Source organism: Podarcis liolepis (genome assembly GCF_965112155.1).
Source record: "Podarcis liolepis genome assembly, chromosome: 2".
NCBI classification, from domain to species: Eukaryota; Metazoa; Chordata; class Lepidosauria; order Squamata; family Lacertidae; genus Podarcis; species Podarcis liolepis.
Window position 1 is genome coordinate 28,616,749 of NC_139555.1, and position 144,179 is coordinate 28,760,927.

General features: G+C 46.0%; 3 long non-coding RNA genes across 3 annotated transcripts; 2 read left to right on the plus strand and 1 right to left on the minus strand.

Moving 5' to 3' along the window:
* The first annotated feature begins 3,031 nt into the window (after positions 1-3,031).
* On the plus strand, positions 3,032-112,235 carry LOC310700694. The gene is made up of 4 exons (XR_014522724.1): positions 3,032-3,101; positions 81,351-95,545; positions 96,516-98,830; positions 111,088-112,235. It is a non-coding gene; the product is annotated as an uncharacterized lncRNA (long non-coding RNA).
* LOC310700724 lies at positions 6,726-68,928 on the plus strand. The gene is made up of 3 exons (XR_014522760.1): positions 6,726-7,529; positions 33,515-33,630; positions 67,642-68,928. It is a non-coding gene; the product is annotated as an uncharacterized lncRNA (long non-coding RNA).
* On the minus strand, positions 9,553-22,535 carry LOC310700777. The gene is made up of 2 exons (XR_014522816.1): positions 22,459-22,535; positions 9,553-11,920 (listed from the first exon to the last, which is right to left on the minus strand). It is a non-coding gene; the product is annotated as an uncharacterized lncRNA (long non-coding RNA).
* Positions 112,236-144,179: the final 31,944 nt, after the last annotated feature.

Here is a 144,179-nt window from a genome sequence, read left to right on the forward strand (position 1 = left end):
GTAGTCCAGAACATCCAGGGGCTGGCAGGTTGGCAAAGGCTCCCCTAAGCCAAGAAGTAGGTTATGTGAGAGTGGTCACTGTCGCTTTAATTATGGTCAGCATCCTTTCCAAACCAAGCCAGAACAGTAGCCAGGGATAAGCGGTCCACCCTTCCAGTCAGAATGCAAAAGGAAGCATTAGCACCCCCCCACCCCGCCCAATACATAACTTTGTGCAAGTTAATGGTTCTTGAGTTAGATATAAAAATGATGCAAATTGGGGGAGGGGAGTGGATGGTTGGGGAGGCTTTTGAAACTATAATTGAGTTAATGGAAGCTCAGCAAGTGCCTCTTTTTTTGGGGGGTGGGGGCGTAATTGGTCGTTTTTGTCACTTGTGTCCATTTACAAACTTCGCTTTTCTTTTCTCTATTGATTTTTCCCCCTTAACAAAGTGAGGCACTTAAAGGCAATTTCTGAAAGCCCCAAATGATTAATAAAACCCCATTTCCCTCTCTCATTAAAACAAAGGAATTAGAAGCTACCACTTGATTTGTTTAACAATCCTGCAAAAACTTCACCGGAAGCTGTTCACAATGGCTGATTCCTTGTTGTAGTAATGGATCAAGGATTTATTTTCATTTTTTTTTTAAAGAAACAACCCTTCAGAATGAGACAATGAGAGGGACAGCTCTCTTTGTTGAGAGGAAAGCATGGACTGTGTTGGGTCAATGGGCCTCCTTGCTAAAGGAATCAATGATCAGGATTTTTAGTCATATCTCTCTCTCTCTCTCTCTCTCTCTCTCTCTCTCTCTCTCTCTCTCTCTTGAGACAGATGCCTGGGTTTATACCTTTCCCTTGTCTCCAGTCTCTGTTCAATACACAGCCAGGAACAGTGAGATTTTGGAGCTGCTATACTATTCAGCTGCTGGTCTGTCTTAGAACAGTATTTTCTCATCTGACTAGCAATAATTTTCCAAGGCTCACACAAGGCCATTCGAGTGTGTGTGTGTGTGTGTGTGTGAGAGAGAGAGAGAGAATAGGGGCCACGATCCAGGACCCCATATTTTCACAGGCCCCATGCTTGGCTGCAGTGGCCATGATGAAGATCTCCATCTCTTCCCTTGCTAGAGCAAGGCAGGGAATGAGGAAGTGAGGGGCCTTGCGGGTGTTGGCACCACTAAAGCAGCAGCAAAAGGGGGGGTGTAAGCAAGGAGGAGAGGCTGCAGCTGCTAAACTGGTGCAAAACAACAACAACAGCAACAACAACAACAACAAGAAGAAGAAGTAAGCTGGAGAAGAGGAAGAGAAAGGGTTGTTGCCATCACCAAGGAGGAGTGAGAATTCCCAGTGAAACACTGAATGTCTGGTGTGAGAGGACCCTGAAAAATAAGGAGGGGAGGGAATGGAATGGGATGGAATATCCTGGAAGAGGGCATGACTGGCTGGATTATTGAACAGCAGCACTCCCCAACCCACGTTGCAACACTTTGCTGCAGTTCCACCGGTCCTCTTACGATTCTGTTGGTGGGAGACTCTTTATGTTGTGTGTATAGATGTCCTGGGCGATGGCAAGACCCCCCTCTTGGCCTCACTGATGCGGTCCAAAGGAAAGCAGAGCAATACGTTTGGCACATAGGTGTAGCGGGGGGGGGGAGCTGCCCTCCCCCAAATCAAGTAAATTAAGAAAAATACTTACGGTAACTAACTGAGGTTCTGCCCCCCGCCCAACATGAAGCCTGCCCACCCCAACATAAATCCTGGCTACGCCCATTGTTTGGCACCAGAATGGCTGCTGGAGTTGTAGGAAGGAGATGTAAATAAATAAATAAATAAATAAATAAATAAATAAAATTAATTTATTTATACCTTGCCCATCTGGCTGGGTTTCCCCAGCCACTCCAACCATCTTAGGGACTCCATTCTGGATTTGTGTAGGGTTTCCTCCTTAGCCCTTTCTTCTCCTAGATGGGTTGCCTACCTTCCCAGGCTGACAAGCCCCACCTGCCCCTTGATTCCCTCTGCAGCACGTGCAGAAACCGCCTTCTTGACTGTTGGATCCACTCTTCCTCACCCAAGCCTGTCTTTGCATGCAGGGGAACACACACGGCACAGCAGGAACAAAGTTACTTATTCATACACCTGGAGAGGTTGCTCTTCCAGAATAAGTATCTGGGGAGATGATACCTAGAAGAGGATTGTGGGGAGGGGAGGGAGGAAACATCTCTAAAGAGACCACAGAATCAATTTTCTAAAAAGAAAGCTGAAAAGAAAGCAGGGATGATGAGTGATGCGTTAGGCTGGTTCTCTCCCTCAGGATGTTTTCACTCTGAGGCCTGGGAACTGAAGTAATACAAAGGATTCAGGTCTACCCTTATCACCTTGCAAGGAACTTGCATCCAGCTGAGGAGGAGTGAAAGGCCAGGTGGGTTCCTTTGCGTGGCGAGGCCCCAGACCCCCTAGCTCCCCCCGAAATAAATACACAAACACAAGTATGTTGGGTTAATGGGATAAACAAGGCCACAACTTTATTGGTTACAGATGTGAGAGGTTTGGCTTTGGCAATTGGGTGAAGCAAGATTATATCCTGACTCCTGCCCGACTGCAGGAAGTACCTTAAGGGTCAACCCCCAGGGTCACTGTTGGGGTCGTGGCATGGCCCTAGCCCACGCCCAGGCTTCGGACAGGAACCACACCCCCAGGTCCCTTTCACACACCCTATGGGTTCTCAACCTATAGGTCCCCAGATGTTGTTGAACTACAAATCCCATCACCCCAGCTAGCAAGGCCAGAGCTCAGGGATGATGGGAGTTGTAGTCCAACAACATCTGGGGACCCACAGGTTGAGAACCACTGCTTTAACGGGATACCCTTAATGTGGAGGGACACGTGGAGGAACAACCTCCCCTCCCATAATAAGGATTAAAAGGTAAAGGGACCCCTGACCAGTAGGTCCAGTTGTGGACGACTCTGGGGTTGCGGCACTCATCTCGTTTCAGGTTACAGACTCCACTAACCCAGAAATATTACCTCGGGTTAAGAACTGCTTCAGGATGAGAACAGAAATCATGCTCTGGCGGCGTGGCGGCAGCAGGAGGCCCCATTAGCTAAAGTGGTGCTTCAGGTTAAGAACAGTTTCAGGTTAAGAACAGTCCTCCAGAACGAATTAAGTACTGAACCCGAAGTACCACTATATTCATTAAATTGGTATACTGCCATACCTCATGTTACGTTTGCTTCAGGTTGCACATTTTCAGGTTGCGTCCTGCGGCGACCTGGAAGTACTGGAAAGGCTTACTTCTGGGTTTTGCCGCATGCGAAAGTTAGTTAGTGGAAATGAGGGAAGTCGGGGTGGGGTTTTGTGTGGGAGGGGGGAGGGAGGAAAAATGGGGGGGAGGATGATATGTTTTTGGATAATATGTCTTGTTATAATTTTGAATTTTTATTTTTTTTTTTGAAAAAAAGAAATTTAGTTTAATAACAACAACAACCCAGCTGAATTGGAGGGGGCACAAGAATGAGTGTATTCTATACTGCAAGTACCATTCCTGTCTTCCACTCTGTTAGGGTGAAGATAAAGGTAAAGGGGCCCCTGACCATTAGGTCCAGTCGTGACCGACTCTGGGGTTGCGGCGCTCATCTCACTTTATTGGCCAAGGGAGCCGGCATACACCTGCCGGGTCATGTGGCCAGCATGACTAAGCCGCTTCTGGTGAACCAGAGCAGCGCATGGAAACACCGTTTACCTTCCCGCTGTAGCGGTACCTATTTATCTACTTGCACTTTGACGTGCTTTCGAACTGCTAGGTTGGCAGGAACTGGGACAGAGCAATGGGAACTCACCCCATCGGGGGGATTCGAACTGCCGACCTTCTGATCGGCAAGTCCTAGGCTCTGTGGTTTAACCCACAGCGCCACCCACGTCCCTACAGGGTGAAGACAGACGTAATATAAATAGAGAAGCCACAGCAGATTCTTCACCTGCAATGTGAGCTTAGTTATTCAGTTTACATGCCAAACACCAGCGAGTCAGACACTGGTTCAGCCATCAGTCTAGCTTCAGGTGGACTGTCTAACCTTTTAAATATATTTAACGTATCACCCATATGTAGGGCTTCCAAACATCTGGATTGGGGTAGGCAACCTAAGGCCCGGGGGCCTGATGTGGCCCAATCGCCTTCTCAATCCAGTCTGGGGACCGTCCAGGAATCAGCGTGTTTTTATATGAGTAGAATGTGTCCTTTTATTTAAAATGCATCTCTGGGTTATTTGTGGGGCATAAGAATTCGTTCATATTTTTTTTCAAAATATAGTCCGACCCACCACGTGGTCTGAGGGATGGTGGACCGGCCCATGGCTGAAAAAGGTTGCTGACCCCTGGTCTGGATTTTCCCGGACGTCACCGGGAATTAATGATGGAATTGTTTCGGGAAGCTTTTAATGTTTGATGTATTATAGTATTTTAATATTCTTTTGGGAGCCGCCCAGAGTGGCTGGGGAAGCCCAGCCAGATGGGCGGGGTATAAATAATAAATTATTATTATTATTATTATTATTATTATTATTATTATTATTATTATTATTAACTGAAGGCAGAATTGACATCCGGGGGGGGGAGGGGTTTTTTATGAGTTAATCATTGCCATTTTAAAAAGGTTAAGAAAGAATGTTTCATGAATAGATACATTCTATTTCTAAAAGAGTTGCAAAGCGTTTCTAAAACAATTACAAACTATTTTTAAAAGAATTGCAAAACTGTTTGGGAAATAGGGGGAATGGCGTTGTGATGACACGGGTGCTAGCCAATAGATGCCCTCTACAGGCAGCTCCATCATGCTGAAAACTCACACAACCCTTTTCTAAAAAGAAGAGCTTGTTTCCACATGAAAACAGTACGTTGAACTAATAAAACTGCCTCTAACACTCTCACAATGGCATGTTGTATGTGTTACGTCACAATAAATATATCTTGTTGGCATTGGGAAATATGCGGGTGTTTCCTACCTGTGCATACATAGTAATTTTGAAATGGCCCTTGATGCAAAGCAGTTGCTTTAATTTACAGTACCGTAGTTTCAATTTCCATTCTGTTGGTTAGTAGTTATGTTTGTAGTTATGCCCAGACTGAAATCAGCAGAAGCCTTTTCCTTTTGGCTCAACTCTTCTTCTAGGGAGTGTTTGTGGAATTATAGGTATTCTCTTGTTTCAGTCTCAGGAACGGAGGCAGAGAGAGACGGGATACTGTCTGATAATGTATATGCATGAGATCAGTGGGTGTACAAACAGGATATATACATACATATGAGTTATATACACTGACACAAGTAAGTATTGGGTGCATGTTTGTGGTCAACTATACATGCACAATAATCTGGGTTGGGGGAGTGAAACACAATTGCTGCCATTTCAGATTTTGTGCCATCCCTGATATAAAGCCTTTATTTGCTATATCACATTGATGCCAATGTGCCCCATGGCCAGGATGGATCTGCTTCACTCTTTTTTCATGCCGTGAAACATGGATTAACTCTTCTCATTGCAAAGATGTTGACCTGTTGCTTCAGCACGAAGCCAGATTCGCACTGCGCTGCCACAGAGACGGCTTTCACAGCGGAGTTTCAGAAAGCAGATTGGCCACAGCAAGTCACTTGACTGCTTCATCACAGTTTGAACTGGCAGAGGCGCCAAGCCGAGCCACAGTGCAAGAGGTTGTGTGGATCATTAGCGATCTGTGCAGTACACGTTTTGATTGGTGAAGACTGCGGGCACACAATACATTCAGAGCATGCAAGGATCCTGAGACCTGTAATCTACCCCTGCAGTTCTCATCACCCTTAACAAACTATAGTTACCAGGATTATTTGGGGGAAGTCATGTGCTTTAAATGTATGAAAGACCTACATTGGCTCCCAGTACGTTTCTGAGCACAATTCAGAGTGTTGGTGCTGGCCTTTAAAGCTCTAAACAGTATACCCGAGGGAGCATCTTCACCCCCATTGCCCAGCCTGGACATTGAGGTCCAGTGCTGAGCGCCTTCTATTGGTTCCCTCACTGTGAGAAGTGAGGCCACAGGGAACCAGGCAGAGGGCCTTCTCGGTAGTGGCGCCCACCCTATGGAATGCCCTCCCACCAGATTTCAAGGAGATAAAGAACCACACAACCTTTAGAAAACATCTGAAGGAAGCCCTGTATAGGGACGTTTATAATGTTTAAATTTGTATTGTGTTTTTATGTATGCTGGAAGCTACCTATAGTGGCTGGGAAAGGAACGCAGTTGGGGCTGTGATCTAAACCACTGAGCCTCTTGGGCTTGCAAATCCAAAGGTTGCCAGTCAGGGCTGGATTTAGATGAAGAGAGGCCCTAGGCTACTCCACATGTGAGGCCCCTCCCCCCCCCCTCACAACTAGAAGAAAATGGAAGAGTGTTATAAACAAAACTGAGTGAACCCAAGGATGATGACGGATATTTAAAATTCTACAATTCACAATTGTTAAATTCTTCTTCTTCTTCTTCTTCTTCTTCTTCTTCTTCTTCTTCTTCTTCTTCTTCTTCTTTTTCTTCTTCTTCTTCTTCTTCTTCTTCTTCTTCTTCTTCTTCTTCTTCTTTGCATGCTCCCCTTTGGAGAGGTGAAGTTAACGGGCAGAATCAGGTTAGAATATGGTATATTAGGGTTGCAGCCTACCTAGCCTCTGGAGATCGCTGCCTTTTAAGACTTCAGACTTTCATTTCTTTACACAACAGAGTTTCATCTGTCAGATTGCAAAATACTGGATGGTTGGCCTGCTTTGCAGAATGCCTGTAACATCTGCAGGCTGCTTGACTTGGGAGGTAGCCGTGTTTCCAGTGAGGCTTCCTTCCCAAATCTCGTTTCCAGAGAGGCCTCTGCTAAACCCAACCGTGGGACCCACTCCATACCTTGAAGGAGCTGCCCATGTTTGGCATTGGGCATAAATGAACGGAGTGAGGAAGGAGTAGTGAGCCACCACCGGAGCAGGGTTGTGCACACAGGAGTGCGGCACCGGCTGAGGCGTGGGAGACATTTATTCAGTAGCTCGGGGCTGATTAGTTGCAGGTGAGCAGATGGCACGTGGTTTGGATTTCGGCGAGGTTCGGGAGCAGGCGATTGGAAACACATTGCTTGGCAGAGCCGGCTGGCTCGTTGGGGAAGGGCGTGTGATCCAGCTAAGGCCCAAGGCATCTTCCACATGTCGGAACAGGAGAGGCTATGAGAATCGCAGAGCAAGACAAAAGCACAGGTCATCAAGGCCAGGCCCTGACCTTTGGGGCTTGAATGCATCAGCCAGCCAGCAAGCCACAGATCGACTCCTTCAGTCCAGAGCTGAATGGGGAAAGGCTGGGGCTCAGCAGCAGAGTGTCTGCATTGTATGCAGGTTCAATCCCTGGCGTCTCCAGGTAGGGCTAAGAAGAGACCTTTTGGCTTAAAGGCTATAGAGCCACTGCCAATTAGTGCAGACAATATGGACTTACATTTCTGCTGTCATACAGCAAGTGCGCTACAGAAAGGACTCCTTGCAGAACAAAGAGCTCCAGGTACGAGTCGGGCTGCACTTGGGCTTTGTGTAGAATGGATAGGCACTAAGAGCAGGACTTGGGAGGTTCCCAGGAGGGATGGAGGAGAAATTTTATTCAGTTCACATTTAAAGGTGAACCAGTCAAATCTGCACTTTCTGTAACAGCATGAGAACCAAAGTACAGTGGTACCTCGGGTTACATACGCTTCAGGTTACATATGCTTCAGTTTACAGACTCCGCTAACCCAGAAATAGTACCTTGGGTTAAGAACTTTGCTTCAGGATGAGAACTGAAATCGTGCTCTGGCGGCACAGCGGCAGCAGGAGGCCCCATTAGCTAAAGTGGTGCTTCAGGTTAAGAACAATTTCAGGTTAAGAACAGACCTCCGGAACGAATTAAGTACTTAACCCGAGGTACCACTGTACAGTCATCCGTTGGAATTGGCACTTGCCCAGATTTTTGAGATGCAGATCTACAACCAAGCTTGACCAAAATGCGTAAATCAGAGGAAAGTTCACAGAAAAAATGAATATATTTTTGAGATTGACATACAAAGATGGGTTGTATTCAAGGAAATTGCTTGCAAAAATGTGTACATTAGTCCAAACCGCATACAAACGTGTTTATTAGGAGAGATTGGTACCAAAATGATGGATTTCTGTGAGGATCTTTTTTTAAAAAACGCTGCAGAGTTGTGGAGAACTGAAGATTGGAAGAATGAGAAAGTGATAGGCATGGGCAAATTCCCTGCCTCTCATCCACCAACTCTTTAACTGGCCTTTTTGGGCAGGTTGATTGCTCTCAGCCTCTGATCTGCATGTTCATTTTTTTGATGAAAATAATAACAGCACTGTCTTACCTTATAGGACACTGTCAAAAGCTACCAAGATAACACCTGCAAAATACAGTGGTACCTCGGGTTACATACACTTCAGGTTACAGACTCCGCTAACCCAGAAATAGTACCTCAGGTTAAGAACTTTGCTTCAGGATGAGAACAGAAATCGTGCTCCGGCGGCGCGGCAGCAGCAGGAGAACCCATTAGCTAAAGTGGTGCTTCAGGTTAAGAACAGTTTCAGGTTAAGAACGGACCTCCAGAACGAATTAAGTACTTAACCCAAGGTACCACTGTACTTTAAAAACTCAGAACTGTTTTATTCATGCTAAGTAGGATGATGACGATGCTTAAAAGGGAAGGGAAAGCACATCATTGTTGTTGTTTTATCGATGCCCACCTGAAAAATTTGTGCAAATTGCCGTTGTTGAGGGAGTGGAGGGCAGCCATTTTGTGATGCTGGGTTGGGGTGTGTGTGGGAGAAGGAGGGGGGAATTTGTGGAAACCACAGGTGTTTAATTTGTTGTCCGCCTTGAACTACAACCAGTGCTTTTTTTCTTTTTTAAAAAAATGTTTAGGGGTACTCTCATTTTGACTCAAAAAAAACACACCACCATTTTATAGTTCAAATCAGGAAAGATAAATACAGTAAATGGACAAAAGTACGAAGATTCAGAAAAAAAACACTGACTACAATTATCATCATCCCTGCCGGATGGTCAGGCTAGCTGGGGATGAGAGGTTGGGAGATCAACCACCTCTGGAGCGCCACAACTGAGGCAACTCTGGTGTAAAGTCTCCCTACATATGTGTGTTCAACATGTGCACTGTTATGTATTCAGTGGTCTGTGTTTGCCTGAGCTTGATTCTGGACTCAGAGTTCTGAGCCCCTGTGTTCTGATATCCAATCACAGAACATTTCAGGATTTGGGCCTCTGCCATTGGCCCTTAAACTCTGAGTTATGATTCGCAGCTTGGAAGTTTAGACAGCCAATCACGTTGGGAGTGGGAGTGGCCCAGGCCTTCAGAAATATATATAAGCTGTTGCTTTGCCTGTTGTCCAGTTCTGTTAGTTCAATAAAAGCTCTTGCTGTTATCACTGTGTCTTGCCTCGTAGGAACCCACCTACACTTCATGCACGACCGTGTATGCGTGTGGCGCTGAGAAGTAATTAAATAAATCAATTCAAACTGTGGTTTTTTTAAAAAAGGGTTTCCAGAGGTTTAGAGGGTGTTTACAGGCTTTTTAGATGATATTCCCCACTATACAAATTTCATGTATACATACGGTACCCAGGAACACTTACTCTGCATAAGTGGGGAAGATGCCTTTATTTGTCTATGTTTAGACCTCTGGCAATAGTAATCTCTCTGCCTCCCCCTCCCTCTTTCTCGGCAGCCAATGGGACGGAAAGAAAGAGAGAGAGAAAGGGGTGGCTCCACCCAATTTTGGCTTTGGCCCTGACCACATCTGGCCCGCAGTCCACCTTCCTAGATAGTGTGATCCTCAACAGTAAATAAATAAATAAGCCACTGTCACAGAGTGGAATATAAACCAAAAACTTAAACAACAAGGTACAATATTTAATCAATTGCTATATTTTAAGCGCTAAAAAGGATACCCTCTGATGAATCAGGCAGCATATTTAAAACGCTAACATTATTTTTAGAAGCAGGGTAAACAGTATTAGAAGATTAGAGCAATTCCCCTCCCCCATATGTAAATGCATGCACATTTAATCAATCAGTCAACCGACACTCATGCACTTAATCAGATTTGATTTTTTTCTAATTGTGTGACAGCACCAATAAACAAATAAAGGAGCTGCAATTGGGGGTGGGCACAAATTTGTGGGCAAACAGGAGTAGGCATTACTAATAGAGATGATGTCATGAGATGGTGTCATACCTACAAAGGCTGCCCTCAAAACCTTGGTCAAAGATATCATAACTATTGGCCTCAACCTTTTCCAGGACACTGAGTGAATGACTCATTCCCACACACAGCATCCTTCCTGCTCCATCCCAGATATTCCAGACATCTCATATGCAGAAAGAACCCCAGTTGCAGGTAGGCTGCATGTATTTATGGGCACATAGGCTAGATTGGCCCAGACCGTTTTTGGTGTGGCTCTTTTGCACTCCATGAAACCCAGAATATGCAAAGGAGAAGGGCAGAGCAACCAATAACTATCCAATATCAGGTTTGCTAGGTTTGAGAAGTAGCAAGAGGGTCATAGATGGATTGACTTGGAAAGGTAATAAGAAAATACAAGAAAAGCCCTGGGTTGTGGTTGTTATTTCCTCATACACCCCTAATTTTGAGCTGATTTGGAAGCCTTTTTTGGCTAAGAAATGGAGCAAAAATTATTTCAACAAAATATATAAAATCAGCTCTGTACACAGCCGTCTCTGAAAAGGGGGAGTGGCCATGCGATTGACACAACAGCCAGCCAGTCCATGCTCAGCACAGCCAGTTCCTGCTAAAAAAACAGATAAATCGGTTTTCCCCCAGCTTGATCTGTGGGAGAAGGCTGTACATGTGCCCCTAATGCTGTGATTATGATTCCACAGTGGCCTCACTGCTGTTATTAAATATGTCTTCATGCATTCTGAGTCATTAAGTGACTCCACACGCGCTGACTTTCTCTGCGATGCTACTGTCAGTGGCAGCACCTTAGTGTCCATTTTGCCATTTGCAACAGGTGGCAATAAAGTTTTTGACTAGACTATCAGCTGATCTTTGATTCCATTCTTCCTGGACTTTCAAAATGCTTGGCTGAGCCTAGAGCATCAGTTGTGAAGGGAGGAGAAATCAGTTCATCTCCTACAAAAACAAGAACTAGATTGCGTTTCATCTTTTACCTCCTTCTCTTTGCTGTTTAGTTTAGTTGCAGGACAGGTAAGGAAAGGAATGACAGTACTTTCATGGGGTACGCAGGGCAATTACAGAACACTAGAGACTGAATGAAAGAAGAGGTGACTTGAATGGATCGCTAGGTCCAGGAAGAGAGATGCTCAAAGGGAAGGAGGAGACCCAAGGAGAAACTGTATGGGATACCAAAAGAGGGAGTATCCTTCTAGCTAGGAGTCCTAGAAATGCTTAGAACTGGATAGCATGAGATTGGCTGGATGGTTCCGTCAGTTATTCAAATATCCTTAATTTTCTCTTCTGCTAATGCCCCCAGAGGCTCCGCCTCACCTTCCCAGCCAGTGGAGGTGTTGGAGAAGCCACGATGCTACCTAATATTTAAAAGCTTTCAATTATTTTAATCCATCGGAAGCTACCCTAGAGAATTCCTGTCAGCAGGAGAGAGAAAATGTGATAAATGAGTCTCTGCCTTTGTATTATTATGAGATTATACTGTTTATCCAGTTTTCAAGTTAATGTTAAGAGCAATTATGCCCGCATCTCGGGTGCTTTGGGGAGCCTTGCCCCTGAAGATGGTTCCTTAGGATCCTTGTTGAAAGGCTAGGTCAGATTTCACCTTTTCCACCACATCTTCTTTCCTATTCACTTTCTCTGTCTAATTCCAGGTGGGACTTTGCTCACGTTTCCATCCACTCACCAGCCCCTATAAAACAGAAGGAGTTAGACCCAGACAAAGTTCCTTGATGGAATCTCTGGCATTCCTGAAAGACCTGGTGGGAAACCAATTGCTACAACATGCCCTCCGAAATGGACTGATGGTTTGAATCCAGAATCCTGTACCTGTCCCTTCTCTCGGATGAAAAGTGTGTATCTAGGCTTCAGTTCCATCTTTGTACATTTTTGCAGAGGCGTACCTAGACTCACTTGTGCCCTTGGCAAGGAGATGTATCGGCGCCTCCGAAGAGAGACCATGGACAAGAAACTCAGAAAGTTTGCTTTTGTTTTCTTCCATCTTGCCACCCACAAAACAAATGTTTGTGTTAATTTATGTTTCAGTTTATGTGCACGTTTATGATATTGTTTTCTTGCATTATCTGCTTTGTTAGCACTTAATTGAAAACCCCGATAAACATTTCTTTAAAGGGAAGTTAGGCAAGCTGATGGAAGATAAAGCTGAATCGTAGGGTTGGAAGGGACCCTGAAGATCTTTGAGTCCAACCTTCTGCAATGCAAGGTGTCCCTTATGGGGATCAAACCTGTAACCTTGGTGTTATCCGTACCACACTCTAGCCAACTGAGCTATCAAGGGCTGCTTAGCCATGATGCCTATATGCTACCTATAGGACAAGAGGCAGCATGCACCCAGATGCCAGCACATCAGAACACAATGGGAGAATGCTCTGGCACTCATGTTTTGCTCAGGAGCTTCTTGGAGGCATATGGTTGGCCACTGTGAGAAACAGGACCAGGTCGGCCTTGGGTCTGATCCAGCTGCAGGGCTCTTCTTGTGAGCTTATCGGGTTTTGCAGAATTCTTCTATACAGTGGTGCCTCTGTTTTTGAACTTAATCCATTCCAGAAGACAGTTTAAGTTCCAAAACGTTCACAAATTGAAGACTCAGTACAGAAGCCTCAAAATGGAAAACTCAATACGGAAGCCGCTTTTCATGTTCGACTTCTGAGGCGCATTCGAAAACCGAAGCATTTACTTCCGGGTTTACGGCATTCGAAAACTGAAATGTTCGTCAACAGAGATGTTCGAAAACCGAGGTATGACTGTATAATGCTTCAGGTTAAGGATCAATACATGAGAAGCAGCAGATCCCAGACTCCCCTCCAGAGCGGGAAAATTTGTGATCCAAGAGTGACACAAGCACAGTCTTCCCAAAGCTGCCTTCCCCTCAGGATGAGCTTACACATGCTTATTCATCACTCGATAGCGGCAAAATCAAGTGATGACCTACGAATGCGAAGCAGCCATCTCAGATCAAACATCACAGCCAGAGTGCTTTCATGCTATCTGACATCACCTATTTAAATAGAGTCAGTTACAGTACTCGGTCATCTGAAAGTCATTGAATGATGAGATATCAGGTGATATATGCTCATCTGCGAACCAGCCCCAAGAAGACTTTCCAGAATCCAAGCAATCTTTCAACCACTTTGTGGGCTCAGCTAGACATCCCTTTGTGTAGCTGTCCATCTGGCCAAGCATATTTGTCCCTGTGGACGGTGTGGGTCTAAAGCAGTATGGTGCAGTCAGGTTCCCATTGTCTTGTTTAATTGTCCTGGTTACATGCCCGGGTGCAGGAGATCTTTGTCGTTCAGAGTATGCCTTATTATGCAGGGTTCCAGCTTTTTCGCCTTTTTAAGGGAACATTTAATTTTTAGCCCCACTGACGTCCTCAGGAAATCTGGGGTTCTCTATGCTTGGCATCCTGCAGGCCTGTAATTGTCTTATATGGTGCAGAATATTGTGGCATTCGGCACCCAGGGCCTGTTGCTTCCTAAAGGAGGGCTGCCTTTGTAAAATGACGTGGCCCAAGTTTATGACCTCCAACATTTTTCTGATGAAAATAGGGACATCCTATTCCATAAGAACAACAATAATTTTGTTATTTATGCCCCGCCCATCTAACTGGGTTGCCTCAGTCACTTTGGGCGGCTTCCAACACATATAAAAACATAATAAAACATTAAACAGGGCTGCCTTCAGATGCTGTCCAAAGTTTGTATACCGTAGTTCCTTATCTTCTTGGCTCAGGGGTCACACAATTCCATACCCTCCGACATTTCTTTGATGAAAATAGGGGCATCCTAAGGAAAAGCGGGACATTCTGAGATGAAATCAGAAACCGGGTTGACTTCTGTAAATCTGGAACTGTCCCTGGAAAATAGGGACACTTGGAGGGTATATGCCAAGAGTCAGGAGCAAAGCAAGTACCTTAACTGCACACAGGTTTCATTGGTCCCCTCTATTCAATTACTGTAGTAACCCTCCCCTTTCAGGGTAAGTGACAAATCCATGTGCCAGACCAGTCATATATTGTCCCTTTCAGATTCTTCTTGCCAGCTCTGCCATCCATCTCCTTTTTTGACTTTAAGGTACTCTGAAGACCCCTGCAGTTAAGACTCCTCCTTCTCAAACTACAGTGGTACCTCTGGTTAAGAACTTAATTCGTTCCGGAGGTCTGTTCTTAACCTGAAACTGTTCTTAATCTGAGGTACCACTTTAACTAATGGGGCCTCACACTGCCACCGTGTGATTTCTGTTCTCATCCTGAGGTAAAGTTCTTAACCCGAGGTACTATTTCTGGGTTAGCGAAGTCTGTAACCTGAAGCGTCTGTAACCCGAAGTACCACTGTACACAGAAAAAGGCCCTTGCAAAGAGTTCTTGTCTCTCACAAACGTCGCTCATGGGAGAGGTACAAAGCTACCCTATCTGCCCCACAGGCCAGTGTCTGGACCGGGTGTTGTTCAGAGGTTTAATGCAACCCTTAAGAAATGCTCCAGAGGTTTCGCCGTGTCTTCTTTTTTTATGAGCTCAATAAGCAAGCCCTTTATGGAAGGGGTGTGAGGAATATCCACAGAAATGTCTGCTCACGCAAGAAGGGCCCTTCGCACTCTGCCACCCAGTTGGGGGAAGGGGGTGGAGATAGGGCTGTGGAGGCAACGTCATAATTTCAAGCAAACAAGGAATAAAACAGGGCAGAACAACCTGACCTCTGGCAATAAAACCCGCAGCTCGGTATCGGGGTTGGGTGGGGGCTTAAAGACGCAGGCCTTGGAGCAAAACATGTGGGAGAGCCTGTGAAACGTAATTACCATCCGTGGACAGATACATTCTGGAAGAAATCGAAAATATTTATTGCTGGCAATAACTGGCCCAGTATTACAGTTGTAGCTTGCCTTTTTATCCAACACCCAACTTGCTTTTCTTTATTCATTTCCTCACCCCCTATCAGAATGTGAAATGCCTTGTTTGCTAGGCTGCGCAGTTTGCAGGCAAAACATCTGCCCCTTGTGGCCTGGGGGACTTGGAAATGCCAAGAGGCCCAGAAGTGAGCATTAAAGCCAATCTCCCCCTGCCTTCTTTTCTGAATTTAGGTTTCCTGGAAGTCCTTGTTCTTCAGGCCTCTCCGTGGTGAGGAACTAAGACTACAGTGGTACCTCGGGTTACATATGCTTCAGGTTACATACGCTTCAGGTTACAGACTCCGCTAACCCAGAAGTAGTACCTCAGGTTAAGAACTTTGCTTCAAGATGAGAACAGAAATTGCGCGGCGGCAGTGGGAGGCCCCATTAGCTAAAGCGGTGCCTCAGGTTAAGAACCGTTTCAGGTTAAGAACGGACCTCCAGAACGAATTAAGTATGTAACCAGAGGTACCACTGTATGTCCATACCATACATTTAAAATAAATTCTCCACATACATCCTAAAATCTTGGAACTATAGTTTACCCGTCACAGAGCTATAATTCCCAGCACCTTTAGCAAGCTACATCCCAGGATTCTTTGGGAGGGCATTGTCAGATCATAGGTCTCATCTTGCTCAGTATTGTCTACACTGATTTTCAGCAGCTGTCAATAATAATAATAATAATAATAATAATAATAATAATAATAATACCCCACCTATCTGACTGGATTTCTCCAGCCACTCTGGGCGGCTTCCAACATATATAAAAACATAATAAAACACTACACATTTTTTTAAAAAACTTCCCTATACAGGGCTGCCTTCAGATGTCTTCAAAAGGCTATATAGTTGGTCGTCTCCTTGACATCTGACGGGAGGGCGTTCCACAGAGATGGTGCCACTACCGAGAAGGCTCTCTGCCTGGTTCCCTGTAGCTTCACTTCTTGCAGTGAGGGAACTGCCAGAAGGCCCTTGGTGCTGGATCTCAGAGTTCAGTTAAATTTCAGACAGGGGGCATTCATAACTCTTAGGAAATGAACCTGAGACCTTCTGCATGCAAGGCAGATACTTTCCCACAGAGCTATGGCCCTTCCCCTGTTGGGAGAAGATGGAGTCAAAGAGGAGCTGAGCAGTCCAGTCTTCTTGATGCTGCCTGTTGGTATTTCCTCATCCTTACTGAACAGCAGGCCTACCATTTCCTTCCTCTTCTTTGGAGCTGAACAAGCTATTTCTTTGCTCTTGGCACCCCTCACCAGCTTTTTCTGAGCTTTAGCTTTCCTACCAACCTGGGCTCCTCATCTGTATTCATCCGAGTCTCCACCAGCCATGGCTTCCTTCCATTTCTAACAGGTGCCTTTCTTTTATTTTCAACTCCTCACAAAGCTTTTCATGCAGCCACTCTCTGGTATTTTGAGATGCTTCCTCACTCTTGGGGGATTGTTTGTGCTTCTGGTATCTCCTTTAAGAAAACTCCCACCCATTTGGGGCTCCTTTCCACATCAATATATCTAGACATGGCATCCATCCCACGTAGCATTTCTCTGAATTTATTAAAATCTCAGCTTTCCTGAAATTCACAACACACATTTGACTATGCTCACCTTCGGCTTTCCACAGGATCAAGAATTTGGAAGCACATTGCTCCCCCCAAAGAATTCCGAGAACTGTAGCGTCCCATCCCCCACAGAGCTACAATCCCCAGCACCCTCAACAAACTACAGTTCCCAGGACTCTTTGCAGGAAGTAATGTGCTGTTAAATGTGCATTGGATGTGTTCTAAATGGATGGCTTGACTCTGCCTTGCTTCTCTATTGGTAAAGAACAAGTTGAGGGTAACCAGTCCCCTCATTCCTTCTTCTGCCTTGCTCTGAAAGAAGAAGTTTTCAGCAAGGCATGTCAGGAATTCACTGGAGATTCCATGCCTGGCAAGATTGGTCTGCCAACAGATATCAGGGTAGCTGAAGCCCCCATCCCTACTAATTGTTGCTTCTCTGAAACATCTATAATTTATTTCAGAAAAGTTATTATCCGCACCCTTGCCTGGGTTAGGCAGTCTGTAGTAGACTCTGACCACAATGCTGTTTTTTCGTTTTTTCCTCTATTCATTTTTACTCAAATGCTCTCCATGGGGCTATGGTACCATATTTGCTCTCCTTAATGTCTGTGAAGGTGTACTTTTTTTAAAAAAAAAAATGCTTCCAGCCACTCTCTTTTTTTGTTGTATCTCTTGATTTTGAACAAGTTATATCCTTCAGTTGCTACATTCCAATCTTATCAAGTCATGTTTATCTTCCTGTACTAGGAGTTCAAGCTCATCTTGTTTGTTTCGTATACTCTGCATATTAGTATATAAACACTGGAAAACGTGGCTGGTCTGATCCAATGTCTCTTCTGGTATGTTATTTTGCAGTTTGCTAGATAACAGCACAACACCCCCAGTTTCTCCTGCAGCATCCAAGTCCCTTCCTTTTGTGCTTACTTTCATATTTACCTTAGGGCTATCACAGGATTTAGTTCAAAGCCATTTTGATTAGGGACTCAGCTACATTAGTAAAGAAAAGGCGTTCTAAATGAGTTATAACGCTGTGGCACCAGATGGTGCTGTAGAGTTCCATCTTACACCCACGTGATTTCCCATTATGAGGCTTACCACGCATTTTCCTGAAACGTTTTTTTTGTGGTATCTAGATCCAGCCTAGGTTGATTATCAATAGCAGACATTGGGGTGGGCTAGGGTAGGTGCTCACCTGACATCTGGTGATGGACTGGCATACTGGGATGGACATGGGGAGGAGTGAGTCAGTGGCAAGGCCAGCCTGGTGCAAACATACCAGCAGGAGTGCTGAACTGGCTCTGCTGGCAGGTCTGCACCAAGCTGATGTCACCACTGCCTTGGCCCTCTATCATCAATGCAGGTGACCAGAGGTCAGGTGAGCACCTCAGCCTCACCCTGCAATGCACTAATGTTCATAATCCTTCAGCCAAACACATTTCACCTAATCTCCTGCCAATAGTCCAGCGTTAAGGAAGCTTTAAACTAGGGTTCCAGAAACCAGACATCTTTTGTTGACACCATCTCTTTTCTGAAAGTTTTTGAAAGTCTAAATACATAATGTTGACTGGAGCTCACCTGTATGCTTCTTGAAACCCTCAAAGATCTCCCAGAATGCTTAACAAGCTACAGATCTCATGCGTCTTTGCAGGAAGTCATCTGTTTGCAGTGTTCTTTAACTGCATAGTGTGTAAGCAGCCATGGTCCAAAATATCTTGAGGGCACCAGTTTGGTGAAGACAGCTAGACCTCATCTTTGCTCGAACTTCATCCAAAACTCAAGCTTAGTTCATCTTGTCAAAAAGGTTTCACTGGTTAGCTTAGTTTGGCTGAGGTGAACTATTATTTGGGAGTTGCTTCAGTTGACTTGGGGACACGGGTGGCGCTGTGGGTTAAACCACAGAGCCTAGGACTTGCCGATCAGAAGGTCGGCGGTTTGAATCCCAGCGACGGGGTGAGCTCCCAATGCTTGGTCCCTGTTCCTGCCAACCTAGCAGTTCGAAAGCACGTCAACGTGCAAGTAGATAAATGGGTACCGCTCTGGCAGGAAGGTAAACGGCGTTTCCGTGCGCTGCTTTGGTTCACCAGAAGCGGCTTAGTCATGCTGGCCACATGACCTGGAAGCCGTACGCCAGCTCCCTCGGCCAATAAAGCGGGATGAGCGCCACAACCCCAGAGTCGGTCACAACTGGACCTAATGGTTAGGGGTCAGTTGACTTGAATTTGGCTGTGAGCTCCACTAATTCAGAAAACGTGGGAAATTTGGACCCTGTTCGCCTTCAAAATACACTAATTTAATTCAAGTTAGGTTTTTGACCAAGGTAGCATACATTGAGATGGCTTACAAGTAGTTAAATTAGCTTGATTTGGGAGCAGGTTATGATGGAGAGGGCAAAATTTGGGTGGATGGCATGTTTCAAATTGAGTTGTCTTAGGTAAGAATTGTTGCAGCTCTGCAGCAGCTGTGTTGGAATGGATTGAGTTTCTGGTTTAGTAGAACTAACCTTTTTGGTTGAGCTGAACTGAACTGAACTGATTAGTTCTGAAAAGGAATATATTGCTCTCACCATTTCCCCTCATTTCTTATTGGCTCCCTCACCAGTTCTTTTATTGTCTTTAAGGACCGCCCTTTTCAGTTCAGCCAGAAAGGGTGGAGGCAGTTATTACCTGACTAAGGGAAGTCCATTGCTATTGATTCTTGCCCTGTAGGTGAAATAGGACTGGAAGCTTTTGTGTTCCATGCAAATACCTTTTCATCTGCAGTCCAAGCTTATGAGAAAGGATGCTTCAAGGGCCCCTGGGGAGAGGAGGGGTCCTTTTGTTATACATGTCTGAAGAGAAAGGTCAATGTGTCTGTTAGACAAAGGGCTCTGAAACTATTCCATACACTTTCCCCATATAATCTCCACAGCACACATTCAGCAGAGTAAGGTTGTGTCTTCTCTCTCTCTCTCTCTCTCTCTCTCTCTCTCACACACACACACACAGAGAGAGAGAGAGAGACAGACAGACAGACAGACAGACAGACAGACAGACAGACACCACTTCTCCAGCCTTTAGCCTGCACTTCCTCTGAGAGGCCCTATCCAAACTGCTGCTTCTGAGGATCAATGTTGAAAAATTCATGCAAAAAGAAAAGAAAAGAAAAAAGCAGCGTCACACCAGATCCCCAAAACCACAAAATTAGTGTTGCCAAAGGCCCTAACCGAGAAAAAGGGGGGTTCGTTTGAGCATCCCATTTTTGTCTCGGCACTTAATTAAGGAACAAAAGTTCTGGGCTCTGTCTGCGCAGGTTCAAACAGGTACATTAGTTTGAATCTCAAGTTTTGAGGTTATCTGCACAGCCTCGAGGCCTGAGAACAAGAGAAGAAATAAATGATTGCTGTTTATGACCGCCCAAACCAGATCATCAATCATTTCCAAGCACATCAGACTCTGGCACTACGTGACCCTCACCTGCACAGTTTGGACTGAAGAGGTTCTGCCTTTGTGTCTGAAGCTGGCCCCTCTTCCGCATGAGCTTTTGTCCTAGAGGTTTAAACATCGCCAACACAACAAGGAGTGAGTGTCACATCCTGAAGTAAAGGATCAGATTCCAAAGTTGGCTCACACATATACTTGAGTTGTCTCCTCTTAAGTCTCCTTCTCTGCAACTTATGAGCTCTCTGCTTGTTAAGCTCACAGACCAAGTCCCAAACCGAAATAGCTGTCAGGCACATCAATAGTTAGCCTTGCTACACCTTCCAAGCACCCCTATTTTCCAGGGACAGTCCCGGATTAACAGAAGCCACCCTGCTTTGATCCTGGAATGTCCCTTTTTTCCTTAGGACATCCCTATTTTCATCAGAGAAAGGTTGGAGGGGATGGAGTTATATGACCCCTGAGCCAACAAGATTGGTAACTACACACCCTTTAGAAAACATCAGAAGGCAGCCTTGAATAGGGAAGTTTTTTAAGGTTTAATGTTTTATTATGTTTTTATATATGTCGGAAGCTGCCCAGAGTGGTTGGGGCAACCCAGTCAGATGGGTGGATGATGATGATGATGATGATGATGATGATGATGATGATGATGATGGACGTCCTTATTTTCATCAGAGTAATGTTGGAGGGTATGGCTTTCAAGTCCCAAACCAAAATGGCTGCCATGCACATCAGTGATTGGTCAGGCTCATATTAAGGGAGTGGGGGGGAGACACTATTGTTCAGGCAGAGTGAATTTGGCCTTCAACACCCACTAGAGGGTGACCAAGAACAATAGCAATGTCCATTGCCACCAGTAGAGCAGCAAACTCTACCTGTGGCCTTGGCACAGCATCACAACAGGAGAGCCAGTCTCTATTGTCTCATCACCTTGTATGAAACAGGGGTGGCAAGCTGGCAGCCCACTATGTAATCTTGGCTGGAGCCTGACCAGTAAGGAATATAGGAAGCTACCTTATACCAGCTAATCTAGCTTAGTATTCTCCACACTGACTAATAGCAGCTCGCCAGAGTTTCAGGCAGGACTTTCTCACCATTACCCGGAGATGATGATGTTGATGATGATGATATTTGTACCCCACCCATCTGACTGAGTTGCCCCAGTCACTCTGGGCGGCTTCCAACATATATAAAAACATAACAAAACATTACACGTTAAAAAGCTTCCCTATACTTCTTTCCTATGTCTTATATGGTTATATGGTTACTCATCTCCTTGACATCTGACGGGAGGGCAGGTGCCACTACCGAGAAGGCCCTCTGTCAAGGATTGAACCGGGGATGTTATGCATGCATGACAGATACTTTGCTGCTGAGTTATGACCCTTCCACGCTTGTGCCAACTTTTGATATTCAAAAATGTGGGTATCTCATTGCCCTCTTCTTCATAGAACCTGGAGTAGCGAAGGAGGCAGCAAAGCAGGTGTGAAAGCACTATGCACTCTGCCACAACATCACATTTCTTTGTCTACACACACACACTGCTCAACAGAGCAGCCTATGGATGGCAGCTATGCAAGCAGTTCTTCCAGGCACGCTGCCAACTCACATGAGATTGCGTAAGAAACACGGCATTAGAGTTTCGTTCGGTAACATGGCATCTTAGTAGTGTGCAAGTATTGACTAAACAGCTTAACCAACTAAAAACAATCCTTTGGTTTAAACATTCTAGATTTACCCAACAAGAACTCTGGCAACCATGCCAAATGCCTGGTTTTTTACCCTCCCCCTCCCTCCAATTCTGGTGGCTAGCTCTCACGCAGTGCTACAAAAACCAAATATTACACCCAGGCAGTTTTTGGTTTTTTTTAAAGAACCTGACCAGCTGGAAATCTTAACAAATTTCACTCGAGATGAGCTCTTTTGAAAATTGCTCCCACTTCCATTCATAAGGGAAATGGTTTTCAAATGCTATGTGAGATAAAGAGATTCTGTACTTTAGTGTAACATCTCTCTGGCCTTTATTATAAAACCCGATCCCTCCCTAATAACAGAGCGACGAGAGGCAGGGTAGTATGACAACATACACATCCAGCCTATGGTCCATTGTTTAGAGAACGGGGAAAGCCTTTGAGAATACAGAAATTAGCCATCCCTGGAATGAGGAAAGATGAAGCTTTAATAGTATGCCCCCCAAAGAGTTATTATGAGCCCCGGGCTCACATAATCACAACTTGGTGGCCGGTGATCCATAAGGCATGTTTACTCTGAATATAAAGAAGCCCATTTACCCATGCTTCTCCGTATTGCGCAGCTTGCAAAGCTCCCTAAAACGTTTTAAATACTCACCCCCTGAAAAACAAATGGAACCTGAAGTCTCTATCCTTAAAAAATAACTCCAAAGCAGGCTGGCACAACATTAAGCCTCATGGGCGATGAACCCTCCTTGACTAGCTTCAACTTCTTGGGGAAATACAAAGTATTCTTTTGTTTACAGACCATCTCCTTCCTCTTTACGGGAGCTTCTAATGCTCAAGCATCCCATCAAAGACGAAGCTGGAGATGAGGGAATGCCAGAATCATCTTTATTGCTCATGCAGTCCTTGGATTCCCAGGTGTGTGCTGGAGTTGACATCAGTTTTTCCTGCTTGTTGCGCCAAGGCTGCTGGGCCCATGCTTTCCTCCTCTTGTGAATTGCAGGGAGGGAAAAGTGTGAAAGCCTTGTAAGTTGTCTTTTTTTTGCTGCTGAACTCAGCGATAAGTGGCTGGGAGGAAAAGGTAGGAAGGAATTTTAAAGAGAGACTGGGAGTGTGTGGTATCTGTGTATGAGGGAGGGAATTGTAAGAGATGGGGTTGCAGAGAAAACCACAGGGTGGAGTGGGAAGAGGGAGTTAACAGCATACAGATCTGTGGTGGTTTATAGAGAGGGAAAGAGTGTGTCTTTCTGTGTGTTATGGGGGGAGAGAGAGAGGAAGGATACCTGAGAGGAGTTTTCAGAGTGATGGGGGTATTATGTATGGGGCACAGAGTTAAAAGGGAGCTGACACAGAATGAGTTAAAGGCCAGCACCGATTCCCCCACAATTAACATAGCAATATGCGTCCCTCACAATTATTTCAAATGCAAAAGGTGGCTTTTCAAGAGTGATTTGACCCTGTTCCCAAGCCTATTCTGAGCAAGTCTGCTGAATATCCAGCAGAGGGCGTGCTTAGACTCTTGAAATACCGGAAAAGCCAAATATGGGGTGGAGGGGGGGCCCTTGTTCCTTAGACAACCGATCCCCCATCCCACTCTCATGGAAAAAGGTCATTTGAAGCACCCTCGCACAGAAATCATTAACCAAAATGCCAAACAGCAGTTGGTGACATCAACTACCCAGTGGCTTTTGGTTACAGGCCCTGCCATGTAGTATCTGTGCAATGTGTACATAGATTTTGTTTTGGCCACTAGTGCCTCTATATCCCATCTCATTCCTTTATAGCTTGGTTCTGCTACAGCATCCTTTAAGTCTGTGGTTTTGTGCTGACCCACTGTCAATCCTGGACTAACGTGATTGGCGGAGGGATGGAGGGATGAGGATTCCTCGCAGCTGCTGTTGAAACAAAACAGTTCTCCCTTTCTTTCAAAGTGGTGCTTCCTAGGCAGCCGCCTGGAGTCATTTAGTAGAAATGATGGCCTTGATGATGCTTGCTGAGAGTTGCCTGCTCGTAGGCAAAGGTCGCCTTCCACGGCAATTGTACTATAGAGAAGGTCTTCCATAAGGACAGAGAGGTTCATTTTTTCCTACAGATGCTCTTTCAGCTTTGCTCAGGCAGCGAGAAATCTAGAGCTTCAGAGAACAGAACAAGGCATGGCTGGCTGAAAGAGAAAATGATATTTGTTTGCTTTATTATTTATTACTGAGGTATTTAACTAACTAGTCCCTGTAAGAGATCAGTGTGCCATGGTTTCCTACTTTGTACTTCCTGTGTATGTCCAGTGGTCTTCCTGTAGCTTCCTGTCATGCTCAAAACTGGTCCTCAAATCCTATCTTCTTACATAAGTACAGAAGAAAAGTGTGACAATTGCTCATCTGCTTTTTGCCTTTGGCTTGGGGAGCCACCTGTTGCCATGCCAATCATGGGTTCCCAGCATCTGTGCACGTTATAAAATAGACATATATGTGATCTGCACATGCAAAGGTATCCATGGATATTCTTGTGAACACCCAAGCAGGAAAATTGTTATGTGTAAAACTGTCCTTTAAGTATAGGTACTAGAATCAGCGGCTGTTTCTTTTGCATTTATAGGAACCCGAATCTTGCAATTTGATGCCATGCGGCAGTTCCTGATGATTCATGGTTACCGGTATTTGTTTTCAATGTGGCTTTTGAGTCACAACAGTCCCATAGAACCCTGATGAAGCAGACTCCTTCCTCCCAGCATAAAAGATCTTGCAGAAGCAACGAAGAGTCCAAATGCATAAATGCTTCCTGGCCTTTTGGCTATGATCAAGTGTAGTACGTACCTGTTAACATTTGTAAATGCAAAAGAAAGCAATTTATGCTCCTCTCCGTGAGCAGAAAATGCCCATCCATTGACCTGTGATAAAAAAAAATAAGTCAATAAAACTCATTTGGGGATTTTGCTGCTCAGGTTTTAGCATGAATTTTATTTATTTATAATAGTATTTGTACGGCAACCTCTTATGAAATATCAGGACATTACAAAAAACATAAAAAATAAAAGCAATACAGAACAATCATAGAAATGACTGACTACTCAAGGAAATTTTAAACAACTGCACAGGCTTGTTGGTGTAAAATGGCCCTCAAGAGACGCCTACAAGTAAAAAGTGAGGCTGCCCACCACATCTCTGCTGGGAGAGTGTTCCAAAGTATGGGACCAGGGATACTGAATGGCTGGCCTGATTGAGGCCAGTTGGGCCTCAGTTACACAAGGGACAACTGACAGTACTCCTTCAGTTGATCTCAGGGTTCAGGCTGGGATGTAAGGCCTCAGGTTTCTTGGACCCAAGTTGTTCAAAGCTTTGTATAGCTTTGAACACAATAGCAGCAGCAGAAGTACCAGTAAACTGCAAAATGATAGATTAGAAAACAGCAGGGAGATAGAATGGCTTTTGTTGTAGCAGTCTACCATCCGAAGAAGTACAGAAGAGCCTCCTGGATCAGTTCAATGGCCCATCTAGTCTAGCACCCAGGGGGAAATGTGCAATATGGGTGCAATGCCTGGGTGCAATACGAGTCTCCCTTCCTGTACCTGCCCTAGGGAATGCCCCCTATAGAAGGTGATGGTTGAAGCTGAATCTTCTTCATTGCATAGCTAGAGAGCTTTGGAAAGATCCAAGTGCCAGTGGAGAGGGAAGAACCGCTTCGACATCCAGTCAGAGCTAGCCATAAGGCTTCAGCTATAACACATTAGAGTTATCAGCTAACATGCAGGGCAAGAAAGGGCTATCAGTTCTATGAAATCATACCAACAAAGCGTGATGAGCTACTTCAATTTTGGCAAAACACTGGGATAGGCACCTGTCAAGGCAAGTGCAACCTTCCCAGCTTTAGGTGGGTTCTCAACTCCCCTGCCTGTCCATTTGCCATTCAAGGTCTTTCCTGGCTCACAACAGCTTTTGTAACAACCTCTTAGTTTACAATGCATGGATTTCCTCCATCAGGGTCAAACCAAACCAAGTCATCCCTTGTACTCAATTTATTGCCTTTTGCTCTCTTCCACCCTGCTGGCTGTGCAATCAGTCCACTGCAATTGCGCCTAACCCTTAACAAACAAAAACACTTCTTTTTCTTCTTTTTCTTCTAAATCCTTGATCTATCTTTTGAGTGGGTCTGCTGCTTCAGAACCAGTGTGCGTGTTTGTTCCAAAGCAACTCAGGAGGGTTTTTCCTTCTGTCTTCTTTGTTACTGTTTCATATGTTTTGCTGGTCCCAGTTGTCTTGTCCCTGTTTCTGGCAAATTGCTGTTCCTGTTTCGTCCCCCATTTTTGTCTTTTGTCAGGCAGGGAGAGCTCTAGCAGAGTAGCAGAGAGCACATGCGTGGCATGCTGTGGGCCTCAGGCTGGCACCTCCAGTTAAAAGGATCCAGCGAGCAGGTTACAGGGATGGCCTCACCTTGAGGCTCTAGAGAGCTGTTTACCTGTCAGACTAGACAGTACAGAGCCAGGTGGACAAGAGACAGACTTCCTATAAGAGAGCTTCCTGTGTTCCTTGTTAACGTTTCCTTAAGCTTGAGCCGCTAGGGTTGCCATGCCTCGGGATTCAGCTCTCAAAGGTGTGCATGGATGGTGCATTTAGCCTTTTGAGTACCTGGATGTTAATTATAGGCAACACCAGCGTGGCAATGCTCTCTCCCTGCCCAAACTGCTGCAGTTCTGCACCCCTGTGTTGATTTGAAGGAAGCAATCCCCCCCCCATATACAATAATAAACCAAAACTTAAAAGCAGATAAATAAATGAGTAAGTTAATTTGGATATGCAGAATAGATTAAATTTAAGGAACCGCAGAAAGAGGGGGAAGGAAGTCAAGTTTTAAAATGTCAAAATGATTGTAAAATCAGAGAAATGTATATACAGTAGAACCTCGGCTCCCGAACGCCATGGGAGCTGAACATTCTAGCTCCCGAACAAACGAAAACCAGAAATAAGTGTTCTGGTTTTCGACATTCTTTGGAAGCCGAACGCCCGAATGCCCGGCTGCTGCAGCCAATCAGAAGCCTTGGTTCCTGAACTGTTTCAGGAATCAAACAGACTCCTGGAACAGATTAAGTTCGGGAACCAAGGTTCCACAGCGGCAGCAGGAGGCCCCATTAGCTAAAGTGGTGCTTCAGGTTAAGAACTGTTTCAAGTTAAGAAATTAAGTTCTTAACCTGAGGTCTCACTGTAATATGCTCAAATCGTCTGGTCCGGTGGGCAATCTGGCTGCTGCATTCTGCACTAGCTGAAGTTTCGTAACATAACGTAGCAGCAGATGCAGCCGAATTGTCAGACATGTGTAGCACTGTGTGCATGGAGAACTGTCTCAGCATCTTCTAGGAACTGGTGGGGGGAGACAGGAAGGAGTGGCAGGTTGCTCCCTGCTGTAGGAATGTGTCCATTGCTCAATCTGTAGCATGCATGTAGCATGTCAGTGCTATATATGTTCCTATCTCGTTGCCTGGGGCCCAGGAATTCTAATGGAAGTCTGATGTTTTCCTAAGTCTGCAGACAGCCTGCGATATCAGCTTGGAGAAATGTGATCAATGCATCAGCTTGAATCCGAGGCTGAGCCCTCTGGCCTTGGGGGTCTGGCTTTCTGTCTGTGGTGCCACCAAATGGGTTCTTCTCAGGTCACTTGTCTCTAAAGAAATGCAGATATCTGCCCTACAGATGCAGCTACATGTTGCTTGATAGGAGGAGATACTGTAGTATCTCTTTCACATTCTCTTTATCTCTTTCTCTCTCTTTCTCTGGCTTCTGGTAAACAGAACTGAGCCTGACACCATGCCTGCTTTCTTCCAAGACACATTCCTTCTGGCCAGAGCACACCCTTTTCCTGCAAAACCATATCCTTGTGAAACCATCTCTTCCTGCCTTGAAGCCGAATTCAAAAATGCCAAGCAAACTCCTCCAATAAGAGCCTTTAAGTTAACAAACTAAAATCCCAGGATATTCTACCTAACTCACTCACTATGTGGACATTGCAAAAGAAAAGCGATAGAAGAAACTTCTTACATTGTTTATTTCTCACTATGACTGGAAGATTACTCTCCCCACACCTAGTGTGTTTTTGTCCACCTGCTGTTATTGGTCCAGGATGGCCTGGTTTGGAGGAAGCATGGTCCTATGTATCCTTACTCAGAAGTTATGTTCCACTGAGTGCAACAGGGTTTGCAGTCAGGCCAATGTGTTGCGGATTTCGGGCTTGGTATTCCAAAAGCCCAATACAGTGGTACCTTGAGTTACGTACTTAATTCGTTCCGGAGGTCCGTTCTTAACCTGAAACTGTTCTTAGCCTGCAGCACCACTTTAGCTAATGGGCCCTCCCACTGCCGATGTGCGATTTCTGTTCTCATCCTGAAGCAAAGTTCTTAACCTGAGGTACTATTTCTGGGTTAGCGGAGTCTGTAACCTGAAGCGTATGTAACCTGAAGCATATGTAACCTGAAGCATATGTAACTCGAGGTACCACTGTATTATGCATGTCTATTTGGAATTCCCATTGAGTTCATTGGAATTTACTTCCTAGTAAGAACAGCAAGAGGGACGTGGGTGGCGCTGTGGGTAAAACCTCAGCGCCTAGGACTTGCCGATTGTATGGTCAGCGGTTCGAATCCCCGCGGCGGGGTGCGCTCCCGTTGCTCGGTCCTAGCGCCTGCCAACCTAGCAGTTTGAAAGCACCCCCGGGTGCAAGTAGATAAATAGGGACCGCTTACTAGCGGGAAGGTAAACGGCGTTTCCGTGTGCTGCGCTGGCTCGCCAGATGCAGCTTGTCACACTGGCCACGTGACCACGTGTCTGTGGACAGCGCTGGCTCCCGGCCTCTAGAGTGAGATGAGCGCACAACCCTAAAGTCTGTCAAGACTGGCCCGTACGGGCAGGGGTACCTTTACCTTTACTAAGAACAGCAAGGAGTTTTGCAGCACCTTAAGGTTTAACAAAGCAATCCAAACACCTGGTCAGCAGTGCAGAAAGGGGTCTGGATGAGACCGAGGTGTCCCTCTGCCCAGTCCTCCCCAGATCCACTGCGGAAGCCGGTGTTGGGGTTCTGCTGTCAAGGAGCACCCCAAACAGCGGGTGGAAGTTACTGCTGGTGGCATCCTTTGCACTGGTACACAGCAGCACCGGCATAGCAACTCCCATTGGTGCCTGGGGTGCAAAGATGGGTTAAAGTTGTTGAGCTTTGTTTGGAAGATCGGACCCAGGAGATGGACAGTGGCTCTGAGGCCCTGAAGCTCTTGTGTCACCCACAAGCCCCCATACCACCTGCCTTCCTGTGCTGCCACTGCTCAGCAGAAACTCCCACAATGAGTCGTTTTGCAGGTGGGGCTGCATAAACACAAGACCCGCAGAATCATGACCTGACTGTATGGCCAGCACATGACTTGGAGTCCCCCCCCCCCCCGCATAGCACCAAGCCATGGATCAGGCTCGGTTTGTGACGGGGGAGCCAGAATTCTTGGATGAGTCTGAGGAGATACTGTTCGCACCATGAAGGGGTTTGACTGCAGTTTGTCAAACAGGGGGAAAGTGGGTCACCTACAATTGTGTGTCACATGTACTTTTGCCTGAATAAGTAGGCCTTCAAGGCAGCTTGTAGCTGGCAGCACAGGAAGAGATGCTTTCCTTAGGGAGGGAGGGAGGAAACACATGCATATCAGGGCTAGGTAGACAGCAGGGAAAGGACAGCCACTGGGCAGGAGGTTGTGCAAGCACTAGGCTAGACGGAAGCCTCACCCCGTGGCCTTTGGGAGAAGCACTGTCCAGCCAGCTTCAGTTCCTCAGACTTCACTCGATTCAACACACTCGCAAAGTGACCACAGGGGCCAGAAACATGCTTTGAAATAAATAAAATTCTCATTATGCCAATACTTTGATCAAAAACTAATTCTGGCTTGCTGAATAGAATATACACAGCCCTGGCTGGAAACCTCCTGCATTTCTGTACCATTGAATTTTAGAAAGAGAGGAGGCTGAATCGAGCAGTTATTCGATGGGACTTCTTACAGAGGCTGGGGAGGGTTGTAGTTTGTTCGGTGCCCTACTCCCTGCTGCCCCACTCTCACCTGCCAGGAAGAAGAAGAAGAGTTTGGATTTGATACCCTGCTTTATCACTACCCAAAGGAGTCTCAAAGCGGCTAACATTCTCCTTTCCCTTCCTCCCCCACAACAAACACTCTGTGAGGTGAGTGGAGCAGAGAGACTTCAGAGAAGTGTGACTAGCCCAAGGTCACCCAGCAGCTGCATGTGGAGGAGTGGAGACGCGAACCTGGTTCACCAGATTACAAGACTACCGCTCCTAACCATTACACCACACTGGTGGTTACAGACCTAGGTGATTATAATAACAGGAGCACCTATATCTCGGGGTCAGCTTTCAAGTTCTATATGCTGAATGGCTATGTTTATAAACAATGTTCAATGTACGCATGTCAAATGTGCAAAACCCCATGCTTAAGGATCTAGAGATCTTGGGCTTCCAGATGTGGGCGTCATATCACACAGCAGGGATGGGGAATCACCAAATTTAAGAAGAGCCTGCTGGATCAGGTCAGTGGCATATCTAGTCCAGCATTCTGTTCACCAGATGCCTGTGAGAAAACCCAAAAACAGGACCCAACCACAGCAGCACTCTCCCCTCCTGTAGTTCCAGGAACTGGTATTCAGACTTATTACTGCCTGCAGGTAGAACAAACCCCTCATGGTTAGTAGCTATTGAATGTGGCTCAGCAGGGGTACAAATTTGCCCCTCTAGACCAGGCACCCCCAACTCAGCCCTCCAGGTGTTTTGGGACTACAATTCCCATCATCCCTGACCACTGGTCCTGTTAGCTAGGGATCATGGGAGTTGTAGTCCTATAACATCTGGAGGGCCAAGTTTGGGGGTGCCTGCTCTAGACCATTTTCCCCCAAACCACACCCAGATGCAACATTAGGTGGGAGGCAGGCAAAGGAGTGGCCTTCATTTGACGTGCACAGAATTGGTTTCCATTGGACAGCAAAGGGTCATTCAGGTATCACAAATGGGCCACCAGCAACAGGATAAATCCGGATTAAATAGAAGGGGGACGGCATAAGGGGTTGGCAGCTTGATGCCCACAATGTCATGTGAACAGTGTAAAAAAAAGAAGTAAATCACGTATGTTAGGAGCAACTATCTCACAATAAAACCCCATCTGGAAGCACGCCTTGCAACCATTACTACGTGTTATAAAAGGCAACCCCAACCATTGGTTCTGAACATATGCTGCTTTTTGCTGTTGACTATGCCCCAGAGCAGATCTTTCCACTTTACTGTGAATCTCCTACCCCTCTCAGGTCTGACACGGTGCCCTTGGGTGTGCCATCTGGCTCCTCCATCCCTGCTGACTAGTTGGAGATGGACAAGCAGAAGGAACTGGGCCTCAGAAGAACCAACCGTGGGACAAGGAGGCGACCTGACCCCACCACCACCTTCTGGTTCATTGTCCAGTGGGGTCAGGTCACTATTCCCCCCCCCATGGGCATTGACCTCAGATCAGATTGGAACCTTTGACCTCAGAGAGTCATCTTTCCACCCATTGACAGATTTGCCTGAAGAACCGACTTCCGCTCTCTTTCCCCCCTTGGCTTTCTGCTCTAACACTGGTTTTACCTGTCTAAAAAAAGAGAGCAGGTCTCATTCAATTGTTCCTTGGGCTTCCCAGATGACAGGTGCTTCCCATACATCATCTGAGGGGGTCTCAGGCAACACATAGTTCCAGAGACAATTTATAGGGTGGGAGGGTTGTGCTGATTTGTGCCTGATTCTCCCCCTTCACTTCTTCGATCTCCCCTCCTCCCTCCATGTTGCTCCTGAGACACACCTGAGCAAGAGGCAACCTGCATTTGACACAGACACAAAAGGTGGTAGAAAGAATAGGAGAAGCAGGAGGGCAGGCTGCCTCCCTGACCATCTTTATTAGCAGCCAGACCGTGACAGCTTCTTGCCTAGTCTTGCTGGGTCTGCTACCTGTGGAGGCGCCCAGATTTCTCTGATAACAGAGGACTGTCTCTCCCAGATGTCTCTCCATCTCTCTGTTACCATGTCACGAGCATGGAACTTGCACTTGATTTACAAGCCCTTCAATTAAAGGTTGGACAACTGTTTAGGAAGCAGAAAGGAGAGGTTTTTCCTTTCCTTTTCTTTTTTTGGTCCTGGATCCTGTGATAGGCCTGTGCTAACAGCTTGCAGTGAGGAGATGCTAGATTTGACAGAGAGCGGTAGCGGTCAACAACCTCAAATATGCAGATGACACAACGATGGCAGAAAGTAAGGAGGAATTAAAGAACCTTTTAATGAGGGTGAAAGAGGAGAGCGCAAAATATGGTCTGAAGCTCAACATCAAAAAAACTAAGGTCATGGCCACTGGGCCCATCACCTCCTGGCAAAAAGAAGGGGAAGAAATGGAGGCAGTGAGAGATTTTACTTTCTTGGGCTCCATGATCACTGCAGATGGTGACAGCAGACACGAAATTAAAAGATGCCTGCTTCTTGGGAGGAAAGCAAAGACAAACCTAGACAGCATCTTAAAAAGCAGAGACATCACCTTGCCAACAAAGGTCTGTATAGTTAAAGCTATGGTTTTCCCAGTAGTGATGTATGGAAGTGAGAGCTGGACCATAAAGAAGGCTGATCACCGAAGAATTGATGCTTTTGAATTATGGTGCTGGAGGAGACTCTTGAGAGTCCCATGGACTGCAAGAAGATCAAACCTCTCCATTCTTAAGGAAATCAGCCCTGAGTGCTCACTGGAAGGACAGATCCTGAAGCTGAGGCTCCAATACTTTGGCCACCTCATGAGAAGAGAAGACTCCCTGGAAAAGACCCTGATGTTGGGAAAGATGGAGGGCACAAGGAGAAGGGGACGACAGAGGACGAGATGGCTGGACAGTGTTCTCGAAGCTACCAGCATGAGTTTGACCAAACTGCGGGAGACAGTGGAAGACGGGAGTGCCTGGCATGCTCTGGTCTATGGGGTCATGAAGAGTCGGACAGGACTAAATGACTAAACAACAACAACAACAAAGTTTGTACTGCATCTATCACTCTATCCATTTAAAATGTTCAGGTTTCGGTAGAATTTAGCTGCTGAAGACAGGAGTGCTTGGCGTGCTCTGGTCCATGGGGTCACAAAGAGTCGGACACGACTAAACAACTAAACAACAACAACAAAGGCTCTGAAGGCTGCTGTCTGGAGGTTCTTGCAAACTTTAGCCACATCCACACTGTGTACATTTAAAGCACATGACTTCTCCCAAAGAAACCTGGGAACTATACTTTGTTAAGGGTGCTGGGTACTCCGGTTCTTTCCAGAGACTAGCAATTTTCTACCTAGCAGAATCTAGGGGGTTGACTAGGTTGGCCCCTACCAAGGGTGCAGACCCAGGGGGGCCCCAAACTGTGCCTCTCCCTGTTGGGCTAGGAGCCCATCCACCTATGTGTGGCCCACGGCCCAAGACTGGCAAAGGGGCAGGAGGGATCCCAGCCATGATTTAGAAAATCAATTCATTCAGCCACTTTTGGAGCTACCACTATGAGATCATCTAATCCTCCTCTGCCCCGCCCCCCAAAATAAGGTTTTTGTGTAGATTTAAATCCTTTACCTTCTACAGCCTGATGGCCAATAACATCAAAATGAAGTAATGACAGAGGGCTTCTTTTCCCCCCTTTTGTTTTAGGAAGGAATGCATAATACTCAAGAGCTTAATAATCCTCCAGGGCAATGCTCAAGGGACACCTTAGCAGAGATATCTCAAGTAAACATCCTCTTGTTTGAGGAATGAGAAGCTGCAAAGTGAGTATTATCAGAACCCCACCATTCAAATTCTGGCCACAATAAAAATTGCATTTTTATTTGGTCAGGCGTTTTACGGACAAGAGGAAGACTGGAGTCATTTTTCCTTATCTGCTGAAGATGTTTAGTTAGTAGATGTTGTTTGTATTGTCTACAACTGAAGCAGGAGCACCCTAAATAGTGGAGATGGGGGCTCCTCTGAGGCCTGCTGATGAGACATGTTGACTTCTGTGACCCTTGAGTTGCATTTACCATTGCTGGTGTTGCTGGATTGTGATTTAAATGCAGTACTTTGAACTTCATATAGCCCAGTGACTTTAAAAAGTTTGCCTCCTGCTTACTTGATAGCATTTTCTATGCATACCTCTGAAATGTCCTTCATTGTGTCAGATGTGTCAGGGCAAAAGCTCACCTGTTTTTCAGATACTCCAGACTATTAAGAGGTGTGAGAAGCCTTTTCAAAGAAGAAAGGAAGCTTTAAAACACACAAAAAAGAGGAATGCAGGATGGATGTTCCTCACAATGGGTCACATTTCAATTTAAAATACATTCACCACAGGAAGCTAAACATATGTAAAAGGGAATTAAATCATGGAATGGCATTTGCCCATTTCATTCCCATTAGCATCTTTAAAAGGTTGGATGTTGTGTGTCTGCTGTACCTGGAAGAGAAGGCATAGCTGAGGCTGATCTAGTTATCTTAGATGGTTCTAGCTTTTCCTCAGCTCCTGCAGAAGGAAGGGGGAAGGGGCTTCTGGGAAACAGGTCTAGAGTTTTTCACCTGTACTTTGCACCATGTTCTACTTCTGTATCTGACCAAACTGCGGGAGGCAGTGGAAGACAGGAGTGCCTGGCGTACTCTGGTCCATGGGTCACGAAGAGTCGAACACGACTAAACGACTAAACAACAACAACAACTACTACTTCTGTGAACCTGTAGCCAGAGTCAAATGTCTGCTCACTTCCATCTGGTCTGTTGCCCTTGTTTGTCTCTGCCTTATTTGTCTCTGGTAGTTTGTTATGGGTGCTGGGAATTGTAGTTCTGCGAGGAGTAAACTATGGGTCCCAGGAGGGGGAGGAAAATGTGCTTTACGTGAATGGTGTGTATTCAACCCTGTTCTCACTTAACTCTGAACTGGGGTCCACTTCTCTCTACAGCTAATTCTGCAAAGGTTATTCACATATCAGTTCATTTCCCTGACATCTGGTCAGAAAATGTTTTGGATTGCTGTGTGTTTTTGCGTTTTTAAAATAACTTTAAAAAATAAGCCTGGATTCTTTTTTTTTAATAAAAAATTAATAATGATAAAATATACACACAACAGGGAGATCAAAGGCAGGTGGGGGGGAATCCAAAACAGAAAAAAACCCAGCTGCTTGAATTTGTTCTTTTATCCCCAATGCGTTTTGATATATAATCTTTTTCTAAGGGTGGAGGAATCTTATTCTCTCTTCTCTGAAAAAGAGGGGGCAGAATTCTTTATCCCTTCTTTTCCAAAGAGTCATCAGAAATAGATGCCTGGGAGTTAGTCGGCTGTAGCTATGAATATTTCTGAGCTGTTTCTTACCTTGTTTTAGGAATAAATTACAACTAATTGGGGGGAAGGGTTCCCTTGAAAAATAATATAGCAAAACACACCGAGAGCAAAAGAGCAATCCCGGCACCTGTTTTCTTTCTGTGTTGATCGTTCCAGCTCACACACCTCTTATGCCGTGTGCAATCACTCTGCAAATTCAGCAACTAAATTCTACCGAAACCTGAACATTTTAAAGGGATAGAGTGATAAATGCAGTACAAACTTACAACAAACCAAAGCCACAAAACCAAAGCATAGCTGGGGTTAAAAAGGAATCCTTCAAAATTACAGCCGGGTCAGTTTGAAGAACGACCATCATTTCTAAGGGCATCCATTCGATATACAACATTATTTGTTTGAATCATAGGATTGTAGAGCTGGAAGGGCACCACGAGGGTCATCTAGTCCAACCCCCTGCAATCCAGGAATATGCGACTGATCAAACTTGCAGCCTTGGCATTATAAGCACCAGGCTCTAGCCAGCTGAGCTATCCAGGCTGACAGTAACAAACAGGTGTTTGTTTGTTTTGTTTCAGGGACGCAGGATCATGAATCAAGCATTCTTCTCAGACTTTCCTTACGGTCCGATGATTAGCTGACATGAAGTCATTTCTTTTAGGAATTTGCACTTTGTGGTGGTTTCCCCTCTGCTACTCTTTGACTGAACTCTCCTGGTGCAGGCAATAGCTATTTAATATGCTGCTGGGCCCGAAGTCAGTACCAAGCTATAGCAGTCTAGTGAGTAGTGTGTGCTAAGTTCAGATGTGCCAGTGATCCAGAGATGTGGCTGCTGTCGGTGGCTAACCTGTGGCTCCTTCATATGTTGCAGGACTACAGTCCCCTTCGCCCCAGACCATTGGAGCCACTGCAGGGCCGGATTTAGGTTTGATGAGGCCCTAAGCTACTGAAGGTAATGGGGCCCTTTATATGTCCAGCTGTCCTTTGTCAACAACAAATTGTTGGTGTTTTTTGTGTTGAATATATGGTAATTTATGGACCCTAATAGGTATCTAAAATGGGATGCGGGTGGCACCCTGGGTTAAACCACAGATCCTAGGACTTGCTGATCAGAAGGTTGGCGGTTCGAATCCCTGCGACAGGGTGAGCTCCCGTTGTTCGGTCCCTGCTCCTGCCAACCTAGCAGTTTGAAAGCACGTCAAAGTGCAAGTAGATAAATAGGTACCGCTCTGGCGGGAAGGTAAACGGCGTTTCCATGCGCTGCTCTGGTTCGCCATGCTGGCCACATGACCCGGAAGCTGTACAGTGGCTCGGAAGCTGTATGCCGGCTCCCTCAGCCAATAAAGCGAGATGAGCACCACAAACCCAGAGTCGTCCACGACTGGACCTAATGGTCAGGGGTCCCTTTACCTTTACCTTAAAGCCGTTTGCACATATTGTCATGCAACCATTCCATGCTAAATGTAGGCACCCTATATATAGAAATGAGCAAACCAGTGATAGTTTAGGGAGCAGGCTAGAAGGCCTTACATCTTAGGAGCCTATACAACACAAAACACTGCTGCTGTATGCAGGTTTTATTTTATTGCCGCAGGGCCTGCAAGACGGAGCTGTTCCGCCTGGCCTTTGGTTTGGACTCAGTCTGACCCTTATGTTTCCCTCCCCTTATGGTTTTGAACTATGGGCTACTTTTAAAACGAGGCTGCATTTTAAATTGTATTTTAACCTGTATTTTAAATTGACCCCCCCCATTACGTTTTTATTGTAATTTTACTGGTGTTAGCTGCCCTGAGCCCAGCTCTGGCCGGGGAGGGTGGGGTATAAATATTTTTTTTTAATCTTATATTTTGGAAATGTACATCCAGGTTTTTTCCCTTTACATTTGGGGGGGGGGCAAGAGAACTATAGCTTGTTTAAAGGTAAAGGGACCCCTGACCATTAGGTCCAGTCGTGGCCGACTCTGGGGTTGCGGCGCTAATCTCACTTTATTGGCTGAGGGAGCCGGCATACAGCTTCCGAGTCATGTGGCCAGCATGACTAAGCCACTTCTGGAGAACCAGAGCAGCGCACGGAAACGCTGTTTACCTTCCCGCTGGAGCGGTGCCTATTTATCTACTTTGCACTTTGACGTGCTTTCGAGCTGCTAGGTTGGCAGGAGCAGGGACCGAGCAATGGGAGCTCACCCCGTTGCGGGGATTCGAACCGCCGACCTTCTGATCGGCAAGTCCCAGGCTGTGTGGTTTAACCCACAGCGCTACGTAAATCCAGCACTGCGCCGCTGTCTGCCTGGGCTGGTAAAAGTCTGGGATAGTTCACTTGGCAGAGACTCTTAATCTTAGGCTCATGGGTTCAAATCCCACATTCTGCTGCCTGAGGCAGCTGCTTCACCCCGCCTCATGGGTGAGTCGGACCTGCATGCAGAGCAGATGGTCTACCCTTGAGCTATGATCTTTCCAAGGAGAGCGTTGGTCGGAGGTGGATTTAAAGGAAGGTTCCAAGCCTTTAACGCCCACCCCCTTGCCCCACAGCACAGGGGCCCAGGGCTGGCGTCCAAATAGTGGACATTTGCGTGGCGAGTTCCCGCCCCCCACCAAGATAAATAAACACACGAGACACAATAATTAAGGTTAATTGGGCGAATTAGGCCACAACTTTATTGAATTCAGGAATGAGAGGCATTGGCATAGGCATTGGTCCTAACGACTATCCGGCTCCAGCCCATTTGCTGGAGACACGGTGAAGGGTTAACACTAATCGGGGGAGTCTCCCGCCGAGGCATGTCGACTAGGAGCTCCCCCGGGTCACCGCTCTGGGGCGTGCCTTTGGCCCACACCTCCATAGGCTTCGGACAGGGCCACGCCCCCCGGAGTCCTTTAACGGACCACCCTTCGTTCACTGGGGGGAGGTGATGGCGTTCCTCCCCCCCCCCACATCCTCTTAACCCCTTCTTACCAATGCCTACCGCCAATGCCGAAGAGTTGTGACGAGTTGCTACGAGGTAGGCGAAAAACCAAAAGGCTGGAAATTGCCAATTGGGAAAAATTCCTACCATGCCCCATGCAGCGACAGGCCGAAGCCCATAGCAAAGTCAGACCTACCTAAAGCCCAACTAAAGGGAGGGAGGGTGGGGAAACGTGGGGCCAGCCAGAGAAGAGAGGGCGAGCCCCCTCCGCTCCGGCCCTAAATAGGGCAAGCCACGCCCCCTCCAGCCAGCCGATTGGCTGGCCGGGAGGCGTGGCCGGACGGGATTCCCCTGCTCTCGCGGGGGCTGAGACCAGCCCCCGCTCACGTGGGGGAGGGCGTGATGCCCGCAACACCACCTCCTGGGGCAGGCCCGGAAGTGGCTTTGCCCAAGGATGCTATGTGTTGACACTGGATCTGCCACAACCCCACTTATACCTATGTTATAAAAAAAGTTCATACTGCTTTCCCCTGTTCTCTCTCCATGATAGTTTGTAAGGCAAACTTGATAAATATTCCCCACCCCTCTTCTCTCACTTCTTTTTCAGTAATGTGGGGAAGGGGAGCCAAAATCCAGCCCCGCTTAGGAAAGAAGCAACTGTTCCAGTCCTGCTTGAAATTCCAGATTCTTTTTCGTTGGCTTCCGAGAGCTAAAGTGAATAAATATGCCCCAAAGTGATGCTAGGAGGTTGTAATTATTTTAATTAGAAAAGGTGGCCTCGGAGAGTCCCTGGGTCTCAGTCTATTTTATGAAAATGCAGGGAGAGGGGGAGGGAGAGAAAGGATAGGAAAGGGGGGGGGAGAACCACCAGGAGGTCTAGCACTTAATAAATGTGAACTGATTACAAATCTTCCTCCCGACAACTGTGCTTTTGTCTTAAACTGGCTTAATAGGGTTTTTGTGCATGGGCCCACGTGCGTTGTTTTTGTTTTTTAAAAAAGGCGATATAAAGGGGCATGACAGCTTAGGAAATAGAGGTGGATTTGGAATTTTAATTTGTAACACTGTTCCTGGGGAAAACAACTTGATTTGTGTTTGGCCTGGTGCAGCCCAATTGCAGGAGTTTGGGATTCATGTCCAGACCGGCCCTTGCAGCCAACAATTGATTTCATTCCCACGGCTGATATTTTTCACTCTAGGCATTCATCTTGTTGGCAGGTGGATGTCCAATAGCGAGTGAGCCCTCCCTCCCCCAAACTGAAATTTTAGAGGGGTTTTTTTCCTTCTCCCCCAGACTCTCCTTGAGAAGCTCTGCTGAGGTCAGCAGCAGCGGAGGATTTCGGAGGGTTTAAGAATTCCTGTTGGAGGTGCCCCTGCATGTGTGAGCTGTTTTCTGGTGGGGAAAGGCTAAGGAGGGGGAACAACAACAACAACAACAACAACAACAACAACAACAACAACAGACTTGCCAAGTGTCCTTGTTTTCCAGGAACAGTCCTGGATTTGCAGAAGCTCTCCCGGTTTCTGATTTGATCCAGGAATGCCTTACTTTTCCTTAAAAGGTCCCTATTTTCACCAGAGAAAGTTTGGAGGGAATGGAGTTATGTGACCCCCCCCCCCAGCCGAAGAGAAAAGTAACCATACAACCTTTAGAAGACATTGAAGGCAGTCCTGTACAGGGAGGGTTTTTCTAAATGTTAAATGTTTTATTATGTTTATATAAAATATATATTTTATTATATTAATTTATTATACAATTCATTACTATTATATAATTATATAATTTATTATTATATTAATTTATTAATATATAATATATATATTATTATGTTTATATAGGGACGCGGGTGGCGCTGTGGGTTAAACCACAGAGCCTAGGACTTGCCGATCAAAAGGTCAGCAGTTTGAATCCCCACGACAGGGTGAGCTCCCGTTGCTCGGTCCCTGCTCCTGCCAACCTAGCAGTCCGAAAGCACGTCAAAGTGCAAGTAGATAAATAGGTACCGCTCCGGCAGGAAGGTAAACGGCGTTTCCGTGCTCTACTCTGGTTTGCCAGAAGCGGCTTAGTCATGCTGGCCACATGACCCGGAAGCTGTATGCCGGCTCCCTCGGCCAATAAAGCGAGATGAGCGCCACAAGCCCAGAGTCAGTCAAGACTGGACCTAATGGTCAGGGGTCCCTTTACCTTTACCTTTATGTTTATATATGTCAGTAGCCGCCCAGAGTGGTGGCAGGGTATAAATAATGAAATAATAATAATAATAATAATAATAATAATAATAATAATAATAATTATTATTATTATTATTATTATTATTATTATTATTATTGAAAAGGGTGTTCCTATTTTCATCAGAGAAATGTTGGGGGGTATGCAACAACACACTTCCTTAGGACAGCATTGTGTGTGAATCCTACCAAGTTGGTAAGAAGCTGTTGGAGGAAAAAGCAAGACAGGAAGTTATCAGCCTACTAAGACATTCCAAGCAGAGACAAAAAAATATTGGACTGGCTTTCCCGCAGCACTGTTAGAATGTGCCTGTTTGCTGCCAAACAAGGACCGTTTTTCTTGTGGTTATTCCAAGGGACTTCATTTCCCATTCTGTCCCCACTACAGCTAAGATATTCAGAAGCCTTTATGGTGTCGTATGGAATTTCTAGTCCATATTTTTTATGAGGACACTGTCGTAAGCGATGTTTAAATGGGTTTTCGAAAAAGCCTCCTGACTAGCTTGAGGAAGAACAATAAAAATAGCCCTGTGATCAGCCCACAGTCCCATCTAGTCCAATACTCTGTTCTCAGAGCAGAAACTGAGCTCAGCAGCCCTCTCTCCACTCTGTCCTGCTACTCTTCGGCAACTGATATTCAGCAGTTCAGTTCTTCCAGAGATGCAGTTTCTGCGATTTGCCATCCTGACTCGTGGCAAATGGATAAACTTTCCCTCCTCCGTGAATTCGCCTGATCCTCTTTTAAAGCCTTCTTTTTATTAATGCATTTTATTTTAAGTATTGTTAGGGGCAAAAGCCCTCCTAAAATGGCTTAATATTTCAGATTATAATGCATCTGAGCTAGTGGCCATCGCAACACTTTGTGGCTGCGAATTCTATTGCCAATTCTTTCCCCCAAGTGACTGTGAGTTCTAGGATTATGGGAGAGTATAGTGTGTGTGTTTTCCCATTGGCCTTCCCTTTCTTTCTACTCTCTTTCGCCCCTTTATGGAAGCCTCTGTCGCCTGCTTTCCCCTCAGATCCCTGCTTCTCAGCAGATTGCTTATTCTGCAGCTGTTTTGCATCCAATGTCCTTGCCCCTCAAGCTTCTCATGCTTCTCAGAATCTCTCCCACTATTTCGCCTGCACTGCAAATCTGCTCTTGGCTCTAGGACAAATTTCCGTCCTCCCACAGAAGCTGAACTGCAAGCATTCGGACAGCTTTTTGCCCTGAGTAGCTGGAATGTTTGGGAGCATTCTGTGTCACCACGTCAGCTCAGCTAATGAGTGTCAGAGACATCATCATTATCATCAGAACAACGTAATATAAACTAATCTAGAGTTTCTAGTGTGCCGTAAGCTTTGTATTAATATTTCAGTACCTTCTAATATTTAGTTTATCATTATTATTTATTAAATTTCTATACCACCCTCTACCTGCAGGTCTCAGGGCGCTTCATGGGATAAAGCCACAATATGAAACACAAAATATGACCCAATATGACCCAAAAGACAAGGAGGAAATGATACATTAATCTTATCCTTTTAAAGACTGGATGGGTTTTAGGTTGAAGGGAAACCCTGTGTGTGAAGCCATCCTGTTGCGTAGCAGGCAACAGGACTGGCAACAAGGACCAAAATATACTTTTAAAATCTGGAAAGGTGTGCCCAGATGTTGTCTGGCTGTCAGGACTCTTAAAACCAAGCAGGCTGCATAGCAATGGTCCGACTGTCATGGTGATCTGAGGTAGAGGGCTTCTAAATAAACCTATGTCTGTATGCATAGGTGTCTGCAGCAATGTTTCGCAGGGTTTCCCCAAAGTAGGATCTCCAGCTGTTTTTCGACTACAATTCCCATCATTCCTGAACACTGCTAGCTAAGGATGATGGGAATTGTAGTTCAAACATTTTTTGGGGGAAACCCTGTTTCAGGGGGTGAGGAATAGTAGAACACCGAAAGGGAGGTGCAAGCTAGTTCTTCAGGAAAAAAAAGAAAAGAAAAGAATACATTGCCTGTACATTTCACCTCATATCTCAGGCTCTACAGATCCTAGAATCTTACTCCTTTTTGAAAATGGAATCTGGGGATTATGGTTCAGCTGGATGACCCCTTGCCACCACTCCCTGCAGACACTTATATGGATTTGGCTATGAAACTGGTGCAAGCACTCCACGAGGGCATTTTCACACATTAGCACATCAGCTCTCGAATAGCTTCCATAATAGGCTAACTTATTCAGTGCTCAGTTGCTAAAAAGAGAAGTGCCAGGGAGGCGAGCCTTTCCACAACTCTGAAGCCCTCTTGGGTTCATTCCAGATGGGTCAGAGCAGGCCACACAGGAAATTCTGCCTTGCATGTTTTCAGATGCGCTCCATTATTGCTTCATATATTCCCAGGGCATTCAGAGAACGTGGGTTGTGTTGCGTGGTTGACCCTGCCGAGCCCCTGCTTCAGGTTTTGCCCTGACGGTAATATCAAGGGACAGGACAAGTTGGGATCGAACCAGATGTGGGAAGCTGTGTTTGAGACGGAGGACATGGGTGCAGACCCAGGCACTCCTTTTTGTGCCACCTGTAAATGTTGCGAAACGGGCCTCAGAAGCTCTCGCTTCCGGGGCTGATTGTGCAACAGGATGAAAGAGTGGTACGCCGTGTTGCTGCCTCTGAGAACCGAAGCACGCTGCGTTTGAGGCCTTGTGCCTGAAGCGCTGCAAAATTGCCACACCGTCATCCGCCCAGCCTCCCAGCTGCTGTGCTTTGCCTCCAATGCTAATGGCTTTTTAGCCTCTCTCTCTGACTCCCTGCTCACCCCCAGCCCGCCCTGTTGGGCCTGATTAGTAATGAGAAGAGAGCCTGCCATGCTCTCCATCGCAATCACTCAAGCTTCCTTCTGGGAAAGTTCAGCAATTAACTTTGGGTGAAGATGCTTTTGAAGTGCACAAGGCATCTGAGAGCCAAAGGGGAGGAGGAGGAATGGAGTGGTGAACCCAGGGTTAGGGTGGGGTGAGGCACGCCGAACCCAAAGGCATTCCACAAATTGGAACAGGCTGGGGCTCCTGGGAAGGGAAAGGAGGGGGCCGTCCCATATGGCAACAACAGATGTTGCTTCCCTCCTCCGCCCACCCCCCCTTCTCCGTTGGATGCAGGGTCAGCCCAGTTCCAGAAGCACGAAGAAAAAGAAGACTACGCTCACTAAAACCAGAACTCCAAGGGTCAGAGGCATACGAGAACAGAGGTCTTTCATGCAGCCTTAAGGAACTAGATTAGAAAGGTCTATGGAGTTATATGGTGCTGCAGTGGGCTGGGTAATCTGTGGGTCCCACAAAGGCTGGGGTTAACTATCATGCTGAGTAAACCGTAGATTGCTCTTGCTTTTATTACTGGTAGAGGCGGGTTATTACTGGTAAAGGTAAAGGGACCCCTGACCATTAGGTCCAGTCGTGGCCAACTCTGGGGTTGCGGTGCTCATCTCGCTTTATTGGCCGAGGGAGCCAGCGTACAGTGTACAGGTCATGTGGCCAGCATGACTAAGCCGCTTCTGGCGAACCAGAGCAGCGCACGGAAACACCGTTTCCCTTCCCGCCAGAGCGGTACCTATTGATCTACTTGCACTTTGATGTGCTTTCGAACTGCTAGATGTGCAGGAGCAGGGACCAAGCAATGGGAGCTCACTCCGTCGTGGGGATTCAAACCGCCGACCTTCTTATCAGCAAGCCCTAGGCTCTGTGGTTTAACCCACAGTATCCCTTGTTATTACTGGTAGAGGCAGGCAAATGGCATGGCTGTCTCCATTTGGTCATTAGCTTTCTGGGAAACATCTGGCCAGCCACTATTGGAGCGAGAAAGCTGGACTCAGCAGTAGCCTAGGAAAGCAGGGTGGCACAGGGGGTTGCAGGACAGCATGGGGGCTGGAGGGTGGTGGAGCCACTGTCCGTTCCTCAAAGAGCCTTCCCCCCCCAAAAAACAACCCTCAATAAGTTTGACTGATCTCCGTAAAAAGCTCAACAACTTTGGGCAATCTCTCGCTGCTAGGACTCTGCTGTCTGATTCAGCAGAGGCTGCTCTTATTTGTAGGAGGGCAAAACATGGGAGGCCCCTGCTGTGGTCTCCTTGTGGGGGAATTAGTTGGTCTGGAGAGCACACTTCTCCTTGTTGTATAAAGTTTTCAAAACCCTCCACCGCTCAGAACTAGAGCAACTCTCCAATGCTAGGCCTGGCTGTCAAGTCTAATGCTCACCGCTGGCTGGGTCCATTTGCCTGCTTTACTCTCACTCCTGCTGTAGTAAACAGGACCCCGGGTTTGCCCCAGGCAGCAAGACAGAAGAAACTTCTGCAAATGGAAGGCACATCCAAACCTGAAGGAGGGACAATCCCCAGCTGCATATTGCCTTGCTGCCCTGGAGCTCTTAGAGTTGGCAAGTAGAGTCTGGCAGCCCTAGACGCCATCCCAAATTAGAGGAGCAGAAACCATTTTTCCAGGTGTGGGAAAATAGCAAAATTTGCCTGCCTGCTATTACAAAAAGAAAAAGATTGTCTGCACAGCTGATACATGCAGGAATAGGACAGGTTGAGGATAGAGTAAAAATGTGTGTGTGTGTGTGTCTGTTTTAGGGGACTCTGTATACTGGTGCTGGTGGAAAAACAAGTGTCATTAATGGCATAGATGGGAGATATGTATTCCTGGCCACAGTATAAGTCAAGGCAGGGCCCTATTCTGTTTCAGCCTGCAAACCTATACCCACTTCCCTGGGAGTAAGCCTCACTGAGTTTATTTCTCAGCATATGTGCATGGGATTGTTGCTGCTCATTTCCTTTTGGCTACACAGGAAACTGAAGGAGATGTACAGTACTATTCTGCTGAGCTGTTTCTGCATCACCAAGGAATAGGGATGTTTCTGGTCTGTGTCTGGCTCACAAGTTTGTGTTCCTTCACAAGTCTGCTCTATCCAGTCTCCGTATCAATCTGCAATGCATGTTGTTGCTGTTAACCCTACAAAAATAGCCCTGTTGCCCTCGCAGAAGTCTTTGCATGGGTTGAACCTGGCCTGAGAGACTGACGTTTTCAAAATGTAAACAAGTTTGATGCCCTCAAATACATCCCCATAAGAAGGGAAGGGCCCCCACAGCTCAGCGACAGAACACATGCTTGGCACGAAGAAGGTCCCAATTGCAACCTGCAGCCCTTCCAGTTAAATGACCAGGAATTTGGTGATGGGAAAGACCTCTGCTGGAGACCCTGAAGAGCTCTTGTTAGTCGGTGTAGGCTGTAATGCTGGACTAAAGGTAAAGGAACCCCTGACAGTTAAGTTCAGTCACAGACAACTCTGGGGTTGCGGCGCTCATCTTGCTTTACAGGCCGAAGGAGCCGGCGTTTGTCCGCAGACAGTTTTTCCAGGTCATGTGGCCAGCATGACTAAGCTGCTTCCGTTCACCTTCCCGCTGGAGTGGTACCTATTTATCTACTTGCACTTTGACGTGCTTTCAAACTGCTAGGTAAGCAGGAGCAGGGACCGAGCAACGGGAGCTCACCCCATCGCAGGGATTCGAACCGCCGACCTTCTCATTGGCAAGCCCCAGGCTCTGTGGTTTAGACCACAGCGCCACCTGCGTCCCGTGCTTGACTAGATGGGCCCAAATTCCTGGTCTGAACTCAGCATCTTCCTAGGTTTGCAAGATCCATTTCCCGGCAGGACCTATTATAACTGTGCCAAACCAATAGCTTCTGTATCAGACACATCAGCCCACGTCAGTTACAGGGAGTGGGGGGGAAACAGACACCGTGATTATTAAATAGGTGCTCCGGGAAGGAATGTGCTGTGGCAGTTGAAACTTAACAGAATCAAGCTAGGAGTTTCCTTGTTACTGAGCCGACGCAGAGCCAATTTTGTGATGTGGGAAAGCATCTCATGACTGAACGTTGTTGTTTTCCTCCTCCTCCCCCTCCCTAAAGCTTATCTCCAGTACCAGCCTATGTGAGCAGAGAGGGGTGGGGAAGATGCAGGCAAAGAACACAGCACATTGTATGCCAGCTGAGGACATATTAGCAGTCAGCGTGTGAGGCTGTGCATGTAAGAAGCAGAGCAGTTAAGTAATGGAGCAGGCTGCTGTACTCTTGCAGCAAGCCGCATGGTGTCTTCGCAGGTACGTATTTTGTTGTACTTCATGAAATGAAGTACTAACAAGAATTCTTTCAAAGCTTTAATTCTATCACGCAATAACAAGCTATCACTCGGCTTTGGAACACATTTTTAAAAGAAAAGCCTGGCTAGATTTGCAGACACCTTTTAATTGAATAACTTTCTAAAGAAATGCCTGAAGTAACTGATATTATAGTTGAAGTCTTGTTTATTCTGTTATATTTTACTCCCAGGAAGATACATTTATCCCAAACAAGGTAGACCTTTTTAAATACGATCCCATTGAAATCCCAAGATGAAATTTTGAAGGTAACTCTTAGAAATATTAAAGAATCAATAGAAATTTTCTGGAAATTTTTAATCAGATTACTTTTTTAAAATCACCTTTTTTAAAAAAAAAAATTGAAATTTTGTAACTTACGTTTAAAATTTAGAGTAAGTCCATCGTGTGACATATCATATTAAAGACCATGAAGTTCTGAAGCGATTGGTGTTTTTAGTTTTGACATGAGTCCACAATGTGATGCAGCAACAAGCAAGCAAGTAAACAAACAAACAAACAAAAGCTAATGCTATTCTAGGCTGCATCAACAGCAATATAGTGTCCTGATCAAGGGAAGTAATAGTACTGCTCTATTCTGCCTTGGTCAGACCACACCTGGAGTTCTGGGCGTCACAATGTAAGAAAGTTATTGACAAGCTGGAACATGTGCAGAGGAAGGTGACCTAGATGATAATGGTTCTGGAACCAAGCATTAAGAGGAACGCTTGAGGGAGTTGAGTATGTTTAGCCTGAAGAAGAGATAACTGAGAGGTCACGTGGAAGATGGAACAAGTTTATGGTTTTTTGTTTTGCTGCTCCAGAGGGTAGGCTCTGAACTACAGGGTTCAAACAGCAAGAAAGGAAAGTCTGACTAAACATTAGGAATAACTTTATGATAGAAAGAGCTGTTTTACATTGGAACGGACTGCCTTAGGAGGTGGTCGATAGACTCTCCTTCACTGGAGGTTTTTTAACAGCTGGTATGGTCATCCCTCTTAAGAAGGATGCGGGTGGCGCTGTGGTAGAAACCACTGAGCCTCTTGGTCTTGCCGATCAGAAGGTCGGTGGTTCGAATCCCCACAACAGGGTGAGCCCCCGTTGCTCGGTCCCAGCTCCTGCCAACCTAGCAGTTCAAAAGCACACCAAAAGTGCAAGCAGATAAATAGGTACCACTCCGGTGGGAAGGTAAACGGCATTTCAGTGCGCTGCTCTAGTTTGCCGGAAGCAGCTTAGTCATGCTGGCCACATGACCCGGAAAAACTGTCTGCAGACAAACGCCAGCGAGATGAGCGCTGCAACCCCAGAGTCGTCCGCAACTGGACTTAACTGTCAGGGGTCCTTTATCTCTCAGGGATCCTAGGCAACTAGGATGATGAAAGGTCTAGAAACCAAGCCTTATGAGGAATGGTTGAAGGAGCTGGGTATGTTTGGCCTGGAAAAGGGGAGACTGAGAGGAGCTGTGATAGCCATCTTCAGATATCTAAAGGGCTGTCACATGGTGGGTGGAGCAAGCTTGTTGTCTCCTGCTCTGGAGGGTAGGACTCGAACCAGTGGATTCAAGTTAGAAGGAAGAGATTCCGACTACAGGAAGAACCTTCTGACAGCAAGAGCTGTTCAGCTGTGCAACGGTCTCCCCCAAGGGGTTGTGGACTTTCCTTCCTTGGAGTTTTTTTAAGCAGAGGTTGGATGGCCATCTGTCATGGATGCTTTAGCTGAGATTCCTGCATTGCACTAGACTAGACAACCCTCGTTGTAGAGTGGATTCCGACTCTACAACTCTCTGATTCTACTGCTTCCAGATTCCTTGGAGGAAGCCATGTCTGTTTAAAGCGGCATCATAGATATATGGAGTAAATATGGTCTTGGCTAGACGCACCTATGTCCCTGTCACAATCACATGGGCCCTCTTAGCAGAATGGGCAAAAGATGTCGTGTGGGTCCCTGTGGTGTGGCCCTTTGGTTCTCTGGGGCCCTGGCACACCCCATTCCCAGAGGGCCACATGCAACGCAATCATGGCCTTTCCTCCGCTTGCTGCCCTCTTCAAGCTCCCCTACAAACCGACCATAATTAGCCAGCGCTATTCAGGTCTAACGGTACAGACTTTAGCTCCTCCAACTAATGTGTGCCTATCACTCCTAATCTGTCTCCATGACAACGTTGTTTGACATCTTGGCTAGCTAGCGTAGGTTTTATACATATATATCCAAATACACCCACTTCCACAACAGTTGGGTGGTTTTTCGTTCTACAGCAGCTAATTCCCCTGTCTGTAATTAAGACAAGAGGCATTGCTCCAGAAGAACACAGCCTCAAGCCCAACTCAGGTTCAGCCATTTTGGGGTGTTTTCGAGCATACTTAACTTGGAAGTAAGGTCCCATGAAAGAAGTGGGCTCCATAGGTTTATTTAAGTATGTGACAAAGTAATCAGATTTTCTTGATAGTGTGAGCTGTTCAATAGTCAAACATTGCCATACAAACTGCACGATAATGTGCATTCATTGCTGGATTCAGGTGTCTTTTCGTGGTGCTGTACACACCACTATTATTATTATTATTATTATTATTATTATTATTATTATTATTATACCCTGCCCGTCTGACTGGGTCACCCAAGCCACTCTGGACAGCTTTCAGCATATGCAGAAACATAATAAAACATCAAACATTAAAAACTTCCCTATACAGGGCTGCTGTCAGATATCTTCTAAAGCTTGTATAGTTACTTATCTCATCTGATGGGAGGGCGTTCCACAGGGCGGGTGCCACTACCGAGAAGGCCCTTTGCCTGGTTCCTTGTAACCTTACTTCTCGCAGTGAGGGAATTGCCAGAAGGCCCTCGGAGGTGGACCTCAGTGTCTGGGCTGAACAATGGGGGTGGAGACACTGTTAGAAAACACCCTGGGGTGCCCCTGCAGCCCCCAAACTCCGAACGTCCCCCGGTATGCGCAGCTCTGGAAAAGGCATTTCCCTTCTTCTCCAGTGCACTTCAGTAACATATATCAAATGATATATGCACACTAATATTCTAGCATAACACAGCAAGAAGCATGAGACATCATAGAGCTAATCTACGTATTTATCTGCACACTATGTACAGACAAAGGAGTCATAGTGTCCTCTCTCTCCAGCTCTGAGAGAAGAACAAGTAAAAGCAAAAGTACTGTACAATAGTACATACAGCGGAAGAGATAAGACTGTCTTCCTTTCCCACACTCTTCCCAGACAGGCATGTGGTTTACACCAATCTCATCTGCAGCATTGGAGGTGTGAAATACTAACAGACACTCCTTCAGGTATACTGGGCGGTGCCTGTTTAGGGCTTTAAAGGTCAGCACCAAAACTTCGAATTGTGCTCGGAAACACACTGGGAGCTAATATAGATCTTTTAGGACTGGTGTCCTGAAAGCCACATTCTGGTCCAGCTGCCACATTCTGGATGAATTGTAGTTTCTGAGTCACCTTCAAAGTCATCCCCACATTGTCCTTGTCTCACACTATTGGTCAATCCAAAGTACATTCTGCTGGGACGGAGAATTGACTTTTCTAGTATGCATGGGTACACAGAGAGCACTTTTCCCAGGTCACCTCCTACTGGGGCAGACCTAGTGACATGGCAGGGCTGGGCCACTTGCCCTCACCATGTTTAACTTGCCTGTGAATGAAATAGGATGCACTGCAGTAACCGAGCCGCCTCCGTATACTGATATATATACCTAAGGTATATCAGTACATCGACACACCAGTTTCCAGTCCCGCCCTTTCGAAAGACAGTGATAAATAATTTGCTTTTGTTTTGTTTTTTTTAAAAAGTCTGTGGAAACGCTAATTGAGGGGTGGGGAATAGAGAACACCACTGCTCACTAGTTCGAAACTGTGCCCACCTGTGTGTACGGACAACATGGATAGCAGCTTCCACTTTGGATGACATTGTCACATGAAGGTGTGTACAATTGCAAACTGCTATGCACAAAAACGCACTGTGGAAAAGCGACCCCTCTTCACACAGCCTCGTAGGTTTTCAAGCAGAAAACCTATCAAGTGGGTCTCCTACATCCCAACTCACTGATTCCATTTAAGGATGCAACCTTCACATTTTTAGCTAGCATCCCCGCGCCCCGCTGCCCCAAATTTAAAAACAAAACAAAGCTGGAAACACAACATATATATGTGAAAGCCACATATACTACTGGATTTCTTCTTTTTTAATCATATGATTTGTAAGCAGAAGTTGTTGAGAGAAGTTTGTTATGGTATTAGCTTTGGTTCGCATCTCTGACAGCTCTTGCCATGATGACCCTAGAAAACATGGTTATTTAAATCATAATAAAAAAGGTAAGATACTATGCTTGCATTAGTTCAGTTCTGTTGGTGAGATTTAGCCCCATCTTTTCCTCATCCTGCTGCTTTTTGACCTCCATTGCCCAGATATGGTTGCAGTGTCACAGTGCTGAAGTGACAGTAGATGTGACAACTGGGAGAATCCCCTTTTTAGGGTTTAGGGAAGATAGTAGGTCTAGGAAGCAACCCGATCCCTCCAGAGGATCCCTCCCTTGTCTGCTTTCTTCATTCCTACTAATAATGCACAATGCCTCAAGGCTCTGTTTACACTTTTTACCCAGTCCTGCTTTCTCCTTGACTCTTCTTCAGCTTCATGTCTCTCTCTGCTTATCTATCTGTTTCCTCAGGTTTCTGCTTTTAAGGCAACTGGCTCCTTCCTTTAGCTGCTCTGTCTCTTGACCCAGGGCTGGGGTCAGAGGTAGGCAAAGGTGGTCGCCGGCCTCAGCCCACGTTCCTGCAAGAGGCCAGTGATGACCCTCCAAGCCTCTTCTGCTTTCCACTTCCTGGGCCTGTTCACCCACCGTTTCTGAGCCTAGAAACAGCGAGCAGAGCGTGGAGGAACACCCTTCATGTTCCTTGCACAGTTGTGTCGATTGGGCCCACAGAAAGAGGGCAAAAGGAATGGGCAGTGATGAGGAAGAGGGAGAGGTCCATTCAGGGCATCTTGCTGCCCAAAGGCCCTCCAAACTCTAGAGCCATCATGGGCTTTGTTAAGTTGTGGGCGAACATATCAGATGACACAGCGATTCTTCCAAAGCAGGTCTTTACAGTGGTACCTCGCAAGACGAATGCCTCGCAAGACAAAAAACTCGCTAGACGAAAGGGTTTTTTGTTTTTTGAGCTGCTTCGCAAGACGATTTTCCCTATGGGCTTGCTTCGCAAGACGGAAACGTCTTGCAAGTTTGTTTCCTTTTTCTTAACACCGTTAATACAGTTGCGACTTGACTTCGAGGAGCAACTCATAGAACGCAGTGTACATAGTAGCCTTTTTTGAGGTTTTTAAAGACTTTGGTGATTTTTGAAGCTTTTCCAAAACTTTCCCGACACCGTGCTTCGCAAGACAAAAAAAATTGCAAGACGACAAAACTCGCGGAATGAATTAATTTCCTCTTGCGAGGCACCACTGTATTTGTAAGCTGAAACAGAACTGAACTGAGGAGCTCAGTCAGCCTGCTTATATAGAGCTCCAGTACCTCGTTACTGTAGCAACTTTCTAAAACTATCCAATCACTGAACATCACTTTCAATCCTTCATTTGCATAACTATCTACAGTATCCCCCTGCTGGCCCAGGGTGAGAACTTCAGTACATAACAGGCTTGGTCAGCCTCCCTAGTGCCCCTCTCTTGTTTCCCCAGAGGAGAGAGCCTCTTTCCTTCTTACACACTATGGTGTTCTTCCAACCCCTTGGCCTTTTGATTACTCTATCCTTGCATCAGTTCCTTTATGCACCTGTTTCCTCACAACTCATTCTGTGCAGCGGTTGTGATGGAAACACCAGCTGTATGAAATTGTGCATCTTTCCCATTCAGCAATCTGTGTGCCATTGGAGTACTCAGAGGGAAATGCAGTTGTCTGCAACAGAAGCGCTACTGTTTTGTTTTAATTCTGTTGGCGTTAAAATATGAGTTAGGCAAGTAAATTAAATTGGATCCAGAGAGTGACAGAAGAACCATACACAATGGACGTAGTCTTCAACTCACTTAGCAGGGGAACAGTATTTTGGTATGGCCAGTGAAATGTTAAAATGTCTCCTGTGCTAGTACCAGCAGCATCCTGGGCTGCCCAACCTTCAAGTCTATTACTATTGCTATTACTATTGCTTCTGCTACCAATACTATGACCCATTTGCTCCTTCTTTGTACCCTTCCTTCAACCTCCTTGCCTCCTGGGTTCTTCTCCTTTAATTCATCTCCATCCCATAACCTCTTCACTGGCCTCAATTTATTCTCAGTTTTAACCCCATCGAAATAAACATCAACAACAATAATATTTTTTTATTTATACCCTGCCCATCTGGCTGAGTTCCCCCAGCCACTCTGGGCGGCTTCCAATCAAGTGTTAAAAACAATACAGCATTAAATATTAAAAACTTCCCTAAACAGGACTGCCTTCAGATGTCTTCTAAATGTCAGATGGTTGTTTATTTCCTTGACCCCTGATGGGAGGGTGTTCCACAGGGTGGGCGCCACTACCAAGAAGGCACTCTGTCTGGTTCCCTGCAACCTCACTTCTCGCAATGAGGGAACCGCCAGAAGGCCCTTAGTGCTGGACCTCAGTGTCCGGGCTGAACGATGGGGGTGGAGACACTCCTTCAGGTATACAGGACCGAGGCTGTTTAGGGCTTTAAAAGTCAGCACCAACACTTTCCCAGTCCTGCACAAACTCTAAACTGCAAACTGTTTGATTCTTTTATTCCAATTCCAAGTCCCCACCACCAGCTACTTGGCCAGTGTGGAAGGTTTTGCTGCCACAAACACAATAGAATATGGAATATGGAAACATTCTTTGCAAATGGTTTATTTTTCCAGAAGGAAGGCCAATGGGGTCATTTTAGGGTTGGGGGTAATATCGCTATCACAGACTATCTAGCCACAGTTTACATGAGGGGGCCATGGGCCAGAAAGTGATGCCTTTTACCAGTTTTAAAGTCTGTTTGGCCTCTATTTCAGCATTGCTTGCTGCTCAGAGGACTTCTAAAGCCTAGCGCTTCTGGGAAGAGCTGTAAGGATTTATCTAGAAGATCCTGCAAAGTCAACTCTGACTGCAATTCTTTGCCCCATTTGCACAATACTCCTGCAATTTCCTCTCGGCGCATTATCCGCTCCTCATGGGATGTGATGGAGAGATCAGAGGGAAGGCCTTGTTGTATAGCTTTGTCGCTTCTCCCTATCTAAAGCAGGGAGTTGAAATTGACAATAGTCCTTTCTGAAATCCAGGCAAGATGTGCCCAGAGTGGAAAGCATGCAGCCTTCTCAAAAGCTGTGCCTTTTAAAAAGGGGAAGGTCAACAAAATGGTGAGCATTGTCATAGACATGGGGAGGGGGGGAGGATGTTTTGCTATTGATCACCATTTCGGGGGCCTGAAAGCACTAGACCAGCATTCCCTTGCTGAGTGCTACACTGGAGAAGCCGTCAGCTTCCAATTACGGTATTTATTTACCTTGTGTTGTCATTCATTGGTGAGATCACTCACCGCATCACCAATCTGTGACATGAATTCTGTGCAACCATGCAACTGTGCAGTGGTTGTGATGGAAACACCAGCTGTGTGAAATTGTGCATCTTACCCATTCAACAATCTGTGTGCCATTGAAGTACTCAGGGGGAAATGCACTTGTCTGCAACAGAAGCACTACTGTTTTGTTTTAATTCTTTTGGCGTTAAAATATGAGTTAGGCAAGTAAATTAAATTGGATCCAGAGAGTGACAGAAGAACCATACACGATGGACGTAGTCCTGAACTCACTTAGCAGGGGAACAGTATTTTGGTATGGTCAGTGAAATGTTAAAATGTCTCCTGTGCTAGTACCAGCAGCATCCTGGGCTGCACAATCTTTCCTCAACCTTACAGCTTGGCATCACCGTGCTGTGGTCTAAACCACTGAGCCTCTTGGGCTTGCTGAAGGGAAGGTCAGCAGTTCGAATCCCCGTGACGGGGTGAGCTCCCGTTGCTCGGTCCCAGCTCCTGCCAACCTAGCAGTTCGAAAGCATGGCAGTGCAAGTAGATAAATAGGTACCACTGCAGCAGGAAGCTAAATGGCATTTCCGTGTGCTCTGGCTTCTGTCACAGTGTTTCATTGCACCAGAAGCAGTTTGCTGGCCACATGACCCGGAAAGCTGTCTGTGGACAAACGCCGCCACCCTCAGCCTGAAAGTGAGATGAGCAGAGCAACCCCATAGTCACCTTTGACTGGACTTAACCGCCCAGGGGTCCTTTACCTTTTACCTTTGCCTGCCCCTCCATTCATATTCACATATATACATCCCCAACATGGCCTTTTATCGCATTTCCCAAGAAGCAGGGCTGAGACAAGCAGCAGCTCACCTCCTCCTCAGATAGCTCAGTCGGTTGAGCATGAGACTCTTTATCTCGGGGTCATGGGTTTGAGCCCCACGTTGCGTGAAAGATTCCTTGCATTGCTGGGAGTTTGACAAAATGGTCCTCATGGTTCCTTCCAACTCCACAGTTCTGTGATTCTAGATGGGTTACACTTGGGAAGACAGGCGAACTAATACCAGTGTACTGGAAGAAGCAAAGATCTCCTGTGTTGAAGCAATGATTCTTCAACATCAACTTCGTTGGACTGGTCATGTTGTGCAGATTTCTTCCAAAGCAACTACTCTATTCTGAACTTAAAAATGGAAAGTGTAATGCTGGTGGTCAACAAAAGAGGTTTAAAGACTGTCTCAAGGCAAATCTAAAAAAATGTAGTATAAACACTGACAACTGGGAAACACTGGCCTGCAATTGCTCCAGTTGGAGAACAGCCTTTACCAAAGGTGTCATGGGCTTTGAAGACACTCGAACTCAGGACACAAGGGAGAAATGTGCTGAGAGGAAGGCACGCTTAGCAAATCCATACCGTGATTAATTCCCACCCGGAAACCAATGTCCCCACTGTGGAAGGACGTGTGGATCCAGAATTGGCCTCCACAGTCACAGACTCAATGTTAAAACCGTGTTTATGGAAGACAATCTTACTCGGCTATGAGTGATCGCCAAAGAAGAAGAAACATCCAAGGAAAAGAAGATAAGGGAGCTCTGTTGGAGTGATGAAGGGTTGTCCTTTACAGGGCACATCTTGCAAGTTAGCAGCCTTTTCTTCTTCTTTTTGTTCCCAATTTTATACCAATGCAATAAGGGGAGATAGATAAAGCAAAAAACAGCTTGTGGATGGGAGGGAAAGAAAATGAGAAACAGGGAAGTAGGGGGAGAAACAGAGGAAGCAAGTCTGTGATTCACCAAGTCTCACGCTTGAGCCTCCCAAGAACCAACCTATGAGTCTTTCAAAGAGGAAGGCCATAAACCTCGGTTTCCCTGATAGTGCCACTCATCAACACATTTGGGAGGCAGTGAGTAGCCCTCACAGGTGGAAATATGAGAGGTAGCAGCTATAGCAGCATCTGAACAGCCACCCAGCTAGCATCAGTGAGGAAAGGAACAGAAACAAAAGGAGGAAGGGAAGATTGGGGCATTTGCTGCTCCCCTCAAGGAGCTGCAACATTATTATTTTTTGACAAAATTAAAGAGGGAGGCCAGCTTGCTTATTCATATCTGCCATGGCTGTTTTGCCCCTGATCTTGTCAGTTTGCGAATGCCATTTCTGTTATCTTCTCCTTCTATTTTACACGCATCTTCCTGCTCTTCGGAGACGCTCCTCTTGTGATTTCCCCATCGTGCAGGTGGCGGTGATTCTCTGCCAGGTTGTCAGACATAAAAAATCACAGGATTAGTTATAATACGGAGCTTGATGGATTTATGGGTGGCATCTTACAAGGGGCTGGGCCACAAGTGCGTAGGAAGGAGGCTCCTTTTGTAAGCCGGTACTACTTCAATCGAGTTGCCTGCAGAGGTCACAGAAGAATTTCTGCTCAAATCTATCCCGTGAGTTCCTGCCCCACCCCCCTTTTTGTGTTTTCTTTTCCCTTAGCTTTCCAAGGCAATTTTTCTCAAAGTATTAGGCAGGTCTCCATAAGGAAACATGGACTATTGCCAAGGCAGGCAAATGAATGGGCCAGGAAGCACAGCGCAAGCCACGGCTTCCTGCTTTGTGCAATAGATTGTGTAATAGCCACCCTGCGTACTGAGTCTCACTTTCGACACAAGAGTTTGCATCTCTAAGAGCCAATGTTTTAGAGGGACTTGCCCTTTAGAGAAATAAATTGCCTCTTTGTGGAGGGGTATGTGCATGAATGATGGGGGCAGGGAAGGAGTAATTGGAGTGCCCCAATTGGCAGGGTTATTATGGGTATTTTAGATAGGCTGTAAGCCACCCAGAGTGGCTGGAGAAACCCAGCCAGTAGTTGGGGTATAAATAATAAAATTATTATTATATGGCGCTGTGGGTTAAACCACAGAGCCTAGGACTTGCCGATCAGAAGGTTGGCGGTTCGAATCCCCGCGACGGGGTGAGCTCCCATTGCTCGTTCCCTGCTCCTGCCCACCTAGCAGCTTGAAAGCACATCAAAGTGCAAGTAGATAAATAGGTACTGCTCCGGCGGGAAGGTAAACGGCGTTTCCGTGCGCTGCTCTGGTTTGTCAGAAGCGGCTTAGTCATGCTGGCCACATGACCCGGAAGCTGTATGCCGGCTCCCTCGGCCAGTAAAGCGAGATGAGCGCCGCAACCCCAGAGTCGGCCATGACTGGACCTAGTGGTCAGGGGTCCCTTTACCTTTAAGGCCAAGCCTTACCTTTACCTTGGAGATGGTCAGGCTAGGTAAGGAGATGGGGCAACAGATGTCTCAAGGCTGTTGCCATTCCTTGGCCACTTCCTGTCCATCAAGGTTTGAGTTGCCATACCAGCTTGCCATCCCAACTGATGGTGCTGTTGCTTAATCATAGAATCGTAGAATTGGAAGAGACCCTCAGGATCATCTATTCCAACCCCCTGCAATGCTGGAATCACATTATAAAACACCCTGATTATGGATGAGGAGGTTGACTTGGTGTGTATTACCGAGACATGGGTGGGTGAGCTGGGCCAAAAGGGCCTGGCCCAGCTGTGTCCCCATGGATCTGCAATACAGTGCCAGCTAGGGATGCCAGAAAATCCCAGTGGCAATGGAAACGGCTGCAGAAATTGCTACTGATGACATAGTCACTCATTGTTACTCCATGCAAATGTAAGCAGCATTTGTTGGCATCAGATCCTTCCCCCCAAAAGCTGTGAATATTATGTAATTGTTGTTGTTGTTTAGTTGTTTAGTCGTGTCCGACTCTTCGTGACCCCATGGACCAGAGCCCGCCAGGCACTCCTGTCTTCCACTGCCTCCCGCAGTTTGGTCAGACTCATGCTGGTAGCTTCGAGAACACTGTCCAGCCATCTCGCCCTCTGTCATCCTCTTCTCCTTGTGCCCTCAGTCTTTCCAACATCAGGGTCTTTTCCAGGGAGTCTTCTCTTCTCATGAGGTGGCCAAAGTACTGGAGCCTCAGCTTCAGGATCTGTCCTTCCAGGGAGCACTCAGGGCTGATTTCCTTCAGAATGGATAGGTTTGATCTTCTTGCAGTCCATGGGACTCCCAAGAGTCTCCTCCAGCACCATAATTCAAAAGCATCAATCAATTAATGATGTTATTGAAGAGAAGATTCTTCACCTATCTCAGCTGCAAAGGAAGACAGGGGCAGGGGGGCGCACTGGGTGTCAGGGGGGATTGCAGGGTAGCATAGGGGGCTGTAGGGCTGCTGGGCATCACCAGGGAATGCAGAATAGTAGGGTAGCTGCAGGGCAGCACGGGGGTTGCTGGACATCGCAGTCTTTTCTCACACGGTGCCTCACAAAGTTGTCACAGCAGGCTGCTGAAGGTCCAAATGGCCCCATTTGGGTTTGGTCTATCTGGCACCCTAATTGGCTTTTCTGCATGGCTATCCAGAAATGCAACGGAGCTGCGGAAGTATGCTTTTTTTCACCTCCTTTGCCAGCCCAGGGCAGCCACTCAAACCTGTGCTCTGTCAAATATGCGCCCCTGTCCTCTGGTCTGTTTCATTGCTTGCCATTCCCTAGAAAAGTAGAGAGTTGCACAAGCTGTACAGTGCCCAAGAGAGTACTCAGGAGTGATGGAGTCCAAGGCTCATCCCATCTCACAGTTCCATAGCGAGACCATCTGCCATGACAGTCAGAAACTCTGCCACAGCATTCAGGAATCCTTCTGATTCCATTCATCTCTGGGGACAGACCATCGTCCCCTACACCTGCAGGGGGGAACTACCACTGCCAATCCAATACTCACCATGGAATGAACCATCCGTAGCAATGGGGATCTTAAGTCTATCAGCTGATCGTTTCTAATCCATTCTGCTTCAAAAACTGGGCCGAGAGTGCAGCTTGCCAATGGTGTACTGAGATAGCCCTAGGTTGTCATGGCGGCCATGAAGTCCTGAGCTGAGCCAGATAAGGCAGCCATAGTGTGAATTTTCTCCAAAACCATCTCTGAGCTCACCTCCACCAGCTCAAGCAGAGGAGGTCATTGGGCAGTGGGGTGAGTAGTACAAAATCCCTGTATTGTTTCTTCGGCTCAACACCAGAAGCAAATCTCCAAATCCACCTGCCTAAGATATGGGTCTCCTGGTCAGAAAGTTGGAATTTCTATGAAGGGTGCCCCACTCCCTCCCCCCCCCCCCGCCAATCATATCCAACCTGTGTTGGAGTTAGGGATGTAACATGCTGTCAATTTCCTTGCTAACATGCATTCGTTAAAGAAAGGACATTCTCCATCTCGCTGCTGCTTGCATTTAGCATCACAAACCACAATTCAGTTCGTTTTGTTTTTTCACTGCTGAGTCTTTACATAATTAATATCATCATGTTTTCCTTTCGTATTGGCTCTAGAGGCATACATGCCTTATCCCCTCAGGAGGCTAAAGAGATGCCCAGCAAAACTACCTGGGGCGGAGAGAGCTTCCATATGTCTGATGCTCAGGCAAGGGCAAGTACTGATGACTGAGCAAGCGTCTTACATTTTGGAGGAAAAGGAATTGCAGTTATAGTGCAAACCTAGATATGTCTGCTCAGGAGTCCCATGGAATTCAGTGGTACTTATTCCCAGTAAGTGTATAGGATTGTAGCCTTAAATATTTAACAGTTTTATTAATAAATCTTATTACAGCGGTACCTTGGGTTACAGACGCTTCAGGTTACAGACGCTTCAGGTTACAGACTCCACTAACCCAGAAATAGTACCTCAGGTTAAGAACTTTGCTTCAGGATGAGAACAGAAATCACACGGCGGCAGCGGGACGCCCCATTAGCTAAAGTGGTACCTCAGGTTAAGAACAGTTTCAGGTTAAGAACGGACCTCCAGAGCGAATTGAGTTCTTAACCTGAGGTACCACTGTACATACATACATACATACATACATACAGTATATCTCCCCTCTGTCTCAGACTACATATACATCCCTTCCTCTATCACAAACAACAATATCCACAGGAATTTTTCCAAGGGAGAAGGATTTTTCCAGGAAGGCATTTTTTTTCTTGTTGGTGGGGCCAAAGTAAAACACTGGGTAGGCTAATTTCTCACAACAAAATGAGAAGAATTGTATCTGTACATTTTTGCTTCACATTTCAGGTTCTAAGAATGCTAGAAACAGCATTTTGTTTTGTTAGAAATGAAAGCTGGGAATCTGGGAATTATCGTTCATCCTGGGGTCACCAAAAGCAGCCTTTATGGCACCTGAGGGCACCAGGTTGGCAACCCCTGCTTTAACAGAGTTGGTAGATACGCCATCAACTACAATAGCTAAAAGCAGGAATGTTCGCATACAGACTCAGCATAACATTGCCAAAAACTGGGAGCAAACAGCGAGGGGTGCCTGTATTGCTCATGCTCTGCTTTGAACACTTTTTCTGACACAGCTACTCTGATCTGGCACGGCAGTTCTTTCATTCTGAAATGAATGCAGAATTGTGCTATTTTTTTTATGACTGTTCTGTCCTTGAAGCAGAATTTCAGGTTTGCCGGCACAAATTTTCCCTCCAACTCTGAGCGTAGAACTGCAGGACTCCACGAAAATACTTTACAGAAAATACTTGGAAGTCAAACAGCTTAGTTCCCAAATGTTTTGGCTCCCGAACGTTGCAAACCCAGAAGTGACTGTTCCAGTTTGTGAACTATTTTTGGAAGCCAAGCGTCCGACGCGGCTTCTGCGACTTCCGATTTGCTGCAGGAGCTTCCTGCAGCCAATCAGAGGCTGCGCTTTGGCTTTCAAATGTTTTGGAAGTCGAATGGACTTCCGGAATGGATTTCTCTTGCAGAACCTCCAGAGTGTCCCATATTCTGATTGCTGCTCTAGCCTGCAATGCCCTAACACAATCTTGTGGCTTCTGTGGAAAATCTAAACAAAATCGTATCATCGGGGCATGTGAAGGGAAAAGACACCAGCATTTTATCTGGGCTAGCCCCAACCTGAGTCAGCCTAACTGCGTTCTCTAACCACTCCATCCCAGCCAAAATTTCTTGATAGCACAATTGTTATATTATAGTTGGGGCCCACAGTCTCAAGACTTCCACCATGCACGTGAGTTCCGGTTGTTCCTCAAGTGTTGCTTGTTCTGCCATCTGAGTTATAGCAAAGGTGGAATGGACGCACTCTGTGTGTGCTTCTCTTTTTGAATTCAGTAACTCTTTGTCCTCCGCAAACACGCTAAGGAATAGTCATCAGCGGAGCAATTGGGCTCCTGCGCACGTCTCCTGCCATTTTTCTCCTTTTCGTTGAACGCGGAACTCTCCTGGCGTCAGACAGATGCCTGGCAGGGCCCAATGAAGAAACTCAATGAGGATTTTCCAACATAAATTAAAACAAATTGCATTTTTATATCGCAAATAAGGGCAGTTTTATAGTTTTTATTGCATAACAACCATTAATGAAGTGCAGTTTCAGGAGGCCTTAATTGCTCAGAGACTAAAGTTCAATTCATATCTTCAGCGCACACTAGAAAGATGCAATGTGTCATTGGTCACGTATCTGGCATATTAGAAATGTAAATAAATTTATGGTCACTATTAGGAAAATGGGAGAGAAGGGGCTCTATTTATCCCATCTATGTATGTAAAAAAAGGGGGGGGGTTAAACAGCGCAGGAATAAAAACTCTGAGGATAAAAACAAAGAACCAGGAGGACTTTTATAATACCTGCACCCACTGAAAAGGGCCAAATATATGCTCAAGACTAACAGCACATAGACTTCATCTTAAGGAACTGACACCCTTGGGAGGGGTGGAATTAGATGGAACTTTAGGACAGTTAAGGCAGGAATAGTTGGTTTTTTTAACAGGCTCTGCTCCCATTTGGCAAACTGTCTTAAAAATCTGAAGTATGGAACAGTGACAGATTCTGGAAGATGTGGACAGTCTCTGGAATCCTTTCTTCTAGATAAACCAATGACTCAATATGAGATGTGTATCCCAGGATCCTTTGCAGAGCCAAACAGCTATCTGGGTCCAAACTCCCAGGCTGTCCATAGTTAGGCAGCACCCAGGAGTTTAACTGCAGCATCCTCAGTGACCTTGTAAAGCATCTCTTGAACTTAAGAACGTGCACTGTTGCAAGTGTTGGGGGCCTCCAGCCCATGGCAATATTTGACCCACCAGGCCTCCATTTGGCTCGCGATCCCATTTTTAAAAAAACACACGGCCATTTGCTCCACTCGTGATGTACTATCAGTGGCGGAGCAAGCCGATCGGGCGCCTGGGGTGGCGTGCGTGCCCTGCGCCCAGGGGCAGGGCCAGCCGGGGCAGGATGCTCCATGGGGCCTCCGAGGAATCTGCCTGCCTCCTCCCACTCAGCCGCCCTACAGCTGAGGGGGAAGAAGAGTTTGGATTTGATATCCTGCTTTATCACTACCCGAAGGAGTCTCAAAGCGGCTAACATTCTCCTTTCCCTTCCTCCCCCACAACAAACACTCTGTGAGGTGAGTGAGGCTGAGAGACTTCAGAGAAGTGTGACTAGCCCAAGGTCACCCAGCAGCTGCATGTGGAGGAGTGGGGAAGCGAACCCGGTTCACCAGATTACGAGTCTACCACTCTTAACCACTACACTACACTGGCTCTCAATTTGGGCCACCGCGTCACTCCTAGGAGAGATCTGTGGCTTGGGCACACTGCCAGCCCTGCGATGAGTGGCGCCCGGCATTTTGTCACCCCCTCAGTGGTGACACCTGGGCCGACCCGCCCCCACCGCACACCCCTTCCTTTGCCCCTGTGTACTATGTGTTGTGGGGCAGGTAAAGAAGCAGCTGGATTTGCTGCTCATATGGCTGGTTTCTGCTGAAAGCAGGATTGAACTACCTGCTCGTCAGCCACCTCACAGGGAGTTTTAAGCTATTTGGTTCAAGTGTGCAAGAGAGCTCCCTATGGGAAACTCACACACAAACCCTGAATAAAGTGTGACTGAATTTGTTATGTACTGAAGTTCTCACCCTGGGCCAGCAGGGGGGATACTGTAGATAGTTGTCACTCAGGTCCACATATGCAAATAAGGAATTGAAAGTGATGTTCAGTGATTGGATAGTTACAGAAAGTTGTTACTGTTGCGTTGTAGTGGAGCTCTATATAAGCAGGCTGGCTGAACCCTTCAGTTCAGTTCTGTTCTGGCCTGTGAATAAACAAGAGCTGTTTGAAGAATCGCTGTGTTGTCTGATATGTTCACCCACAACTTAACAGAATTCCCCATGGATCAGCTAATGCACACCCCTGTGGAAAGCACAAATCTGCACTGATTTCAGAATGAAAGCCGATTTACAATGGAGTTCAATCCCCATTGGTCACTATCTCCTCCCACCCTTGCTGCCCACCTTTGACAGGTAGGCAGGACCAACTGACTTTCAATCACCTGACCATATTATGATATCAGATGATTGACAGGTGAGTGTTCCCACCTAGTTTTCAAACTGGGCCATAGGGTGGGGGGGGGGATAAACATCTCGCCCACCAGGCCAGAAAAAGATTCCCCACCCAAAAGCTATTAGATTGGAGCAAACCGTTTGTCTAATCCACATCCTGTTTCTATCAGTGGTCAGCCAGATGTTTCTGGGAAGCACCCAATATAGGCATGGAAGCAATAGCCCTTCCCTGTTGTGACTTCCCAGCATCTGCTTTGCAGAGATTTACTGCCTCAGAACACACAGGTTCCATCTAGCACTCGCAAATAGCTGCTCCTAATAAGCAAATGGTGCTTATAAAGCCCTAAACAAGTTGGGACCCAAGTACTTGAGGAGCCCCTCTCCCTGTTTCAGCCTGCCCATGTAATGAAGATCTTCTGAAAAGGCCCTACTCCAGGTCCTATTGCCAGGAAGCGTGCATTCCCTGCTGGCGTGAGAAAGGGCCTTCTCTGTGGTGGTACCCTGTTAAGTAATCCTCTCCCCCTGAACCAGTTCTTCATCCCGGCATTTGTGGGAGGTTAATACAATAGGGACGCGGGTGGCGCTGTGGGTTAAACCTCAAAACCTAGGGCTTGCCGATCAGAAGGTCGGTGGTTCGAATCCCTGCAACAGAGTGAGCTCCCGTTGCTCAGTCCCTCCTCCTGCCAACCTAGCAGTTCGAAAGCGCATTGAAGTGCAAGTAGATAAATAGGTACCGTTCCAGCAGGAAGGTAAACGACGTTTCCGTGCACTGCTCTGGTTTGCCAGGAGCGGCTTAGTCATGCTGACCACATGACCCAGAAGCTCGGCCAGTAAAGCGAGATGAGCGCCACAACCCCAGAGTCATCCGCGACTGGACCTAATGGTCATGGGTCCTTTTACCTTAATACAATCACTTGGTGTCCAGGGTTGAACCACCTGCCCTGTGGTATTTAAAGGCTGCTTTGATATATAATTTATTGATAAGTGTCATTTATTGTCTCTGCTCTGCTCTGGCTTCACTATAGCTTGAGATTATGTTTGATGTTGGGATGAACTCTGGATCAGTTATGATGAGAGACAGGTTTAAAATATCTTAAATAAATAAATAAAGTCCACTATAGCTTTTTGTTTAAAAGAACATGATCCTGCAACCCCCAAGCAATGTTAAAAGTCAGTCAATCAGTCAGTCAGTCAGTCAGTCAGTCAGTCAGACAGACAGACAGACAGACAGACAGATGATAGATAGATATAGAGATATACAGTGGTACCTCGGGTTACATACGCTTCAGGTTACACACTCCGCTAACCCTGAAATAGTGCTTCAGGTTAAGAACTTTGCTTCAGGATAAGAACAGAAATCGTGCTCCGGCTGCACAGCAGCAGCAGCAGGAGGAGGAGGCCCCATTAGCTAAAGTGGTGCTTCAGGTTAAGAACAGTTTCAGGTTAATAACGGACCTCCGGAGCGAATTAAGTACTTAACCCGAGGTACCACTGTATACTTTTTCTGCAGCTTACAAAGCTGTATAAACCTATGTCATATCTCCTCCCATTAGACTGCGACCCATATTTCAAGAAGTAAAAATAGGGGCACAAAAGGTTTGGGGTTTTTTTTGAGGGGGAGGGGAATTGCCCAACTCAAAAAGTTGTTGAGGAAAATTTTTCGAAATCCCCCCCCCAGCCAAATCGAAATGTATGGCAACCCTTTACCATCCTCCAGCCTTTCTTAACCCATGGGTCCCCAGCTGTTGTTGAACTACAACTCCCATCACCCCTAGCTAGCAAGGCCTGAGCTCAAGGATGATGGGAGTTGTAGTCCAAGAACATCAGGGGACCCACAGGTTGAGAACCGCTGCAACCCAAACTTGGTTTTTTGGACTACAATTCCCATCATCCCTGACCACTAGTTCTGCTAGCTAGGGAAGATGAGAGTTGTGGTCCAACAATAGCTGGAGACCCAAGTATGGGAAACCCTGCTGTAAACACCTAAGTGGAAGTAACTCACATTGAACTCACGTTTGGGCTTTTACTGCCAGTCCTATCTTTTTCTACGGCCGGCACAGGTGGTGCAGTTGCTTGGAAGCCTCAAGTGTCTTTTTGGCCAGCCTTTTGTTGGCGCGGGTGGTGCTGTGGGTTAAGCCACAGAGCCTAGGACTTGCCGATAAGAAGGCTGGCGGTTCAAATCCCCACGACGGGGTGAGCTCCTGTTGCTCGGTCCCTGCTCCTGCCAACCTAGCAGTTTGAAAGCACATCAAAGTGCAAGTAGATAAATAGGTACCGCTCCAGCGGGAAGGTAAACGGCGTTTCCGTGCGCTGCTCTGGTTCGCCAGAAGCGGCTTAGTCATGCTGGCCACATGACCCGGAAGCTGTATGCCGGCTCCCTCGGCCTATAAAGCGAGATGAGCGCCGCAACCCCAGAGTCGGCCACAACTGGACCTAATGGTTGGTCAGGGGTCCCTTTACCTTTACCTTTCTTGGCTGAAGCTTGTATTAGCCACTCAGCCTGGGACAGCAGTGTGAACTCTCTCTCTCCTGCCCTGCATTCCACTCATTCCAGGACAAGCCAGCCCATGGTGTCAAAGCAGACCGGCCTCCTCTCCCTGCTGCATGTTGGTAAATAATGCTAATTGCCTCCAGTTATCCTGAAATACCAAACATGTGGAGGTAGCCAGCGGGGCCAGCCTAGCATCAAAGCCAGATAAATTTGCACCAGTTTCTGCTCCCGGACAACTGCTGCCTCACACAGAGGCTGCGTCTCCCACTTACGCATTTATTAAATCAGGCTCCAAACATGACAGGTCTAATACCCATAACAAAACACAAGGAGTGTGTTATACCCCCACAATGTACAGTTGTGCCCATTCCATCACGAACCGACCGTGTTCAGCTTCGTGCCCGGTACATTATGTCCAATACATTCAACATAATACATTAGATAGATTACATTCAGCGAAATGCATTACATGCGACACTGTACAAGATGCCCTTCAGATACAGCTTGTCCAATGAAGCATATGGAAATCATTCCTTTGGCCACATTTTCTGGGTGCTGACCATCAAATGGTAGCACCCTTGAATTATGGGATCACTCTTTACTGCTTCCTGCAGAAAACGATCCCATCTTCATCTCTCTGTCTGCCTCAGCCTCTCTTGTCTCTCATACATGTACACACCCAGGGAATCTGAACTAGGCTTGCCATGTCCTGAGCTTCCTATTACATTGGCCACGCAACGCATCACCGAAAAGAATCAAATAGACCACGAAAAAGGATGGCATACATTTTTTTTTGCATAAAATCTGTAGTGGTCAATTTGTGCGGATAGATGCAAATTTAGAAATGATTGCTATTAAGAGTTTAAAGGGAGACACAATAAGTCTCACTGTTGTAAACAAAGTCTGCCCTTTTCCCCTTATGGGGTATCCAAGAGCCCATATAGAGTCCTTACATGGGTTCCGTGTTGGTAGGAGAAAATAACAGAGGCCAACCAGAGAATATTGAGAAGCAAGGCAGCTAGTAAGCCTGATCTTTTCTTATTACATCACCACAGCGGGGAAACCTGCGTGCTTTCACAGTCTGTGTGCTATCTATTGATAGGCCGCTTTTTAAGGTCCTTGCTGCTCTCCCTTCTTAGGGTCCATTCCCTTTAAACCAGAATTGAGCCAAATGGGGCAGGGATGGGGAACCTGTGGCCCACTGGATGTTTGTTGGACTTCAGCTCCCATCAGCCCCAGCCAGCCTGCCCAATGAGCAGAGGTGATGGGAATCATAGTCCAACAAATGTCAAGAAGAAGAAGAAGAGGAGGAGGAGGAGGAGGAGGAGGAAGAGGAGGAGTTTGGATTTGATATCCTGCTTTATCACTACCCTAAGGAGGTACTGTGGGTTAAACCACAGAGCCTAGGACTTGCCAATCAGAAGGTCGGTGGTTCGAATCCCCACGACGGGATGAGCTCCCATTGCTCGGTCCCTGCTCCTGCCCACCTAGCAGTTCAAAAGCACATCAAAGTGCAAGTAGATAAATAGAGGAAGGTAAATGGAGTTTACCTTCTGGGGGGAAGGTAAACGGAGTTTCCATGTGCTGCTCTGGTTCGCCAGAAGCGGCTTAGTCATGCTGGCCACATGACCCGGAAGCTGTACGCCGGCTCCCTCGGCCTATAAAGCGAGATGACCGCCGCAACCCCCGAGTCGGCCACAACTGGACCTAATGGTCAGGGGTCCCTTTACCCTTTACCTTTAAGGAGTCTCAAAGCGACTAACAATCTCCTTTTCCTTCCTCCCCCACAACAGGCTTCCAACCCCTGAAACAGAAGATGCCTTCTAACAGAGGACCATGCTCTGTAAAGTGGGGCACAGTGTCCCCTACTTCCTATATTTTGCTGATAGCGCTGAGGCTGGGGATAACCTATTGGGTTCTCTCTCTCTCTCTCTCTCTCTCTCTCCTGACACCTAACTGGCGGGATCAGACAGAAGCTTGCAGCACCCTGATGATACAATGCTGCTTCCCAGGAAAGCCAGTCTCCTACTTGAAGAACCATGCATGACCTACACTTGCTTTTCTACAGCATTTGGAAGACTTGCTTCTTAGTGTTGCTGACCCAGCGATGATCAGTGATCCCCTTTCAGTTTTGTGGATTTTATGAAGCATGAAACTTGAGGCAGTTTCATGGCGAGGGGTACACTACATTCCCCACAATGACAAATCTGGGAATGCAACTGCCCTGCAACTCTGGAACAATTTTGTGTTTTTTTAAATAAAACCTTGATTTGTTTAAATGCTTTCTAGCATTAGTACCACTGCTCCTCAGGGTTTTCGAAAGAGCTTGGATCCTGGGGTGTTTTTTTTTTTTAGGAATGGGGGGAGGTGATTAACCCTTTTAGGAAAGGAAAGAAGAATCCTCCCTTACTTTTCCCTGGAAGGAGTGACATGACAGCCTTCTGCCCTCTGTGCATGGAAATGTCAACATGAAGGGAAGCCAGAGACTTTGTCTCTCTGCAGAGATTCTCCCAGAAGGGGGGTAAGTCCTGTAATGTTTAACATCAAAACAAAGAGGCCCTTCTCTGAGCTGCTGAAATGGTAACTACAGGGCCCTGTTATCTCTTCTCTGCACAGAATACCAGCCTCAGCAAGGTTGGCTGCTCGGCTTGTTTAATTTTTAACCAACTTCTGATTGCAGCTTTGGGGGGGGGGGGAGAGGGGAGTTAAAAAACAACAACACAGGACTTAAAACTCCTTCCCCAAGACCGAAACTAATCTCCAGACTCTGATGCTTGTGTTGCTATTTGCCTCTTTTAAAAAAACAACAATTAATTTTGTCTTATTTTCCAAAATGGGGACCTTGTGAAAACATTCCAGAAGTGCAGCCATGTCTGCCACAAGAGAAAAAAGACAGAAACGTCATGCCCCTTTAGAAACGGGTTTATTTTTCGGCAAATTTGTGTAGAAGGGTAGATAGGGCTTTGAGGCAGCTGTCTATTGGAAAAGCAAAACAAAACCCTAAATTGTTACTTACGTGAGTATGTTAAGCCATCAAAATGTATTCCAGATGAAAACTGCCCATTGCCCAGCGCTGAGGTTGGTCTTTAAAAGAGAAGAAAAGTAACAGCCAGATTGGAAAAGCAAAACAGAACAAAACAAACTCTGCTTCAAAACAATTCAAAATTCATTATGTGATGTTCTCCTGAAGCCTGACAGAAAATATGAAAACTTGTCTATTTCACATTCTTCCTGATTTGTTCCCCCAAAGTATACACAGAGGTTAGACTATGCTCGGTCTTTATTGAGCACTTATTCTGACCTGCATGCATAGATGAGCATTCATCTGATTTGTCTGTTCAGTGGTTATACATCTTCCTGTTAATCATTTGGTCGCTCCTCACTTTTCAGTGCATTTCCCTCTCATTTTCCTATCTGCAAAAGTGCATTTTTAAAAAAGTGGATTTACTTTCTTTATTAAATTTGCATACCACTCAGGGTCTGCGTCAGTTCATATGGGGAGAAGTGGTCCTTGAGGTAGAACAGTGGTACCTCTGGTTACGAACTTAATTTGTTCCGGAGGTCCGTTCTTAACCTGAAACCATTCTTAACCCGAGGTACCACTTTAGCTAATGGGGCCTCCCGCTGCCGTGCGATTTCTGTTCTCATCCTGAGGTACTACTTCCAGGTTAGCGGAGTCTGTAACCTGAAGTGTTTGTAACCTGAGGTGTTTGTAACCCGAGGCACCACTGTATGGTCCTGAGCCATTTAAGGCTTTATAGGTAAAAACCAGCACTTTGAACTGATACCAGAAACTGATTGGCAGCCAATGCAGTCAGGCCAGGGTTGGTGTTATATGCTCAAACTGTCTTGGCCCGTTGAGCAACATGGCCGCCAAATTCTGCAGCAGCTGAAGGTTCCAAACTGTCTCCGAAGGCAGCCCAATGTCACGGCAACAGCCCCGTCATCCCCATTCATTGGGCAAATTTAAAGTTCTGCTATTCACTTGTCAGGGACTGGGCAGAGGAGGAATGGTAGAGACCGCCTGCCCAGCCTGACCCTTCCAGAGAAGAAGTAGACAGTCCAGAATTACAACAGAGGTTTGAGGAAGATCACAGCTCAGAGGAAGATGAGTTGAAAAGTTGGGAAATAATGGGAGAGGAGGAGGAGGCAGAGCTGGAGCAGCTGGAAACCATTATCCAGACTCACCATCTCCCAGAACCTGGCGAGCCTTAAAAGTAGGAGAGCAAAGGGCTCAGAAGCAAAGGGCCCTCAGTGCCACCTGTAGAAGGGATGACGAATAAGGAAGTGGGAGAGAAGGAGAGGGGAGATTTACTCTGGGCAATACCATTACAGTGGTACCTCAGGTTACATACGCTTCAGGTTACAGACTCGGGTAACCCAGAAATAGTGCTTCAGGTTAAGAACTTTGCTTCAGGATGAGAACGGAAATCGTGCTCCAGCGGCGCAGCAGCAGCAGGAGGCCCCATTAGTTAAAGTGGTGCTTCAGGTTAAGAACAGTTTCAGGTTAAGAACGGACCTCCAGAAAGAATTAAGTTCGTAACCAGAGGTACCACGTATTCCATGCATTCTAAGAGGCAGCATTTCCAAGCCTCTCTCTGTGAATATTGAATAAAAAGCAGTTGGTAAGAACTTTTCCTGGTCTTATCCATTCCGTGACTGTGGAGTTTGGATCCACTGCCGCCTGACATCACTTTAGAAGCAACCTAAGTAAGGCTAATTGGGGGGGGGTGTTAACTTGTTGCCCATTGTTTTCTTTATGGGACACCCTTCAGGTAAGGAGTGGACGTCCCAGAGTAGCTGTCTGTTCCCCCCCCCACCTCCAAATGCACAGCCAGTGTTTCAGACCACAGCTGCTTGTTCCTCTGGACCACCTCTGCTTCTGGCTAGCTTACTCATTCTACACACCGACTATTCTTACGCACAATTAAAAATGGGGATAGGTATGAATGCCAAAGGCATAAATCAAGTTGCTGCTTTTTTTTAAGGTAATTGCTTGACATGTGTTGATATAGCACTGCTATATATAAAAATGTAACCACAACAAACACTGGGGTAAAATACGCACACCCTGATCTAGCCCTAGCCAGGAAGTAGTCATGCAGGACATTTGATGCCTCCAGGCCTGGATGTCCATCGGAAGAGACATCCAGCCACTTGGGGGGGGGGGCATGGCGAACACGACAATACAGATGGGGATTTGCATCTAATTGCGGAAAAGGAAGCCTTTAAACTTGGCTGAGGAACTTCCTCTCTCCCCACTGAAATCGGAAAGATCACCCCTGGCTTGTGGTGTTAGGTTGCCTTTCATTTTTAATTGCTGCTCTCCACTTGTGAGACATAATGTTGAGAAGCGGCTTATAAATTTCTTAAATTCACACAAGCAAGGATGGGCAGAGATACAGTGTCCACACTTCTGGTTGTGTGTGTTTGATTTAGGCCTGCAGTTTGTGATCCACCACGTGAGAAGCAACATAGAAAGCTGACATACCAGGTTAAGACCTGTTTCTCCATCTAGCCTGTTATCATCACTTCTGTGGTCTTGGGTGATTTCCTATCCCTTCCTAACTGGTCTTTTTTAAACTGGAGATGCCAGGGATTGGATGTGGTGATCTACCAATGGTAGATGATCTACCAATGAGTCATGTTCTCCCCTTGTTTCCATGCATAGATCTTATTATATCAGAACCATGGGTGGGAGATGCAGATGGAGGATAAAAGGAGAAAATGTATACAGTGGTACCTCAGGTTAAGAACTTAATTCGTTCTGGAGGTCCGTTCCTAACCTGAAACTGTTCTTAACCTGAGGTACCACTTTAGCTAATGAGGTACCTGAGGTACCACTTTAGCCCACTGCCGCCACACGATTTCTGTCCTCATCCTGAAGCAAAGTTCTTAACCCGAGGTAATATTTCTGGGTTAGCGGAGTCTGTAACCTGAAGCGTATGTAACCTGAAGCATCTGTAACCTGAAGCATCTGTAACCCGAGGTACCACTGTACTCCTGCTTGCTCTCTCTCTTCCTCCTCCTTCATCACCATCAAGAGTGTGAGTAACCTACAGGAACCATCGTAGTTTGTGCGGGTAGATACACTCATATCTATACAGTATATGAAAGTATATAGAGCTGCCATATGTCCGGAATTTCCCGGACATATCCGGGATTCGTCTCTCAGAAACGTCTGGGCAGAATTTCCCAAAATCGGTAAAAATGTCTGGCGAAACCCAGGTGTATGACAACCCATGTCATAAGTGTTGTTGTTTTTTGGTGAATGTCCCCAAAAAATAGCTCAAAAACCTCAATAGGTAAAGGTAAAGGGACCTCTGACCATTAGGTCCAGTCGTGACCGACTCTGGTGTTGCGGTTCTCATCTCGCTTTATTGGCCGAGGGAGCCGGCGTACAGCTTCCGGGTCATGTGGCCAGCATGACTAAGCCACTTCTGGCGAACCAGAGCAGCACATGGAAACGCCGTTTACCTTCCCGCTGGAGCGGTACCTATTTATCTACTTGTACTTTGACGTGCTTTCGAACTGCTAGGTTGGCAGGAGCAGGGACTGAGCAACGGGAGCTCACCCCGTCGTGGGGATTCGAACCGCCGACCTTCTGATCGGCAAGCCCTAGTCTCTGTGGTTTAACCCACAGTGCCACCCGCGTCTCCCCCCCCCCCAAAAAAAGATCAACAACTTTTGTTTCCAGATTTTCACTTTTTGAAATATAGCAATCCTAAATTGTGGCTGTGTACACTTTGTAAAGCACCCACCCCAAGAATCCTACAGTTCCCAGAATTCTTTTGGGGGAGGGGGTGCTTGAAAATGCGCTTTAAATGCATGGCATGTGCACAGCTGCGGCTCCAAACATTCTGTGGTCCTCTCCAAACAATCTTTCGCACCGTGGTGTGACCAAGAAACAAGACAGACGCAGACCTGCTTCTCAGTAAGTCACACGGGGAAGGGAAAAGTTTAGCCTCCATCCCACATACCCTAACATCCTCCTACATGAAAGGGTGCCATTCACTCTTGTGTAGGAAAGCAAAGCTTTCTGGAGGGGAGGGCAAGACTTGACTGCCTCTCACCATGACCAGTGCAGAGGCTACTGCAGAAGAAGGCAGTGCACCCAAAAACACACTGTGTCTCACCGGGGTGCTATACGCAATCCTACTCTTCTCACATGTGGCCCCACCCTCATTTCTCACCATCTGTTTCTCCTTTAGGTAAAAGACTCTGTTCAGACTGCTTTTTATTATTTGGGTCGACTCCAGCTTGCATATTCAGGCCCACAGCACTGGCCAATGGAGATACGGACCCCAAGCCTCTCTCTTTCCAGACCCTACTGAACATCATACACCCTCTCTAACAGAAGGCATGCTATCGCCTTCTATTGGAGAGTTTCTCTGCCAGAAACACGGAAGTGTTCCTGTGCTGGTACCGGGTAGAAAACCTAGCAAGAGATCTGGCTGGTGTGTAACCCTGAGGTAGCAATTCGACTGCAGTGATGTCTCGTCTTCTCAGGGCTCAAAAGATTTTGATCCCTAGAAGAATCTCCTCTCTCACATACATACAGCTAGCACATCGCTTGCTATTCTGACAGCCTGTAGGGAGGAATGGAGGACCAAAGGTCTCCCTGAGATTGTGCTTGTGACATCATCCAGAAACCTAGGAATCTGCTTCCTACTAGGTCATTGGTCCATCTGTGTCCACTCACTGACAGCAGCTCTCCAGGGTTCCAAACAGGGAACTGTTCCCAGCCCTACCTGGGAATGCAGCTGTGTGAATGTGGGACCCTTTGCATGCAAGGCAAAGGAGCTACAGTCCTTTCATAAGCGATGGATGATACCACAACATTTCCCCCTCTGGGCCTGCCCCAACCATTTTGCGTTTCGCTTCTTTAATACGGTGAGCCGTTTCTCACTCAGACGCAAGAGCTGTCATCTAGCCTTTAAAAAAAAATAAAAATGAACAGCATCAAGGTTTCCCCTCCTCTCTGTCTCTCTCATGCCACAAGCGCTCCACCATTTTGAGACTTCTTTGCTTTTATTTTATTTTTAAAGGGTTTAGCGGATATTGTTGAAAGCTGTGCAAGCTTGCCTCTTTAACCGTGTTGAGTGCACACATTTTGAAAAAACATCAAGGGAGGCTTCAGTGGAAAGCTGGGGTAGCGTAATGACGGAAGAGATAGCGTACCTTTAAAGCATGTGGCTTCCCCCAAAGAATCCTGGGAACTGTATTTACCCTTCACCAGTGCTACAGTTCCCAGCACCCTTAACTAAAGTTCCCAGGATTCTTTTTCGGGGGGGGGGGAGAGAGCCATGTGCTTTAATTGCAATTTAAATACAGTGGTACCTCAGGTTAAGAACTTAATTCGTTCTGGAGGTCCATTCTTAACCTGAAACTGTTCTTAACCTGAAGCACCACTTTAGCTAATGGGGCCTCCTGCTGCCGCCGCACGATTTCTGTTCTCATCCTGAGGTAAAGTTCTTAACCTGAGGTACTATTTCTGGGTTAGCGGAGTCTGTAACCTGAAGCGTCTGTAACCTGAAGCGTCTGTAACCTGAGGTACCACTGTATAGAATGTGTATGCAGCCTATGTTACGTCTCGAGATGTCATCACTGGGTATAGCTCAGTCGGTAGAGCATGAGACTCTTCATTTTAGGGTCGTAGCTTCAAGCCCCATGTTGGGCAAAGGATTCCTGCATTTCTGGGGTTTGGACTACATGGCCATTGTGGTCCCTTCCAGCTCTACAATTCTATGATTCTAAGTCCTTTGTTCAAATCTCACCTTTGACAAGAACTTATAGGCCATCTTAGGTCTATCTTAGGCGGTCTCAGCCTCAGTCTCTCACCACACCTCCATTTACAATATGGGGAGGGAAACAAGCTGAAAGATGTGCAGAGGAAGGCAACTAGGATGATCAAGGGTCTAGAGCAGGGGTCAGCATTTTTTTTCAGCAAGGGGCCGGTCTACCATCCCTCAGACCATGTGGTGGGCCGGACTATATATTTGAAAAGAAAAGAAAATGAACAAATTCCTATGCCCCACAAATAACCCAGAGAGGCATTTTAAATAAAAGCACACATTCTGCTCATGTAAAAACACACTGATTCCCAGCCCATCCGCAGGCCGGATTTAGAAGGCGATTGGGACGGATCCGGCTCCCGGGCCTTAGTTTGCCTACCCATGGTCAAGAAGCCAAGCCTTATGAGGAATGGTTGAAGGATCTGGGTATGTTCAGCCTGGGAAAGAGTAGACTGAGAGGAGATATGAAAGCCACCTTCAAATATCTCAAGGGCTGTCACATGGAAGATGGAGCAATCTTGTCTCCTGCTCTGGAGGGTAGGACTCGAATCAATGGATTCAAGTTGCAAGAAAGGAGATTCCAACTACAGGATTCTGACAGTAAGAGCTGTTCAGCTGTTCAGCAATGGTCTCCCCCAGGAGGACTCTCCTTCCTTGGAGGTTTTTAAGCAGAGGTCGGATGGCCATCTGTCATGGATGCTTCAACTGAGATTCCTGCATTGCAGGGGGTTGGAACAGATGACCCTTGGGGTCACTTCCAACTGTACAATTCTATGATTATATTATTCTATGAATCAACCCTCCATAGATTATACTGAAACAAGCAGCTAAGCCGGCTAGTGCAATTATAGTGTGTAAAAGCCCTTCACCTTGCTTTGCACACCTTACACTGGTAGTGACCTTCAGCTGATACACACTTTATAAAAATAATATAATAATAAATTATTATTTCTACCCCGCCCATCTGGCTGGGTTTCCCCAGCCAATCTGGGGAGCTTCCAACAGAATATTAAAAACACAATAAAACATCAAACATTAAAAACTTCCCTAAACAGGGCTGCCTTCAGGTGTCTTCTAAAAGTCGAATAGTTGTTTATTTCCTTGCCATCTGATGGGAGGGCGTTCCACAGGGCGGGTGCCACTACTGAGAAGGCCCTCTGCCTGGTTCCCTGTAACCTCACTTCTCGCAGTGAGGGATGAACAAGTAATAGTCTGAGCTACCACTGCATCTTAGTGCCCCTACCTGAGGTCCAGGAGTGATGGCAAGACTTGTCCCTCTCACTTCTGTGAAATGGGAACACTCTTAACTAGGCTGCTGATTTCACAGAGGGGCTCAGAAGATGATCATCGGCTCTTAGTTTTTTAAGGTGATTGCGTAACTACTGATTTTAAAGTGTTAAATAATGACACTGCGCATTTCATATTGGGTTTTTATGTAAGATTAGAATTCAGAAGTGGCACTTAGAATAATGGCATGAGGCAGCCCGGTGATATTTCTAGCAGGCGAGAGAAGATCCCATTTTAGAAGCAGCGATCTTTAACCACAGTGGCAGATGCAGTTTCCATTCCTAGCTCCATCTAGTACATGTGTTAATTCAGTTCTTTGGATTGTCCTACAACTAATTTTAAATGTGCTTTTTCATTTGTTGGGCAATATATATTTAAATATATATACCAGGACCCAGAACAAAAATGTCTGATGTCCTGTTTGATGCTTTCATTTGATGCTTTCATTACTAACCCCCCCCCCATCTCTCTCGGTGTCACATCCTCTTTTAAAAAGTATTCCCATTTTACAGGTGGGAATACTGTCTCATCCAGGGAGAATAAAGATCTACTGCTTCTGTGGATCAGATCCAATACATTCTTAACTTTCTCATTCAAATCCACGGGACTAAAAATGTGGATCACATTCATAGTTTAGGCCAGTCAATAAATATGGGTCCTCCAGTTGTTGTTGGAACTCAGCTTCTCTTAAGAACCCCCAGCCAGCAGGCCCAGAGGTCTGAGATACAGTGGTTCCTCAGGTTAAGTATTTAATTCATTCCGGAGGTCCGTTCTTAACCTGAAACTGTTCTTAACCTGAAGCACCACTTTAGCTAATGGGGCCTCCCACTGCCACCGCGTGATTTCTGTTCTCATCCTGAAGCAAAGTTCTTAACCCGAGGTAATATTTCTGGGTTAGCAGAGTCTGTAACCTGAAACATATGTAACCTGAAGCGTATGTAACCTGAAGCGTATGTAATCCGAGGTACCACTGTAGTGGCAATTGGAGTCCAGCAACATTTGCCACTAGGGTAGGGAAGTCTGATCTATTGAGTAGAACAGGAATGGGGAAACCTTAGTCCTCAACTGTTGACAGGCTCCAATTCCCATCAGTCCCGGGCACCGTGGGCAATAGTTAAGGATGATGGGAGTTATAATCCAACAAGATACGAAGGACCACCATTTCCCCATCTCTCCAATAAATGAATGTCTAAAAGAAATTGTTATGTACTGATGTTCTCACCCTGGGCCAGCAGGGGGATACTGTAGATAGTTATGCAAATGAAGGATCGAAAGTAACATTCTGTGATTGGATAGTTTGTATGCAAATGAAGGATCAAAAAGTGACGTTCTGTGATTGGATAGTTTTAGAAGGTTGCAACAGTTACAATTGTTCTGGAGCTCTATATAAGCAGGCTGACTGAGCTCCTCAGTTAGTTCTGTTCCAGCTTAAAAACTTTAAAACACACACACACACACACACACACACACACACACACACTTCTAAGGTCGTCTAAGGACTGGTGGCATGTAGTGGTGAATTTTCACACGGGAGCTTAGAATTCGTTTCATAAAATCTCACCACAGCTATTAACTGATTAGGTGTGACCCAATAGTAAAAGTGTTGTTTTTAGGTGGTGTTCAGGAAACTCCTCTAGTGCAGCTGCAACATGGAGACTTTAATTCTGACCTGCTTTGCACAGTTGTTTGGAAGAGTTCCCGAGATAATGAAGTGTTTGAAATACTCTGAAGCACCATATAAATTCTAAGAATTATCGCTGACTGTGCCTGATGAAAAACTTCAGTGATACTCTTAAACTTTTTTAAAAAAAATTTCAAATGGATAAAGTCGTCTTTCTTTAAAAGCACCATCTGAAGCGATTTTGTGTCTTTTGTGCATTGGGTCATTTTCTCCGGTCCACTCAGTGATGACTTCCACCGTACCTGCAAACAAATCTTCCCAAAGGTAATACTATAGATGGCTGTTTCGTCTGGCACCACAAAACTGCACTCTCCCCTGTTGCTTCCACTTTTTAACCTGAGACAACTGTTGTGATGGAACAGTCTTGAGTGACAAGGAACCTTCAGACAAGGTGAGATCACAAGCTTATGCCCTGTAATAGCCAGGGCAACTATCAGCCAGTCACATCTGCTAATCTTTTTGTTTAAAGCAACTTTTTTCACACACACAAAATTGGCTCTGCTCATGTGTAAGCCCGAATTAAAACAGCTCAGGCTTTTCCTGGCATAGGGATAAAGAGATGAGGCAAATTTTGCATGCTTAATACCTGCATGCCAAAAAGTTATTAAAGGCATGAGATTAGGTCCAGCTAAAAAAACAACACCATGAACCTTCCCCCTCCCCCCCCCAAAAAAACTGGCTACCTTACCCAAGTGGGGAGCAGCAAGAAAGGAAGGATTTTCATTTTTTTTCTTGCCTATGTAAAGCAAACAAACATGTTTGTAAATAGACTGCCTTTCCCAAGTAGTGCATTGGTAGCACCAGTCCATACACTGGTTCTGTACACCATACAAAAATAAAAATAAATCTTATTTGCATTGATGTCATCTCTGGAGACTCTTCTCCAAGTGTCACCATCATCATTATATCTACTAATACATCAGAGTACAGTGGTACTTTGGGTTACATACGCTTCAGGTTACAGACTCCGCTAACCCAGAAATAGTATCTCGGGTTAAGAACTTTGCTTCAGGATGAGAACAGAAATTGTGCTCCGGCGGCCCAGCGGCAGCTGAAGGCCCCATTAGCTAAAGTGGTGCTTCAGGTTAAGAACAGTTTCAGGTTAAGAACGGACCTCCAGAACGAATTAAGTACTTAACCCGAGGTACCACTGTATAACGGTGGGTACCTGCCCCACAGAGTTTACAATCTGGAATTCAACCCACAGGAAACAACAGAGGAAAGGAAGGGAATTAAATTGAAGGCAGGACTAGACAGTGGAGGAATATGTGATTGTTTCAGTTTTCAAATAATCATACAATTGTAGAGTTGGCAGGGACCATCTGTTACATGTTATAGACTCTGTTATAGACTTAGGGTCTTCCAGGTCATGGGTTCAAGCCTCATGTTGGGCAAAAAGATTCCTGGCTTGCAGGGGGTTGGACTAGATGACCCTTGTGGTCCCTTCCAGCTCTATGAGTTAGTGATTCTGTAATTTAAGGAACTCCTTCTTGAAAGAAGTTTGCCTGTCACCAGTGTTACCATCTTCCTGATGCCCAAATGAAACCATTTTTTTAAAAAAACAACAACATCCCCCAGCTTTTAAACATGTTATTTTTAAAACACTCTGGACGTTAATCAGTGTTAAAACACTGATTAACCTGACTTAAGAATTTCACCTCATTTTTGTACACAAAGTTGATGGGCAGTATATAACGGATGTAAATAAGCAAACAAATAAGTCTGTCCACCGGTACCACTGAAGATCTGACTCAAGCTGTTTGGGCAGGAAATCTAAATCACACCCCTTCTCTGAGTGGCAATCACAACAGCAACTGACCTCTTGCTCTCCTTGGTTCCATGCTGGCCTCTCACCTGTCCATATACCAAGCAAGGATAAATTTGGGGCCAGAGCTGGATGTGCAATCTGCATGTCCAGCCTCCTGCTGTAATCCTGGGTTTGGCGAGAGAAAGGCTTTTCCAGGTAGATGCCCCACACCTGGTGTTACACTGCAGCACCTAGCTAGTGGCTATACAGGCAGCTGCTGTATAGACATGTTCTTAGGGACAACCAAACCTTTTTTAACTTCCCAAGGAAGGCTCACTACTAAAGCAAAGTTGAAATAATGCTGATCCAGTTCTTTCATTCCTCTTCCCCTGCTTATCTGTCCATCAGTTGTCTACATCTGTCAGCTGTTTTATGTAATATTTAGATGGAAAGCTTCTACAGGGTGAGTAATGTTAACCAACAGGGATGGCCTTCCATGTTGGTCCATGTGTATAGAAATCATACCCACACTCTTGTGTTTCGGATTATGTGTGATCAGACTTTGAGCGTGACCGCGTTGCATTTCCACAAACCAGTGGCCCACCGCTGCTTCTCGAAAGACTGCTCCTTCCTAGGGCTCGATTCACAGGTGAGTTTCTCTTGCTCAGGCTCCACGGAATGAAGCAGAAAACATGCCAGGAATGATTGTGCCCCCAAAGCATGGAGTCCCATTTCCTTTACAGAAAGATCATCCCCCATGAAGTCCCATTAAAGTCTGTGGGGATGAATCCCATGAGTAACTGTGGCTTCATACAAATGCAAGTAATGGTCAAGGAACCCACCCCCAAACCAGACATAGGCTGGCCTGGCCCTACCATTAGGTAGAGTGATAAAATGGCTTCAGACACCGGGGACAGCAGTGGTATCTCCCTGGTTATTCCTCCTGAGCCCCTTGGAGGAGTAACAGTTCTGTTGGGAGGACAGAACTATGTGCACCACTTGAAGCCCCATAGCTTGTCTGCTCACGCATGGTAGAGGACACTATCCCATTGCCAGTTTTGAAAGATTCAGCTACCAGTCCAGTTGGCTGTCTGTACTTGGGATGAGGTTGAGGACTGCATCTTGTCCCTTGCCTCAGACAACAAACTTTCTTGAGCCACCCTTGCACATAAGGCCGGTCCTGCCATTGGGTGCCATGAGGCAGAACACTTCAGCTAGCAGATCTTGAGATTTCATTAAGGAGTAGCAAACTGTTGATCATTTAGTTTCCTGTTATGTTTTCACAACCACAGGAGTGACCAGCCATTGGGACTTTCTCTATTGAGGTTCCAAATTGTTTGTGTGTGGGAGAGGGCTATGGCTCGACAAAAATGATAATTTGTCAGTGGTGATGGGAGTGAAGGGGGAATTCCCAACTATTTACAAACTTCTGTAGCATTTGGGGGTACCAAGGAACCCCTGCACTGTGCGGCCTGGCAATAATCCCTTTGCTGAAATGGCCAGAGCATTTTTCTAGCAGGGCAGTCCCACGTTCTGAATTGCCTTTCTCTCAAGGAATCTCCCCTGTTAGCACTGTGCCAGAAACATGTCACCCAATGGGTAAAGCAAAGTGGCTTTAAATTGTCCTCCCTCCCAAGTCATTTTGATTTAATTGTTTGCATTTGTCCGGTGATCTCATTTGTCCGGTAAACTCAATAAATTATTTGTGTAGGCTCGAAAGCTGCTGCTGTGTGTGAGCTGCGACAGTTCCTAAAGGCGTCCAAAAAAGCAAGGCTAGAGACAGGTGAGCGCTTCCAAGACTTTCCTCAACAAAGCAGAAAGAAGAAACATGGGACAAATTACAGTGGTACCTCAGGTTACATACGCTTCAGGTTACAGACTCCGCTAACCCAGAAATAGTGCTTCAGGATGAGAACTTTGCTTCAGGATGAGAACATAAATCGTGCTCCGGTGGTGCAGTGGCAGGCCCCATTAGCTAAAGTGGTGCTTCAGGTTAAGAACAGTTTCAAGTTAAGAACAGACCTCCGGAACGAATTAACTTAACCCGAGGTACCACTGTAAATGCATCTTTGCCATTTGCAGTAGGCCACCTGGTTAGCAGAAAAACAGGCATGTGTTCTCAGAGAAGAGGGACCTACAGGTGTCTTCAGGTCCATTCACTTGCAGATGCTCATCTGCTGAAACAAGACCCCAAACCAGGCAGGTGCTCCATTTCCAGAGAGCATGGACCACGAAAACGGAGGCTGTTCAGCTTTGACACATATCAGCATCAGCATTGCAAAAGGGTTCAGTTCCCGAACCTTAAAATTAAAATGAGCCAGTAGGACCATCAGAGTTATTAAGAAGAGAGAGAGAGCCAACTTAGGCAGTGGAAATGGGTGGCGTTATATCAGGTGTGGACAACCTTTTCTGCACTCACACCCTCCCCCCACGCAGCCACAAGGTGCATGAAACACCTGCAACAGTGCATGGATACCTGGGGCTGCCTGCCAGTGGGTGCAGCTGAAAGGGATGTGGCTGGAGCCAGTGATGTGCCGATGGTGGATGAGGCCATTCACACACACACACACACACAGACTTATTGAGAAGAGACATCATCTATTTATTTGCTTAATTTATGTTCCACCCTTCCTCCGAAAGGAACCCACAGTGCCAAGGCTGTTAACTCTCCCCTCCCTGAGCGACGCTCCTCCCATCACAATTATGCAATTCTTGACCCACTCAAACTGCATGGGGGATGGCAGAGCGCAGGAAGGGGGCTCCCCAGGCTGCATCCTGCCCATCAGAATGGTACCCCTCCAAGGTCTCCAAGCAGCTGTTTGGCGGCCTGGCAGGAGTCCAAGTGTCATAGGAAGGATGGCTTAGGTAAACACAAACTCCGCAGGGAGGCAGAAGAAATGTGGTGGGTGGTGAACACTTTGTGGACCTCGCTGAAGGCCTCAGAGGGCTGGAAGTGCCTGGTGGTCACAGGTGCATTAAAAGGAGTAGCATCCTGACCAGGGTGGAATGTGGATTTTCCAGCTCAGGAGTCAACACGGCTTAGGATCGGGCCTGGGAGCCATTTCCAACATTAACCACGTGAGAATACAATTCCCATGTTAACCTTGCAAAGGAAAGGGAACCTTTTTTGCATGAAAAACAAAAATGCAGTTCTGCCTTGCCCAGAATTGTACATCTCGCTCCAGTTCAAATTCTTGCTAGTGTGTTTCGGATTACTTTTATTCCCGATGCCCCACCCGCCCAACAATACAAAACAAAGAAATCTGTTATTGACCTATTTACTTATTTATTTAATAAAATTTATATACTGCTTGGTTGATTATAGAAAAAAAAAACAGCAAAGCTGTTTACAAAAAGATAAAACAATAAGATTATCACTTTTTAAAAAAATGCAACCATAAACCAAAACATACAAAAGTTGAAACAGCAACAGAACAGGCCAAAACAAATTAAAGCTCGTACCAACTTTCTAAACATATGGGTAGGTCTGTCTAAATAATAATGTCTTCAGCAGGCACTGAAAAGAATACATGGAAGGTAGGTATCAATCTGCTGGAAGAAACCATCTAGATTCAAGGGTTGCCTTTTGGGCTTGTGCAATAAAGATGGAGCGGGGGTGGTGATGAGGGACATTCAGGATATGCTCACCGTTTTGCTCACTGGTTTCAGAGACTCAGAACAGAAGCCTAAAACTGCAGTCATTAAAAATATATCCTTTGGGGTAGTCCCATAGAAATCCATTGGGGGTATTTTTTTTGCTAGTGCCAGCATATACCCGGTATATAAAGTTGAACCTCATAATGCACTACATACTAAGACTGGAGACAAGCATTTTCCAAAGTGTTGCAGGAGGGATCGTTGTTGCTTGTGAGGTGTGCAGTTATCCCACTTTTGCCTGTAGGGAAAAGGTTTGTCAGGTTTTTATCCTGTGCCAAAAACCTGCCAAACCTGCTTGACCCGAGGTGACCCCTTGGGTGGGGGTGCGAGACAGCCTGTTCACACACACACACACACACGTGGATGTACAGTATGGGAAACCCTTCCTCAAACCACTTTCAGCTCTCTCAAAAACAATTGTCTGTCTCCTGCCAAAAAGCCTTTTGCTGTGAGGTTTATATTATAAACATATAAATGCTATTTAAGTGCAATGTGCTTAAGATTTAAAATTGCAGGGTAAGTGTATAATATTTGTCTGTTCCCCTTGTTTGCTGTGATCGCGTCGTGGCTTGCTGAGGGCATCATTTCCTTCCCACATTTCTTTCTTTCTTTTACAATTCTGCCCTAGACACAAATTTATTTAGACTTTACTAGCCTGTACTCAAGATCCTGTTCGGTATGCTTTTTTTTCTGACTGTGGTGTAAATCTGCTTCTTAATGTGTCAAGGGCGTGTTCATCCTCACAAGGACCCTGCAATGTGGGTCAGCACAATCCCTGCTGTACAAGTGGAGAAGTTGGCAGATGGCTTGCTCAGGAACATCTAAGCGAGTCAATAAATGAGCCAGGATTTGAACCCAATGCACCTCTCAATATGCTATGAAGCTGGTCTTGCATAGCTGCCATGCTTAAAATGCATTCTCCAGAGCTGCCCTGTAGAAGCATAGTGCGGCTGCATTCAGAAGTGTTGCTCAGTGTGACAGTAAAGCTCCCACCTGAAGCACAGGGAGGGAAGAAAATGTTGGCAGTTATTGCCTCTCCCCCTTGCAGATTAGTAAAGGGAAAGGGACCCCTGACCGTTAGGCCCAGTAGTGGACGACTCTGGGGTTGTGGCGCTCATCTAGATCTATAGGCCGAAGAAGCCGGTGTTTGTCCGCACACAGCTTCTGGGTCATATGGCCAGCATGACTAAGCTGCTTCTGGCGAACCAGAGCAGCATACAGAAACACCGTTTACCTTCCCGCCAGAGTGATACCTATTTATCTACTTGCACTTCGTGCTTTTGAACTGCTAGGTTGGCAGGAGCAGGGGCCAAGCAACAGGAATTCACCTCGTTGCAGGGATTCGAACTGCCAACCTTCTGATCGGCAAGCCCTAGGCTCAGTGGTTTAGACCACAGCGCCACCTTTGCAGATTACATAACCCTAAATCTACTCCAGAGGGTGGGGCCCCTCTTGAGCAAATTTAGGGGGTCATGGGGGCTGCCATGGCAAAAAAAAAAAACAACAAACCGTGCTTCTGACATAGGCACAGCCAGGATTTATGCCAGGGGCGCTGGCTTTATGTTAGGAGGTGCAGAACCTCAGTTTGTTAAGTATTTTTATTGATTTACTTGATTTGTGGGGCTACGCCCATGGCTTCTCTCCCTGTTCTGCTACCAGAAGCCTTACCACCAATGAGCAATACCACTACATACATCCCGCTGTTTCCACGGGTTTTGGCTACAAGACAACTTTGTATGCTTTGAAGTCTGCTCCTAGATGGAGGCCCACAAATGATTCAATTAAACAGGAGGCAATTAGGCAAGCACCCCCATGCATCACTTTGTCTATCATCATGTGCTTTCTGTTCCATAAGGCAATTTGGTACACATATTCAGGTCACAGTTCTGAGTTTCATGTTCAAACAGCGGCAATACACAGCCCAATAGACTATTGCCATTTAGTTGGGAGGAATAGAAGAGGCTAGAAAAGAGGCAGAGCACAATGGAGATCCAGTGCAACGTGGGGTGTGGGTGTGTTTGTGTACTTGCACAGATGATCCGATTCCCTCTTTGAAGTTGGAACACCTGGTCAACCCCACACCCATTTTCAAAGGAGAAATGCAAACGACATTGTAATGTAATATATGCCTGGGAGATTGAGATATCAAGATGAGAATCCTTGTGCTCATTCAGGATACATTTGTAAATTGCATCTTCAAAGATTACCGAACAAGGCTCTCCCCAAAGCCAGCGGAACCTCTTAAAACATGGTGCATTATTAGTTTATGTATATCTATCCTGCAGACTAGGCATATCATCTTGGCTTTCTGAACTTGGGGGAGGGAGAGGAGGTATAGGCAACGGAGGCTTTCCTATGGAAAGAATGGACAGCTCTGATTTTACTGAGACAAGAGCTTGTTTCTCCCTTGCATCTTTCCCTCAACAAAGCAAGGAAGGAGAGAGAAGGAGCAAGGACTTGGGCACAAGGCAGCCTGACGCTGTCAAGAACAATTTTTTAAAACTCACACTTCCGTAGAGCTATCACGAGGGCCATGGGGGGGGCTTGAGGGGACTCCTGCAGGAGGAGAATGAGGGTGGTTCTCCCCGTTTCCTTTTGTGTTTGGAGTGGGCCTTCTCAGCTCAGGATCTGGCCCCTCCACCCGGCTTTTGTGGGGTCGGGGGCGATTGTTTGGCCAAAGCCAAAGATGCTGAAGATCTAGAACTGAGGTTGCCGCCTTCCGCTGCTCCGGCCAGCGAAGCCTCCTGCCTTTTCGTGCTCGGGCGCACCAGAATGGACACGTCCTGGCCGAGCTTTCAGGCCTTCGTGCCGCCCCCAAGTCGCCCCAGCAAGCCAAATCTGCACTGAGGCAAAGGATGAGGGAGACACAGCAGCGACCAGCCATCGCTGCGGGGGGAAGGTTGAGATGCTGAGGCCCGGAAGAAAAGGGCAACTTTGTAAAGGTGGAGATGCGCTCAGGAGTAGGAGACGCAGAGCCTGGTGGAAGGAGCTGACGCCAGAAGGTAGATGGACGCAGAATCCAGGAGACGGGAATTTGGGAGCATGGTAAAGGAGGGAGAAGGGTCTGCGTGGATGGAGCTCCCCTGTCTAGGGTGCCAAGGACTGCCTTGGCTCACGTTCAGGTTTCCCGCAGAACAGGGAGCCCACCCAGCAGATTGGAACAAGGGAAAGGCGCGTTCCTCCTGCCTTTGGGCCTCATTGCAGCTACAAAGGGAGGCAAAATCCAGAGAGATCTAGGAGTCCGGAGAGAGACGGGACCCACGCAGCACCTTCGGGCTCAGCACAAAAGGCACTAGGAAACATCGCCCCCGCGGAAATCCAGGCGTCCCCGCCCTCCTCTCTCCCTGCGCGCTCCCACAGATCCCACCGAATCTGTGCGTCACATATTTTGATTTAAAGCAACTATAAATTCAAACTGCAAAAAAAAAAAAAAAATCCAAACCTTCCACCTATGCGCACATGCCAGGCTCTCTACAGATCCTTAGCGAGGGAATCATTAAAAGGTGGGAGGAGATAGTGAGAGATTCAGGCGCTTTTTTGGTGTACAAAAAATATTTTGAAAGGCAGTGTGTAATCTACGAGTCTGTGATGCGTTAGGCAGGGTGCATTGAGGGGGGGGTCTCTCCCCCTCCCCTTGCTCTACAGAGAAGAGATTTCTTTGAACAGAAGAAACTCGCCGTGCAAGCTCCTGGAAGCTCCGAAGGAGCTGGCGTTAAAATATTAGCCTTCTAGGCAGGTAGCACCGCCTTTATGTAAGCAACGCGACTTAGCTGTTGCCCAGTAGGTATCAATATATGCTTGAGATATGGGGGTGGGGGGAGGAGAGAGACAAGGCCCCGGCGCTGTTTCCCTAGATCCATTGTAAAATACCTGATTAGGTAAGATTGCATCAAGTTCCCTCTGATCTCCGTCGGCGTCATTCTTTGCCAGATGTTGAATTCGCTCTCGTCGTGGGAATCTAAGAAAGAACAGGGGGTGCGTCCACACAGTCCACTTGGGGAAAACCGATAAACACACGAGGCAGCGCCCGGTGGCGACTCCAGCCCTCAATGCGGAGTTGGTTGGTTCGGTTTGCAGTTTGCAAACTGTGGGATCTCACTCCCCTAACAGCCAGGATTGCAGCTTCGGCGCAGAGCGCTCTCCTGCTCCCAAACTTCACTCTCCCACTGAAATTAAAGGGACTTGGAAACACCGGGGGGGGGGAATCCCACCCTGGCTGTAGGGAAAGGTCTCTGCATAATACGCGGCGCAAATGCACCGACACGTAACGGGGAAGCCGCGCGGATTCAGCGTGGAGCCCGCTCCGCCTGCGCGCTTTTAAAGTGTGTGCTTTAGAGGAGACTTCGACTCCTCGTCGTTGGCTAAATTTGGGGTCTCTTCTCCCTAGTACTTCTTTAATCGTGGGGGCGCGATCCTGGATCCTGCTGGCAGCCAAGAGCGGGGTCCTGGCTCCGCTTTGCGCGGGTTTGTTGCCCGCGGGGACGCGCTAACCAGGCCCAGGCCTTCGAGATGCAGAGGTAGGTCTAAGAGCCGGCGCGCCCTCGCCCATTCCGGCGGCGGCGCTCGGCTCTCGGCCGCTTTCTGGAAGCGCAAGAAGCCGGAGATCCTTGGAGCTCCGAAGAGGGAACCGAGAGAAAAACCCGCGTCCTCCCGACGGCACCGGGGAGAGGCAGGCAGGCAAGCAGCGCGGAGCCGACGGCACAAGGTGGCCTGCGCAACCCGCGCGCTCTGCCCGGCTCGCCGGAAGCTTCTGGCAGCCCACCGAAGCTGGAAATGTGCCGGATCCAGAAAACGCCGGCCAAGCTCTCTCTCCCCGCCTCGCCGGCTCCCAACAGGACGCCCTGCTTCCTCTCTCCTCGCTGCCGCCAGATCTCTGCGTTGCGGCTCGGCTCCTCCGCTTACACCAAAGCCGCCGCCGCCGCCACATCGGTCCTTGGATCTGCTGCGAGCTGGTTCAACCGAGAGCCGGGGAGAGGCGACTCCATCATATCTACCTCCTCCGAGTCCAGCCCTTTGTTTACAAAGGAAGCTCTGGAAAAAAAGAACCGTTAAGGGGGGAAACTGCTCCCCCACCCCGGTTCTTTGTGTGCATAGGGACGAGGACAGGTCTGTGATAACACAAATTGTGCATCTCGCATTTATAGACGTGCATTTATATAGACGCACAATTACTGTCAATATTAAAGAATCGGTTCGGAGGCGGATGGCGAATTGAACGGTTTTACAAGAGAGTCCGTGGAGCGTAAAAAGTGCGTGTGTATGCATATAAAATTGGACACCCATTTCTTAAAATGTGCGATTTGGGGCTTGCGTTGCAAGAGGAAAGGGCCCTTAAATTAAGATTAGAATCTTAAACAACTCCCTCTCCCATCCGCTTTTTTTTTTTTAAAAAAAAAGGTTCCCTCTGCGTTTGTCTTCCTCCCCAAGGGCTCGAATAGATCCACCGAGAAAAATCCCACCCACCCCCGCGCCTTCCTTGCCCCATCATAAATTTGCGCCCTAGTTCTGTCTTTCCAAATTTCTCCGCCGTGGAAGCTTCCCCTACTACCCCTGGCCCGATGCTCAGCTCCCGTTGGAAGGTAACGAAAGGAGAGCTCCGTTTGTTGCTTTTTACCAAACGAAAATGCGGTCGCGGAAGCAACGGTTATTATCTCTCATTAATCTCTCCAGTTACAAGTCAACGGTAACCAAGGAATAAAGGTGGCGGTTTCCTTAAAATTTAAATAAAGCAACTACCCCCTCATGTACGTCCCCAAACTGTTTTTATTTTATTGTAAATAGACAACACACGGCTTCCCAAGTGTAATCAGCAGTCTGGAGCCGAAGCGACGACGAGATGACCCTATAGATCTGGTCGGTTTCACGCCTGCCTCGGAAGGAGCCTCGTCCCTTTCATTTCACTTGCTGGATTTTGTTGTTGCAGATCCCCCCTCTTTCCAACTCTTGGCCTCCAGAAACTAGAATCGTTTGTGTCCTTCCTGGCTTTCCCAGGCCCCTAGATAATTCCCCCCCCTGCCCCCACCATCGTATTTTTTTTCTTACTTTAAAAATTATATATCTTCATGTCACAACCGTTTCCCTTTTAAAAGCACAAACATCCAATTTGGCTCAGTGTAATAAAATCAGTCGGAGATCCTTAAACGCGACCATTCCGCTGAATTAAGTTGTGAAATCTAATCTATTATATCCATAAAGGAGAATGCTTTCATTGTAAATTCAGGTTATAAAGAAAACTCTACCTGGAGCAGTCAAGTCCCCCCCCCCCCAATTTCTCCCCCACCTCCTCTCCCTCCTCCCCATTCGGATTTGCTACTTGATGGCTTATCAAATTACTTCAAAACGCCGGGCTCCCCTTTTTCCATATCTCATTGGAACCAAAATTAAATGTGGCAAGACGTCCCTTTTAACAGCATGAAAAGGTCATAAACCGGCAACAACAACACAGGAAAGAATAAAGACACACAAAATTATTCCAGCCCTTTGCAACTGGGGTTCTGTGATTAATTTGGACCTTTAAAAATATCTCCTATATATCTTAAACAAAGGCAGCAAGAACCCAGAGCCGGGGTTCGACCAACACGCACGCGGTTAGAAATCTATAACGATCCGATCGTGGAAGGAAATTCAATAGACAAGAAAGGGGACGCTTTGAAAATGGATCGAGTTAGCTGGATTGAGAGGCGACAGTCACGATATGTTAAAAACCCCGAACGAAAATGCCCCGTATTCCTTAAAACGCAGAGAGGTCTTATGAGTATATCAGAGCAACTGGGGAGGGAAAGTGGGGGAGCGAAAGAGAATGAACCCATCAAAATTAAAATTTTGGAAGGGTGGGGAGGGGAGGAGAATACGATCTGGCGCCTGGGCTTTCTGCTGGTTCAAAGAACTCTCTTTCCCGGAAGAAAGAAAAGAAATCCCATCCCCACCCCCCAAAAAACCCCACCATCCACCGATTACACTTTATCTTTCCAAATAAATTTACAAACGCACACTGTGAAATTAACCTCCGAGTACCTGGCAGCTTCGAGGCACTGGGGCAAAAATAACTCTAAAGCAGATGCAAAGTTTTAGTTATTAAAGGGAGAAGTGGGTGGAAAGGGGGGGGAGGAGAGGGAGAGAAATCTGTAGGATGCAGCTTTTGTCAGATCTTGGGAGAAAGATTTATTAATGTGTGGCTTATGTCCCTAGTGTTATATCCTCCTAAAGCCCTGCCCGATTTCCTAGTCTAATCTTTTATTTCCATCTAATTATTTTTTTCCCCTGCCACTTTCAACTCAAGTCTTAAAAGAGGGGAAAAGGGGTGGGGGATAAGCAGGGAGGGAGAAAGAGGCAATATGAACTCTGTAAAATCTCCGGAGGGTTCCCCCCCCCCCTTCCCAGCGCTGAAAACCTGAACGCCCCAATCCCAGCTAAAGAATATTAACAAGGGCTTCTCGACACAAGCCCTGTACAATATATAAATCGCGGGAGGGGGAAATCAATTTATAAAAAAATATATATCTTAACTCGAGAGGGGAAGGATTGGGCGCGGAGGGGACGACGAAAGATAGAGCCGAGGACCCGCGAGTTTAAGATGTTAAGCTCAGTATAATAAATATGCGTAAAGGAGAAGAAACCACACTAGCCAGGGCGAGGGTGCAAAGATTTGGTTTAGCAAAGGATATTCAAAATGGAAACATTTTGCAAAACAAGTACCTATAAACAAAGGAATGGAAGCAAAGGGTCTAGCTCCGAATCCCTCTTTTCTAATTAAAATAAAAACATTTGCACGGCAAAGTTTAATTCCACTGTAAAACTCCAGAATAGTGGCGATTTCGATGCAGCAATACAGGGGCCAAAGCGAGATGTTCAATATTAGCACCACTTAATCTTTTGAGGTGGGGAGGGGGGAAAAGACTCAAATGGTGGGTTATTTGAACAAAACGAAGAGAACGTTCAGCTCCATTTTCATTCTGGCTCAGTACATTTTATCAAAGAGGAAAAACTGATTTTTTCCCCTTTTAAATAGGATTTACAGTTCGAGACTACCTACGTTTACTCGGAAGCAAATCACAAGGATTTCCACAGCATCTACTAAAAATTAAATAAGAATTCCAACCTTAATATAACCCCCCTCAAAAAAAGCCATGTGGCAGATAAGATTGGATCTTAATTATATTCTTTAAATATAGGAATACTTTTAAACGCTGGAGAAAGTTTGGAAATGAAGTTTAAGGCACCCATAAAGTAAAATAGAAAGAATTGCATGGGGGGAAATCTTGCAAAGAAATCTACTACAAAAATAGTGTTGTGTTTTTCCTGGCTTCCCCTCTCGCCAGTTAAATCGATATTGTTTTTTAGAAGGTGTTTTAATTAATAATGGAAAAAATGTTTTAGGTATTCAGAATTGGGCTCTTCGAAACTCCCGATGCACAATATATTTAATGCGTGTCTCGCTAAAATCTTGTATATAAATATCTTTTAATTTTTAATTTGTTTTAAAGTTCTAGTGGATTCAGGTTTTATATTACCAAAAACGACCACCCCCACCCCCAACACACCAGCGCTCTAGTTCATTTAGAATATTTGTTCATTGCAAACTGGAATATACTAGAGCAAAATTTCCCACGCCTTTGGGAAGGAAAGCCTTTTAAAAATGCCTGGGAAATACAATGGTAAGACTGGCTGTGGTATTTGTGTATTATAGATCCATTGTTCCACAAACCATTAACGTTTTTATTCATGATAACTTGGAAACAAATAATAACGTCATGGGCAGTTTTCAAAGGGAACTGGCGAGCCTATTTTCTGCAATTGAAATTCTAAATCCTTAAAATAAAAAAGGGGATGAGCATTCATAAAAATCCCCGCTTGCTTGTTCGTATTTGTTATTACGAACAAAAATTAACTTTTCTTCATTTTAGCCATCCATTTTGTTTTCGGCCTCAGATCTACTTCCTTTAAATTTAGAAAATTTAGGTTGTTTAGAATCTGCCGGGCCTCTTGCATGTAAATAGGGTTGTTTTTTTGTTCAATTTAAGGGGACAGATTTTTCATCTTTTCGTGCAATTTCGTATTTAATAGAACTATTTTCCTTTTACATTAACAACCGCCAAACCCTGACAAAAATGGTTCCACCTGCCCGAAGCCTAGATTTAAATTAAAATGCCAGCCGAAATATTTGAACATTTACTAGTTTCTGACCTAATCACCTCTAACTGTTTCTGGGGGGACGGGACGACTTTGAGTAAAGGAAAAAAAGAAAAAGTTCAAATGAAGGTCCACAATGGTCCAAATATTACCGTTTATTTATAAGTTATTAATACAGTATTATTGGAAATAATGTTACTGGTATTACTGTGGGAAATTATGTCACGTGCCAGTTAGCATTAGGAAATCCCCCCACCCCTTTACGAAAGTGAATTATCACCAGTGTTTCTAACGTTCAGAAATCAAACGCCTAGTTTTCCCCAAGACCCACTCTTTTAAAAATAAATTTACAATACTGTATATGTAAAACCACCCTAATTTTAATACACTTAGAATTTCTTATTACATTTTAGGCGATATGTAACTGTTATAATCCTGCATTTCCATTTTGGGCCTGTTTTGCATTTGAATACAATCCTAACACGGATTTAATTAACTGATTGATTTTTTTTTAATAAAATGTTTTATTTTCGCTCCAGTACAATGGTATTTTGCGCGTTCCATTTCCCAAGTATTCGAAACAATCAGATCCAGCATATATATATATATATTCTCTTTATTGGATGTTATTCTGTTTTAAATAAGGTATTGGGATGAAGGGAATGGGGCGAATTGTCCACAATCACGGGAGGTGGGGAAATAATATGGGAGGCGGGAAATAAATAAAACCACATACCTGCAAATCCAGAGAGCCAGTCCCTTTTCCCTCAATGAGTTATTAACACACAGAGAGAGATTGGGGGTGGGGAGCAACCTCCCCAGTGTTTCCTTTTCCCCCCTCCTGCCCTTTTTTCCACACACACACATATACGCACGCACCCCTTCCCCCAATGAAACATTAAAATTCAACGCGGATTTTCTCTGCAACCCTGAAGCGGGGGAGACTTGCTTCCTGGTTGGGATCTCGCCTCCGGCCAAAATATTTTACAAGCTCAGCTGGGAGGCGGGGAGGAGGAAGCAGCATCTCATTACAGGCGATCCCTCTCCCGTTTCCCCGTCACCACGTGTCTTCGCAGTCCCTGGGCTTTCGCACGTACATCCGGGTCTCCGGCTCGCCATGGCTCTGCCTGCAGTTCGTCGCTGGAGACCGGAGCGCCGCAGAGATCAGCCGCTTCGCCTGCCTGCTGTCTTGATTCCTCCACTCGGATCCTTCCCCCCCCAAGCTTTGCAAAGCACAACCCCCCCCCCACGACAGCAGACCAGACGCATTTGTTTCGCCCCCCAGACCAGCGGATTTGCATCTTCCCAGCTGGAGAGGGCACGGTCCCGGTGCATCCGGGAGAGAGCAGTCCCCTCCAGGATCGAAGACGATTGCCCCCGCTTCTTGCTCGATCGGCGATCTGCTGCTGCTGCTTCCAGCAAAAAATAAAAAAGTTATTGCAAGCGGCGCCTTCCTGCCAGAGCTGCCTGCTCCGTCGCCGGGCTGTGCCTTGCAGCAGCCGCTTCTTTCTTCTTTGCAGAATCCGATCCTGCCCCCAACTCTCCCTTTCCTCCCCTCCGGCTCTCCTGCTGCTGCAGCCACCCCTCCTCGCGTTTGCACACACACACAGCTCCGGCTGTGCATGCCTGCTTTTGCAGAGAAGGCTTTGCATGGAGGCGGCCGCGGTGCATGCAAGCCGGCCGCGATAAATAACGCTCTGCTGCAGCCGAGGCTGCCCGAGAGGCTTCGCTGCCCGGCTCTGCTTCAGGTCTCACCCCCAGGGAGAACGAAAGGAGAGAAGCGGCGGCAGCGGAGCTGGGAGAGAGGAGCGCCCGGGGCGGGAGAAAGGAGGGAGGGAGGGAGAGGAAGAGGGGGGGAGGGGAAGAAAGGCAGTTTTGCTGGGAAGAGCCGCTACAGCCTGCCCTTCCCCCCACCCCTCGCAGCTTTAATCAATGGGAACTTCTCCGCCGTGCCTCTCTTAAGGAGGGGCGGGCTTGTTCACCCTCCCACCCCCAACAACACACTTCCCACCCCCCACCCCTCCACCGTAGTCAAAGCCAGACTGGCTAGCAACCGGGATAAGCTCTTGCAGCTCCTCTTTCCCGGCTCAGTTTCCTTTCGCTGCAAAACAAGCCAGCCCCCCCCCCGCGATTTTCCAATGGGGGGGGGGGTCCCAAAGGCGCTCGTCCACCTTAAATCCCCGCAGTCGCGCCTAGCAGCTCTCGGCCAATCAGCGGGACGCCTCGTCTCGCTTGAATGACTCTCGTTCTTTGTTTGCGGAGAGGGAGGATCTCTCCAATCTGATAAAGGAGAGGAGGGTGCGGGGGAGGGGTGGGGAAGGAGGCCCAGCTGTTGGAGGCTCCTGAGCCAATCGGAGGCCAGAGCTCTTGCCTTTGGGTGTGCATTTATTTATTTTTTTGCTCCAGAAATTCCGGCTTGCGCTGGGGGATGCCCTTGCTGCGAGCGGGGGCCTGGAAAAAAAATCTCTCTCTCCCCTCTCGCTATATTTATACTGGCCTTTCAAACTCAACTCGTCCAAGGAGCTATTAGGCTGTCTGTCTGTCTAGGGCAATAATGTTTGAACAGGCCTTCCAATCTGTGACCGTTTAAACAAGGGCCATTTCAAGGAAAGGCATATGATTGATATTTCAAATATGTCTCTTAAAAGGAAAAAAAGGGGGGGGAGAGGCCACACCGCCAGGTTGTGCAGAACGTAATAGGCGCTGAACTCGGCGCGCCTTTGTAGCGGCGCTCCCCACGGTGACCTTCCGGCCCTCGACTGAACATGAACTCCCCACTCTCCCCACCCCACGCCACCCCCGGTTAGGAACCGAAAGCAGGAAAGCACACGCGCTGCCTCTTTCTCTTGTGTTTTGAAAGGTGATGTCAGCTCAAAATCAAGCCCATTCGGGAAAATAACAACTTAAGAGAGTTGTTAACATTTCTAATTTAATCTATCCGTCCGTTCTGGGAGGGGGGGTGGTGTGTGTGTGTAAAACTAGGACAATGAAATCTGTTAATGGTTTTAAGGCTGCAAGTCCTAAGAGTAAGTTCCCCTGAAGTCAATGGGGACTCCTCCTGCTTAGACGCCTCTAGGATTGTGCTGCAACGTCTATTTGTTGTTTTGCTTTTAGGCAAGGAATAATTATAGGAAACAAATGGATAATGCCTGAACCCAGGTGTCATCTGGAAAATACGGCATTCGGTGAAGTTTTTTCTTTTTCTTTTACAGAACAGCGAAAACTATAAAAGGGGAGGTTTTGTGGGAATTCATCTGAAGTACAGTGATGTACTCCGAAATCCTTTTCAGAAAGAGCAGCATTGATTTAATGTAGTGTTTTCTTTGACTACTGAATGAAAGCCTGCAATTTGCATGTCCGCAGGAGACAGAATTCTAGAATACATAGGACTCGCGCTTGGGGTGAGTGTCGAGGTAATTTTGCTGTTTTGAATTTTAGGAAGCTTCCTTATAACAAGCCAGACTATTAATTCATCTATCTCAATATATTCTACACGGACTGGCAGCAGCTCTCCAGGATGTCTGACAGTGGTCTCCTAGTTTTACCTGGAGTGAACATGTGACATTCTGCATGCAAGCTCTACCACTGAGCTATTGCCATTCCACTTTAATTTAGCAACATGAACCTCAGCATATTTAATCAGGAGTATGTGCCACTGAATTCTTGGGAACTTGTTCTATAGTAAGTGAGCTTAGAACACCCCCCAACCCCCCTCACCCCAGTCCCAATGTGTTTGAAGCCATCCTGCTTCTATGACAAGCAGGTTGCCTTTTCACAGCCATGTAAACCCATTAATTGCCACTATGATAATTTAAAAAGGATCATCTGGCCTTTAGATATTACATAATCAATAATCGTCCATTTTTTTTGAAATGTAAGATTTAAACATCTCATTTAAAAAAATAGCAACTTTCAAATTCACCATTTAATTTTGTGGTGATATTTCAGAATTCAGGCAAAATAAGATCATATTGTTACGGAAGGGGGGGGGCATGTCTTCTTCACTACAATATATTTGCTCAATTTATCATGAAAAAAACACCCTACAATTAAATGTGTCAGCGTTGGGGTTTTTTTTAATCCTTAATTCACTTAAAGTTCAAGGGCTGATTTATTTTTTAGTAACAAACACACACACACACACACAGAGAGAGAGAGAGTTATTAAAACTGGTAGGGAAATAAGATCTTCATATCTTCTGTTTTGAACATCTAACCAGATTAGATTTTGAAGTGTATGCGGATACAGAATTATTTTTTGTGTGCAATCAAAAACCCCTTCTCAAAGAAGGGACTGCTACTAGAATATATAGAAACATTCCAAGCAATCCACAGTTCATCAGCCTTGGTTTTGCTCTTTAATTACCCCCAGAAGGCCTGAAGCCATTCTCCCAGCCATGCAAAGACCTACTTCCTGTATACAACTCTTCGGTATGGCAGAGAGAACAAAATCTGAAGTCGATGACAGGGTGAAATTGACTCAATATTGCCGTCCCCCAAGTAAGCAAATGTGGGGCCACAAGTGCCTTAAATCTGCTCATGTAAATGTTATCATAGCCTTTACATAAATTCTCTTGGGGTAATAATAGTTCCTTGGGAGTTCAGATTTTCTCCTGGGTAAAGCCAGTTCTGATTCCACCCTGGCAGCAAATCCAGGCCACATGTGAGGAAATCAACCATAAACTTCAGAAAGCAGTTATTTTACGGTGCAAGGAAACTGGGTCATGGCACTGTTTAGCTGGTCGTCTTACATCAGAGTAGTATTCATCAGTACGAGACATTCACACTCAATGTTCATTCACACAGTCTAGGGAGGGTGGCTGTACCTAGTCACACTATTAGGCAGGGTACAGTGTCTTTCCTCAGAGAGCAGAGTTTTGGGTATCATTAAAGGGCAGCAAACTGTCAATGGCTATGTTTGTTTTATTTTATCTTTCACCAGTGGGGGTGGCAGTTTAGATTTTCTGCCTCAGGCACCACAATGTCTTGGGCTGTGTCTCTGGCTGTACTTGCTTAACATCTGCTACAGGGTGTATCGCCGTTGCCTATATGTGTGAGATGCACATGCTACATATAATTGACTGTGCATTCTAAAATCCACACAGCAGCTGTCTCTCATTTTAGAAATTAAGCACTGGAAGCGTCAGGACTGGGGAAACCATTCCAGACACTTTGTCACTCAAGGGCTTAACTGTTGGCTGACGGTGCCTAAGTATTTAAATATTTCCTCGGTTCTGTACAGGGCCGGACCCTAAATATTTGATGCTCGCTCTTCAGAATTTGAAATATTTCCCCAGAAAGTTCTTGTGTGTCGCTACATTGTGTGTCACTGAAAATGTACACGCGGCCCAAGTAGAAGATTGCAAACTTGCCAATGCTACCAACTGAAGCACATTGTGGTATAGGGATACAGAGTGCATCACTGTATGCCTCCTGGCTGTCAATATCATGGCATACAGCTTGCTATGGATGATGGGAGTGTCACAGCCCTTGACACAAGGCACTTTAACTTCAACAGAATCTTCTAGTGAGTCTGTATTTCAGGATCGTATTAATGGTTGACCCTTAAGGGGGAAAACATATAGCAAAGTCAACCAACTGGAGTAGTAACAGGAAGATATAAATGTACTCAGATGCTTGCAATTTTGCAAGTAAGATAAGAACCCTTTTGAGTTAGCTGCTTATTTAAAATAAAGAAAACTGAGTTGGGTTATTGAAAAGGAACACGTTTTAAAAACTTGATAATTTGCTTCTCTGTCTTTATGCTGTTTATCCATGCCAAGGGACCTTTGAAGGGGGAGTAGTTCCAACTGGGTAACCAGTTTTGTCTCATTTTATTTGCTCTGTTTTGTCATTCTTGATTTCCATCCACGGCTATGATAATGTTGCAATCCTTGGGTTGGGTAAATGTTCTTTAGGTCTGGCCCTGCCCAAATTATTTGCATTGAAATGAATCTTAAAAGCAATTAAATAGATCCTGTTTGGCAAACCCCACCCTCACCTTTCTTTATTGTTTCTATTGGGGTGGGGGGCTGTTACCGGTAAGAGTAAAAGAGCAGCTGCACTGAGTCAAGTCCACTAAGCCCTGTATTGTATCTCCCAACAGTGGCAGGATCCAGATGCCTGAGGAAATGTACATCTACAGAGTGTATTAGCCAAGTAATCTTTTTATTGTTCCCTCTCAGGGCTGAACTATCATTGCTTTTGCAAAGGGTTACTCTGCTTATCTTGCATACATTCCAGCTCTAATTGAGTCGCTCACTATCTGTACTCTGTGCATTTAATTTCCCTAGGACCACAATTCCACACCCCTTACAACAATTTTTTCCCAATTTTATTTTATTTACTTACTTTTATATTTGCCTTATCTTCTATCAAGGAGCCAAAGGTGGCCACCCATGCATGCACTGACAAGACCCAGACCTGCTTAGTTTCGGCAGGGTGGTGGTGATTTCATGTGCTTTCCTTCTATACCATGGAAACCATGTGCATATACAGTACATACCTGAGACTGAGGATTACATTGATGCTGTAGTTTGCAAAAGGGTGTGCCATAATAAAGTGGGTTGTCTTCATTCTAATTCAGGCACTATTCTGCCTCCTACTTGTGCAAGTTCTCCCAGCCATCCTTGAACAAGAAGTTGCACAAGGACCATGCCGCTTGGGAACTCATGGTTGCTGATTAAAGTACGGTAACTTCCCTCATCTCAGGAAATGTGTCCTTTTTGGCTGGTAAAGGTAAAGGGACCCCTGACCATTAGGTCCAGTCGTGACCGACTCTGGGGTTGCGGCGCTCATCTCGCTTTATTGGCCGAGGGAGCCGGCGTACAGCTTCCGGGTCATGTGGCCAGCATGACTAAGCTGCTTCTGGCGAACCAGAGCAGCGCATGGAAACGCCGTTTACCTTCCCGTCGGAGCGGTACCTATTTATCTACTTGCACGTTGATGTGCTTTCGAACTGCTAGGTTGGCAGGAGCAGGGACCGAGCAATGGGAGCTCAGCCTGTTGCGGGGATTCGAACTGCCAACCTTCTGATCGGCAAGTCCTAGGCTCTGTGGTTTAACCCACAGCGCCACCCATGTCCCTTCTTGGCTGGTAGCAATGCTCATAATCTAGCGGCGAGGCTGGAAAGTGCATCCCTGACATTGCAGAAGTTGTCTTCAGCCTTGATCGTAGAGGCATGGAATCATAGAATTGGAAGGGATCACGAGGGCCGCGATCCTATTCAACCCCCTGAGATGCAGGAATCTTTTTGCCCAACCTGTGGTTCACACCCATTGCCCTGAGATTAAGAGTCCCATGCTGAACCTAAAAGAGGACTTCGTTTGTTTCTATTTCCCATATCCATAATGCAAATATGAAAACTTTTGTTGGCTGGCATGTGCTTTCAGGTTTCAAGTTTCTTTCACTTTCTCTTCCTCATCATATTCATAGAAAAGAGTGAAAGGGTCAACTGCTCTTTTTGTGCCTTGTGTGAAAACACTCGCTGTGTTTACTTATACCAATAAACATCCAAGAGCGCTTTTGCAAAGAATAAGAAAAAACCTGTAAACGGAACTGACTCTTAAGACTTCAGTGTCTGAGTCATCCTGAATTTGATACTGTATTGTGCTTTGCCCTGACAATTGTAGTGAAGGGAGAGGGAAGGGTTGCTTTCTATATGCTTTCTATATGCTTTCTATACCTTGTACCTTGTACCTAAGAAGGATCTTCTATATTTTCTGTCTAAGTCAATTTCTTAGCTAGAAATAATTTCACCTGCAAAAAGAAGGCCCCTCGAAGGAATGCAAGATAAGACAGGGGCTCGAAATAGCCAGAATAGCCTCGCTTTCTTACCGAAGGAATGCAAGATAAAAAGGACACATACGGGGAGACGGGAGGAGGAGACGGGAGGATGCAGGACGCTTAGAAAGACACTATAGGGAACAATAGGGAGGGCTGTTTAGAGGGCTATAGACATGCTAAAAATAAGTTGAAAACTTTCCAGTTGATTGGGGAGGAGGGAGAAAGCCCACTCAAGGTATAAGAAAGTCTGCAGAGGTATATTTTCTGGGCAGTCAGTTTTTCAGAATTTATTCTGCTGGCTGTCTCCTGTGCACAGAGAATAAAACTGCTTTCCTCCAAAGAAGGATCTTTCCTGGAGTTTTCTTTTACTCTCTCTCTGGATCTGAGGACGCGGGCCAACGATTCCCTGGCATGGACTAGGCTCAGCCTACATCTTGGTTCCCTGACCGGGAATCTGCCCCAACTCAGAGGGCTGGAGAGAGCCAGGCTCGACCTGGTGGACAGCTCGGATCGGTGATTGCAGGCTCCACGCGCGCACCTGCCAATTTGTGGGGGGAACCAGCCACACCGCTCCGGAGCAAGGACCCAGGTCGAGGGAGGAAAGAGGACGGCGCCGAGGGGACAGGTCCGCAGCGGAAAAGGTAAGCTCCACAGGGTATAGGTGGGAGCAAGCTCCACAAGGATAGGTGTGAGCAAAAAGAGAGCCTGATCAGCTCCGCCAGCAGGGTAGAAGAAGTGCCACTGGTTGTTGGTTTTGTGCCCAGAAAAAGCAGCAAAGGGTGCTGCTAGGGCCCCGGTTGAAGTCTAAGCGCTGCCGGTTATGGTTGGTTGTTGGTTTTGTGCCCAGAAAAAGCAGCAAAGGGTGCTGCTAGGGCCCCGGTTGAAGTTTAAGCGCTGCCGGTTATGGTTGGTTGTTGGTTTTGTGCCCAGAAGAAGCAGTAAAAAAAGGTGCTCTTGGGCCCCGGTCGAAGTTGTGAAGCACTGCCGGTTGTGATTTTGGTTTTTGGGGGGAAAAAAGGGTTGGGGAAGGTGCATGGGTTTTTCTGAATGTGCGAGTGGGGACACTCCAGTGAATGTTTTGAGTGTGTGAGACGTTGAAAGCAACGTCTGGCCTGTGACTGAGTGAAAAAATCACGTTAGGAGGAGGGAGTGTCCCAGTATCCCAAGTGTCCAAGTGTTCCAGGGTCATGGAGAAAATGCAGTAAAACAACTCCCATGACCCCCCCTGCAATGCTTTCCTGAACAAATTTGCTGGAATTTGCTGCCAAGGAGTGTGGTGGAGTCTCCTACTTTGGAGGTCTTTAAGCAGAGGCTTGACAACCATATGTCAGGAGTGCTCTGATGGTGTTTCCTGCTTGGCAGGGGGTTGGACTCGATGACCCTTGTGGTCTCTTCCAACTCTATGATTCTATGATTCTATGAAATTGAAAAGATGCCACGAAGGGAGAAGATTGGGGATTTTAAAAACCTGATGAAAAAAATAGACTCCAACACTTATGTGGAGTTCCTGACCGTCTCCCATGGCTCAAGAAAAGTAGAACTGTGATTACCTGTGCCATGCCAAACTGTGCCCAGTATGGCAGCAAGTACAAGTTAAAAAGCCAGCAGTTTTGCCAGTCCCAGAAGAGAAGTCCCAGAAGAAAAGGAGGAAGGAATAATTAGCCCCCCTCCACCCTATGCAGCAACTGCACCAGGGCTAAATGAGGTTTCCCCTACCCAACCCCCAAGAAAAGAGACTGAGGGAGAAAAGAAAGAGAAGAGGAAAGTGAAGAAGAAGGTGGTATAGAGAATGAAGAATTCAGAAGGTGAAGTGGACAAGCAGTCCAAAAGAGTGTTTCAGTATGTAGAACCATGTGGCTTCTTGAGTTCTAGAAGCAGCACAATGCAAGGATGTGAACTGGCAGAAAGAAACAGAAGGGAAGGCTTTGAGAGCCGCATAGGACAGAACTGTTAAAAAAAAAAAAGACAATTAAACGGGATTACAATACTGACCATTGAGGAAATCTGCAAGATAAGTGCCCTCAGGGCAGCGGACAATACTAATAGTTGCAATTGAGGCAGCTAAAACTCCACTTTGATGGCCCCACTCCACTGAGTGTATGACCCCCTGGAGTCATCCGATGCCCAGGACCACAGACCTCCAAGCACCTTAAATCAGAATCCTTCTTTCGAAGAGGACCTGGCCAAAATAATTAGGGGTTTGTCTTCAAACAGCCAAAAAGCCAAAAATGCAATCTCAGAGTGAGCGAGGGTGTCCACGGGAGGGGCAGAGAACGCCTAGGGAAAAAGCCAGTGCGCCATCTGCAGGCAAGAGGGTCACTGGAAAATGGAATGCCCAAAGGCCCCACGCCCGACACACCCCACTCCCCACAGGGTGGGAACAGTAACCAAAGTTCCGATGCCTATGTACCCAGCCATGAGCCTCAGCGCTACAGCCACAAGCCCAGCTCTGAACTCCAGAAAAACCAAGGCAGAGGGCAAGAACAGGGATCTGTGCAGGGATACCCCATGGCCTGAACCCCACCTCTCCAGTCCTGAGAGACGAAAAAAACTTACTAGGATAAACCAGGCCCAACAAACGCAGGTTCCCAGAAGCTGCCTGGCCCTGGTCCAACAATGGTTGCTCGGCACACAGAATGAGGTTTCTGAAAATGATTTGCTCAAAGACTGTTGCAGAAGCAAGTGAACTAACTGTTTCTCATTCATGCAAGTAACAGGACATCAGCTTTTTTTTTTCTTCGCCTTTTTTTTTTTTTTCCTCCTTGTGCCAGGCGCTTGGAGGCAGCTTCAGAGCGTTATCTTTTGGCAGCTATTCCAAGAAGGACACTGCTGCATTCAGCCAGCTACCCTGAACCTCACACTTTCTGGATTTACAGTTCAGCCACAAAAACCTAGAAGGCCAAGAGTTAACCACCCCCCTGCCCCAAAGTACTAACCTGGAAAAGTGACTTTCTTAAAAAGCAAGTGAATACTTTCTGTAAACTTTGTCAAGTTTTTCTTTTAAGGTGCAATTTTACTCTGAAAGGAGCTGCGGCATAGGAATTGATACTTTGAGGAATTTGAAACTTTGCCAGAAAGCAAGGAGTGCATTGCTCTTTCTACAGACACTGGCAAATGAACTGAAATTTGCAACATGGCTTAGAGTTCTGAAGCCCGAGCACACATGAGAATGCAAGGAACAGAGGAGGCCCCTGAAGCCTACTTAAAGAGGCTGAAGAAAGCCTACCACCAGTATATCCCTGTGGACCCAGATGAGGCTGCCAATGCCCCTATCATAAAAACTGCCTTTGTAGCCCAAGCGGCGCCCGATATCCACCAAAAAAATGAAGGTTTTTTTTTATGGGCCACACCCTTGAATGGATGCTGGAATTAGCCCAGACCATTTATAATTAGAGGGAAAAAGAGACCCAGAAGAAAAAGAAGAAGTACCAGGCAAAGAAGTTGATGGCCCTGAAGACGGGAAGTCCACCGTTAGGAGAAGAAGAGGAGGGCGAGGCCACTTAGGAAAGAATCAGTGTGCCATCTGCCGAAAGGCACCTATTTCTTCTCCCAGGCTAAAATGAGGAAATGTCAGATGCTACTACATCCGCGTTAGAAATTCCAAGTCACCACAGCCCTCAACCCAGCTACCCTATTACCGGTAGGAGAAGGTGAGGAGCCCACGCATGACTGCATTGAAGTAATGAATGAGGTGTATTCTAGCAGGCCTGACCTTAAAGATGAAGCAGATCCCCAATGGCCATCATGGTTTATAGATGGAAGCAGCTTTGTTGAGACTGGACGGCGGAAGGCAGGCTATGCAGTGGTAGCCCTGGAAGACCAGGTGATTGAAGCAAAGTCACTCCCGCCTGGAACATTGGCCCAGCTGGCAGAACTAACTGCGCTTACCAGAGTCCTGAGCCTGGCAAAGGGACAGAAGATAAACATTTAAGTATGCATTCCTGACTTTACATGCCCATGGAGCCTTATGGAAAGAAAGAGGTTTGCTTACCTCCAGAGGAAACCAGGTGACCCACCCACAAGCTTTATTGAACCTTCTGGATGCTGTATGGGAACCCGAGGCAGTGGCAGTTGTCCATTGTTATGGACACAAAATTGGACCAGGGGAAGTGGCCAGAGGAAGCCGATTGGCAAACAAAGTAGCCAAGGAAGCAGCCCGAGAACTGGCCCCAGCCCCGATCATTGGAGCACTAATCCCAGAAGAGATTTTAAACACCGTTGACAAGCCGGCCTACACAAAGCAGGAAAGGGACACTGCAGATGCCCAGGAGTTGACATTGTCCAAAGAAGGATGGTACCTCACCCCTGATGACAGGATATGGATTCCAGAGTCCCTGCCCCGGCAGATAACTCAGAGATACCATGAGTCAACCCACATGGGGCCAGATGCCACAACCAAGCAGCTGAAGAAGTATGTCTATATAGCCAACCTTTATCAACTGGCAGCCCAGATTTCCAGGAAATGCCTGCTATGCCAAAAGAATAATCCCAGAACTCACTCCAGACGATGTGGAACCACATTACACCCTTGATGAACAGCAGTGGACCAGCCAAGAAGGAGCAACGCTCCAGGAAGGACCAGACAGCCGTGTTTTTGTGCCCCAACATCTGGCCAGCACAATTGTAAAGAATTACCACGAGTCCACCCATTTGGGAGGCCCAGCTGCTAAAGCACACCTTGGGAGAATATTCTATATCCCAAAATGTGCCCTGTGCGCCAACCAAAAGACTGAGAACTATCACCCTTTGAACTTCTATATGGCAGGCCGACCCCTTTCGTCCGAGACATCCCCACCAGTTTGGGGCAGATGGGAGATCACATCACCCAAGAACAAGTGCAATCCCTGTGTTTGTTGTGTGTGTTTGCTTCCTTTCCAGGTGTTCCCTCGAGCGTACGCCTGCAGTCACACGGCAGTCTCGCTGAGCCGGTTCACCAGTTCCTCTGGGTGGCAGCGTCTGGCGACCCCCTCATCCCCAACTGCAGTGAAAGTAGTCGAGGTGATCCCCTGGGTACATCACACGCATCTAAAGAAGGGTGTCTGGACTTGCAAGAGAAATCCTGCTGACCCTCTGAAGTTGATCATCACCTTGTGTCTGACGCTACCAGGGAAAAAGCGTTAGGCCACGGGCAACGAGATCCTGCGACTAATCATCACAAGGACAGTTACAAAGACTTTCTCTTTTCTCTCTTATTTTCTTTATTGACTTGCTCTATGTCTTATTGCCCTGACCCTACCGAACCATACCAACCCTATTGGCCTGCTGGCCTCTGCTACGACTGGTTCGTCTTGCCGGTGGTAAGAGATGGCGTGCTCTTTGGCTATTGGAAACTGGAGTTTGATGAGATTGCCATATTGAGACACCCCACTGCCCCGTTGTGGCTCCTCTCCCACACCACTGTCCAGCACGCGTGGAGAGTGCTCATACGGGAAGTTGCAGAGACGATCGAAATCTTCTGGACCGCTCTTGCTGTTGTGGGAGGGTAGTCAACTGTTATCTAGGAGGTAGAGCACTGTACCAACCTCATTTGATAGACCAGGTCCTACTCTTAATCCAGGTGATAGATGGGGCGGAACCTATCTTAATGCAAGTATTGCAGGGGTGGGAGCCTTAACCAGGTGTGCATTGAAATTGCTAAACAAGTGCCAGTAAGAATTGCCACCCCAGGATTTCAGCTTCCATTTGCTCTGGTCACTAGGGAGGCAGCACGAGAGTTCAATCCACCCAACAGGGTTAGTAGAAAAATTGACCCACATAGTGGGAGCATCAGCTCACCGGTAGGCTCTCACCCTTGAGGAAGTTCACCACAATGTTAAATCTCTCCAATTGTTGGCTGTGTATGCACATACCCCCTTGCCAGGTTTGATGCTACATAGAATTCCCATTGGTAACATCTTCAACATAGAGAGGAGTTTGTGCGTTAGTTCATTACCACATGGAAACAATGATAGCTGAAAACCCGCTAAAAACTACAGAAGGTGATCCATGGAATTGGTTATATTCTTGGTTGCCCGATGGTGGATGGATGGGGAGAATATTTACTATGGTGATAGGCCCAATAATGCTTCTATTGCTTTTCTGCTTCTGTATGCCCTGCTTGATGCAATGTATGCAAAATATGATGGAGAAGATCATGTCTCGCATGATGGGACCTCGCGTGCTTGCTTTCATGAGAGATTATAGACCCCTACCCCAGAACGAACCTAAGTATTAGGTTGTTCATAAGAAGAGGAGGGAGTGAAGGGAGAGGGAAGGGTTGCTTTCTATATGCTTTCTATATGCTTTCTATACCTTGTACCTTGTACCTAAGAAGGATCTTCTATATTTTCTGTCTAAGTCAATTTCTTAGCTAGAAATAATTTCACCTGCAAAAAGAAGGCCCCTCGAAGGAATGCAAGATAAGACAGAGGCTCGAAATAGCCAGAATAGCCTCGCTTTCTTACCGAAGGAATGCAAGATAAAAAGGACACATACGGGGAGACGGGAGGAGGAGACGGGAGGATGCAGGACGCTTAGAAAGACACTATAGGGAACAATAGGGAGGGCTGTTTAGAGGGCTATAGACATGCTAAAAATAAGTTGAAAACTTTCCAGTTGATTGGGGAGGAGGGAGAAAGCCCACTCAAGGTATAAGAAAGTCTGCAGAGGTATATTTTCTGGGCAGTCAGTTTTTCAGAATTTATTCTGCTGGCTGTCTCCTGTGCACAGAGAATAAAACTGCTTTCCTCCAAAGAAGGATCTTTCCTGGAGTTTTCTTTTACTCTCTCTCTGGATCTGAGGACGCGGGCCAACGATTCCCTGGCATGGACTAGGCTCAGCCTACATCAGTGTATGTGTGCTCCACAATTCCCTAATTCTGAGACACACTCATGAGTTCACACAAAGACTTGGGGGTCTTTCCCAGTGTCCAGAACTGGGGACCCCTTTCAGCAGTTCTCAACCTGTGGGTCCCCAGATGTTGTTGGACTACTACTCCCATCATCCCTGAGCTCTGGCCTTGCTAGCTAGGGGTGATGGGAGTTGTAGTCCAACAACATCTGGGGACCCACAGGTTGAGAAAGGCTGCTTAGATTATGTCTTCCAGAGGGTTGCTTGCTCTGCAAGTACCGTATTTTAGGGGCTGACTTTGCCTCATAGCTAGCTAGCATTGTTATTCTTGCCCTTTGTGAATTCGTCTCATCCTTTTCTGAACTTAGTTATGTGCATTTTGGCCAAGGCTTGTTAAACTTTGTGGCTGAATTATGTAGCATGTCTGAAGTGCAATAAAGAGGTAACCAGTGTCTTCTTACCTTCTCAACATTGCTAGTTGTTTTCTCTGGTCTGTCTTAGGGTTTATGAGGTTTATTTATAGGTAAATGTATTTTTTTTATGACTGAGGCCACCTTGACACTGAAGTTATCCATTCGTTTTTGGAATTAAGTAGAAGCCTTGCTAAAGTGAGCCTCCAGGTACTGGCTTCATGAATTGGAGAAGGGAGTTGTCAACCAGCATCTTTTTGGCCTTCACTTGTTTTCTGGGTGGCATAAACATTTGAAAATCAGTCAATAGGTAATGAAGTCCTAGCTATTATATATTCTGATTATTTTAGGAGGCAGCTTACTCAACAGGCTGGCCAAAATCTGTTCAACAGCTTGGCCCAAAATCTTGGTTTTCATTATGCAGAATATTGGTTTCATTATGTTTTTCATTTGCTAATTTGCATTTAAGCATTTCAAACATCTCAAACACTGTTCTTTGCCCTGGAAGTTTTTGAAAACGGAAGGGTTTCAATTGTTGACGGTGGAACAAACAAATATAGCTGTCATGGCTAGTAGATGCTGGTAGACCCATGACTTTGTCTCTAATTCTTTATTTAAACGTACACACACCCTCTTCAGAGATAGCAGCCACCATCACTGTTTCTTGTGATGAAAAATTCCCTAAGTTGGTTATGCATTGTATGAAACATTAATTCCTTTCATCCAGATCATCAACTTCATTGGATGACTTTTTCTTCCCATTTCTAATATTATAAGAAAGGAACACAATATTTGTATTGTTCTTATGTAGTTTACGTTCTGTTTGTATTCTGCCTTGATATTTTCTATGGATGGGCAGTACTGTATACAATTTTTCGTATACGGTATCTCTATCCCCATTGCCCATGCTCTTCAGAATGTTATAACATTTCCCCATAATATCTCATCCATTTCCCAAACTGCAGTTGCCTTAGTCTTGCCTTGTAGCTGAGGACAGTTGGTTTCAAGGAACAGGCTGCCTCTGTTTCCTGCTTGGCAGGGGGTTGGACTCGATGGCCCTTGTGGTCTCTTCCAACTCTATGATTCTATGATTCTATGAGCACATCCTGAGCCTAGGGGTTCATTTTCAAAGCAAGAACTGAACTGAGCTTTCATAAAAGTCCATTCCTAATCAGATTTCTTCATCACAACAGCCTCATTTAGATGGTTAAAGCAGTTTTTGTTGTTGCTGTTAAGCAAATGGGAGTCAGAGCCCCTCACTGATCTATGGGTGTGGGCAGGGGGGCAACTGCCCCCAATCAAGTAAATAAATTAAAATACTAATACAGTAGAAATAATCAGAATATTTGGAATGGAAACGCTTGCTGAGGTCACTTGGATGATGTTGTGGCACATTCTAGTGATGCAACTGGCAACCCGAATGAGCGATGGGTGTTGCTTCTGTGAACTGACCAATTACGTTGGTTCTGGAACAGGAGAGGTGGGTGTCCTGCCCCCCTAAAATAAACCCCGGCTATGCCCATGCATCAGTCTACTGCAGAATACCTGGATATCTACCACCATGGACCACCCCTGGAGGATAAGACTTTCATCGGCTACTAACCCTGATGGTTATGTTCTGTTTCCACTGTAAGAGGAGAATATTGTTGCCTGAAGTTCCTGCTTGTAGGTATCTAGCTGGCTGCTTTAAGAACTTAATTCTGGACTAGTTGGGCCTTTGGCCTGATCCAACAAGGCTGCTCTTATGTTCTTACAGTGTAGACCATTCTCAGCATAGAACTGATCCAGTAGAACAGTGGTTTTCAGCCAGTGTGCTGTGGCACCCTGGGGTGCCTTGAATGATGTTCAGGAGTGCTGCAGGCAACACCAGCCTCTGTCCCTCTTTCCTTCCTTCATTCCCTCCTCTGATGCCCTCTCTGATGCCCGTCTATGCCTGCCAAGGGCTTGCACAGCTGTTTGTTGCAGCAGCCCTGGCTACATGCTCCTCAGGCGAATGGTGCCTCTGGGGCTGGCCAGGGGGGTGCTGGTTGCCAGGAGCTGAGGCGGCCTCAGAGTAAGGGAGCAAGGGAGCCCGTGTAAGGGACGCGGGTGGCGCTGTGGGTAAAACCTCAGTGCCTAGGACTTGCCGATCGTATGGTCGGCAGTTCGAATCCCCGCGGCGGGGTGAGCTCCCGTTTTTCGGTCCCAGCTCCTGCCCAGCTAGCAGTTCGAAAGCACCCTTAAGTGCAAGTAGATAAATAGGAACCGCTTTATAGCGGGAAGGTAAATGGCGTTCCGCGTGCTGTGCTGGTGCCGGTTCGCCGGAGCAGCTTCGTCACGCTGACCACGTGACCCGGAAGTGTCTGCAGACAGCGCTGGCCCCCGGCCTCTTAAGTGAGATGAGCGCACAACCCTAGAGTCTGACAAGACTGGCCCGTACAGGCAGGGGTACCTTTACCTTTTTTTTATAAGACCTCCACATTTGCCAAGCCGTGTGCAAATACTAGGAGCCTGGTCTTCTGCCCTTATTGGGTCCAAAGAGCAGACTTTTTTTGTTTGCTGGGGGCTCCAGATTCTGCCTGCAGGTACACACTCACAATCTGATTCCTGGTAAATTGCCCATGATTCCAGCTTGAGAGTATCTCTTCCTTAAGATACGTCCTATCCGGTCTGTGTTATACATTCAAAGAAGCTTTTATTGGGGTGGGGAATCTGCTGACCTGCACAAGCAACCAGCGACAAGCCCCAATAATTCTGTGGATATAACTGTGATGTTTTCAAAACCATGCAAATACGTAACATGGCTACGTTTGCCCAGGCTATCATATATCCAATCTTCAGCTGCAGTAAGAAGGTTTTTTTTTTAGTCTGCTTGTTGTTTATTATTGTTTGGAATGGGATATGCTGTAACTACAAGTTATGTTTACAGAGAAACAGTTTTATAATAAGACCAAATCTTGACATTCACGGACAAGTGGGAGGAATAATCTGGCATATTTCCCTATGAAGATTAATCTGAAAAGTCTCTTCCCAAGGAAGTAGGCTAGCCTGGACAAACTTGATAAGGTCAAAACAGGCTATTAACCATTTCTTTCTGTTTTATGTTGTTTTACTTGTTTGCATGCTTTTGTCCATTGAGATATCATAACTATACTCACACCATTTTGGGGCTTGTAGTTGGCTGCCTATGTTGGATACTCTCATTGTATGTTTTATGGTATCCTGAGATTTTGCTGAACTGACAAGATGGGGAGATTTTCTGGCTGAGGTCATCGATCAGAAGACGTCACCTTCTTACCCCAAGTATAGATCACATGCAAAACAAAGGCTGTTTGGGATTTGTACTGCCTGCTCCAAGCATGGAAGTGTCCTAAGAATCCTAATAAACAAACTGATTAACTGAAGCGCCAGCATCCAGCCTTTTACAATAGGTAAATTCCTGCACGTTTCAAACCACAATTAAATTTAATCAGAGTTTAAAAGAGACCATCCCAGGAACCATTTTACATATAAAGGTGGGGTGAGTGCCTCTGTGCATGTGCAGAATGCTATTTATTACTAAGGAATGCATGGCCATATAGGTCAACAAACAAACAGTTAAGAGGACGTAGCATTTAAACAGGATCAAGGCACTGCATTTCTCTCGCTGAGAACACACCAAGCAATAAATCCTTTGGAAAGCTGAAAGGAAGCGTGAGAGGAAGCCTTGGCTACGCAGAAGGATCTGGTCTGAATGAGGGAATGCAGACCCAATTAGTTCCTGACAGATGGACAAATGGAAACAGAGACGGATCAGTAGATGGATGGCGATACCTGGATAGGAAGAGGGAAAGCAGCAAAGATGAAAACACAGACTGATGTACTTAAACATGTTCAGATGGCCCACCTATTTCACTTTCTTCATTTTCTTCTTATCAGTTGCTGTTCTCCTGTTTCCCTTAGGAGGAAGAGGAAGAGCCGCTTCTCAACATAGATTTTGCAGCTTTAATTGATGACCAGCTGCAGGTCAAACATAAATGACCTGCCTTGACTAATTTTGGGGAGAGCTGCTCCCCCCCTACCCCCTCATATTTTTGTCATGCTGTTTCATTTCTGGGAGACTGGTCTGCCCACTGGCTTTGGCCAGGAGCAGCCAAGGGCATCCTGCAGCCTGCATCTGACGCCATTCCCGATTTTCTATCCCATCGTCTCTGCCGTTCCCTGTATGAGAATTGATGCTCAAGGCATCCTTCCACCTCTAACCACCCCCACCCCTGCAAAAATTAGGACAGCCAAGTTGTTGAGAAAGATCATTCCATTCGCCGTTGGAGTATGAGCTCAAAAGGACAGATGAGAGGAGCAGAGAAGGGGACAGGAAAGTCCAGCGACAAAGGGAAGAAGCCTTTCTACACAGAGGTGAAGATGGTAATCGAAAGATGATGGGCCTCTGAGACTTGCCACCTTCTCCTCCAGTACCCAAATATTCCTCCCTTTTTAAAAAAGGATTTTTTATTTCCAGTTTTAACAAAGGGTGTGGGGGAGGGGATTATAAATGAACGGAAAGGAAAGGAGAAAGGAGGAGAAGAAGGAAGAAAAGAAAGAATGGTTTTGGTAGAATTTCAGGGTATAAAACTGGTTGAACTCTGAATTAATGCCAGCGGGCTTATGGTAGACCATCAACTATATACACCCAATGGCAATTTTATTTGTGCCCAGAGGGCATAACGTATCTAGGTATTTTGGTTCTGAGAGAGATTTCTCAAATGATTAAAAGGAATTTAATTAGGGTGCTGAAGGATTTTTCCAGCGATTTGGAAAGATGGGCGCTACCTACTGTAAATTTAGTATTTGGGGCAGTTAAGATGAATGTTCTGCCATGGATAATATACATACTTAATGGTGTTCCACTATATATTCCCTAAGTGTATTTTCAAAAGATTAATGGGATATTTAGCAAGTTTATTTGGGATACCTCTCCACCTTGTTTTCCACTGAAGAGAATATAGCTTCTCCCAAGTATTAGCGCCCTTGCTGATTTCATGCCCACCCCAACTTATAATTAGGCTCTGTTTCATGTTTATACTTTGCATGAGATAAAAAACAGATCCCAGCAGTTACTGAAATATACTCAGAGTCGCAAAGTGATTTCATGCTCTTTATTCAGCTCATAGTGCTGAGGAGGAATGAATGAAAGTCCCTTCACAGTATCTGCTTTATATACATTATTTACACAATGGGCTGCACATGATTGGCTAATTCCGGAATTCTACTGTAAGCCAATCAGGTTGTGGATTCACTTCTATCTGGAGCAGGATTGGGTGGTTCCTGCCAACCAATCATACTGCTGCATTGTTCTAGGACCACTCAGACTGCTGCATTCTCAATCCTATTGTTCTAGGACTAATCAGACTGCTGCAATTTGGATCCTATTGTTCTAGGACCAATCAGACTGCTTCAGTTTGGATCCTATTCAACTCAGTACATAACAGTTACCAACTTTGGAAATTTGAATGTCATTTCATACCACTTCCTATTGTCATTTATCTCCCCCAACCCCCCCAGGTTGTGATCCCCACCCCCCACCCCAGGTAGAAAATGATAAACCACACACAGACATTATTTGCTGTTTCATGATGTCTCAGTAAAAATCTGATGCAGCAGAATTAAAACAGATCCTCTATAATTGGCATAACTTTAATTTTTTTAAAAATATATATATTTCATAAAATGTATATATGCCTGCTTGTTAAAACAACTTCAAAGTAGTTTACTAAAAGGGGGGAAACAATAAAATTTTCAGTAAAAAATGGTAAAAGCTACTATTTCAAATATTCCAATTTTTTAAAAAAATAAAAATAAAATAAACAATAAGCTAAAAATGGATTAAAACACATTTCAGCCTTCTGGGTAGGCTTGTCTAAACAAAAATGTTTTTATCAGGGGCTGGAAAGGGTACTGTCGATAGGCATGGGATTCCAAAATATGAGCAGTGCTACAATTTCTTACAAACGTGGAATGGGTATTATGTGGCTGTTAAGTGGGCAATATACGGGGGTAAGGCAATCTCGCAATCACAGTAGCCTTTTCAGAAGATCACTGCATTTCTTTTGTTTTCTGTTCTTGGTTTTGTACTGTGCTTTCACTGTTTATTTTTGTAAGCCGCTGTGAGGGTTGGAAAGATAGTACAGCAATGTTCAAATGGATTAATAATACCTTTTTTCCCCCTGCTGTAACCCATGCTTAGGCTGGGAGCCTCCCTTCAGAGACCGCCAAGATTTTGCTCAGTTCTTGGAATCCTGGACTAAGGTCGAGTCTTCCTTCAGTTTTACTCCATTGCTTTTCTGGCAGTTCCAGTTCGTACTTTCCCCCAGCCAGCAGTTCACTTCCCCACCCTCTCCAGCACCATGGGAGCTGCAGTTCACATGAAAAACAGATGAGGTGGTGAAACTTTTCCTGGACCTTAGACTGCAAGTTAGGGGAGGGTAACATGACTGAATGGTCCTCCATTCAACAAAAGCAACAGGAGAATGTGCTAGTTTTCCAAAGAGAGGAGTTTTGTTTTGTTTTTCATGGAGAAGTATGAAGTCACCAGAGAAAATTTCCCACCTCAGCTGCTGTTCATGCAAACTAGACCTCAGATTGGCTTCTAAAAGGGGTAGCCCCACACCTACAACAGCTTTCCTGCCTTGCTGGTCTAGGTTCTGGGGATCCACCACTTTTTAGGGGGCATGGGGTACATCTAGAGATCTGTTGTGGCCACCACAAAATGCCCATTTTCACAAAAAAGAAAAGCAATGGACAATGCAGAGAAATCCCCCTCCTAAAAAAACCCCGGTGGAACATCTATAGCCTCTCCCCATATCACCAATAAAACACAGCTAGAAGAGCAGGAACCCCAAAACAGAAATTGCTAACCCAACCAAGCAACAGAAAACACACACCCGAAAACACACACTCAAAAACCCTTTATTTTTTTTTTCAAAGGAGGAAGGGGTCTTGGGGTGTCTAAGGGGTCTGTGCTATCCATGTGAATCATAGTGTGGTACCCACATGTTGGGTCTAGCTTCTAGAGTCTCACTTAGGCTGAAATAAGTATTGGATTCCAATCCTAGACAAGGCCTGCCCAAGGGGTGTGTGGGTGTGTCTGTCTGTCTGTCTGTCTCTCTCTGTGTGTACACACCGTTGTAGGGAGGAAGAATAGCTCAATGAATGAATACATGGTTTCTATGCAGTATTTTCCAGGTTCAAACTCTTCAGTTAAACAGATCAGGGAAGGGGTGATGTGAAAGACCTTCTGCCGGAGAACCCTGGAGATACACTGCCTGTCCAAGTAGACCACACTAGCCTAAATAGACAGATAGTACCAGATAGCTTCCTAAGTGCTAGTGCTGGTATTTTAACAGGGAATTATTTACCACACTTCACAGACATTATCTCAGCCAACTGCATTACCTCAGAAACCCTGGTAGCAGTTCCATAAAGGAGGGCATTGGCCTTCAGTTAGTGAGTCTACCAAGTTGTGGCCTGGTCTGAAGTGGGTTGCAATGGCACCATTACCACCATACAAATTTATGGTAAAAACATTAAAATATGGGTCCCCCTGGTGGGTTCCAGGTTGGGGATAAAGTAGGGCAGTATTGTTATCCCCATATTGCAGATATAAGACTGAGGCTGAGAATCACTTGTCCAAGGCTATCCAATGAACTCATGGCTGAGGTGAGATTTGAACTGGGGACTGACGTACACCCACTAACACCATTCTCATTCTGGCCAAACTTTCCTGACCTAACTGGAATTCCTGCTGAATCGTATGAAGAAAAAGAAAATTATGCAGAGAATGAAAATTTAGATATGTATATGTATAGATATGTAAATTTTTAAATCAATAAAGAATTATAAAAGAGTGGAATTCTTGTTGAATTGCCCCTGAGGCAGACAACACAGTATCAAAAAGATACTCCTAAAAGCGACAGCTTCTTCACTATTTGAATGTAGCCAAAGGACTGGCCCTTGAACTTTGCTGCGTGTGACATCGCAGTTCTATTCCTGAGTGAAATCTGAAATGCTGGGCCTGAGAAGCCAGTCTTCCATATATTCTCATACCCTGTGACATTTCTCCAATGAAAATAGGGACATCCTATTCCATAATAATAATTGTCCTAGCCATTCTGGGCAGCTTCCAACATAGTGGAACCTCGGTTGCTGAACATAATCCGTTCCAGAATACCGTTCGACTTCTGAAATGTTCGACCACTGAGGCGCAATGGGCGGTCGGCAAATTCCATTGAGAAAATGGAGAAACATCCCTCAGAAGCCGTTTGACTTGTGAGATGCGTTTGAAAATGGAAGCATTCACTTCCGGGTTTTTGGCTTTCCTAATCGTATGGCTTCTGAGACACTTGAAAACCGAGGTTCCACTGTATTTATAAACATAATAAAACATTTTAAAAAAACTTTCCTATACAGGGCTGCCTTCAGATGTCTTCTAAAGGTTGTGTAATTACTTATCTCCTTGGCTCATGGGTCGCATAACTCCATACCCTCCAACATTTCTCCGATGAAAATAGGGACAAGCTAAGGAGAAGCAGGACATTCTGGGATCGAATCAGAAACTGGGACGACTTCTGGAAATGTGGGACTGTCCCTGGAAAACAGGGACCCTTGGAGGGTCTGTATTCTACGCTTGGAAGAGACAGGCTGTTAGAATTATGGAAGAGCCTGCTTAGAAACTGTAGAAGAGAGAGGAGGAGGAGGTGGGGATTTTGAAGAGTGTGTATAAGCATTGGGACCGCAGCCATGCCAAAGCCAGCCAGGATGTCAGTGGCAAAGACTTGGCCATGGATCAATGGCGGGGAAGCTGTTCCCTCAGACTAAACAGGCCTGGTTCCCTTCCAGTCTCTCCAAATAGCAAGCTCCTGACATCTCAGGGAAGGGAAGGATGTTTGATTTTCAGAGCAGGTCTGAAGCCAGAGATAGGATGCTCTTAACCAAGGGCGGAGGAGAAGCACCCCAGGCCTTGGGAGGGAGGGAGCCCGTTCTGGGAAAGAAAGAAAAAGTGATGTCAACGTCTCCTTGGCTTCCGAGTGGCTCTGCCTCGCCCCTGCCAACTCTGAGCACGGAGAGGCAGCAGAGCAAAGCCAGCAGTGAGTGCCACACGAACAGGCACTGGGCCCAAAAGCCTCCCTTTTCCAAAGCTCGTCAATCACCTGGGGGAAAACACTGCAATTTTCCCAAATCAGAGCAATTTTCCCAAATTAGCAGAGACTTTGTTGTTATTACCCCCGTCCGTCCCGTGTTTCCCCTTCGGTGATGGATCGCACAAGAGAGGCCTGCCCAATTAACCGAGCTACTCCCTGGTAGAGAACTGGGGTGGGTGCCAGGTTAACTCTTTCAGCACCAGAGGGGTGCTTGGAAGTCTCTAGCTGCCATTTATGTTCCACAAAAGCCTCTTTTGTCTCTCGGCAATTGCCAGTTGGAAAGAAGGAGAAAGATTCTGGGCTTTTATCTGATGCGAGTTTGTTCGCTGTCCAGGGTGTGTGTGTGTGTGTGTGTTATGATTATTTTTTTTAAAGGGAAATTTGAAATCACCTCACAAAAAACACACACAGCGTTTTTGCATATGTTCCAGAAATGTTTTGCAAATAACGAGTTTAATCAGAAACTGTTTTACCTGTCAGGAAAAAGGAAGAAGGGTGTGTGTGCTTACCATATAAAGGGTCCAAATATTTTAAAATGTGACATTAAAAATAACCCATTGGGCATAAGGGATAGCTCAGTCGGTAGAGCACGAGACTCTTAACCTCAGGGTTGTGGGTTCGAGCCCCATGTTGGGCAAAATATTCCTGCATTGCAGGGGGCTGGACTAGATCAGTGTTTCCCAACCGGTGTTCCGCGGCACACGAGTGTGCCGTGAGACATCGGCTGGCGTGCCGCGAGATGCCTGGAGGGAGGCGGGCGAGTCGGGCGGCGAGAGGCGGGGCGGCGGCGAGGAGAGGCCGCGCCTCCTGCTGCTGCCTGGCGCTCCTCCTCGCAGCCGGCAGCGCTGCCTGGGCGCCTCCGCGCGACTCTGCCTCGCTGGGTTTGGTCTCCCAGCAGAGACGGGTCACACGCGCCCCTCCCTCCCTCCCTCAGCCTGCGCGGAGGGAGAGCCAGAGAGAGGCATCGCTCCTGCGCTCCGAGGCGGATTGAGCGCAGCTGAGAGGAGCTGCCGAGGGAAAAAACTTTCACTTTTGTGCGTCCCTCCCGGCGTGACGCTGCGCGCTGACGTCACGGGGCGGGGCTTTAATGGTGGTGTGCCGCGAGATTTTTTTTCAGTAAACAGGTGTGCCGTTGCCCAAAAACGTTTGGGAAACACTGGACTAGATGACCCTTGTGGTCCCTTCCAACTCTACAATTGTATGATAAGGCTATCATGGTGATTGCTGATCCTCACCAGCTGAATGGGAGATGACACATGCAAAGGTTCTCCCATTTATTTCCCACACTCTCAGACATGTCTTGTTCTTTCCTGCTGTGCAGCACACCTGGACTCCTGTTTGTAACAGCAGAGGAGGGTGATCACCAGGATTGGGAGTGGGGAGAAGAGGCTTCAGTTGCCTCATCTCCTTATCCAACGGTAAGGAAGGAATCTTGGAGACGTAACTTAATATCTCTAGGCAAGAGGTGGATCCAAGAAGAGTGAGATGCTTGGGTAGTTTATGGCAAGGGTTGCTAACCTGTGGTCCTTCAGGTATAGTCCAACTCCCGATCATTCCTGACCAACCATGGACCATACTGGCTGGGGCTGAAGGAGTTCATCATCCACAAGGCCACTAGTTCTTCACCTCCCTGCTATGGAGGCAAGGGAAAGAACATTGCTGTGCAGAAATATTCATGTTAGTGTATTCCACTGGAGGCATGTACTGTATGAATTTTGGAATGGCTATCAAAAAAAACTAACTTTTTAAAAGGAGGTAGCAAAACTATGGGAGTGTTGAGAAGCTTGAATGAGCAGAGGGAAAGCCATGTTAATCAGTCCAATGTTTCCAGTACCACCCACCCAGATGCCTCTGAGAAACCTATAAACAAAGCACCAATCCAGGAGCGCTCCTCTGTTGTATGCCATTATCTGGTATTCAAAGGTATATTGAATAATACAGTGAAGGAGCACTTAACCTCGTCTGTTTTATTTTGATTAAGTAAAATAATTTATTTGAAGTACATAAAAAAGGTCGCAGAGAAACTGGTGGTGGATTTCATGTTGTTGTGATAGGCACTAGCCAGTAGGTGCTTGCAGTTTCACGTAGCTACATTCCACATGGTACTCATCAGCAAAGCAGATGCACAACATGGAAGAAGCACTAGAATTTGCCAGCAACAAGGACTGTGATATAAGTGTTGGGGAATTTTCTCACAAGAGGAGTGCTGCCTTGGAGAAAAACATCTGGGGACCTTGACAACAACTATGAAGTTACTGTTCTAAAAATAATTGAGGAAGACACAAAGATCTGGAATATTAAATGTTTTACAACTTGATTCCATCTCAACATTTTCTTCTTTGGGTTTATCTTCCAGGTTTCTTCAAAGAATGTTCAAAGAATGTTCAAGTCCACACTAATTTCTTCCACACCTTTTCTTTGAACTTTACAGCAGAAATGGGGAACATTTCCCCCACTCAGCCTGAGTGTTGCATTGGCTCATGGGCAAACCTCCCAGAGGCCTCAAGCCAGGGATGGGCTTTGCCAGAGGCAAAAACAGACAGAGCAATGGATGTGACTCTTACCTTTGTCCAGTTGGCTGTACTACAGCTAGGGAAAAAACCAGACATTTCTACACAAGCGTCTCTCCATTCAAGCAAGCAAGAGCCCTCATCACTGCTCCAGGACATATTACAGCCAGGCAAAAGCATTTGAGGACACAGAACAGGGACGATGAATCATGTGGCCTGAGAAGGATCCTGAGGGCCAGGTAGAAAGGGCCAGTTCAGCCTGTGAACCTGAAGTTCCTTGTTTCTGCTTAAGAGGCTGCAGTGTACCTGTTGATGTCTTACCTAGGATGAAGTGGAATGGAGACAAAACCTACTCAATCAGGATCACTTCCTGTCTAGTGCTACCTCAGTTCCTTTGCTGCCTGTAAAATGGAAGCAAGGGTTTTCTTGTTTTTGCTTTGAACATCTTAGACAATACCTCGAGGCATGTATTACCTGTAGGTATAGTAGGCCATGCATCTCAGCATTAGGCACAGAGAAAGACATTTATGATGGCATTGATGCAGCACTGATAATAAGTTATATACCCGCTCTTTAATTACCCTTCCTCATATATGAGATCAGCTGCTTCACAGTCCTCTCTGTGTTGTTCCATTTCCTGCCCCTATTCTGGCACCCTTCCTCCCTCCCAAGAAAGCTGCAAGATGAGGCTGCTCTCTCATTGCCGTCACATACAATCAGACCCTTTGATCAGCCAAACAGAAATGGGGGCCAGGAGGAGGGGGGAAAGGGACAGAATCAAAGAACACTCGAGTCTCAGTTTCTCCGTGAAAGTCTTTCTTCTGTCTGCTATATTTTGGTTCCTGCTCTCTGACAAATAACCCCCATCGCTAAGCTTCCAAGCACTAGGCTTGAGAGGGCGAGCCTGCTGCGCCTAACTGAATTGGCCTATAATGAGACCCTTGCCAGGATTAGCACTGAGTCCATGAGGAAGCAATCCAACCACATCTGCCCTTTGGGTGGACCCAACACGGGCTGGAATGGAAATACAAACACAAAGTGTTCTTCCTCTGTCTCTCTATGAATCCTTGATGGTGCCATATCCCTGTTGCTACCCTGTGGCAAAGATCCATTGAGGGTAGCACCAAGATCTAGGTGGATTTGGAGATGAGGATTGGTCTAGGCAAGGTCCCTCAGATCTCGGATTTCTGTTAGCAGTGCTGAAGGCCAACAACATGGGCCCCTCCAGAGATCCTTTTAATTGTGCATTTGTGGTGATCTGTGCTCATGACGGCGCTGGGGTGGTTATACGCTATCCCACTTTCAACACTCTTTATACCTGCAAAAGACTTTAGCGCTTCATTTCCAACCAGTGCATGTCCCAGAGCTTCGTCCTAAAATCCTGTAACTTTTCATGCCACTTCTGGGGTGAGGGGTGGAAGAGTGCCAGAGTGCTCTTCCGGATGGCAAATAAATAAAGCAACATTGGGGAATCACAACAACTAGGAAAGTGTAAAGTGTGGAGGGTCCAGTATGAATCCACTACTCATGCACTATGGTTCAGTCTTTTGGTGGGCCCTCATATCTGAATACTAAATCTCAGCCTTTCCACCTCAGCTCCAATTATTGCACCGCACCTCCTGTAGTTTCATCAGCTAGGCTCCTCTTTCTATTCATGTGCTACAGCACAGACAATGTGATGTCATTTCAGCTCTTTCAATTTCCTTAAGATGCCTTTTTCATCCATCTGGCTTGTTCAGCTGCTTGGCTTAACTTTTTAGCTTTGCTCCCAGATGTCTTCATATGGACTAGACAGGTTTGTTTGCTAACAAGTCTACACTGATTCACCACAGCAAGTTCTGAAGAATCTTGAAGAACCACGTACCAGCCTCTGAGCTGCATGCAGAAGGTTTCAGCCCCCAGCAGCTCCTCCAGGTAGGGCTGGGAGAGGCTTATTGAAGACCATACTGAGCTACATGGACCAATGGTTTGACTCAATATAAGACACCTTCCTATGTTCCTATGTAAGATGAAGCAGTGATTAAAGCTCTAGGATGGAAACCCGAGCTTTAACCTCACACTCAGTTGCCCTCGTGCAAGTGTATCAGAGTCTCAGTTCTTATCAAAAGAATAGGTAGAGCTTGCCAAATTGTCACAGCCATATTGCAAAGGCTATCTGAGTCTGAGCTCCTGTATTCATGCATCCTACGGCAAAGTGCTGTACCTTAGTGGCCGTGCAATGTTTTGCATGTAAAACACTTGTGTTCAGTCCCAGGTCGAGCCAAAACTCTCATCCTAAATTATGGAAAGTGACTGCCAACCAGCGTAGACCATGAATGAGTAGCCCACTCAACTACTCCCTTCATTTTACAGTCTGTTCCATCCACTGCAAACGTAAGCAGATTTTTGGCAGCACCGAAACATCACAGCCTCACGATCCTTTGCAGTAAGTTTAGCCAAGTTTAGCCAATTTTACCGCAAGCGATCCTTGCCAATTCCGCTAAGACATTTCTTGATTCACCCTCAGCTGGCTATCCTTTGCTTTGGTCTATATAGCACGCCTATGAGAAATATCTGGGGCATTCATTTGAACACTGGTTCCTCCGTGGCTCAAATGGACCAATATTGCTGAGGCTTCGTGGAGCTCAACCATCATAAACGCCACATCCCAATAAGACTCCCAGTGACTTTGGCCCTGTGGAGGCACTGCGCTGAGCAATGAAACCCAGCGGTGCTCAGCGCTAACGATGAGATGGGTGGCCTACAACCCGCTAACCTGGCGGGCAACATCCCCGCACCAATTTGCTTTGAAATGAAGGAGTCACTGAAGGGGTGGAGAGGGAAGGATACACAGCGACAATGGAGCACTCAGCTTAACTAGCATGGCCAATGACTAGGAAAGATGGGAGCTGTAGTCCAACAACACCCAGAGACCCACAGGTTCCTCACCCTGATATCTACAATGCTGAGCTAGATGGACAGCTCCTTAGGTTTTTAGCGGACATGTTTCAGCAATTAAAAGTTAAAAGAGGAGCCATTTTAGTCATTGCCCTTTCTCTGTAGATACTGACAGTGCTAATTGTGTTGATGTTCCTTTCATCTGTGGATACTTCCCAGTAAAGCATCCAGTGTATGTCCCACCCCCCAGCCTTCCACAGATGCCTGTTCTTACGAGGTTGCTTCCGAGGACATCAGTGAAAGACACTAGTAGGCAAATGAATAGATTCCCTGTCCGCTGTTATGTTGCATGCATTTCTGTAGGGCATGTAACCAAGTTAATATGGAGCAGGACAAAGAAGGAGCTTGACGGCAATGGATCAAACATTAGAGGATGAATTTCAGTAAGCAAGCAAAAGGGTTTTTGTTTTTTGGGGGGAAATCAAATAGTAGCTAAAAGGGCCCAATGTTCATTTTGATGACCATTATCCTAATTCTGGCCCTTAGTTAAGCAAGGATAGGACTGAGCATTTTGATCAGACCAGATAGTTTGGCTGCATTCATATGCATGTTTACCCGAGAGTAAGCCTCTTTTTATTCAGTGGGGCTTGTTGTTTAGTCGTTTAGTCGTGTCCGACTCTTCGTGACCCCATGGACCAGAGCACGCCAGGCACTTCTGTCCTCCACTGCCTCCCGCAGTTTGATCAAACTCATGCTAGTAGCTTCAAGAACACCATCCAACCATCTCATTCTCTGTCGTCCCCTTCTCCTTGTGCCCTCCATCTTTCCCAACATCAGGGTCTTTTCCAGGGAGTCTTCTCTTCTCATGAGGTGGCCAAAGTATTGGAGCCTCAGCTTCACGATCTGTCCTTCCAGTGAGCGCTCAGGGCTGATTTCCTTCAGAATGGAGAGGTTTGATCTTCTTGCAGTCCATGGGACTCTCAAGAGTCTCCTCCAGCACCATAATTCAAAAGCATCAATTCTTCGGCGATCAGCCTTCTTTATGGTCCAGCTCTCACTTCCATACATCACTACTGGGAAAACCATGGCTTTTACTATACGGACCTTTGTTGGCAAGGTGATGTCTCTGCTTTTTAAGATGTTGTCTAGGTTTGCCATCGCCTTTCTCCCAAGGAGCAGGCGTCTTTTAATTTCGTGACTGCTGTCACCATCTGCACTGATCATGGAGCCCAAGAAAGTAAAATCTCTCACTGCCTCCATTTCTTCCCCATCTTCAGTGGGGCTTACTTCCATACAAATGATTGTTCTATTAGGCTACTTATTCCTAGGCAGCCCCTCCCACTGTTGGGTTACAATAACTCCCATCAGCATCCCTGACTATTGACCATACTGGCTGTGGCTCATGGTAGTTGGACTTCTGCAACATCTGGAATGCTATAACATCTAGAGAGCCACCAGTTCCCCATGCCTGAGGATATCTACTATGCGGACTTTGGTTTCCTTCTTCTCTTCAGTAATGGACACTGGGAGAGGACCCTTGTAGGGATATCCTCACTACAGAAGAATGTGGGGCTGTCAGCCACACCACGGTCTGCAGATGGTAACTGGGGGGAAGAGTGCAAATCCAGGTTTTAAAAAAATCTGGATACAGCAGCTGTGGGTGAACAGCTGGAAACAGTTGGAGCCAAAAGGGTGAGAGAGGCAGAAGCAGGGCAACACATGTAGTCCAGCTGCTGTTTCCCATTAACTGTTTGCAAGAAGGTAGTTTACAGATGGAAGCTCTTTAAGGAAGAAATAGGAAGATAAATGTGGTAAGAGAACAAGGGTTACGTGAAGCTTCTCTCCAAACTGGTGCCAAGGAGGGACACCTTTCCTAAGTGTTGCTGCAGGAGAAAATATATAACACAGAAAGGAGAATTCCTGGACACTAAGTTCCAAGTTTGGGGCAAGTACTCTTTGGTGAGAGAAGCCCAGCCGGGATTTAAAATCACAAAATATGTAGCAAAATATGGAAATATAGGCAGTTAGGCCTCTGAAATAGTTCCTTCCAAAGTTTCCAAGTTCCTTCCAAAGTTTCCCTCTTCCCCTAGCATAGAAAAAGACCACATTGGTAAATTAAATTGGTTTACTTACAAACTTTCCAAAGGTCAGATTCATGTGCTTTTCCATACAGAGTTCAGAAAAAGTTGCACAGGCAGTAAAAGTTGGCTTAGTCACAGTGGTGAAAGCTTCAAAATTATTGCTACAGGAACTCAATAAATGCTTGTAAGAGCTCACAGTTGAACTTCTCGGGTAGACTGGAGGTTGAACAAAGGCTTGATTACCACATCCCTCCCAAAGTGAGCTAAGTCTGGCAGGACAGCTTACTCTATAGTGTTAACCCCTTCATGTTGGTTATATGAAGCTGGACATGAAATCTCCATTAAAAGGGAAAAGAATCAAGGATGCAGTGTGTGGACTTGGGCAAACCAATCCCAAAGTCCTCATTTGTAAAATGGTAACGTCAAAGCACCTCCAGAACTGGGAGGCCTCCTGCCTAATCTCTTGCTTGGCCAAGTGGCAGAAGCGGCAAGCAGCAATAACAAACTCAACCAGCCCCATATGTTGGCCCTGATCCACTGCAGCCCTTCTTTTCGGAGGGCGCCTGCAAAGAGCTAGAAGAGCCTGAGGAGCCGCTGATGGATGCCCACGTCCGTAGGAGCCAACGATGACATGTATTTTGGAAATGTACATTTTTTCCCCTTTAATTTTTTTTGGGGCCCTAAGCTATAGGTTGTTTAGTTTATACGTAAATCCGGCACTGGGCGCCCCCCCCTCCAAGTTTATTGGCATTGCCATTCAAACGGTGATCAGAATGTGATCGATTATGCGGGGCGGGGCTTACCTGCCCCCCCCACCAATATTTCATTCAAGTTGGCAGGCGCCCCTGCCGACCTCTTTGGGAACCCAGAGAAGGCTGGCTTGGCTGAGCGCGCCTTTCGCGCACACGTGTGCGCTCTCTGTGTGTGTGTGTGCGCGCAGAGCGGCGCTCACTTGCGGAATTCGCCAGGGCTTGAAAGGGCCCTCGGTTTACAATGCTAACTTCCTGTTCCAGCCCGGCTGCCAACATGACCGCAGGCAGGTTCACCCAGAGAGTGTCCGGCGGCGGCAACAGCAGCAGCAGCAGCAGCAGCCGCGCTTCTTGGCCGAGAGGAGATCCCGCCCCGCTGCCGCCTCGGATTTCTGGCGGGCGAATAAAAACGACCCGGGAATCCAGACGCTCTTCCAGGTAGACGAGGCTTTATTTAGAGACTCTTTCCCCCTCCTCTGCTCCTTTCTTTCTTGGCCGCCGCGCGGTTTCCAAACCCAGCCGGGGCGTGGCGTGGTGTCCTTCGCCTGGGTAAATATTTGAGCGCTCGCAGCCAAGGAGGAGGAGAGCCGCTCCGCGAGGCACATGGCGCGGAGACACCGGCGGGAAAGGGCTGCCAGGGAAGCCGCCTCCTCCGCTGCCGCCGCACCCTTTGTGCTCCGGAGTGAAGCCCCTTCGCTTGTTGCAGCATCCTTTACTGTTTGGGCGGGAAACTTCCCCTTCAGGCTGGGAAGAAGGGTGGGCAGAGTTGAGAGGGGGACCTGCCTGAGGAAGAATTCAGACGAGAAAGGAAGCGGTGTGTTGTGTTTTGTTGACAGTCGTCGTCGTCTTCTTCTTTTTTATGTGTGTTACAAAACAAACAGATAAAGGGGGAAAGGTACACCTCTTGTCTCCACTTTCAACCTGTCGTCCTTTCCACAGTTTGTTTGCATTTAGTGAGAGACACTTTTTGTCATGGACATCTTGCACTGGGGTAGGAAAAGGGGTGTTGGGGGTCTTCTTGAATTTAGGGTGCAGGGGTTGTGTGTTTGTGTGCCAGGTCACTATGTTTGGGCTTAGTTGCCCCCTGACAAGAGTATAGGTACTTAATTAATAATATAATGATACAGTGATATCTTGGTTCTCAAACGCCTTGGTACTCAAACAACTTGGAACCCAAACACTGCAAACCCAGAAGTAAGTGTTCTGGTTTGCAAACATTTTTTGAAAGCTGAACATGCTCCGTTTTGAGTGTTATGTTTCCGTTTTGAGTGCCACGCTGAGGTGTGTCTGTTTTTGCTATTTATTTTGCATTTTTGTTTTTGCGGCTTTTTTGTTTTGTTTTCGTGACTGTATGGAACCCACTTCAGCTACTGATTGATTGATTGATTGATTGATTGTGTGACTTCAGTACATTGATTATTGCTTTCATTTTATGGATCAATGGTCTCGTTAGATGGTAAAATTCATGTTAAATTGGGTGCCACTACCAAAAAGACCCTCTGCCTGGTTCCCTGTAACCTCACATCTCACAATGAGGAAGGCCTTCGGAGCTGAACCTCAGTGTCCAGGCCGGATGATGGAGGTGGAGACAATCGTTTAGGCCAACTCCTGCCTTTGGTTACCATTAGGCTTCTGTTTCCAGAGCCTGTTGCTTGAGAAGAATAACCCTTTGTGTAGAACGTAACAGCTCTATACAGTACTAGACAACTAGATATGTACTGTACTATATACTATATCTATACTAGATATATTAGATAAAGGAATTATTATTATTATTTGTTATTATTATTTGAGGAATTCAGAACTATCCCACCAGCGTCCCATTCCCATTGTGCTGTTCTGTAGTGTTCTCCCAAGTCAGTTTCCTGGGGTGCAGGATGTTGGGCTAAACATCTTTCAGAGCTAGTTGACTAATATTTGAAAATACTGATAAACTCTTTTAACTGTGACTTTACTTTTTGTGTTGTACAGAAGGATGACATTCCCCAGTTACTTGTGCAGCACACATGTACTCAGTAGCAAACTCAATTGAGTTTAATGGGACTTACTCCCAGGGAAGTATGTGTAGGATCGCAACCTTACTGAATCAATTCAATTTTTCTGAGCATCTGAGTATAGTTTGTCTCTTCCTATTGTGCCTCAGTTCTGGTCCCGACTATCTTAAATTTAAGGGACAAATTGCAGCTGTGTGACAGAGCCTAGGCAAACAGTAGAAGTCTGTGATATGCAATAGGACTTTACACTGTCAGATGGAGGTGTTTTAAATGCTATTATCCAAACAGTGTTCTCGCTCATCTGAAATACTGTATGTACTCAGGCGGCTCATCTCAAAAAGGGTATCGTCAAATTGGAGAGTGTTCAAAGGAGAACCGCAAAAAATGATTAAGGACTGAGAGGAGCTCTCCTGCAAAGAGAGAGATTTGAAAGATCTGGTTTGTTTATTTTAAAGATGAGACAATTTAAAGTGGCAAGGCTAAAGGTCTGTAAAATAATGAATGGTATCAAGAAGGCAGATCAGGAACTATTGCCATTTCTGTTTTGCAGGAAGAGTGTGATATTGAAATGCGAAGATTGCAAAGTCCTAGCAAAGAAAAGGCTTTTCACAGTTAGGGATAATTTAGCCTGTGGAACACTCTAACACTGGATATTGCAAATGTTACAAAAAATGGACTGAATGCTTCTAAAGAGTATTGTTTGCAAACCCAGCTGTCTTAATAAGCGAAGGATGGTTCAGCACCACATTCCTGTCAATTTCAAGATATCATATTCATCTCCGATCCAACAGCTAATACTCTTGACGTAGCATCCATGCAATAATAATGCTCTGACAGTTCATTGATCCAAGAGGTACATAGCCTAGCAGCACCTTATAGGGATGAGTGGAATGTATGGTGCTGCTGTGTCATAGTATATTCGCTAGGCACTTTGATGACATAATCACTTGCCTTCATGCTGATCTTCAATCCAGTCTCTGGTAAGGTATCCAGCACCCTGTCTTACTCACTTCTGTGGAATGAGTTTCATTTATTGAGGCCTGAAGGTGAGGAGAAGGTGCTTTTGGCTGTCCATGTCTTATTTGCGCTCTCCTGCCCATCCTGGTTCGTTCATGCAAGTTGTGGGTGGGAGAGTGGACTGGCTGAATCTAAGAGGAGGTTAATGCATTCTTGCATGAGAAGAAGAAGAGAAGAGTTTGGATTTGATATCTTGTTTTATCACTACCCTAAGGAGTCTCAAAGCGGCTAACAATCTCCTTTCCCTTCCTCCCCCACAACAAACACTCTGTGAGGTGAGTGAGGCTGAGAGACTTCAGAGAAGTGTGACTAGCCCAAGGACACCCAGCAGCAGCATGTGGAGGAGCGGGGAATCAAACTCGGTTCACCAGATTATGAGTCCAGTGCTCTTAACCACTACACCACACTGGCTCTCACCAGTTAGAGGGTGGTCACCATTGCTTTGTTGGAGGTGTGCATCTCTTCCTGGAAAAACCTATCCTGAACGCTGGGGTATTTGACAACTGTTGCCTGATTGCTAATACCCACTTTTTTGGGAAGGTTGTGACACTTTTGGAGTTAACATAATTTGGACCAATTCCAGTCTGGGTTCACGTATGGCTTTGGCACAGAATTGGCTTTGGTTGCTCTCTTCAATGGGGCAACAGGGAGAGTGTGAATCTGTTGCTCCTGTTGGACCTCTCAGTGGCTTTTGATACCATGACCATGGTATTCTCCTGGACTGTCTCCATGGACTGTGAGTTGGAGGTGCTGTTTTATGGTGGTTCTGCTCCTACCTACATGGCCAGTCTCAGAGGATAGCATTGGAGGACTATGTGTCCAGATTCTGGCAGGGTATCCCTAGTGGTATATGAAGCCATTAGGAGCAGTCACCAGGAGATTTGTGGCATGGTGTCATCAGTATGCTGATGACACCCAACTCTTATCTCCCAATTAATTCCAAGCCTTGCAGAAGCTGAACCAAGGGCTAGATTCTGTGGTGGGCTGGATGAGGGCCTGAAGCTGAATCCTGTTAAGACAGAGACACTGTGGGTGAGTGGTTTCCAGGTCTGAAGAGCACCTGTCACCCAATATTTTCAGGAATAACTTGGCCACTGTGACTCATATATTGGTAGCCTCACATTTAGACTATTGTAATGCACTTAGTGTAGAGCTTCCCTTATGGGTGGTCCAGAGGATGCAGCTGATGCAGAATGCTGCAACCCAAGTGGTCAGTGGTGCTCTGCATCAAGCACTCCAGTGCTAAGGGGTCTGCACTGTCTGACTGTTATTACCAAGCCAGTTTTAAGGTCCTGCTACTTACTTTACAGAGCTGTAAAGACTTCTGGACTAGGATATTTGAAAGACCGCCTTCTCCTCCATTCAGATTGACAAATGAAACCCAGTTAGAATTGCAATAGTACTATTATTATATATTATTATTACTATTAATATATATTATATATTATTATTACTAGTACTACTAGTATTATAATGGTCGGTGGTAACATAGAGATGGGCTTTTTGAGTGGTGGTTACCAGTGTTGGGAAATTCTCTCCCTGTTGAAATACGAGAGGCCCCATCAATATTGGCATTCTGCTGGCTCTAGAAGACATTCCTCTGATTTCCTGACCTGAACCTCCTGCTTTCATTGTTTTAATTGCTATTTTAACTTTGTTGTGCTGTTTTATTGGGCTTTTATTGTACTTTTTAACCGTGGATGTTATTTTAACGATGGAATCGTTTTATAATGCATTTTAATTATGTGTGTTGTTTGTAATTGGTTTTATACTTGTAAACCACTTAGGAGCCACTTTGGCAATTAAGCAACATATTAATTAATCAATCAATCAATCAATCAATCGATAATAATAATATATATTGATTCAGCCAAACTCTGTACATTAAAGACATGGGCAAGGATATTGTGTAAGTGAAGCATCAGTCTTTTGTTGGATTCTGACAATCTTTACTTGCCCTGTAACTGGAGACAAGCTACCAAGTGGCAGCCACAAATCTGTTAGTAAGCACCTTCCTTTTACAGAGGATGTCTTGCATCCTCATCATGCTGAGGAAGTTGATTATGTGTCATGCAAGCTAGGAGAATAGCTTCCTATATACGATGCTTTTGTACTATGCCAGCAGCATAGGAAGTATTTCCCTACTACTCTTTGAGTTTCCACATTGCATGAAGTTTTCTGCATTGTTTCCATGCTTGATGTGACATCTTCCACTTACACCAATGTGCTCAGGGTACTACAGTGAATTGGCACAGGGACTAAAATGACAGGCAGGTGCTTTGCATAGATCACGCACACTGAATCAGCAGGTCTAAATCCCAACAGCAAACTTTTGTAGGCATGCCATTATATTCCTATTCGTACAGGTAGCTAAGAAAAAGTGAGACACTTGGTGTGAGCCCATGCTATAATATTATGGGAATTTGATCCTTGCCTTTCTCCCTAGGCTTAAGATTGCCTGGTCATTAATGGGAGACAATGCAACTAATGTGCAATTTGGCTGCTATAGTGTAAAGTCAGCTTGGAAAGTACCTTGAGTCACAGCCATCTGGAACCAGATTTGCTAAGCATTTTCAAAGGAGGAATATTTGGGAGAGGGACACGTTCCAAAGTTGCTGATGGTGCTTTGCGACGAGCACTGCCTGCTTAGATGCATTTTGCTGTATCCTTTAATTCCTGTTCAATCTGCATATCTGTAAGTAAACAGACCACTACAAACACATACATGTTCAGTGTACCCCTCTCCAAAGGAAACACCTTAGTAAAGGATGCCCTGAACTTTTCACAACTCCAAATAATATCCTGAGGTTGCTACCCGGTAGATCTATGGCTCAGCTTCTATTTGAATCTCTGCTTTCCCAGTTCTAGTCTGTCAGACAGTCTATTGAACCCAAATGCAATCCTTTGCAACGAAAGCCTGTTTCTGAATCAGGTGGAACTTGGCAACAGAACCCTCCGACATGAACATCAGCGGAACGGTCACTTTCAGAAAAAGGTACCCTGAAAAGAAATCCGGTCAACCACAGATAGGTGTGCTGACGTCTTGTTTTGGCTGCATCAATTCTCCACGGTGCACGCCAAGTGCCGTTCCTCCTAGCAAAACGATCTGTGCAAGTGGAGCAGAGATTTACAGCGGCTGACAACCGGCCCCTTCCACTCCTACTTGTAACACAGTGTTCCCATCGATCCTTCCCCAGACACTGACACTCTCAAAATGGAATGAGCGGCTTGTTCCCATTGGCAGTGGGGAAGGATTCTTCAATATTCCGCTGAGCAACAAGACAGCAGCAAGCAACAGTAGCAGCAGCAGCCAACCGCAGCAGAAGCAGCAGCAGCAGTCTCCGGCCCTCTGCAGCAGCCCAGCCCGTGTGCCAACACCACATCACAAGCTCCACAATCCGCCACGCCCCTCAGCAGCCACCACAATTGCTGTGACATCCAAACCGCCTCCAGCCATGGCAACATGCCACCTGCTATAGCATCTCTTACTTGCTGTTACGCCTCACTGTGACTTTCACCACCACACCGCACCACACACTGCAGAAACCCATTGCCGCCACACAGGCAGAACAGTAGCATGTTTCAGAAGAAGGAAGAGTCTGGCTGGGACTCATTCATCTGTGGGAACGTAATTTGAGAAAATGAAATTGTATCAATTTTTAATCTCGGAGACTGAAGAAGGGGTGAGAGAGAATCCAGTGCTGCTAGCTTCAATGGTTTTTGGGGAGTTTTTTTAAAACCCATAACAAATCACAAACCAAATGCTTAGACCAGCTGAAAAAAATCTTTCATTCCTCCCCCCTCCAGAAAATTGTATTCTTTGAACTGCAAGCTGTAATCTTTTTAATTTTTAGAATGCACAATGAAAGCTTTAGCTGATTAATTAGTGGGGGCAATTTTGATCAGTAGGCTTACTATATATATATATATATATATATATATATATATGGATATATATATATATATATATATATATATATATATATATATATGTGTGTGTGTGTGCCTCTGGTTCTTGTGGTGATGTTCCATGTTAAAGAGCAAAGAGAATAATCATGGAAGCCATCGAGATAGAGAAACACCCTCACAACATGAACAAGCGTGACGACACGTCCCGCCTGCCAGACATCTGGAAATTAGCCCTCCCCACAAAAACCGACACCAGAACCAGAGGCACACAGAACGCCATCACCAATCAACCACACCAGACCCAAACCCAGACCCTCTCCACAGATAAATTACAGACACCATCCAGTAGCCAAACCATAGTGGCACCTCCGGATGCTGCACCCCCCTGCAATCCCTACACAGATCTGGCTGGCACAGGGCACAAAACCACAGCTCGCCCCTATACACGAAGCCAAGCCAGAGCACAACTAAGTGCAGTACAGCCATCTTCTCAGAAAAACTCTTCACAAGCTCAAGAGGTCAAGACACGAAAGCTTTAGCAACTAATCCACACTTAATGACCCACCTAAGTGGTACTCAGAATATCACTCAAGAAATCACTCAAGATATCCCTCAAGTAATTAAGGAACAAAAGAAGAAAAGGCACACTAACCTGGGAACTTCCTCTCTGCCCAGAACGTTGGAGGCTATACACCACACCCCCTCAACAGTATTTATAGGAACTCAAACACTGAGATCCTGCTCTGTTCCAGTAACAAGAAGCCGAAAGCACCAGCCTGAAGATGACGAGTGAGACCTCGTCGAAACGTTGCCTAGACACCCCAACTCTTACACGGGAAGACACCCGAAGACACCAAAACCTGCATATATATATATATATATATATATATATATATATATATATATATATATATTGCTTTGGCTCTGATATGATATGATGCCATAGCAGGGACAATATTAGCTGAGGTCTTCTAACAGTAAATGATAGATTTCTTTATTAAACTATAAGTTATATTTTGCTCCCTCCTGTATTTCAGAAAGGGTACCCATGTTGAGGTTTAGGAACTTACATATTTATTTAAATTTATTTAAATATGAATTAAGTAACAATTACTACCAGGTAAAGTGTGCATAGGATTTGTTTAGGAATCACTTCCCATAAAACATCCTTAAACAATTTAACAATAAAAACACATATAAAAATTATTTCAATTTCGGCACAGACACAGATTGAGAAAAACAAAAAATCCACTTAAAGGACTTGTTGGAAAAGGAAGGTCAAATAAATATCTTCCTGGACATCTAGGTTGTCCATCAAAGCGGACCTCAAAGCTGTTTCTAAACATTAAATAAACAATCAGTAAAGCACAGTTAAATAATAATACTTAAAACAACTAAGTTTTATACAAACCTCAACAAACAATGAAATGAAGTGCCGGCAATTCATAATGATTGATTAATTGGTGAATGGTTAATTTATTGGTTGATTAAATAAAAGGAAGATTGTTAATCAACTTTAAACTCCTTTAATTTGGTGACAGCAATAAGCATTTTGTACTGTTTTATTGCACAAATTCAGAGCCTCTTCTGTGCTAATGGGAGGAGGGACTCAAGTCTAACTGGAAGTTGTGCAGCCATCTGACCTGGGAGCTCAATGATCCCTGATTCCTGCTGTGGAAGGCTTGCTTCAGTTACTGAGCGGGATAAAGCAAATGCACTCTCCCCATGCTCAGTGGCACTCTTAATATTCACTTGGAAAACACGTTTTAAAGCCTGTTGACTTTGGAAAGCTGGCATTGGAAAACACAGAGATGCAAAGCAATTCAGGTTGCAGTATGAGGCTTTGTGCTTCAAGGCCTGATCGTGAGAAACATATGGCTGCTTGATTTCTTTGACAAATGGAACTCAGTCCATTTGGATTCAAATCTGCGAGCATCCAGGAAGACGAGGAAGAAGCTCTGGCAAGCTCTTATATTTTGTTCAACTCTTGCAAGGCTGTGGTTGCAAGGCCAAAACTATTGCTCTTGAGATCTCTGGGGAAAGGCCAAGGTAGTAAGAATGCATTGGCCTAAGGTGACACAAAATGTAAAAAATAAATAAAAGGATAGGAGAAGAAGGTGGGTCATCCCAAAGTGTGGGGGCCACTGCAGCCACCCCTATTCACCACCAGCACAACCTGTCTTCAGGGACAATTTTGATATTGGCCACCAAAAACATGGGTTCTTGTCACTCTCATTCCTAGCCCAATCAAGACACATTCTCTTATTTATTGTATATGTTTTTGACTGTATTTTTGTATACCACTTAGATATTTTTAGATGTGGTGGACACATTATAATATTACAGAGCTTTGCTACAGTCAAAGGGAGTAGCAGTGCTGGTGTTTTGTCACATTCAATTTTAAATTTTAAAGGGTGGGAAGATGTGAGGTTGCCTTGTACAGAGTCAGACCATAGGTTCCATCTAATTCAATATTGTCAATGAAATGGCTGACAATGGCACTGCAGGGTTTCGGGCAGGGAGACGCTACCTGGAGATGCTGTGAAATGAAGAATGTGCTCTATCCACTGAGCTTCAGCTGTTCCCAAGGATGCATGAGTGCTCCTGCTATTGAGCTGCAGAGTGGGGATGTGGGATTAAACACCCCCCAATAAAAAATACAATAAAACATAAAATACTGACAAATTGTGAGCATTGGGGAATCTGTCTTGCTTGTTGCACTTGTTGAACCACACTCTGCACGACGTAAACTGCTACGATTAATGTGTGTTTTGTGGTAGGCGGGAAGACCATTGCATCTTCCCAGCTACCAAGTATTGTAAGTGAATGCTAGGGAAGTGCAGGTTGCCTGCTGCAGAAGTGCTCGCTTGAGGGAAGATGGTTTGGATTCCATGCAATGAACTGACTAACCATGGTGGAAAGGGCTGCGTGCTAAACACTGCTTGGAAAGACCTTCTCGGAGAGCATCCAAGGTTGTTGCCCAAATGAGCTTGGTGCAGAATGTTTTTGTATCCGAATGTTTCGGTCATGGTTTGCCGCTTCTAAGCTGAAGTCACCCCATAGGGCTTGCCAACAAGGCAAATGTGAGCCCTCTTTCCTCATGGTTTCAGGCCTCAGACCATAGCTGTCAACCTTCCCTTTTTTGGTAGGAAATTCCCTTATCCTAGCACCGTTTCCCGCTGCTTCCTGCTGCTATCCCGGATTGTTAGATATCCCGTAGACTGTCCCCGGGACAGGTGAGGCTGCTGATCCCTTATTTCCGAGGCTGCAGATCCCTTATTTTCAAATCTGAAAGTTGACAGCTATGCCTCAGACCCATGGCTCAGCCTTCGGTATCTGGATGCCATCAGAAGCATGGAAGAGGCAGAGTCAAGAAATTGGGAGGACGGGGGCTTAGATTGCTGGAGCAAGCTGCCCAAACCAAACCTTGACAGCAGTCAAACAACCAGGGTGTTTTCCCCACCAGCCTGAAGTCATTTCTAGCACCTCTCAGGTGGGCGCCATTGCCATTCTAAGAGAACAAGGGAGGTGTTCATGGTGAGTTCTTTTTGCTGCCACTCTTTTCCTTATTTTGCTTACAAAAATAGCACTACAAACAACCAAGGCCCAATCCTAATAGGGGAAGTAGCCAACAGGCTCTTCTGGTACTGTCTTACGTTAGTTGTTAGCTTATCAGAGCTGTGACATGTCTCTCAGTCTCCAATTCTGCTGAGCCGATTTCTGACACTCTCTCTGTTACAGCCTGCAAACACGCAAGATGGGTGCCTATGAGACAGACAACTCCCTCATAAAAGGTGGCATATACTTCAGCTTCGTCACTAGGCAGCGATGGGAAGCTGACGATGAGGAGGGGGAACAGGATAAAGGAGAACTGGGTTCTCCTGTTAGTCAGCACTCTATAAACAACACAAATGAGCCTACATGATAGAGGAAAAGCCCAGCTCCACAACTGATCGCTTCTTCCCCTGGTAGCCACAGAGAAACTGACAACAGGGAGGCCCTGTTGCTGGAGTGAAGAGAAAGCAGCCCAATGGCTGACCTCAAAGTCTGACACCCACACCCCTTGTCTTGGGGGGGGGGTTAAGTCCATGACAATCTTCTGACATGTTTGACAATGAAAGGCAGCCCTTGCCAGGTCAACCCCGAAGGAGGCGACCTGTGACCCAGCATGCGGTTGCATCTCATTAAAAACATATATTTCCATTTCTGTATCGACGGGCTCACAAGGTGTCATTAAGGAAATATTGCAGCCCTAGGGCCATGGCGTCAGCTAGCAGTTGCCAGCGCATCAGTGCAGACTGTCGAGTAAACACAGCAGTGATGGTGCAGGGACAAAGTCTCTGGGCTTGCAAGGACCAGCGGCTGCTCCAGATTGGTTCAGCAGGCACAGGATGGACAGGAGGGAGAGATTTGCTAGAAGAACCCGATGAAAGATTACACTTTGTTTGGTGCAAGAGGCCTGTTTAATCAATTCCAGAGGACTTGGCGGCTGGCAGCAGAGCTGCTTACCTGGCCAGAGGAAAGATCAGCATTTGGCAAGGTCAAATAATGGTCAAGCTCTCTTAGCTCTTGATAGAGGAAAGCAATGTCTCTTAGTGAAGCCCAATGCTATCCGTAGGTAGCTACATGTGCATTATAGATTTTAAAACTGCCTTCCTCTATGTGGTCACCCCCAGATGTTCTGGTCTTCAACTCCCACCAGTGCCAACCAGGTTGGAGAAGGCTATCTCAAATTACGGCAGATGTTCTCTCATAGTCACCTCACCCATTGGCTTGATTTGTATTGATTTGTCACTGCTGCGATCCCTGAACCTTCCCAATTTCCACTGCTAGGCCCATCCCACGTGGTCCTCCAAGGTTGCTCCAAGAAGACCTCAGTTCATCATCTGTCTTGAAGCATTTTGTTCTAAACCAATGCATTATTTGCTACAGTTGCAATTGCCTGTCTAGAAAGAGGAATAGTACTTCTCCTTCTTCTATGCTTGCGAATCCGACATGAGCTTCAAAGAGCATTTGCCCCTTTTAAACCAATCCAAATGTTGTGAGTGCTCCAAAACCTTATGAATCCAACTAAGAAAAGAATGTACTCCGCAGTCAGATAATGAAATCTAATTGCTATAAAAGTCCTAGCTTTATGCTACTGTTAACACATTCTTTGAGACCAATTATGTTTCTGTCCTATGGTGTCAACCTTTTACGCTACTTTTAAATGTCTTGGACTTGAAGCACCATTCCCAACAATTGACCCTCTCCTGTTATTTGGAATCCAATATTAATTTGGAAAATTCTCTCTCTCCACCACCCCGGAATCTTTTCCTCCAGTTGACACAATTTTTTTGGCAAAGGGAGACATTGGGATTGAGGTTCCCCTATACACATAGTTTAGTCCTTTGTGCTCTTAACATTGAAGCAAGTGGAATATATGACTCCAAGAGGAAGTCCTCTTTCTGCCCCAAGAGCAGCCTTGAGTGATGTGAATCAAGGGGCTGGATTTCTATCAGCAAGAACTGTTTCCTCCTCCTGCAATTAAAATCACTTGAATTTGGCCTTCAGGAATATAGAAGAAGGGGAAACCCTGTCTTAGGAACTAGCAAGTGAAGCAACAGACAGCCTAGATGAGAGGCTTTGTAATCTGTGCTGGAAACAAATTTTGGCTCTGGGCAAATTGGATAACTTTGGAATTGAATTAGACACTCTTACCAGGTGCTCAGAATCAAATGAAGAGAAGGCAAGTGGTTTCTTTCCCTTACGAATAGCCTTTTCGTTCCTGAGTTCTTCACCATGGAATCTGCTTATCAGGAGACTTAGGACTCAGCTACATTAGTCAAAAAAATAGTGTTTTGAATATGTTATAAACATGCAACACCAGATGGTACTGTAGAGCAGAAAACTTTTCTATGCAATTTTACATAGCATTCCCCCCCTTTCTTTATAACAATTTAGTTTCTTGGTTATTTTTAGCATTGTTTTTCCCCCTGTGTGTAGATCCACCCTGAGTCTTCCTGTCCTTGATAAAGGCATCTCTCAACTATATTTTACAGACTGTTTTCTTTGGCAGGGGGAGGGGAGCAAATAGCACTGAACTCCTAAGAATGTATAGATAATATATTTTACTGGTTGGTTTTCAAATCTCTGTGAGATATACATTGTCCTTGTTTTCACATAACGGTAAATAGTGGTTTATTAAACTATGGTTTATTAAACCATGGCTAGGTGTTATGACTGAACCCTGCCCAGTAACTTAGATATATTTTGTTCACTGCCAACAAACCATGATCTAAAGCCATGGTTTGTTGCTGTCTTGTGAATCTTGGTTTGTTTTAAATATGGCTTGGTGTTACATACAAATCCAACAGCCTTCCTTAACCATGGTTTGTTTGGCCAACCCACCCCAGACTTTCATCGTGCTTCAAAGGCATGAAACAAGAGCAGCTGGGAAACAAATCAAACTTTGGAGAACCAAGCCATGGTTTGTCTAATCAACTGTGTGACAATTTGGGGTTAACTGGTCCTCCCCCCGCCCCTGTAATAAAAGCTTGAGAAGCTAGTGGGGCCATGCCAGGAACACCTTCAGCTGCTTTATTTCTGCATATAGGGAACAGGACCCAAAAGGTGATTATCCTATATCTGACATCCGAAACTGAACATGTCTTGACTCAACATTGGGACTTGAAGGTTTCTATTTTCTTTTTAACTGAGAGTCTTGAATTAATATTGTGATTTTAAAGAACTGTAGGATTCGTTCCCAAGGGGTGGCAGCATTAAAACCATGTGCTTCTCCTCCAGTATAGTGTTCCTTGAATCCAGTAGCAAGAAAGCAAAAAATAAAAATTGCCCCCTCCTGCCTACTCTCTTTTTTTGCTAGCACTGCTGGGTCTGTGCATTTATTTCCATGGTTTTACTTACAGAGGCTTCCTGTTGGCAGACTGTTCTGCTACAGCAGCCGAAATGCAACAACCTGAGCAAAGTCCCTAGAGTAGGGTACGCACTTTGTGCAGCTGCCTATCACTGCAGCGTGTCTAAAGCAAAGCTAATATATGAAATAATTCTCTGTAGAATTGAGCCTGTAAGTTAACTGCTGTTTGAAATGAGTCCTTTTGCTAAAAAGGTGAAGGGCAATGTAATTTTTGCCATTACAGGCAAAGTCTGACTCCTGTGTTTGACTTTTCAAATCCCCTTCAGAGCTCCAGAATGGTCTGTTTGTCAAACTGAGAGCTCAACCTCGCTCTGCCAACTCCCAGTCATATATGGAAATTCACTTCCAGTGGGATGGGGCTTCCTGATCCACGTAAGGGTCACTTCCTTTAATCTGGACCCAGAGGACCTTCTAAGCAACTCCAGAGAGAATGACACGTGGCTTTCCTTAATTTTTCCCTAAGGCTGTGCTCATGACAGGCAGGTTTAACATGCACACACACACACACATTTTATGTTCTAGTGCAGACCTAAGACTCCTACATGTGTCCACTTAAGGCACATTTCTCTCATTATACTGCAGCAAATCTGGGTTTGTTAGCAAGCAGGAGCCACAACCAATCATTTGCCCCTCTCCCTATTGTGATCAACACGTTTCCAAAGCAGATGTTTGTCCCTTTTGCACACTTCAGTTTCAGGCGTGCAATTAAATTCACTGTGTTTGCCAAAAATATGTTAACGTGTGAACAGTGGCGTAGCATGGGCTGCCAGTGCCCAGGGCCGTGCGGAGGGATGGGAGGGAGGGAAACTGATGGAGTACATATGCACATTCAACTGCAAAACAGTGTCTGTGTCACCCAAGAGATCACAGCTGCAGAGATAAAAAAGAAGAAGAGCCATTCTGTTGTCTGGAGAGGTCACTTCCTGGTTCGCACGGGGAAGCCATTTTCAGCAACGGAAGCATGCAGCTGTATTGAGGCAGCCCCGGATGTTGAAATGTTGTGTCCCTAACAATTTTGCGACCGGGGCAACCACCCCTGTGGCTCCGCCCCCGCAACAGTATGCCAGTGTGTGTGAAATGTCCAAAGAGGTTGAAAGCAACTTGCATCTCAATCCACTGCAGGGAAGGGCTGATTCCCACAAACTGAACATAAGAAGAGCCTGTTGGATCAGACCAACCAGATGCCTATGGGAAACCCGCAAGCAGGATTCGAGCACAGGAGCGCTGCTTGTACATGCATCTCATCATTGTGATCACACAGCCAGCTTGTGATTAGATGGGGAAGGGTGAGTTGACACAAGATGTAAAAATAAATAAATAAATTACAAATTCTATTTATAGTCAAAAGAATTGCCACTCTGCCCAAGGTGAAAGTGAATAAAAAATAGAGGAAAGGCACATCAGGGTTAATTTAGAATTCAACCATCCTGAATTAGGGCATAATAAACAACGCCAAATTCATGTTCTGTTATCAGGCAGGCAGGGGAGAGACATTGTCTTGGGGGTTTACTCCCAAGTAAGTGAGTCTAGCATTGCAGCCAGGAACACCATCCTATATGAAGTGAATCCCATTGGATTTGATAGGGCTTACTCCCAGGCAAATGTGCACAAGACAGTGCAACCCTCTACAGCCTCAACCAGAGCCAGGGCCTTTTCAATACTGGCTCCGGCCTGGTGGAACGCTCTGTCTCATGAGACAAGGGCCCTGCAGGATCTGATTTCTTTCCGCAGGGCCTGTAAGACAGAGTTGTTCCGCCTGGCCTTTGGCTTAGAATCAACTTGATCCCATCCCCCTCTTTCCATTGTTCCTTTCTCCTTCTGTGATGGAACTCCTATTTGGCGACTTCCCTGGCTTTTTTCTGGCCCACGTAGGACCAGTCTGGATAGTTGGCCTTGGTGAAGACTTGACGTTTTCATCCCCCAAAAAGTTTTTGATTTGAGTTCCTACTGAAATGAGGCCGCATTTTAATGTATTTTAATCTTGTTTTTAAGTTGTCTCTCAATCAATTGTTTTTATATCTTGTGTTAGCCTCCCTGAGCCCAGTCTTGGCTGAGGAGGGCAGGGTATAAATAAAATTTATTTTTATTTTTATTTTTATTTTTATTTTTATTTTTATTTTTATTTTTACATGCCAGCTTGGAAGTAAGTTCCATTAAATTCAGCGTGGTTTACACCCTGGTTTGTGTATAGGAATGTAGCCTTTGCACTTGGGAGCTTCAGAAGCCAAGCCAACTCTGAAGCAAATTCAGCAGGCCATTTCCTGTGGCTTCTGCCTTTGATAGCCAGACTGCAGTGCGTTCTTCTCCCCTCTGATCCGTTGAGGAAAGGGGTCCTGCCCAGGGAGTGTTGTGTCATTCTACCTAAATAATATCTCAGCCCTATGAAACACACAGGGAGCTGCTAGCCTATTCTGTGTAGGCTTTGCAAGTAGATGGTGTTAGTGAAGTGGAGGAAGGGGGCTTGGGAGGTACTAAAATGTGAAAAGAGCAAGGGGGTGGGGAGAGACAAAGCCCCTGTGTCAGCACTTTGCCTTTCACTGGGAGTAGGGGCAAAAACTGCCCTTGAGACTGAAAGCAGAGTGGGGAGGGGGTTCTGGAATTGCCCCGTGGCAATGGGAAGAAAAGGCCTTCTGTTTAGTCGCTGAACAAGTGGGGGGAGCTTTTGATGTTGGGGAAGATAATTAATGTCACAAATGTCTGCAGTGATGATAATAAATGCAGATGGAGAGGTAGACAGCAGTATCTGGAGTCCAGCAACTATAATCCCCCGAGGGGCATCCCACCCACTGGAGCAACCACTCAAGCCACATTCTTCTGACAGCACGCACACACACACACACACACACACACTCATTCCCCTCCTGTTGGAACCCCTCCCTCAGTATCTCCCACCTTCAGAACAAAAGTTTCTCTTACTCTCACTCTTGTTTCTGCTTGGCTCCTGTTCCTCATTCCACTGGCAGCGTGTACCCGAAGATCCTGCTCTCAAAATGATGTATATTTTTGAGAAGCTCTTCCCCTTAGTTAAGAAAGTCCCAGTTGAATCACAAAAGTATTGGGGTGTGACACACATATAACTTTCCAAGAGTGCTGAGTATACTTTGCTGCTGCTGCTGCTGCTGCTGCTGCTGCTGCTAATAATAATAATAATAATAATAATGCACCAAGGTATCCCAAATGAAAGATGAAATGTTGCTATCAACGTAATTTAAGCACATTTGTTTATTTTGGTTCTGCTGATCATAAAGAGAGCAGGCAGTTCCAGCCACTTGGGGACTTGTGAGCAACTTTGCAAAGTGGATAAAGTATCGTGGGCTTCCCTGCAACATGCTCTATTGACTACAGCATAAAGGTTCTCTCAAGCCTAATTTTAGGGGGAGGAGGGAGGGCACCCTGAAGGCTTATAAAGGGTGTACAGACACTACCTTGGGGCCCCCATACCACTGTTTGGCTGCTGGGTATCCTTTTTAAATACTTCCCCATCTCCCAGGCTTCTACGATTCTACCCACAATTCCCCACACATTCTGAATTCTGTCGACACAGACCTAGACAAGGTCTAGACAAGGGAGTGAGAAAGCTTCTTCAGTTTGATGGCCACTTTCCCTTTCGGACAACCTCCTGATGGCAACATGGCAGTGGTGGGCGATTCCAGAGGCAGAAGCAGGCAGAGCAGCGAATGCACATTTCTGTCGTTTTATATGAGGTCACTTCCTACACACATTCACAAACCCACCTCTGCCCTTTGTCCAGGCAAACAAGAGGCATTGACAAGAGTCCAAGGACAAATTCTAGCCAGGCAAAAACATTTGGAGTGGAAAACAAAGTGTGGCCTGGGGAGAGTTCCAAGGGCCAGGTAGTGAGGCCTGTGTGTGTGTGTGTGTGTGTGTGTGCGTGCACATTTGCCCCCTAGGCATGAGATTTCCAACCTAGAAGCTTGCACTTTAGATGGGGGATGGTGGGGTGGAAGCTGAGTGGCTCAGGTTGCAGAAGAGTGTTACCCAATATTAATTTCTTTTGTGATTCCACAGAGTAATACTGTGGAACACGTAACCTTGAGTTTACTGTTTTACGCTGTTCCTTTTATGTGCATCCATGCGACTTCCCTGTGATACAGATGCTTCCCATTTCATAGATAAAGAATGAATTTTGGGATTCAGTGATTTACTCAAGTCCCGTTAGGAAAGATCTTTATCCACTGAACCTCCAGGGTGCTTCCACACTAGATGTTTCTTGCCTCGCTATGGGACTTACTTCAAAGTAGACATGTATAGGATTGCACCACTAATAGTGCTTGAGGAGGCCTAGCCCTCCTTCAGCTTTTCTCTAATCCTTCACTTTGATAGGAGTTGCAGATTCTCTGCAGCCGAAGAGGAAACCATATAACTCATCTTGTTCCCAGGTTGCAGTTCTAAGTGCTACTTTGCTTTCTGTCTGGAACAAATGGACCTCTTTGTACTCTGCTGGGTTCATTCTAATAGATTAGGGAGATGCCTGCCATTATGGGGTTTGGGTGTGTGTGTATAAGTAAGTCATCCACTGTATGGGAAGGATGGTAAATTGCCAGGCCTTGCAGCAGGGTCCATTGCTATTGCACCTTTTCCTCAATGAGGACTGGATTCCATTATGTCCTCGTTATAAACCAATATAAGGTAAAGGACCCCTGACCATTAGGTCCAGTCGTGGCCGACTTGGGGGTTGCAGCGCTCATCTCACTTTATTGGCCAAGGGAGCCGGCGTACACCTTCCGGGTCATGTGGCCAGCATGACTAAGCCGCTTCTGGCAAACCAGAGCAGCGCACGGAAACGCCGTTTACCTTCCCGCCAGAGTGGTACCTATTTATCTACTTGCACTTTGACGTGCTTTCGAACTGCTAGGTTGGCAGGAGCAGGGACCGAGCAACGGGAGCTCACCCTGTCGCAGGGATTCAAATCACTGACCTTCTGATCGGCAAGCCCAAGGCTCTGTGGTTTAACCCACAGCGCCAACAATATACCAGAGTGCAAAGTTTTACTTCTCTGCAGCCAACAAATGGCAGCTGTTCATCTAGTGGGAGAAAGTAAAGGGATGATTTGAGAGACAATTTAGAGGTGGGGGCTAAACCTGCTCCCTGCCCCTGGTGATATCAATGGCACTGGCAATTAAGATAGAAGCCAACCTGCTTTTTAGCACTGTTTTAGACTGTCTCTTGTTCTTGGTCACAGTAGAGCATGACAGAATGCTTGCTCACACATTCCATGGAACGCAGGTACAAGCTGTCTCTACACATGTTCAAGTGTTTGTTTCATTTGCGTGTACACTTGCTGATTTGCACAGCACATCCTATGCGAACACAGACTGTACACTCCTGGACTGTTACATGTGAATAATTGTAGAAGTGTACAGCTCAACTGTTTGGGTACACACACGGCATGCTCACTCAGTGCCACTTCCTACTGGCTTGGGAAGTGGGTGTTCCATAGCTAGATGGCCTTCCAATGGAAAAGCATAGCCTACTCCTGAGATTGCAGATGCAAAGCAGCCCCAGTGATTTCACAAGCAAAACAAAAGAGAGAGAGAGAAAATCTGACCCAAGTCACCAAAGAGGACAAAGATGGCAATAAACTTGTCACATGGCCACCTTTTAATTGTCCTGCTGTTTTGCTTTGCCTCTAAGCGCCTCCAATGAAGCTCCAATTTAATGGCGCTCCAGCGTTACTCAATGCACAGAGACTTTTCCGACTGCAGGCGTTTCGAAGTGTCATATATGCAAATGTGAAATAGTCCCCTTTTCCTCCCTCTGGGAGACGTGTAGCCAGTCAAGTGC